Source organism: Xenia sp. Carnegie-2017, unplaced genomic scaffold (genome assembly GCF_021976095.1).
Source record: "Xenia sp. Carnegie-2017 unplaced genomic scaffold, XeniaSp_v1 HiC_scaffold_23, whole genome shotgun sequence".
In the NCBI taxonomy this organism is placed as follows: Eukaryota; Metazoa; Cnidaria; class Anthozoa; order Malacalcyonacea; family Xeniidae; genus Xenia; species Xenia sp. Carnegie-2017.
Window position 1 is genome coordinate 11,005,983 of NW_025813486.1, and position 133,185 is coordinate 11,139,167.

At 35.2% G+C, this 133,185-nt stretch overlaps 8 protein-coding genes and 1 long non-coding RNA gene across 14 annotated transcripts; 5 read left to right on the forward strand and 4 right to left on the reverse strand.

The window, feature by feature from the left end:
* The first annotated feature begins 7,208 nt into the window (after positions 1-7,208).
* LOC124449099 (craniofacial development protein 2-like) lies at positions 7,209-8,150 on the forward strand. The gene has a single exon (XM_047000044.1). The coding sequence runs from the start codon at positions 7,209-7,211 to the stop codon at positions 8,148-8,150; it is 942 nt and encodes a 313-aa protein (XP_046856000.1).
* A 44,050-nt stretch (positions 8,151-52,200) lies between these two features.
* Positions 52,201-56,100, reverse strand: LOC124447801 (nitric oxide synthase-interacting protein-like). Of its 2 annotated transcripts, XR_006948829.1 has the most exons (4): positions 55,506-56,100; positions 53,097-53,537; positions 52,718-52,788; positions 52,201-52,675 (listed from the first exon to the last, which is right to left on the reverse strand). XR_006948829.1 is itself a non-coding variant. In XM_046998801.1 (3 exons), the coding sequence occupies exons 1-2, from the start codon at positions 55,939-55,941 to the stop codon at positions 53,101-53,103; spliced, it is 873 nt and encodes a 290-aa protein (XP_046854757.1). In that variant the 5' UTR covers positions 55,942-56,100; the 3' UTR covers positions 52,201-52,788; positions 53,097-53,100. The 2 variants fall into 2 exon arrangements, 1 of the variants encoding a protein (XP_046854757.1); XM_046998801.1 differs by having other exon boundaries at positions 52,201-52,788.
* Positions 56,101-56,178: 78 nt separating this feature from the next.
* Positions 56,179-59,472, forward strand: LOC124447800 (enoyl-CoA hydratase, mitochondrial-like). The gene is made up of 7 exons (XM_046998800.1): positions 56,179-56,445; positions 56,979-57,176; positions 57,693-57,820; positions 57,929-58,028; positions 58,676-58,900; positions 59,105-59,172; positions 59,256-59,472. The coding sequence occupies exons 1-7, from the start codon at positions 56,349-56,351 to the stop codon at positions 59,319-59,321; spliced, it is 882 nt and encodes a 293-aa protein (XP_046854756.1). The 5' UTR covers positions 56,179-56,348; the 3' UTR covers positions 59,322-59,472.
* Positions 59,473-59,688: 216 nt separating this feature from the next.
* LOC124447797 (actin-related protein 2/3 complex subunit 1A-like) lies at positions 59,689-69,182 on the reverse strand. The gene is made up of 12 exons (XM_046998798.1): positions 68,986-69,182; positions 67,586-67,671; positions 66,526-66,591; positions 66,245-66,350; positions 65,287-65,356; positions 63,637-63,684; positions 63,483-63,542; positions 62,503-62,612; positions 61,884-62,063; positions 61,538-61,730; positions 60,363-60,453; positions 59,689-59,872 (listed from the first exon to the last, which is right to left on the reverse strand). The coding sequence occupies exons 1-12, from the start codon at positions 69,056-69,058 to the stop codon at positions 59,834-59,836; spliced, it is 1,122 nt and encodes a 373-aa protein (XP_046854754.1). The 5' UTR covers positions 69,059-69,182; the 3' UTR covers positions 59,689-59,833.
* Positions 69,183-69,536: 354 nt separating this feature from the next.
* Positions 69,537-82,035, reverse strand: LOC124447799 (GDP-mannose 4,6 dehydratase-like). Its single transcript, XM_046998799.1, has 14 exons — positions 81,831-82,035; positions 80,832-80,876; positions 79,933-80,020; positions 79,522-79,583; positions 79,321-79,368; positions 78,395-78,505; positions 76,584-76,665; positions 76,321-76,425; positions 75,927-75,994; positions 75,353-75,412; positions 74,212-74,330; positions 73,738-73,834; positions 71,386-71,454; positions 69,537-69,686 (listed from the first exon to the last, which is right to left on the reverse strand). The coding sequence occupies exons 1-14, from the start codon at positions 81,888-81,890 to the stop codon at positions 69,624-69,626; spliced, it is 1,077 nt and encodes a 358-aa protein (XP_046854755.1). The 5' UTR covers positions 81,891-82,035; the 3' UTR covers positions 69,537-69,623.
* Positions 82,036-83,640: 1,605 nt separating this feature from the next.
* On the forward strand, positions 83,641-84,538 carry LOC124447802. Its single transcript, XR_006948830.1, has 2 exons — positions 83,641-83,810; positions 84,089-84,538. It is a non-coding gene; the product is annotated as an uncharacterized LOC124447802 (long non-coding RNA).
* Positions 84,539-87,507: 2,969 nt separating this feature from the next.
* LOC124449100 lies at positions 87,508-91,126 on the forward strand. The gene is made up of 11 exons (XM_047000045.1): positions 87,508-87,836; positions 88,255-88,403; positions 88,606-88,720; positions 88,798-88,881; positions 89,302-89,482; positions 89,597-89,686; positions 89,819-89,890; positions 89,973-90,042; positions 90,146-90,232; positions 90,307-90,491; positions 90,558-91,126. The coding sequence occupies exons 5-11, from the start codon at positions 89,407-89,409 to the stop codon at positions 91,124-91,126; spliced, it is 1,149 nt and encodes a 382-aa protein (XP_046856001.1). The 5' UTR covers positions 87,508-87,836; positions 88,255-88,403; positions 88,606-88,720; positions 88,798-88,881; positions 89,302-89,406.
* A 1,350-nt stretch (positions 91,127-92,476) lies between these two features.
* Positions 92,477-111,530, forward strand: LOC124449101. Its single transcript, XM_047000047.1, has 2 exons — positions 92,477-92,869; positions 111,193-111,530. The coding sequence occupies exons 1-2, from the start codon at positions 92,629-92,631 to the stop codon at positions 111,528-111,530; spliced, it is 579 nt and encodes a 192-aa protein (XP_046856003.1). The 5' UTR covers positions 92,477-92,628.
* Positions 111,531-112,820: 1,290 nt separating this feature from the next.
* LOC124448584 lies at positions 112,821-117,014 on the reverse strand. 5 transcript variants are annotated; one of them, XM_046999546.1, is made up of 13 exons: positions 116,998-117,014; positions 116,660-116,709; positions 116,031-116,137; positions 115,468-115,616; positions 115,152-115,265; positions 114,991-115,074; positions 114,390-114,570; positions 114,188-114,277; positions 113,985-114,056; positions 113,833-113,902; positions 113,643-113,729; positions 113,381-113,568; positions 112,821-113,312 (listed from the first exon to the last, which is right to left on the reverse strand). In XM_046999546.1, exons 5-13 carry the CDS (start codon positions 115,188-115,190, stop codon positions 112,987-112,989), a joined length of 1,137 nt encoding a protein of 378 aa, XP_046855502.1. In that variant the 5' UTR covers positions 115,191-115,265; positions 115,468-115,616; positions 116,031-116,137; positions 116,660-116,709; positions 116,998-117,014; the 3' UTR covers positions 112,821-112,986. The 5 variants fall into 5 exon arrangements, with proteins under 5 accessions (XP_046855502.1, XP_046855504.1, XP_046855503.1 ...); XM_046999548.1 differs by lacking the exon at positions 116,998-117,014 and having other exon boundaries at positions 116,040-116,137; positions 116,660-116,798; XM_046999549.1 differs by lacking the exon at positions 116,998-117,014 and having other exon boundaries at positions 113,141-113,312; positions 113,389-113,568; positions 116,660-116,968.
* Between the last annotated feature and the right edge of the window lie 16,171 nt (positions 117,015-133,185).

Genomic DNA, 133,185 nt, shown 5'->3' on the forward strand with positions numbered 1-133,185 from the left:
AAGGTCAGTATTCTATAGCAATGTTATTTCAGCTGGGTCTAAAATTTTGTATTCTCTCTTTTTCAAAAGATAGCATACGTAAATGAAAGATAACTCAGATTTCTTATCCAATCAAAATTTTAGCCGCTTTATACAGTAAGCAAAAATTCATTGTATTTCCAAAATGATCAATTACTAGGATTGTACAGCAATATAGAAAATATCTGGTAATAATAATCAATGATAACTGTTAAATGATAAGCCTTCCATGTACTTAGCAAAGCACTTTTTAATGTACTGCAAATTGCTTTAACTTTTGATCAAATATCATCTGCCAATGACGTCAGTATTATAGCCATTATTAGATTTCTTCTTGGTGGAAAAAAGTGAAGTTTGCGTTTAAATTAACGTATTTTGTGAAACTGGTGAGCACTTGAAGTCCTACAACTTTTTTAAGCTTTGCATTTACTTTCTTAGGAGATTTTTAAGAGATGAAAAATTTGGTGAATTTAGATACTTTATTTCACTATACCTTGTTATTTCATTATACCTTGAAGGCTGTACCAAGCTAAACTAAAGGTGGCAGAAATGTGTTATCATACTTGGTTTGTTGCAAAATAACAGGTTCTGCAGCTTCCAAAAATGACAGAACTGCTCATGGGCCGGTTTTATAGAACTTTGATAGCGTTATCTAGTGGATGACAAATTTCTAGTCTTGTTAAAACAAGGGGCTATATTTTCTTTACTACAATGAAACTTTGTAATTCTAGAAGCAATACTATTTTTCATTGATATTCAATTTCAAATGGTTAATATTTTCCTTTTAAGACATTTCTAAAGCGTTCCACAATATTTTCTATCGAGTGCACGTGGATAGCACTATTTGGCCTTCTGGCAACCGGCCCCGGATATGTAATTTACAACTACATGAAAAAATTGCACATTCAAGGAAACACCTGCTGAACACAATGAAAGACCAATGGATATTTGTAATATGAGCTCAATTAGGTTCACGTGATGTATATGTCAAATGGCAGATGCAGGAATTTCAAAGCACAAAATATTAACTCTTTAGTGACGTTATATTTAAAAGAATTTACCCAGAAGACCTTTTGGGTGTGTCGAACTATAACTTCCCAGTTCTTGCAGATTACGTACAAATGAAATAATATGAGTAGACTGCTTTAATTTTTCAATTTTGGGATTCATTAGCAGGTTGAAATTTCTCATTTGTGACAAAAAGACTGTAAAACATAATCCGAAATGCACAGCCCTGAAACTGCAGACGGGACGCTTTTAATCTGAATATGGTGTTCAATCATCAACAGACATTTTATTTCTTGAACAATTGTCTTGACCTGAAGAAATACTGAATAAAATTCAATCAGGTACTAATCGAAAAAACATGCCCTTATTTCTTCTGAAGATCACTAAAATGGAAATGAAAGGAGTGAAATGACATGGCTTAAAATAATATCTAAGACTAATCTCACTTTTTTGAAAAAGATGAGACAAACATTGTTTAATTTTGACAAAAAGCTATGATTATTAATCTTCTAAAAAAGCAAACAAGGCTAATTAGTTTGATATTTATTTATTTATTTGCCTTTGCTATACAGGAGAAAAATTACAGCAGCTTGCACATATTACAATGATTACTAAAAATATCATGCACTGTTATTTAGAAACAACAAGACATTTTTGCACTCGACAGATTACGACATGTGTTACAACACAAAGAGATAGATCTCCAAGTTCTAATATTGTCTGCATCATAAATATTTTTCACAGCAGCCATGTTCAGAGTATTTCAGAAGTTCACGTTTAAATAGATAAAAATTAGTTCGTTCCTGGTGAGTCTATTTGGCAGGATATTCCACAATCTAGTTTACCCGTTTATTAGTAATTATTTAAAGATAGAACTTTTACAAATTATAATTTTTTATTTCATACGAAATGGTTTTAAAGGATGTCGATCTTATCTTTCTATTAGTATTCTTAGTTATCTCCATTTGCTTTTCTCATCGTGTAATAAAAATGAATGCCCTACATAAAGTTCTAATTAGAGCCTTAGAAATTGACCAAAAAAAAATTTTAAAATTGAATTTATTGTAACGTTTCGTTTTTACTTAAGACATCTTCAGACAAATAATAAACACGATGTTAAGACAAGATATTATATTTACAAAAAGGTGTTAAATTACTACTAAAGGAGGCGGTGTCAATGGATTATATGATATGGAAGTTAGGAAGCTGCAACGCCTCTTATGTGGGTCAAACCACACGTCATCTACACACCACATTTTCGGAGCACTTGAGAATATCCCCCCTTACAGGCAACCACGTTTTCCACCCTGCGTTATTAAGCATTTTTGCTTACATTAACGCACCCCCAATATAGACGACTTTAAACTAATCTCCTTTTCTAACGATTCATATGAACTTTCCATTCGTGAGAGCCTTCTAATCAATAAATGCAAGCCTTCACTTAATGTGCAAGGAAACTCCATTCCACATAACCTCTTTTAATTTCTCTTTATTTTACTTCCTAACTTCCTTATCATATAATCTATTTGACACCGCCTCCTTTAGTAGTAATTTAACACCTTTTTGTAATTATAATATCTTGTCTTAACACCCTATTTATTATTTGTCTGAAGATGTCTTGAGTAAAGACAAAACGTTACAATAAATTCAATATTACAATTTTTTTAAGGTCTATTTCTAAGGCTCTAATCAGAACTTTATGTTGCGTATTAATTTTTATTACACGAATTCGATTTCTGCTCGGCAAGTCTCTCGCTACTGCTTTTCTCTTATTATAAATCCTCTTGTTATCTTACTAAAGAGAACTAAGTCAAGGTACTCGTGCCAATATCACATTGGAATAAGGTTTAATTGAAGTAACCTTTGTGAATATGTAATTTTGTAAAATAATTTTATATATATAATATGTAAAATATTTTTATGTCTCGCCTTTCAATTGTCTCTATTTGCTTGATGAGACTGATTCTCCTCTTAAGACTAAATTTGACTAGCATAACTGAGAGTCTGAGACCAAACTAACGTTAGATAAAGTGTACTTCTAATATTCTTCTCCAAGTATCTTATTGTCGAACGACGTACGTAACCAAGCTGTCTATTTGCTTTTGAGGATTGCTGATTAATATGAGCTGACCAAGATAGGGTGGATGATGTTATAACTCCAAGATTAAAGTGCTTATGTAGTGCTTATGATTCTTAAAGTGCTTATGAAGTGAAATTTTCATACCTTTTTATTGGCTTGATGAAATGTTTAGATAATGACAAGCATTTTGATATATTCATGACCACGATACGTTGAGTGGAAATTGTCAAATTTCAACTCTAAAGGTCCCCCTTGCATGCAAACTTTTTTGGCCGCCATGTTTGCTCAATCTGACGTCATAACGAGTACGGAAGTCGCAAGCCTAATAAAAATTTCTATTGCACCGATGTTGTTTGTGCTGATTTTGATGAACTTTTTTTATCGTATAAAGATATTTCTTGGTAAAAAACTTAAAGTACATATTTTACAGTCCTTCTGTTCCTAAAAGACTTCAACAAAGAGTCAAATAATTGCGCACGAACGCCTGAAATCGTGAACTACCTGAAGACTGTCTCTTCATTTGTGACGGATATTTGGGGTGGTATTTAGCGTTTTGACGTTATTCATTGTTATGTAATAATCAATAAAAATTTAGTCAGATTTTAGTTTGGTGCATTTATTGTTTTTCACAACATTAAGTAATGTATATAACATGGACATTGCATGTTATACTTATATATTGTCCAGATGCAATTATGGTGCTAACACAATTATATTAAGTGGGCTAAAACTGTACCTTTACTTTTATTCTGGTCATTTATTTAAACATATAGACTGTCAAGAGTTAAAATTGAGCAAAAATGTATCAAGCAATAAGCAAGAATATAACAAACAGAAACAAGAAAATGCCAAACAACAGGAAGAATATATCAAAGAAATATTAATAAATAAAACAATGCATACTTATAAGCTTCTACAAACAAGAGAAATTTGTACACTACGTTTATCTTTAGAATTTTCTGTCAAGTCCTCCTTGTCTGCAGTTGTGATTTCCTCGATCTATTATTCAATCGTATACTTGGCAAAACCTCCTAATAACACCAACTGTAGTTTCTTCCTTTAACTTACGAAGTGATCGGATTTTTTCTCGAGTAATACGCAATGTGCACGAACTATAGCACGAATTTTCTGAATAAGCAAATAATTCCTCAATATCCATATTATCAGTGCACTTTTCCCAACTCAAAAGTCGAATCTCTACGCAAGAAATATACATAGTCAACAAAGTCTTAAAAGGCACGTTAATCCTTTCGAGGAAAATTTGCCCACTTCTTTCCCCTTCGTGTATATATTTCTCTTCTTATGAAATAAATTGATAATTATTCCTTCAGTGTGTTGATTATTGGAATAATTCACAAATATTTGATCGCTGGAGCATTGTGTCTTTTAGCGCGATGTCGTATATTTCTACTAACTCTAAAGGCCATGTTGACAGTGTATACTCGTTATGACATCACACGTGTCAAACCATGTCAAACTAAGTTCGCTAAGGAAGTGCCAAAAATCGAAAATTCAGATGGCTATAAAATCGGTCTAAAAAAATAATTTCATTTCTGTTTTCAGATACTAGCTTTTCAAAGCCAGTGCTTTTGATTAAACCAATAAAATAGGGCATGAAAATTTCAATTCATAAGCACTTTAATGAACTTCATTTTCTTCCTGCTACTGATTTCGTAATTTTTGTTTTTAAAGTTTCTGCTTCTTATTCAGCAAACCCTCATACTTTCTGAATAATGGGCACTTAACAAGGCCGAGTTCGATCTCAGGGATGAAAATGCTTCATGTAATCAGGCCTTGACTTTCTCGTAATTAGTAATTACAAGAAAAGAGGACGAAAATCACGGTTGACGCGTTCATTCTTTGCGTTTTTATTGCGAAAAATGCTGGCCGCCAGTAGATACCATTATTTTGAAAAAGCATTGAAACTTAGTATCTCATGAAAACAGGTGACGCAATAATAGATAATTGATAGCTTGAGAGCCTAGGACTGGTTTCTAAGCCCGAGAGAGCTAGAAAAATAAACACTCATGTTTGCTAGAAAAATAAACATTCATAAACACAGATGTCTTATACGCCAACGCAGCCATACACAGCCCTAGTATAAGTAAAAAATTACTTCTATCCAAGCTCTACTGTTGCTCTCAATTAGTTTTTGTGCGATTATCGTATGCAAGAACGGCTTTCCTTAACGAAGTAGCAACATGACCCTTATTTCTTTATTTTTTCTTGTTCTTTGTAAGCAAAAATCTATTGAAAAAATTTTTGGCTTCATTCCTTAAAATCCTCGCCATCCGAAAGAAAATCAAGCAATTAAGGAACGAATTTGAAAAATAGAATAGATTTCATCAAACTGCCGCTTCCATTAAGTCTTTATCAAAATTAATTGATTTAATACCACAACAATAATCGGTGCAGTGAAGCCTATTAAAAAACCCCAAGAAGCATGAATTTGCTAACTTTATGTCGTGAAGTAAATTCTTACGCGCACATGCATCAATTTGCAATAGGTGGTTTAGAATCAGTTCTGGAGCGATTTTTGACTGATTTTCATTCAACTTGATGGTTTCTTCCAATTCAACGGCTGCAGGGTTAATTTCCATAGCAAATTTTTTAAAAACTTCTTTTCCATTGGGGCAAAATTTCTTTTCATACGTTAAACTTTTGCTTAAACCTTTATTTCTTACAAATTTTTTAGACCTACTTGCTTCATTGGTTAAACCTTGTCTCTGATTAATTGTTGATGTTATTTTTTTGTCTCTAAACGTTGCAACATCGTTTTTAAGAAGTGGCTTTCTTGCAACAAAATAAATTTTAGCCCACACCAAAACAGTTTCAATAAAATACAAGAGAGAGATAAAAGCAAAAAAAAATTTGCAGTAATGATATCGATTCAACCAAACTTGCCACTGAACACATCAACAACGAAACACAACAACCAGTAAATATAAATACATCTTCAATTTTGTCTTTGTAACGTTTCTTCCATGATACAATACACGATACCCAAAATACTTTCTATATTCATAAGACAATAAAGTCATGGAGGAGCCAATAAACACCTAGTGGGCAAACCTTTGTACCTGTATCATTGTAAAGTTAACATCTAGAGTATAAACTGCAGTAAGATTTGCCAAAAAGTCAACATTATGGTTGATGTTCAAAATATGAGGTCCACAATGGATTGGAAAAATATAAGAAAATAACACAAAAAATATCTGAAGCGTTTTGACGATAGAAACGTCAAGATAGCAGTAAGATTTAGGAATATCGTTAGCAAGATAATTAAGATTAGTGCTACTAATTCAGCAATATAGATTATAAAGAACCCAACTTCGGAAATACCGAAACAAAGAGGACATTCAGCATTCAGCATTTGACAAATGTGAGTGAAACTATTAATCATTGTAATAAGATTATCTATAGATCAATAGTTCACAAAGAGTTTCTCTAAGCAAGCTTTTGCAAGATTGCAATAGTCTTTGGTCAATCATGGCAAAGCTTCAAATATCAGAGCAGTTCTTTCATACGTTTATAAATGATTCATAGATCTGTATCTTTGCTTTATCTAGTAAGAATCAACTGCTCGACAACGAGCAAATGACTGTAATGGACATGTGATAAGAGTTTCAGTAGCTTTACAGTATATGTTTCATAGTTCATTATTGTGAAAATAGATTTGCCAGGCGGCAAATATAATTGCCCAACATAAAACTTTGGAATATGATTTATGTTGGGCATTGTTATTCAGGGGCATTGGAGCTCTGAGGAGGGGTAGTACCTTTGGTGTCTGGCTGCTGCAATCTACCTGGTATGGTGGACAGGCATCACTGGCCCCCACTCATCTCTGAATCTCTCACATGTGGCTCCAAGCGCCATGCCCCGGTACACCGTCTCAGCAGGCGGGCTAAACCATGTGAGGGGGTGGTGTCTACACTGCACCACTGGGCAGACGAGCAGCGACAGGCAGCCAACGGCCAGGGCGGAGGGTCCACAAGTGACCCAACAACCAAGTGCAAACTCCTGCTGGCTAGAAGCTCTAGCCACCAGGTACTCGCCAACACAAACCGAGCCAGCGTGGAGAGTCATGGTTCAATCCCACAACATGAATTCACGCAATTCAAAACGACCCTCAGTCCCCGGCAGCCGAAAAGCAGAGGGTGCAAAGAATCTCCGGGTTCCCAAGATCTATATCTCTACATACAATGTGAGAACTTTGAAAGATGATGAAAAACTACTTGAACTGATGCAAGAACTTAATGAAACAAAAATGAAATGGCATATAATCGGCTTGGCAGAAACAAGAAGGAAAGGAGAACTGACGCAGATTGAAGGTGGCCACCTACTTTACACCAAAGGTGGAGATGTGTCAATGAAAGGTGTTGGTTTCTTAATCCACCAAAGCACTGACTTTGAGGGCCGCAGCGACAGAGCAGCATCCATCACAGTGAAGATCAACAGCAGATATTCGCTCCAAGTGATACAGATATATGCGCCAACAAGCAGCCATGACGATGTAGAAGTGGAAGAACTCTATGAGGAAGTGACAAGTGCAATGGACAGGAGGCAAAGTCATTGCCACGGGGTCATGGGTGACTTCAATGCCAAAATTGGAAGACACCAACAGAGTGACGGAGCAACAACTGGCATGCATGGACTTGGAGGGAGAAATGAAAGAGGAGAAATGATGGTTCAATTCGCAATATCCAATGGATTGACGATCGCAAACACAATGTTCAAGAAACCAGCAAAGAGGAAGTGGACATGGCGCAGCCCAAACGGTGAAGTTAAGAATGAAATTGATTACATCCTCGTGAACAAGAAAGAGATAATGTTGAACATTGAAGTGATCAACACAGTCAACATCGGGAGTGACCACAGAATGATCCGCAGCACCGTCAGAATGAACACAAAGATGGAAAGAAGCAGAATGGTGAAGGCATCAGCACCAAAAATCAACATCGAAGGACTGCTTCAGAAGAGGGAAGAATTTCAAATTGAATTAAGCAACCGTTTAGAATTAAGAAATTCTAGGAAACGAGATTGACGACGTTGAGGAAAGCGCTGCGCAACTAAGCGATACCATCCAGCGATGCGCAGAGAAGGTTGCAGGAAAAGTGATGAACAGGAAAGAGGAAAAGCTGAAGTCAGATACCAAAGCCTTGCTTAAGAAACGGAGAGAAATGAAAAGAGTGACAACAAGAGAAAAGATAGAATATTCAGAACTGTGCAAGACAATCAGGAAGAAAACAAGGCAAAATCTGAGAGAAGCAAACACCAAGAGAATCAGAGAAGCAGTTGAAAGTGGCAAAGGGTTGAAAAAGAGCACAACAGGAGATGGAAAGAAGGCTCTGATTCAAACACTGAAGGAGAAGGATGGAAAGGTAACAACAGACAGAAAAAGAATCCTCGAGAGATGTGCAGAATTCTATCAGGCACTGTACGAAGATCCCTCCGAAAACATTCAGTTGAGACCAGCAGAAGAGACACCAGTAATCATGAAATGTGAAGTGGAGAAGGCAATCCATCAGATGAAAAACGGAAAATCACCCGGTGAAGATCTTGTGGTGATAGAGATGATATAGGCCGGAGGTGACATCCTAACGGAAAAACTTCAGCATCTTTACAACAAAGCCATTGAGACGGAAAAAGTGCCAAAAGAGTGGAAGAACGCCATCATTATTCTACTCTTTAAGAAGGGAGACAAGAAAGATCTTGCAAACTACCGCCCCATCAGTTTGCTATCCCACATCTACAGGTTGTTCATGAAAATCATCAAGAACAGAATAAGTGGCACTCTGGATGAACATCAACCCCCAGAGCAAGCAGCATACAGGAAAGGATTCTGCACTGCAGACCACCTGCATGCTACAGGACAAATACTCGAGAAAACCAACGAGTACCAACAACCACTGTTCATGGCATTTGTAGATTATGAAAAGGCATTCGATTCCATCAAGCATGCCCCAGTATTCCAATCACTTGAGAACCACGGAGTACCAGGAAAGATCATAAACAGCATAAAGGAAACATACAGAGAAGGCACAGCACAAATAAGAACAGAAAAGCTGAGCGAAAAGATCAAGATAAAGAAAGGTGTCCGCCAAGGAGATACACTGTCACCTATCATGTTCACTGCTGCCATTGAAGAGATCTTCAAAAGAATACCATTGGAAAAAGGCATCAACATCAAAGGAAGAGTAATGAACAACTTAAGATTCGCAGATGACATCATCTTGTTTGCACACAAAGAGGAAGATCTCCATGAACTTTTGATGAAATTGAATGAAGAAGCAAAGAAAGATGGTATGAAAATGAATAAGAAAAAAACCAAGATCATGTGCAATGACATCGCAAGGAGGAAGCAAAGAAGAGGGATCACAGTTGACGGAGAGAAGTTGGAGGAGGTGGAGGAGTACAAATACCTTGGAAAAATGTTAACACCAAGAAATGAAATCAGTGTTGAGGTCAATCAAAGAATCAATGTCGGATGGAGAAGATTCGGGCAATACAGTCACTTTCTAAAGGAGAAGAATATCCCAAACAGTTTGAAGAGGAAAATATTGGACACTGTCATTTTACCATCTAGGACATACGGAGCAGAAACATGGGCGCTTACAAAACACCAATCAAGGAAGCTGGCAGTCACACAAAGGAGCATGGAGAGGAGCATACTAAATATCAGGCTAAAAGACAAGATCAGGAATGAAGTAATCATAGAGAGAACCAGGGGAAAAGATGTCATCCAAACAGCAAAAGAAATGAAAGGCAGATGGGCAGGCCATGTGGCAAGAATGGAAAACAACAGATGGGCCAAATTGACAACAGAATGGTACCCAAGAAACTGCACCAGAGGAAGAGGAAAGCCAAAGAGAAGATGGAGAGACGAGATCGAAGAGGAAACTGGAAAGACCTGAATGAGGAGAGCTAAAGACCAAATCGAGTGGAAGAAGTTGTGGAGGCTATCTGCCAGCAGTGGCGTGAGCGGCTGATGATGATGATGATGATGATTGTTATTCATATTAAGAATATCTGATGTTGCATTGAATAAAAAACGATCTGCTTTCATCGATTTAATTAAGCTATATATACATATCTTTGCCTATCAGCTTAGTTAATCAGCTTCATAATTATAACACTAATGAGCTCAGATAAAATAAATACTTTCCAAAAATGAATGAGCATGATAGCAAAACCATATCTTTGGTAAATTGATAGGAAACTCCTAACAAAAATACTCTTTCCGGCGAATAACACCACAAACAAAATATAAATCAATTTTGACCAAAAAGGAAAAGTTCATTGTGTAGAAAATGTACTTTGTCAATTCACGGCTTCTTAATTTGCAACTTTAATTTAATTTTAGAAATTAGCGTTCACTTTTTTTGGACGTCAAGCATTTAATGAATATTAAGCTTACATGCTATGTTGAAATATTATATTGAACAAGAAACAAAATAATCTTAGACTCTTTTGCATTGCATGATCTTGATATTTTAAAGGATATATGTAGCTAATTAAGATCCAACTGTTGCTAACTAAGAATACAATCGCGAAATCATTAGTGGTTTGCTGGCTGCTTCTTTTACGAAATATGCTGGCTTCTGAAAAAAGAAACTAGTAATCCAATTAAGTACGTACAAATGCATGAAAGAAGTGTGTGTTGTAATTTACTATTCTTTAGGCTTTATTTAACTTTAAAAAACAACTTAAATGCTAAAATCAATAATATGGCGGATAAACATAAGAATGAGTACCGCTGGTTATAAAGTACCGCAGATAGTGGCACAGGGAGACCAATACCAACAAAACAATATTACAACAGTGTGCATTTTAAAACCTGCTAAACACAATAAAAGATGTATCTAACGATTGTTTTTGTGATGATGTAAGCAACATGAAATTGCCGTCGATACATAAAAGTCATACTTATTTAATTGTAAACATGTACATGCCATCATTACTATACATGCGTTTTGAAATCTTCATAAAATATTGAAAAGAAAGTCAGCTACAGTTGCATGCCTAATATTAAAAACCCAATCACCAATCACAAAAAGAAAATTTTAAGTAAATACAAGTTAAAGACGAATGAAAATCCATTTAATTGCCGATCAAAACCCGACTGCCCATTGGAAGGAAAATGTGTGACTTCATCACATGTGTATAAAGCTAAAATCATCATTACGAGCACGCAAAAATCTAAGATGTACATTGGAATGACAGCAGAAACCTTTGTAGATCGATACAACATCCACAAAAAATCTTTACGACACTACCAGTACAAAAATGAAACGGAACTTTCCAAACATGCATGTGAACTCAAAAAAACGATGAAACATGCTTCATCAAATGACCTATAATTAAATCTGCACTGGCATACAAAGACGAAGTCTTGCTGCTTGTGCTTAGAAGAAAAGATGAAGATCATGGAATACAACAATAAGAGAGTACTAAACAAAAGGTCGGAGATGTGCGCTAAATGTCGACACAGAAAAAGTTTTCCTATCAAAGTTTTAAACGCACTTGACAGTTAATTTGAATAATGTTCGTCAGCAGAAACGTTACAATCAACGGGACAATAGTTTTATTGTTTTTATTCACCTAATGATCACCGTAAGGCGAGAAACATTGTGTAGTTAATTTCATGATAATATTTATTGTAGTTTTATAAATTTGTAACTTAAAAACTATTCATCTAATCAATTATGTTAAAATTACAATAGTTACATGGGTTAAATTTATTATAAACCTCCCTCAACAAGTTTTTTTCGTTGCCATGGTTACGACTAAGGCTTAGTCAATCGATTTCAAAGGTTCTATGTAACATTTTAATTTTTTTCGTTTTCGTACAGCAATATTCACAAATTTGTGATTGTCGTAACCAGGATAAATAGTCATTATTTAATCTGCTTATAGCGAAGCACTTTTTGAGTGAAAAGTAATTGCCATATTTTTTGCATAAATTATACATGCTCTTCTTATACAAAGTATACTGATGAGCTTGGATAGTATTTGAAAATTTTCCAGATATGAACAAGCAGGATGTCAAGACCATATGTGTGCTCTGTTCATATATGCTTTTTAAAAAGTACACTTTTCATTAGCAGAATAACACCACACATACTTAAACTTTCGGCAAAAAACTTGAAGTTTTGTCAACTTCATGAGCAATCAGAACGTTAAGTATAGCTAGCAAATATATTTTTACATATAGCTGAGCATTATTCAAATCTTTCATAATTGCAACATATGGATAGTTGTTTATTAATAGCCTTAAAACACTTAGCCCAATATGGTTTGATTGAATCGTACTACTTAGTTTTTTTTCAACAAATAATGCATTCTATTCTTACACATGGATGCTATTCAAATTTATAAGAAATTTAATGAGCTAAGACGTTAGTGACGGATTATCCAGATATGAACAAACATGATAAAACCATATGTTTGAATATTTTCATGCGCATAATTCACTAAAATATGAAAATTGCAGTTAAAGCATATAACTTTATCGGCTTTCTTCACAGAATAACACTACACGACAACCTAAATAGCTATATCTGCAAATGAACTTCTAACGTTATGGAAAACATACTTTTTTAAAATGAGCAGTAACATTGTCACAAGTACAACTTAAAACAAACACTGAATGCTGAATACTGATCAAATATTAGCACAGCTCAAGTGAATAAATTGTACAAAGGAACTCTATAGTTGTCTACGCCAGAATTCCAATTTTCGTTTCAACTTTTATGTGCTAAAATTTAAAATTACTTAAAAGATCCCAGGTTCTAAAACTATATTGTTAGAGTTGAGCATCTTGCATCAAATGTGTGTAATTCGATGATTTTTTAGTAAAGTGGAGAGATTTGGCATTCTGTTGTCACTAAACTCTGCATTATCATTATATTTATAAAGGTGTAGTTTAATTATTTCATTAAACCAAGACATCACAGCTGTTTATTTACAATAATTACAGGACGTGCTTTAGCTTCTGAAAATTAAAGTGATGATCTTATTTATGATATTTTAATGCATAGAGATAATGGCCATGACAGAAGACACCTACTCTACACAATCAACAATAAACTGATTTTTGTGCAGTAACGTCAGCTTAATAGCGTTATGACAATCTGCTTTTTGAATTGCAGTTATGCTACAATTATTTAGATTTTCGTATATCAGTTAAATGAGTAAACGTTTTCTTATAACAAACGTCTTTAAGATAGCCTATAAGTTTGCTTTAGTTATGCAATTCAGTCAATTCCCGATCTTTGTAATTTGACTTGATACACTTTCAAGAATCAAGACGTCAAGTAGAAAATTTTTTGACTTTTGTGCAAGACTTCCTCTTTTCTTAGAATAAATGTTTGGAAAGACAGAATATAAGTTCAGTTGTTTACAAATATGAAGAAAAATAAATATATTTCGTGAAAAAGCTATCTGCCTTTCTGACATCATGAAAGCAAACTAGTCAAATGCAACAGAACTTTATCTGTAAAAATTGCAGTCGCTGCAACTGGTAACCAAGTGTTTGATGTTTTACTGAAAGAATTTGTAAATCAAGTTCATTTCTATTAATGAAATTATTTATTTGAATCATCGCAAAATATGGTACATTATAGTGAACTTGGTATTTCGAATATTTCGGGGCAGTTTATTTTGAAGAAAACACAATCTTCTTAACCAATCATATAATTCACCAATTAAACTATATATTTATATGCAGCATTAAGAGCATATTTTTTCAGATTTTTCTTAAATTGAATATCCAATTTTCTTGATGTTTTCTATAAAAGTATTGTTCCTCAAAATTCAAGTGTTTCTGCTTTCTTTTTTATGATATAGCAAAATCCTTTGAGGAAAAATTATGCTTCCTTTCTCAAGATCCTTACTCTCCAAAAGAAATTGAAGTAATTGAGAAATGAATTGGAAAAATAGAGCAGATTACACCAAAGGGCCACATCCCTTAAATTTTGATCAAAATCAATTTGTTGAATCCCCATGACAATGATAGGTGCAGCAAAGCTTAATATTGAGAAAACAACAACTAAACAGGACGACTTTGCTAATTTTATATTATATAGTAAAGTTTTCCTTGTAAATTCGTTAACGTGCGATGAATAGTTCGATTCAGAAAGAACTGTCTTTCTGCTCTTTGGTTGCAAAAGATTACCCCATTTGTCTGGTTTTCCATCGTTTCGTAAAGTTGAACTCGTTAAAATAGAGGGTAACATAGTGTGCTGACGTACAGGATTTCTATTTTTAAATGTATTCGACATGCATGTTTCTTCCACTTCAATTGTCGCATGTTTGATTTTCATTTTCATATTTTCCTCACCTTTTTTGATATTCCGGTGTGGTTTATTTATTTGAGAAAAGCTTTTGATTTTAATACTTCGGAAAGAACTTCCTTCATTGGTTAAAAGTTTTTCCGGCGTAATCTTGGGTGTTATTTTTTGTGGTATTATATATGCACCATTTTGGGGGGAATTGATTTTCCTGCAACAAAATAAATTTTATTTCATAGGTACACTATAACAGTTCCAAAGAAATGAAAGATAGATGCAAAAGCAGTAAAACCTCGTAATAATGACATCCATTTAATAGATCGTGCCACCACACACATCAATAAGTAGAAAAAACAGCAAGAAAAGACGTAAGCTTTTAACTTGGTTGTTGTAACATTTTTTCGATGATGCAGTGGATATATGACACCGAGAAATCTTTCAATATTCATACAGGATAAAACAGACAAGGAAAAGTTAATAATCATAAAGGTCATAAATCTTGGTAGCATAAAAATTTCACAGCTGAAATTTAGGTTAAAAACTTCTTGAGAGACTTGAAGCTATTTAAACACCATTAAAAAACGTCCCAAGACTGAGATCGAATATGGATTGGTGAAATATTAGAAAATAACATAGAGAATTTCTAAGACGTTTTGAGGAAAGAAACTAAATTCCAATGATCGTGCAAGGCTCTTAAATCTGCTTTTATTTCAATGATTTCACCCTTGGACAAATGATATCTTAGATTTTTCCTTTTGTCTTTAACAAGTGAATGTCAAATTTTCACAAGATTGAAACTTTACAGTGTTTTTTTCATTAAAAAATGATCTATCACAAACGTTTGACAGAAATTTGCAAATCCTTGATAAAAGCAATTTTTTTCTTTAAAATGTCTTTGATATATGCTAAGCCATGCTTTTTTTGGATTGCTTTTTGCACAAATAGCACCTGATATTGATAAAATTGACATCAACAGTTTTCATAAGGAAAGAATAATGAGCTCAAATCTTATAAATTTATGCATCATGCAATAAACAAAATAAAACCACACGTTCTCTGTTCACAGAAAAAAATTTAGGAAATAAATTTTAATCGTCTTCATAAATACTGTTTACAAACGCCAAATTTTAGTCTTGCTGCAATTTTTTCTGCGTTAACTTAGAGCAAAAAGAATAATTGTTAAATAATAATAATTGTTAAAGAACAAATCCCTTTATAAGGCTCTGTTAACATCAAGACCAAAACTAGCGCGCTACTGCGAATAAGACCACACAAAAAAAAACATGAAATTTTTGTTGATAAAAAAACGTAGTAAAGTTTGTTCTCAAAAGGTTTGTCTCTTGCACTAATACAGGAATATGCTTATATTGACTCATAATTTACTTTTTTAGGACATAAAGGACTAGATAATTTTTGCCACTGAAGCTACATTTATTCTTCCGCAAGAAGTATTTGCAATCAAACATCATGTTGGGGATATGATTCAAAAGACAAACTATGCAAGATCATAAAAATCAAAACGCTGCATTTAAAAAAATCGTGAAATTATTATTGGTTTGCCGTAATTGTTAAAAGACTTGCAATAAGGTTCAAAAATAAAAGTTCTGGTCCAATATAAGATTGTTAAAAGCATGGAGAAATCACAATTAAGTTTGCTTATCTTAGAAGACACCTGCTAATCACAACATAACATCAAGCAATGTTTTATTCAGACAGAATTATTTTGCTAAGAGCACGCCTTCAAATTTTCCACAATAACTAAAATCATGACGAACAGTAATTCCATTTATCAAAAGTAATGGCATGAAGTTGAAAAGTGACGGTACCTTTTTTCATTAAAAAGTGATCAATCAAAATGTTTCAAAAACAGCTTGCAAATCTTTTGCTAATTGAAATTTACTTCTATTTTTTAAATGTCTTTGATGCACTCAGCCAACCGTATTGATGAATGCTTTTTGCACAAATAACATCGACATTACCGTTTTTTATTAGAAAAATAGCTTCGACGTATGATTTTCGACATTAGGAATCTTTGCAACATAGAATAACCATGATAAAACAATGCGCTTTCTCTTCTCATAGAAAAATTTAAGAATATCGTGCAATTTAATCGTCTCTTACAGTATATAACAAATGTTGGAAAATTAAAGAATAAAATACAATACGAAAAACAAATTTTGCTCCGCCCAAACAAATTATTCTGCGTAACCTAAGCACAAAAACAGTATATTTTTACATAAATAATTTATGATTAGGCTTTGTATTTTACATGACAACAAAAAAATTACACATGAATTAATAATAAACTTGCTCAAGCTGCACCTATGCGTATGCTTTCAACTTTTTCGGTAAACAAAAACATTTTTTCCAGGGCAAACTTCTTTTCTCAATTAATTCATGCAATACAGTTTTTTCATTTCTCTTCCCATTTTGTGAATTAATATTTGAGTCTTTCGAATCATCAAATCAGAATCCTTTTAATGGAATTTGCACTGATGAACGTCAAACTTATGTTTAGAAACTAATAATTGATGAGAATAACAGAATATAAATTTTATTGTCTTGCAGACAAATAAATATGTAGTAAAACTATTCTTTCATGACAGATTGAACTTAATATCTCAATGACCATAATCATAAATGCTGGCTGGAAATCTTAATGATGACAAGTAAAAAATATACCATTCCAATTTTATTATTGTGATCATTTACTAAATAGATATAAATTTAGGGCAAAGTATAAAGACTGCTTAATAAAATGGGATAAAGGGTTAGTGTGTTGTAACACTAAATCACTCACATGCAAATGTTTTACACGTTCGAACCATGTTTATCTTATTTATTTACAAATGTTGATATTTAAGAAGAAAAAACTCCTTCTTTTTTTTTTATATATTTATTTCAAAAAAGGTCTCATCCTCAAAAATTTAAGGGTTTCGTTTTCTTAAAATTGTATGCCACATTCGTTTGAGGAAAACTTTAGCTTCATTCCTCAGGATGTTAACCTTCCAGAAAAAAATCAAGCAATTCAGAAATGAATTAGAAACATAAAAAATATTGCACCAAAGAGCCACTTCTATTATGTTTTCAACGAAATCATATTGTTGCATTCCAACAAGAATTATTGGTGCAGCAAAGCTAGTAGTTGAAGTTACAACTACCAAACAACATGATTTTGCTAATTTTATGTTGTGTAATAAATTTTTGCGTGCACATGCTTCAACTTGAGAAGAATAACTTTGAATCATTTCAGGAGCAACTGTCCAGATGTTTTTTGGCAGCAAAAGATTGCTGATTATTCTTTTTTTCTCCTTATTTTGCGGGCTTGAATGTTTCATTGAAGAAATTGGCTGACATGTAACATTTTCATTTTTCAAACTGTTTGACTTATAAGATTCTTCTATTTTGACTGCTGTAGGATTCATTGCTATAACAAACTTATCATCCATTTTTTCGCTATTGTTGCGTGGTATAATCGTTTGAGAATTACTTTTGCTCGTTCTATTTATGGAGGTACTTCCTTCATAGTTTATGCTATTTCCTTCAATAATCATTGGTGCTATTTTCTGTCTTTTAAACTTGGCACAATACTTTCTTGGAAGTGACTTTCTTGGAAGTGACTTTCTTGGAAGTGACTTTCTTGACACAAAATAAATCTTAACATACACTATAACAGTTCCAACTAAATGCAAGACAGATACGTAAGCAAAAAAGCTCTTTGATACTGAAATTGATTGTGCAAGTTTACCCACTGCGCACATCAACAGTGAGAAAAAGCAACCTGAAAAGATGTAAGCTTTTAACTTCATTTTTGAAACTTTTGTACGATGATAAAATGGATATACGATAGCCAAAAATCTTTCTATGTTCATACAGGATAACACAGACACCGAGGAACCAAAAAACATAAAGCGGACAATCCATTGTATTTGAAACACTTTGCAATTGACATTTATGTTAAGAAATGCAGGTAAGATTTGCCAAAATCTTAAAACCATCATAGATGTCCCAAGACTAACATCAATTATAGATTGGACAAATATAAGAAAAAAGCAAACAGAATTTCCCAGACGATTTGACGACAGAAATGTCAAGATGGCGGTAAGATTCGAGAAAAGAGTAAGCAATACAAATAAGAGTAATACCAAAAATGCAGCTACATAGTTCACAATCAACTCTACGCTTGAAACACTAGAACGAATGGGATACACACCATTTTGTATGTAGCAAACATGTGTTGATTCATTCAAAGAGATTTTCATGATCTTACAAGACTGGATCATCCAGAGACCAATATTACATAACGAATATTACGTTAAAAAGCTTCTAAAACAGCTAACTTTACGATTATATGTAACTCGTACAATTAATAGCGTGCCGCTATTGATTGATGCATATTGAAAATAACATAACATCTTTCCTTACACATCTTTATCGGGTAAAAGACAAATTTTCATAACATTAACACATGACAGTCATTAGTACTTAAAAAATGATCTATCACAATCTTTGTATGACAATATTTTAAATCCTCCATTATCGGAGCTCATATTAATGTTTGTGTTTCATACAAGCTGTCAAGTGATTTTTAATGAAATGAGGATTACCACGCTTTTTTCACAAATATCACATGATGTTGTTCAAATTGCCATTATCTGTTTTCCACGAGAAAAGTAAGACATATCTTATATATGTTGTAAACTTATAGTTTATTCAATAAACATGATCAAATCGCAACTTTTCCCATTTAACAAAAAATGTAATTTTTAAAACAAACAATATTAGAAGTCCCTATTAAAATACATTGTCCTTATGGGCAAAATTTCCCGAATTAAATTGTTGAAAAAACAAAATATTTCTAAATTAATCAATCATGAAAAGTTTAGAGCATGATCAAATAAAACTTGCAAAATGCTCATTTACGCTACTGCACAATATACCATATAGAAAACACAACTTTTTTTGCAAAAACACAAAGAAGTTCTGTCGCTTATTTTTGAATTCAACGCAAATAAAAAATCCTTATGGATTACAAAACTCATACAATAAAAGTATCTATAATAATAGAAACTGTAAATTCATGGCAAATTGCTCATGTCAAAAGACACCTGCTCAACTTCACAAAAGATGAAGCATTTATATAAAGTTTACTTCATTTGCATTTCGCATTTGTAAGATCATGATTTGTATGGACAGCATATTTTGTAGTAAACATACATTTTGAAAACCAAAAAGTACTCCTTAAATATAACATTTTAAGTGCTAAGAAAAGCGGTTTAAAAAGCCCTTATCATTCATGAATTGTCTTTCCGCACCTTCAATGGGAGCTTATACATTTCTTTCTTGTGCATATCTTCATAAGTAAAATTGGAAATTTTGAATGCACAAGATGACTAACTTGTAAAGTTGGACAATGGTTGCTAGTTTACTCCCAAGGTGATCCTCGTAAAAATTGGGAGGTTAAAATTACAATTCCCACCGTGGTTTATTGAACACTGAGGCTATCAATAAGTGTTTATTTGTTGCGTAAACGAAAATCAAAGAACATCTTTCCTTTATCTATATAGTTGGAATCGAAGTAAAAATTGTTGCGTAAAAGATTGCAAAATCAGTAGAATCTCAGTAATATATATTACAGTGATTTACATTTAAAAAATAAGCTAGATAATAAGCCTAAACTAATAATAACGTAAATAATAACGCACTATCCACGTATGAAAAACCCTGCCGCATATGGCTTGAAGAAAACTACTAATAATAATAATAAGGACATATAAAGAACATTTCAAATAAACGTTCTGACTTATTTCGTGTATGCCGCCATGTGTTTTAATATGTTATAACTCAAAATAAATACAGTCAGTTGCCTGAGAATCGCCCTACGGCGTGAAAACTCTGAATAGTAACAGTAGAAACATTATCAATTTCGTTATTTAAATATGTATTTAAAATCAGTACTATGAAATAGCACGGCGAAAGATTATTGAACAAAAGTATAGAGATATTCTCCGAAAAAAAACGACACAAGTCCTTTTTTTCATGTTTTTCTGCTGCCAAGAAACAAAAAACATCGGCCGCCGAAAAAAACACGCATTATTTCAGGGGGTTTGACAAGTTTTAGTTTTAGATGTATGTTAGCCCAAGAGATTCATGCGATAATTAAAAATATAGGAGTATATCGTTATTTTAGTTCAATGAGCGGAACGCATAACTATTGCTGACACAATTATCCTATGCAGATTTTATTTATGCGGGTTATGTTTTCTTGAGACATGTTTTCTTGAGCAATTTTTACAGAAATAATAGTTCAGACATTTCCAAATCTTTACTTCCTAACTACTAGTTTATGCTTGATTAACCCATGCATGCACAAACCGCTTTGATTAAATATCAAACAGCATAAACAATTAAGTTTTTTCTTCATTCTTTTATTCCCGATCTTTGTAAGTCATAATCTCCTGAAAAAGTTCTTAGCTTTATTCCGTAAGATCTTCACTCTCCAGAAAAAACACATGTTTCAACTGTGTGTGAATGGTTTTAAATAAGTTCAGGAGCAACTTTTAACGGTTGTTCCAATGAAATGCAAAAGAGAAACAAAACCAAAAAAAATTCGCAGTAATGAAATCGATCCAACCAAACTTGCCACTGAACACATCAACAACGAGACAAAACAACCAGTAAATATATAAATTTTCAATGTTTTTTTGTAACCTTTCTTCGATGATGCATAGTATATACGATACCCAAAAATCTTTCAATATTAATGCAGGACAACACAGTCACGGAGGAGCCAATAAACATATAATGGGCAATTCTTTGTATGTGGAACACACCACATTTGATATCTAGAGTGAAAACTGCTGGTAAGATTTGCCAAAAACTTAATATTACAGTTGATGTTCCACATATGAGTTCCACAATAGATTGGAGGAATATAAGAAAATAACATAGAGAATTTCTCAAACGCTTTGACGATAGAAACGTCAAGATTAGTGCTACCAATGCAACAGTATAGTTTGTATACAGCCCACCTTCGGAAACGCCAAAACGAAGAGGATATGCAGCGTTCAGCGTTTGGCAAAAGTGAGTGAAATTAATATTCATCGTGATAATTAAGTTACAAATTGATCAATAGTCCACAAGGATTTCCACTGAGCAAGCTATCACAAGAATACCTGCTTAGTCAGAAGTAAAATCTTCAATAAAAAATTTGTACGTTTCATTAATACCTTTATAAAAGGTTGCTAAAAATCTTTTCTTCATATAGTCGAAATCGAATGAAAACGAGCGATGAAAAATTTAAATGTGATCAGAATTTTAGTGCATACTTTACAATATATATACAGATAAAATCTAAGATAGACAATGCTGAAAATATTTGCAAAAAACTTATCACAATAGCCGATGTAGCAATTATAAGATCAACGATGGACTGAAGTAATATAAGGAAATAACACTGAGAGTTTCTCAAGCGGTTTCATGATAGAAATGTCAAGATAGCGGTGAGATTCAGAAAAATAGCAAGCAACTTAATCAATAGCAGTAAAACCAAAGCGACAATGTACTATATTTGCAGTCCGACATTTGCAACACCACAACGAAGGATGTACGTGGCAAAAATGAGTAAAGTTGTTATCCATGTCTTAAATAACAACTTAGAAGTAGTATTCAAGGATCAATATTCAATATTTAATAAAAAATTTCACAGAGCAAGTTTCTGCCGTTCCCAACGTTACGATTAAACATTTGTTAATCGATTCCAAAGCTTCTTTTATCAATTTAATGCTTTTCCAAGTAAATGAAAGCAAACTAAACTTCTTACTTAAGTATTTGGAGCTAAACGAACCAATGACAAATTTAATGTTTTCGGAGTTTCAATTGCTTCGCTGTTTGAGATAGTGCTTAAAGTTTTAAAAGTAATCTTTCTATATCGTTTTCGTACAGCAGTATACTAAAAAGTTGTGACAGTCGTAATTAGGATGAATAATCAGCATTCCATCTGTTTATAGCAAAGTACTTTTTGAATGAATCGTAATTGCTATACCTTTCGGCACAAGTTAGACATGCTACTCTTATGCAAAGTATATTAATGACCTTATATATTAATTAAAAATTTTCCTGATGTGAAAAAACAGGATGTCAAAACCATATGTTTGTTCTATGCATTTATAATTTTTAAAAAGAATACTTTCAACTTTCCTTGACAGAATAACATTACATACACACATAAAATTTTCTTTGGGCGAAAAAACGTGAAGGTTTGTCATTTTCATGAGCAATCAAACTATTAGGAATATAAGTATTGTATTCAGAGGCTTAGCCAGTCCGCAATTTTGGTTGCTGTGTAGAAATTTCAAAACATTATCATTATTACATTCGTTAGAAATATATATTATTTATTCACAAGTTGAAACCTGTGAATTGATTATGATTCTGATATTTAGAAAACTATAGCTAAATTGACAGTTATAGAATCCTGTTAATCATGTTTAGTTTAGCACAACAGTTTCAATACTTGTTGCCATCTCCATGGTGAAAGTGTTTCCGGACGTCTGAACGTACATAATTGGAGGGCAAATATTTATATATTTGTATAAAGTCATCAAGAAAAAAACGCATAAATGAATACTTGCTCCCCCCCTAATTATCGACGTTTCGGCGTACCTGAGTTTTCCTCTGATGGTAAGTTTCCCATGCCAAGACACCTGCTCAACAACATGAAAAATAAATGATTTTTGGTGTGACGTCGTTTCACATGTATATGCATCATGATCGCTTGCGCTGATTGGTCTAGAGCTGTCTTTGTATTAGCTTGTCCAAAACGATTTGAACTCAACCAATCAAAAAAAAAAAATGAATTTTGCAAATCAATCATGAATACACGTTAGAAGTAAAACTCGAGACATGCAAAACTCCGAGACATTGTGTGAATTCTTGAGCAGGTGCGACCTTCGACCTTCTGTCTCGAGCGTGCAACGATCTGCTCTCAAGTTCTCTCAAAGTTCTCCTCGGTTTGCATAAGCCTGCGCAAACAGAGTAAACATAAATTCAGAATTCTCTCATAACAGTGCCACAGATATGCATTGTTCTTCAATTGATGTTTTTCTATCTGACAAACATATGGTTTTATTATGTCTGTTCCTATGCATAAAATCTAATTATCAACTATAGGCTTAGTTTTATAACTATACATGCAGGTCCAATATATGATTTGTAAATGGATAGAGAAATTTCCCATCGAAGCGAATCTGCTCAACACATTGAATGCATTGAAATATATAGGGATTTTTTTTAATTTTTAATAGCTAGATATTTCATTGTGTTCGATGTGTTGAGCAGATGTGTTTAACACTAATACGAAGTTGTGCTTTAATACGACGTGTGCTGATACGAAGTTGAACACTAATATGACGTTTGCAATCCTCGCTTTCATTCGCTTTTATGTTTCCTGGATTGGGTTTGTAACCCATAGTGTAAACAATGGGGGGAAACTTTAAAATTCAGACGAAATTTCGAAAATCAATGACATGATAATGGGAACAATGACATGATCAATGACATGATCAAAGTTCCCATGGGAACTTTGAAAACCCTCTACTTCCTGAGTTTTGAATGTCGTGCATTTAAATATTACAAAGTTCAAAGCCATATTTCCTTAATATTCAACCACTCGTACGGTTTTCAAAAGCATAAATGGCCTAAATTTGGAATATTAATCTAGTTCAGATGAGCAAGAAGCAAAAACTAATTAAGTCCAGGCATGCAAGACTTAAGCCTGTTTAGCCTACTGAATATTAAATCTACCTAATGGATTTTTGATGAAAGCCTTAGCAAGTTGGCTTAAGCCTACTTAGCCTACTAAATATAGAGTCTAGCTACTGGATTTTTTGTACAATTTTCACCTTGACTATTGGTCACATTTTAATTTTAAGCTCGAAATCCTAAGAAAGCACACAAACTGCATCATCTTTAATTAACTTCCTTTGAATAATTATAATAAGTAACAATTTTGTATTTTGCATTTTCTTCAGTGTTTAATGTGTTTGGTTTATTTGGTTTATTTAGAGTAGCTATAAAGAAGAGAACTAAGAGCTCACATGCATTTTGTTAACATAAAATCATGAATATGCAGGTGCATAATTTTTTAATGTGCTCACATTTGCTCAATTTTCTTGCATATGTTAACATTTGAAATCTAAAACGAATGATATCAAAAATTTTCGGTTGCTTATCTAGTACTTTAGAAGGGAGTCGGATTACCATTTTTGATACAAACTAAATAAACGTCGAATGTGAAGAATTTAAACTAGCACTAGAGCACACCCGTTTTCATATTTTTAATAAACTTTCTGAACAAGTATATTGCAACAATAGTGTATCAATCAACTTTCGAAAATAAATCAAAGCTTTTCATTTTTTGTTTGATAATGTAAGCCATAGTCTTCTGAAAAAAAACTTTTGCCTCATTCCTCAGGATTGCTACCCTCCAGAAGAAAATTATGCAGTTCAGAAAAGAATTTGAAAAATTTGAACTGATTACTCTAAAGGGCCACTTCTTTGAAATGTTGAACTCCTATGTATATAGGAGTTATTGCAAAAGGTCATTATGGAAACTACAACGATAAATTGACATGAGTTTTCTAATTTTATGCTGTGTAAGAAATTCTTGCGAGCGCATTCTTCAACTTGCAATGTTAAGTTTTGATTCAGTTTGTGTTCATTCATCTCACAATTATTTCGTTAAAAAAGGTTTGCAAACTTTGTTTGGTCAAGCTTAAAACGACAAGAGGATGGTGCATATTGTCCTAATAAATTTCGTTCGCATTAAATCAAGTGTTTCTATTTTTCTTTACTATTGTAAGCCAGATTATTTTGTGGAAAACCTTTGCTTCTTCAATTGACACCCTCCAGAAGAGAATCAAGCCATTCAAATATGAATTAGAAAAATAAAACAGATTGCACCAAGAGCCAATTTCCTTAAATTTTGATCAAAATCAATTTGTTGTATTCCTATAACAATTAGGAATATCAGCAGAGCTTATTATAGAAAAAAAAACAACAACCAACACGGCACGACTTTGCTAGTTTTATGTTGTACCTTAGACTTTTGCGTTCACATGCTGCAACTTGTGACGAATCACTGAAAATATTCAGGACTGAATATTTTCATGTTCTTTAGTTGCAAAAAATGCCAAAATTGCTTTGTTTTCCATTGTTCGGTAAACTTGAAATTGTCATTGAAGTAGTAGGCAAAGTAGTTGTCTGATAAAAGGAATTTTTACAAGAAAATGTATTCTACTTGCATGTTTCTGCAACTTCAATTGCTGCATGTTTCATTTTCATTTGAAAATTCTCCTTCACTTTTCTATTAGTGCGGCCTGGTTTCTTTATTTGAGAAGAATTTTTTACCTTGATATGCTGTGGAGCATTCCTTTCATTTCTTTCAACCATGGGTGCTATTTTCTAACGTCTTAATTTGGCCTCATATTTTTGTGGAATTGATTTTCTTGCGACAAAATAAATTTTAAGATACACTATAACCGTTGCAATAAAATGCGAGATACATGCAAAAGAAGAAAAAACACGTAATAGTGACATCCATTCAACCAAGCGTGCTACCGCACACATTAGTAATGAGAAAAAATCAGGCAGAAAAGGCATAAACGTTTAATTTGGTTGTTGTAACATTTTTTCTATAATGCAGTGGATATACGACACATAAAAATCTTTCGATATTTATACAGGATGACACAAACAGAGAAAAATTAATAAGCATGTAGCGTACGAATCTTTGCAGCTGGAAAATTGTATAGTTGTTGATATCTATGTTTGAAACCTCTTGAAAGACTTATCAATTATTGACTGGAGAAATATCAGAAAAAACAAAAAGAATTTCTAAGACGTTTTGACGACAAATACGTCAAGATAGCAGTGAGATTGAGAAAATCGTCAGCAACATAATCAAAAAAAGAAAATCCAATTCAATTGTATAATTTACATAAGATCCAAAGCTTGAAATGACATAACGAAAACGATATGGAACATCGTGTATGTTGCAATAACTTGTCAACATATTCAACGATAAATTCGTGACGTTGATCACAACAGTTTATCTGTATCTTAGGAGGAATTTTATTTCAAAAGTTTTTCGACTAATTAAATTACTATTAACAGTCTTTCGATTATCTAAAAGGCCTGCTAAGTCTGCCAGTGGCTCGAATGCTTTTACGAGATAACATTTGTTTTATGTTTAACTAAGTAGCAAACGACAAATTTGCATAAGATTGACTCGTGACAGTTTTTTTCATTAAAAAGTGATTTATAACAAGTCTTTAAAATCAATTTGCAAATCCATGATAAAGGCAATTCATATTTTCTGTTAAATGTCTCTGATAAAGTCAGCCAAGCCCTTTTTAATGAAATGCTTTTTGGACTTTTAACGTTCAATATTGATGACTTTGACTGTACCAATTTTTAAAACAAAAGTAGAACTAATAAGCTTATAGATGTTATAGAGTTATGCATTATAATATAAACAAGACAGAACTATACTTTTCTCTCTTCACAGATAAATTGAAGGAAAAAAAATTATATCGTTATATTAGCAGTATTCTACATAATTTTTTACGAACCCCAAATTTTAGGGTTGCCATACAAGTCTTTTCTGCGTCACTTTAGAGCAAAAACCATAGTTTTTAAAGAATTAATCCATTATATAGATCTTTAATTTACATAGCAAGACATAAACTTGGCCATGCACGCTATACTGCATGATATTACACAGAAAACATGAAGATTGTAAATAAAAAGATCTTGATATTTAAAATCCTGCAACAAAAAGAAATCGTAAAATTATAAGTTTGCTACAACGATCAAAAGGTCTGACATATGATCGCTACATGTATTTTCAAGTCACAATTAATTTGCCCATCTCTTTAGACGATGTGAGATCATGCAATATGCAGTGCATGAAAAATATGCAGATTCGGTTTTTTCTTGATTGTGCAGTTTTTATCTGATATACTGTTGTTGTTTTTTTACTTAGGTTTTGCCAGCTATAGCTGTCTTGACTATGAGAGTGACTACCAAATGTATTTTGGAAAGATTTTTTTAAAAACTTTAGAAATTTGCCTACATAAGATTAATGGTGTAAGAAAGCATTCCAGAAAAATATTGAAAATTAGGGAATCCCATATTACGACATAAATGAGTTTCTTGCAGACCGAAGAAAATCTTAAAAAATGAATACGAAACTACAGCGCAACTTTTACTTCTGCCAAACAAATATATATCATGGTGCTCATTGTCAGTAATAACAAATTGTTTCTTAAGATAATAATCAATATAATGAGAGAAATTTACCCAACAAATAATTCAGTCTGTTTGGAAGTTACCATAAACAATAGATTAAAAGCGCGCATTTCAAAAAAATTGTTTAATTTTTTTAAAAATGTACAACTCATTTGTCAGATATTTAAATATTACATATGGCGGGGAAGAGAACTTACTAATAAAAATGCGACATCTGATTTATGTCCTCCAGCATGGGATTCTTATGTAGTATTGTGGTAAGTGGCAAAAACTCACACAAATCAGTCAGTCAGTCATAGTGTAAACTTTCCGGGTGGTGTCTAGCAACAACGCTCATTTTAAGTTCAATGATTTTTTAGTGATTTATTATCAGTTTTTTAGCTATTATTAAGAGCATTTAACACCAACGTCAACTCACATTAGCTAAGACATGTATTTTATTGTTTCATTCTAAACTAACAATTCAATTATATAAAAATTCAATTTGATGCGTTTCAACAATGTATCTCCCCCCCCCCCGTTTTACGCCTAGCAGCTCTATTTCTTTGAAGAAATATCTAAATGCGCATGCACCATTTTTGTGCGAACTGTATCATGCATTGTGTAGCAAAAGTGAAGTAAGGGAAAATAGAATATTCCGAAATCCAAAATAATCTGATCTGACTGCAACGCTTTTCGTTCATGCTGGCACAGTTGACAAGTATTTTTAAGATTTTGTAAGCTCTAGTTTATGTACAATGTGAAGAATATTGGTATTCGCCGTATTGCCGTATTTGCCAAGTACTTGGCGTGGGCTGTTTATTTAAGCAACCTGCTCTGAACATCTCGTATAACTACACTCATACACTACGTGTTGGTGAATTGGTCTTTAAACATACGACAGTAAAATTGAAAGTTGCGCACACATCTGCCTCGGTAAGGAACATTTTATTATAAGTAAAAGCATGCTTTCAGCGATATTAGTGATTAAATGTCCCGCAAACTGAGAAAGGTTTAGTAAAAGTCCATGGGCTCAGCACGAGGGATTTTTATAAACCACTCGAAGCTTAAGAGAAAATTTAATTACTACTATCACTTAAACATGCGTTTACTGGGTAATTACATGGTGGCAGAGGGAAGAATGAATTCATTACACTTTTTAAGCAGTTTGATAATAGTTTCATCAAATTTTGAGCTCACTTATTTGAATATTGACAATCAATTAAATAGTAAACACATGAAAAATGTGTTTAAAGCGCACATTGCTCATGGTCATGAATTTTGGGTATTTTTTCAATACGCATGCGTTACTTCCCAGCAACATACTTTCACGAAATCAATATGGAATAGTATTCTTGGATTGCAGCCAACCTCCGTGGAACTATCAAGCTATGTGGCTCGTCCACGCATGCTGGTGCCTAAAATAATATCAATAAAATATTCTTTTGTATTTTATTACCAACATGGCTGCCGTGACGTAACATGCAATCCACCTACTATGCTATTTTACTAATAATTCACGTTTAAAGCATAAGTTTGCCAAAATTTTTACAGAGGGGCATCATCTTGTAAAGAAGATAAGGTTCCAAGCTTTTGTAATGCATAACGATGTATTTGTAAAAACATTTATATTTTCTATTGCGATCACACGGAACTATCTTGCTGGAAGGCGTGTCTCTTTAGAATTTGCTTCAGAAATTAGGGCAAACGAACATCTACGGTTCCGAAACTAGTTGACCTTCTGTTACGATATCTATCCTGTGGCTAAACATTGCTGTAAGTCTTTTACTGTTCATTTAGTTTGCAAAGTGCATGGAGAAAAAAAAAGATATAACTGTCAAATTCAATGTTTTCTCCAAAACACAAAAAGTAATATCTAACCTCCTTAGATCATGCTATGATGACATAATAAAGAAAGCATTATGTTTCCTTTATTTGACCTCCATGCTTTTTTATAAACAGAATGTATTATACAATGTCATTCTAGAGTACTGCCTTTGATTTCTTTACCACAGACCTTCTCTAATGATTTTACAACAAACACTATTGTGAATTGCATCTAATTCTACTTTCGCATACTTTACAGATAGAGATACAAATGTTTGCAAAGTTTGCAAATTGACAGACAATGATGACTGGCTTATATGTGATAAATGTGACCAGTTCTTCCACCCAAGTTGTATTTGACTTAATTTCTCAGATGCTCTGTTCGCACCATTTTTATTGTCCAGAAAAAGCAAATCTAAGTTGCCATGTAGGTTTAACTATCTGTTTCAGCCACATTATGATGTTATTATTGTCAATACGGTGTATTTAGAGTTCTAAATATTGCAAAAAACATAAGAAAGAAATGGACACGGCGTGGTTTGTAAAAAAGACACCAACTATAAAGACAGTAATCGTACCCTCTTCATCAGAATTTACCCTTACCCTGATGTATGAATACTAAAACACTGTACATTTTTTTTCTTTCAATCCATTTAACAGCTGTAAAGCAATTATTACTACTCAAAGACATTTCAATCAGAGCAAAAATCGAAAATTTCAAAATTCTGAATGCTGTGTTTATGATTTTTATTTCAACTGTCTCGCCGCTGTGGGAAAGAAAGAACAACACAGTAATCACATAAAAAACTTATGAAACAAAAATGACTGACCTCCACACTATTTGAGCAAATTGTTTTTCTTTACAAAAGAAAAGAAAGTTTAAGAAACGTATATTGACTAGATTCCATGTTGTTTTATTTTAATACATTACAAAGTAATGATTAAATTTCATGTTACGAAACTGCTGACATGATTGAACTGGTTTGTGGTAGAGGGTCAAAAAACGTGCGTGTCAAATTGATTAGCAATTTAAGCACACTGGAATGATAAAGTTATTTGATTATATTTTCCCTATTACATTCACAGACAATCCCAATGTTACAAGTATTTTCATTGTTGATTTTACATATCACACCCCTTTTATTCACCATTGGCTAGTTCAAGTGTTTGTCATAAATACTTTTATCAAATATAAGTACCTTGAGGCTAGTCTCTGACATATTTAACAGTCTTCATTTCTCAAATCGTCACTCTCAAAAAAATGTAATGGATTTCTAATAATAAAAAAATGCCGTAAACAGCAATTTCAATTAAATGTTGTCTGAAATCAAATTTTTTGTGTCCTAACAGTATTATGGTGGTGCAGCATAGCGTATAGTTTGGTTGTTAAGGACCAATTTTGAGTTGATTTGTTCTATGCATAAAGCACCAAATTTCACAGAGAGGGAGCTTGGAATGTTCTTACCTAGATTTTATGAGTGTTTTATACGAAACAATGCTGTTTATGAAAAAATTTCTTTCACACCGACAATGTTGTATTAAGCATAACACAAATCAAATTTCGATGTTTAATTTAGTCATCACAGTTGTTGATATTTGAGTGATTCATTATAATCAGAAATCAGGAATACATAGAATAGAAATGTAATTAATAGAAAAAATAGTTCATGGCTTCCCGTATAACATAACATGTGCTAAGATAAGATTAATACTTCATGCAATAATATTATAGTGTAACATTACGTCATCAATAATACTTCATATTGCTAACACTCCCACTTAATGTGCACTATAAATGTTCTTTAAGAATTACGAATTCTTAAACTAAAATTTCTTTGACACCTAACATGTCTCGAAAGTTTTGGAATGTTTGCTTTGGTAAACTTTTCGTCATAACATCCGTTCAGTATAGATGGTTGATCTTGATTTATTCCAATATCCGCTAGTAAACGTCGTAACCATATGATTTCTTGTGTTGCATAACTTAGTGCAACATACTCAGCTTCAGTCGAAGATCTTGCAACACAAGATTGTCGCTTGCTGCTCCAGCTGACGGTTGATTCGTTTATCTGGAACACGTATCCTGATGTAGATCTTCTTGTATTTACATCACTTGCCCAATCAGCATCTGAATATCCAACCACTTCGCATGTCGAATCTTTGCTTTGAAAAACAAGACCATAATTGATTGTGCCTTTTAGGTATCTCAACACTCTCTTTGCTCCCTGCCAATGCTCCTTTCCTGGCTTTGACATAAATTTTGAAAGAATACCTACAGCAGATGCCAAGTCAGGTCTAGTTGCCGTTGTCACGTATGTCAAACATCCGATAAGTATTTGATATTCATGAATATTTGTTGCGGTCTCTTCTTCGGGCAGATTCTGAAAATGTTTTCCAGGTTCTAACGGTGTCGAAACAGGTTTGCAATGTTCCATGTTGAATCGTTTCAAGATTCCTTCCAAATATTTTGATTGACTAATTGTCAATTTTCCCCTTTTTCTGTCTCGTTTGATCAGCATACCAAGGACATGTTTGACTTCATTTAAATCTTCAACTTTGAACTTTGATGCAATGGCTTTCTTCTCCACGTTCAGCATTTTCGTAGAATTGGAAAACAGGAGAATATCATCTACATGAATAGATAGTATCACGAAATTCACATTTCCATCTTGCTGTTTAATAGATTTCACGTACAGACATGGATCACAGCTCATTTGATTGTATCCTTTTGATTTCAGGTATGAGTCGATGGCGTTGTTCCAACATCTGGCTGACTGTTTTAAACCATAGATGCTTTTTCTCAATTTGCAGACAGAGTCAGGATGCTCCTTACTAATATAACCTTCAGGTTGTCGCATATAAATTTCTTCATCCAAATTTCCCTGTAAAAACGCTGTTTTAACGTCCATTTGGTGAACTTCCCAGTCTTTTGCATTCGCTAAAGCTAACAACGATCGAACAGTTGTATTTCGTATGACGGGTGAAAATACTTCATGATAGTCGACACCTTCAGCTTGTGAATAGCCTTGTGCAACTAGGCGAGCTTTATATCTCTGTATTTCTCCATTTTCGTCTCTCTTCACCTTGAAAACCCATCGGCTTCCAACAATATTCTTATTATCTGGTAATGGGACAAGTTCCCAAGTATCGTTCTCGATAAGTGAATGAAATTCGGAGTCGGTTACTTTTCTCCAGTCATGTCCATGTTCTCCAGAATATGCTTCGTTGATGTTTGATGGTTCGTTGATTTCCGCAGTTAAATCATTGGCGATGTAGCATTCTTCATCAAACCTTTGGGGAGGTCTTCTTTGTCTCCTTTCACCAATGTTTTGTACTTCATTCATAAATCTCTCCTCGTACGTTACTCTCACTGGCTCGTTATCGTTGATTTCTGCATCCATGTTGACGTTTTCGATAATTGGATTCAAATCAAAATCTTTACCTGCTTGCGTTGGGGTTTCTTTGATAATCACCGGAACAATTTGCTCTTTCTTTTGATCAAATGCATTCATTGGTCTTTTGTCTTCACCAAAGTCATGGAATTGTGTTTCCACAAACATTGCATCACGGCTACGGATGAATTTCAATCCAATAGGGTCATAAAACTTGTACCCCTTTGTTCCGTCAGGGTATCCCACAAAAAGTAATTTCCAGGATTTTGGGTCTAACTTCTTACGCTGGTTCTCTGGAATATGTACATAGCTCACACAACCAAATACTCGTAGATTAGCTACATCCGGTTTTCTTCCATATAGACATTCGTATGGAGTCATATCCTTTACTGATGTTGTAGGACTTCGATTACGTAAATAGACGGACGTATTTACAGCCTCAGCCCAAAATTCATTTGGCAAATATGAATGAGACAGCATAGAACGAGCAGATTCAACAATGGTACGGTTTATTCTTTCTGCAATGCCGTTTTGCGCCGGATTATGAGGTACACTTAACTGATGGATGATACCATTTTTCTTCAGGAAATCTTTAAATTCCTGTGAGCAATATTCCCCACCGTTATCAGATCGTAGGGTCTTGACAGGTTTGCCAGTAATGTTGCGAACATGACTATGAAATTCCTTGAATTTCTCTAAAACTTCGCTTTTCTTCTTTATGAAGTAGATGTACGTATACCTTGAATAGTCGTCGATGAATGTGATGTAGTAGCGCGATCCACCAAAAGAGTTTACAGACATGGGACCACACACATCACTGTGTACAAGCTCAAACGGTTGGTTGGCACGGTAATGGTCATCTTTCGGATAAGAACACCGATGTTGTTTCCCCATCATACATCCCTCGCAGAATGAGATATTTTCATTTACATCACTCATTCCTTTAACCAAATCTCCATTTAACAATTTACGAACATTGTTCATTCCCAAGTGCCCAAATCTGCAGTGCCATAAATGCAAGCTTGAATTTGATGCGTCCTTTGCAATGTTCACATGTTCATGTCCAATCCTTAATTTGTACAATTTTCCTTGTATGTCCCCAACAGCTAGAAGTTTGGAATTACGAGATATCTTACACTTGTTACCTTCAAACATAACAGTAGCTCCAAGTTTTATCATGGCATAGACTGATAGTAGATTCTTGTCCAATTCTGGTAAGTACAATACGTTGCGTAATGATATGTTCTGAATGTGATCATCAAGTATTGCTTTCAAATGATAGGTACCTTTTCCATATGCCAAGATTGATCTATTATCACCGAGATTCACCACCGAGGGTTGCTTGAATGTCACATAATCCGTCAGTGCTTCTCTTTCATATGACATATGCTGGGTAGCACCAGAATCTATGATCCAATCTGATGTTCCAATAAGTTCAGATCCATTGCTTATCAAGGCTTCATTCTCATGCACTTCGTCATCTTGTCCTTCGGCACAATGCGCTTGAGTGTTTCTGTTTGCACCATTCTTAGTTTTCTTGTTAGGACAGTCACGAGCATAGTGTCCTTTTTCTTGACAATTGTAACATTTTCCTTGAAAAGGTTTTCTGTTGCTTCCATCGTTTTTCCCTTGCTTATTATTTTTATCACCACGATTCCTACCACGAATAAAATTTCCTCTATGCGCAGAATATGCATCTTCCTTAGTATTCTTCAAATCATTAGTACGGTCCACATCATTCAGAATTAAGTTCTTTACTTTTTCAAAAGAGATCTCTGTTTCTCCCATGGCATCTAAGGCTGTTATTAATGGTTTGTATTGCTCAGGTAAGCTAGCTAACAGCGTCATAGCCAATTCTTTGTCATCCACGCTGACTCCCATTTCCTTGAGTTGCTCATGCAGCGATTTGAGATAGCTGATGTGTTCAAGCACATTATCTCCAACATGGTATTTACAGGAATAATACTGTTGGCGTAGTCTCACCTTCTGAAGAAGTGATTCTCGTGCGAACTGATTTCTAATTGCATCTCATGCCTCCTTGGCAGTTTTCGTATCTCGCACGTGGATCTGTTGGCTCGATGGCCAAACAGATGTATGTCCACGCTTTCTTCGCAGCCGAGTTAAACTTTCTTCGCGTTTCAGCACTAGCATCCTCATTTGGAAATTCAGCTGTTCCCTCCGCATGCTCGAAAAGATCCAGACTTTCCAAATACAGCTTCATGTTGAAAACCCATGAGCGGTAATTACTGCCGTTCAGTTTCGCGAACATTAACGCATTCGACATATCCGACGTGGCCATGCTTAAATTTCGACTATATAACCTTTTTTATTTTTTATTGCAATGACTTTTCACTCAAATACTGACCTTCTACGTCCTGGGCCCATAACCTGTTGATATTTGAGTAATTCATTATAATCAGAAATCAGGAATACATAGAATAGAAATGTAATTGATAGAAAAAATAGTTCATGGCTTCCCGCATTACATAACATGTGCTAAGATAAGATCAATACTTCATGCAATAATATTATAGTGTAACATTACGTCATCAATAATACTTCATATTGCTAACAACAGTTGTGTCAAAAAATATGTGAACATTAAAATAAGTGTAGTTGAATTTTAAAGGAAGATGGATGGTAGAAATTTGTAAGCACGTCTGCAATATGCAATAAATAAGCAATGCTATTTAATTTTTTTTTCCAGCTTTAATTAATGTGCATGGGTGCAAACAAGCAAGTCGAAAGCGATTGTTGCGGAATCGCATGCAAATTTTTACCTTATATCCTCTTAAAAATTAAACCTCGACTTATTGAAAATTCGACTTCTTCAAAGCATCAGATATCAGCTTGACAAAATTCTGCCCCATTTTGGGTGGTAAACTAAACTCATTTCAAATAAAGAGAGTATAGCTTGATACTGATGCAAGATAAATGCAAAAATCGATAAGAATTGGCTGCTTTGCCTCGTCTGGCAAGCGATAAAGTAAAGAACAAACAAGATTTGACCAACATAACTTAAATTATAACTTAGTAGTAGAAACACTCTTTAAGTATCGTGTTAAACACAAAATAGTTAAACTACTGAGCACTTACAACGATAAACAATACTATGCTACTTACCGTAGTGATGAAATGTTTTCTTTTCTGTCGCTATTTTGTCGCTATAAGATAGATGTCCTGTCTCCATTATGCGTACTTATCACTAATATGTGTGTTGTCTCGGAAATTGATGCCGATAAAAGTTGCCTCTTGCAATAATCGCACGAGCTTATAAACGTTTCAAAACTCATCTTCTTTTTTCCTATGAAGTATCCTCGTTATAATAAAACGTTATTACATTTATGCGACAAACTTTAAACGAAAATGGAGCCACAACTCGAAGTATCGAGATCAGATTTGTACGATAATTACAAGGCCAAGCTAATATGTAAACAAATCGCACCCTGTTCTTTACGTCACAGAAAAATATTTGACCTCTTTTGACCGCACGTAGACGGACCATTTTTGAAACGCTTATTTCCATGTTTAACCCTAAATAACTTCTGTTCTATTCGTTTCTAGAACTTATTATTTTCAAAATCGATTATTACATAAAAAATACTACAAGAACACGTAATAAAAAATTTCGCTTCATAGGCAATTTAAAAGTATCCCGCTTGAGAAAGATTTCGAATAATTTTTAACTTGAAAACCTAAATACGACTACCGAAATATTTGGCAAGCATTTCGTGAATTTTTTAAAATTGTAGTGAAGAGTTATATATATAAACGAAAAGAATATATATGTGCTCTTTAACGACTGGAAGGTGCGGATGGAAAGTTTTCCGAGTTCTCAAAAAGATCCCAAGGCTGCAAGGAAGTATTTTTTATCTGGACTTACCTAAAAGGTGAATAACTTTTTTTTTCTAAAGGCACCAATCTTATTAGATTATGCATGTAGACTCAACAATGGCAGCAAGTCAATTTGCAATGATTGCTTTTCGTTTTACTTTAAAAAACTCAAAATTCACTTAAAATAACTACAATCAACTGTTGGCTGATAATTCTCTTTAAAAAAACAAAAACAAAACAAAGCAACTCTTTCCTAGAGCGTTTAGCTTTAGGATCTCAGACCGCAAATAACGTAAAAATAAAAAGCACTGTCAAATATTGTAACATTACGCCCCTGTTATACTGCCAATCAGAGTGAAGGTAAGGCCGGGATTTCAGCTGCTGCTAAATTGAAAAAAAATTGCATACGCGTCACCAAATTTATATAAATAAACAACTCTTTCAAAAACTGGATCTAAAAGCAATGAAAATTTCACGTATAAAGGAATGCACATGAATGAAAGGTAAAAATTCACATTGAAAATGGAATGAAGAATCAATTCATGTTTGTAGGACTTTCTATTAAACTTCAAATACTTTTCTTTGCACTTAATTAAAATGTTACATTTGAGGTCTCAAATTATGTACTTAAAAAGCAGGCAATATTGATGGTCTTTACGTCAACGGCCAAAGTATGATATTCATACACATTATGAACTAACGATTAAAAAAATGCAAATAAGTAAACTTTATACTTTTGCTTTGTCTTTTGTGAAGTTGAACAGGTGTCTTTTAAGATGGATAATCTGTCTATGAAATTACAGATTCTATTATTGTAGACATTTTTAGTTGAAGAGTTTCACGATCAATAACAATTTTCTTATCTGTATTAATTTTAAAAATGATGGGCAAAACGTTTTTTAATGTCTTGGCCCAAAAGTTAATACTTTCTGTATAGTATATTGTGCCATAGTGTGAATGGGCATCATGCAAATTTTAATCTTGCTCTGAACTAAAATTTTTTTATTTTGCAGTAAATTTATACACAACATTCGTTTTGCACATTAGGAGAATGTATTATACTAGGGACGTTTAAAGTGTTTTTGTTTGAATTTTTCTTTAAATGGAGAAAATTTATGGTTTTTAGCATCATGTTTATTGAGTAAAACTTAAAGTTAAAACATCTTGGATATGTATAAACTTACATTTCTCTTGAAAACTGATAACGACAATGTCATCAACATCAAATGCTATTTGTTTAAAAAGCAGGGCAATCCTCAATCCATTAAAAAGCACGTGACTAATAGTATTAAAGACAACAATAAAACAATTATTATGAATTTGGATATCAGATTTTTTAAATATTGCTATACAAAGTTTGTAGTGGATCATTTTTTAGCACCAAGGACTGCCAGGTGTCAATCATATGCAAATCCAATCAATTTTTACAGAGGTATAAGAAAAGAAGTTAAGTTATATTTCGTCTAAGCATGAATTAATGGCAAGATCCTTGTGAACTTATGAATTACCTGCAATCGTAAAATTAGATGTGGTTGAACCTTTTTAAAGCAATAATCTTTATGAAATACTGGTCTCTGGATTATCCTATCTTGATAAAGTCATGAATGAATCTTCGATTGAGTTCATACAAATTTGCCATGTACAAAACGGTGTTTATCCCATTCGTTCAAGTGTTTCAAGTATTGGGTTGTTTATAAACTATGTAGGTGCATTTATCATTTTATTCTTATTTATATTGCTTACTCTTTTTATGAATCTCATCGCAATCTTGACATTTTTGTCATCAAAACGTCTGGGTAATTCTAATTGCTACTTTCTTATATTTATCCAATCCATAATTGATGTTTGTCTTGGGACATCGATGATGGTATTAAGATTTTGGCAAATCTTACCAGCAGTTCTTAGCTTAAACGTAAGCTGTAGTGTGTTTCAAGTGCAATGGACTGTCCGCTTTATATTTTTTGGTTCCTCTGTGTCTGTGTTATCCTGTATGAATATAGAAAGATTTCTGGCTATCGTATATCCTTTGTATCATCGTACGAAAGTTACAAAAATCAAGTTGAAAGCTTACATCTTTTCAGGTTGCTTTTTCTCTCTGTTGATGTGCGCAGTGGGTAGTCTTGCACAATCAATTTCAGTATCAAAGAGCTTTTTTGCTTACGTATCTGTCTTGCATTTAGTTGGAACTGTTATAGTGTATGTTAAGATTTATTTTGTGTCAAGGAGATCACTTTCCCCAAAATATTGTGCCATGTTTAAACGACAGAAGGTAACAGCGATAAATATCTTGGGAAATAATTTAAGCAATGAAGGGAGTACTTCCCAAAATATTACGACCAAAAGTGATTGTCAAAAGATGAAAGTACGTAGCGACGGCAAAAAAGCTAATCACAAATTTCTAACAAAAGTTAATCATGCTGCAGTTGAAATAAAAAAATCCAACCAATCAAATCATTTAAGAAATGAAAATGTTATATGTCAGCCAACTTCTTCAATGACAAGTTCAAGCTCTCCAAATGAAGGTAACCAAAGGATATTCAGCAAACGTTTGATGCCAAAAAACATCAGGAAAGTTGCACCTGAATTGATTACGAACAGCTCCTCTCAAGTTGAAGCATGTGCGCGCAAAATTTTACAACATAACATAAAATTGGCAAAATCATGTTGTTTGGTTGTTATGACTTCGACAACAAGCTTTGCTGCACCAATAATTCTTGTAGGAATGCAACAAGTGCATTTCGCTGAAAATATAATAGAAGTAGGTCTCTGGTGCAATATATTTTATGTTTCTAATTCATTTCTAAATTGCTTGATTTTTTTCTGGAAGGTAGCGATCCTAAGGAAGGAAGCTAAATATTTCCTGAAAAGACTATGGCTGACAATTTTAAGAAAAAACCAAAACATATAAAAAAAATAAAATAAATATTCATTTCTTCAAAAAACATAACATATCTTTTTCATCTTTCAACTTAAACTTTCAAGCTAAATGCAATTATCAATAAGCTGACAGAAATGCAAAATTTTTGTTTATGATTAGCTAAGAAAATCGTATTTCCTTCTAATACACGTACACCACAAAATATGCTAAATTACTAGTACTTTATTACAGTTTATTGTGATTTTGCACGGTTCAAATAAACGATCATTATGATAAAAAACAAAAAATATTATACATACTATACTTCTTCAATTTTAAATGATCCGCATTGGTGTGCAGCTTTGTGAGACGTCAAACTCAATTCTTTCTGTTTTAAGAACGCTCTTAGTTTATTTTTCTCCAAAATACACGTAACACTATAGCTATATGTCTATATACCTTTTGAATTCTATATTAATTTTGTCAAAATGACTTTGAGAGTGACTTTGATAGACTAGTAAAAAGGACTTTTATTTTCAATGTTCTTTTTTTTTGTAAACAAAAATATCTGTGTCCGTGGGTGGAACATTTCGTGTGGCAAACTCTTAAATGACGTCTGATTTCCCTACCAAAGTTTTTGAAACAGTGTCGTTTCTCATACGTTAGCTAATTCATAAAAAAAGTTATTTTAGTTTTTTTAAAACATTAATTTGCAAGGCAATCAAATTTAAGACTAGTATCCTGCCATTCTGAAGTGAATAGTGATCTTCCAATACAGAAATTCAATTCATAAACATTTTTAAGCTAATATAACAACACGGAAATCTCCTGATCTTTTTTCAAGCAGGTGCATTTACAGACCATATATGGGAGCAGCACTTTCATTTTTAGAGGCTTGGGAAAGTCTTTTAATTGCTTGCTGTAAACTTTAAGATTTCTAAGGCAAAAGTGTAATTAAATTACCCAGCTTCAAAAAGTAGCTTGAGCAAACCATTAATTGGACTAATTTCATTCGATATATCGAATTCAATCTTTATTAGCGGAAAGATGAACCTTACATGTTTGTAAATGTAGATCGTCCAGGTTGGTATAGTACTGAGAAGGACTGTTTTTGTTGTTGTTGACTGACGTTTCGACAACCTTAGCTGTAGTCATCTTCAGAGTCAAATGTAACGATACTCCCGGGTTCAAACCATTTACTTTAAGATGAACCTTGTAAATAAACTAAAAACCTATATTTATCGAATGATTTTATTCTTAATACAAAAACTAAATGAATATTAAAACCAATGTCAAGTCTGGTTTGACAGCTTCTTCATTTACCCCTGCTTGGCTAGTATTTTCCTTTTCTTTGAATGAAAGAACTATAGATTCTTAAAGAAACAAAGAACGATAATACACTGATATTTATAAAATCTCCTGTTTTGTTAGTTATGTGTTTCTATAAATAAAGGTAAAATTATCGTTCATATGCATATATCAGATAGTTAACTATACTAGAAAATAAGGACCTCTCAAAAAGCGTGTATGAGCCTCCGCTGCAATTTGATAAATAATGCCTACTTAATATATGAATAGTAAGTAAAAAGCAGTTGGTTTAATGTTTCTAAGACAACCATTTGACAGTAATAAAGCCTAATATACATTTTCCATATCAGGATGTAAATATTGCTATACTAAATTTAAGATAAATGATTTTCGACTTACAAAGGACTATCAGATGTCAATACTGAAGACCAAAGCTAAGTTTTTCCCTAAAAGATTACGGCGCCATTCAAAGTTTATAAAAAAAAAACACTGTAGTTTTGAGGAATGGAGTATTGGGATACAGGGTGTGATTATAGTTTAGGAAATTAGTTATTGAACTCAAGATTGATTTCTTTTCTGCTTGAATATATAGACAATCAAGCAGATAACCCTAACCCTAACCATGAACCCCACTGTAAAGATGACCGTAGAAAAACCTTTAGTACAAACAATAAAAGATGATGAAAATGAACTAAGTAAGATGGGCATGCAGGTACTTGAAACAGGAAATTACGATTGATATGTATATTACATGGAACGTGAATCAATAATTGAATTTAAAGCCGGATGTGTGCAATGGCCGCCATATTGAACAGTTTAACTTCACGAGATTGGCATAAAGTGTATAGTAAGTTCACGTTGAAAGATTTTTAAGTCTTATATAAGTAAAATGCGCTCCAAAATTCATTGCTAACGTGGTTCTTTACTGTAGATTATTCTTATGAGTGGGATTGTTCAATATGACGGCGCATCTAATTATAACTGTCTACTTCCAGACTCAAATTTTGCACTCACCATATTTGGAATGCACGACCATGTAATATACATATAAATGAATTTTACTCACTAACATTATTCAATTACATTTATTCAAAATATTAGAATGTAATTTACATCAAAACCTCTTTTCCTGCATTAAACATATTAAATCTAATTACTTTACTGGCATCAGGAGCTTTTATATATAAAATTTAAACAATAATGATGGAAAATTGTAGCCAAACTATAGCTTTATTAACATCTTTATAATTTTACGGTGAACATAATTTAAACATGGAAAAAAGGAAATGTTTAGCGTATTTTGCAACGCAAAAGTATCTTGATCTTTCTTTTTTTAGCAGGTCTATAATGCAATAGCAATTCGCTCATACATTTACAAATCATATATAAGACCAGCCCTTTTAATTTTTTGAGGCTTGGGTAAGTCTTATAATTATTGTAAATTCAATTTATTATGTCTTGATTCAATAAAAGATAATGAAACAACAGCCTTCTAAATGCCAAGATTATGTTGATTTCAAAGAGAATGATATAATGAAATTTCCCATCTTAAATTTAACAACTAGAATACATTTAACAGTTGCCTATACAGTTATAGATACACGGGTATGACGTCATTTGTGATAAAAACAAAAAGTCATTCGCCCCGGCAGCTCGTGACCACTTTTTAAGTTTTTATCACAATTGACGTCATACCCGTGCATCTATAACTGTATAGACAACGGTTAAATGTTGTCTATTTGTTAAATAAACTTTGGTAACCTTGCTATGGTTATAAAGGGGCGAACCGATTGATTTAGGTCACCATTTTGCTAAAGTGGTCATTTGTTGCAATCTTTTTTATTTTTCGAATTCATTCGTAAATTGCCTGATTTTATTCTGGAGGGTAGAAATCCCGAGTAATAAAGCAAAATCCTTTGTTAAAAAAGTATGGGTAAACATACCAAGAAAAAATAGAAAACATTTCATTTAGGAGGAAAGTTATTTTGGATATGTTGAAGTAAATTTTAAGAGAAAAATGCGCAATAAAAAAGAACTTGGGGGAAGTTAATTTCAAAAAGTATCCCAAACTAAGAAGCATATCTATTAATATGCACTCTTATACTATATGTTGCACGTGATTATCTTGATATTTAAATTATTATGTTGGACAAGATATTCCAATACACAAATAAATCTTTGTGTCTTTATGACGTCACTGCTTTTATCTTCACATTTTTACTAAATGTTCAATTAAAAATGGAAGATAATCTTTCTAAACAGCGCATCAGCGCGAAAAATCGGATCTCTTTTATTCGCTGCTCTTCCTTTTCTTTGAAAATATCTTTACAGATGTTTTTACAAAAATCGAACTCTGGCTCTTTAACACAGGATTTTTACCCTTTGAAATGAGTTCAACCGTAGATATCTAAACCATGTACATTCAGTTGGGAATTACTTCATGTAACTGCCGTCATACTATTAAAATCGAAAAAACTACTTCACCATTTTTGCGTGCACCAGGTTTCCTATCCTCGTGGAGGCGGCAGAAAGCGGTTTGACTGAAGCAGGAAAATCGAATGTGTTGATACGACAATGGGTATCGTGCGTGCCTTGATTGTCTATTGATAAATGCTTAATTCGCTCAGCTTGAATGAGAAATTGCTAAGTCAGATGTTCAAATGCATCACATTTCTTGTAAGATGCTTGGAAGAATTTAAGATTTGAAAATTAATATGTGTTACATGACATACTAAATGACGAGAATTCACTACATGTTTTATGTCTTACACACAAAAAATATCATTTTGCAATAAAATTAATGCAAGAATTTTAAAAATTATAGTCATCCTTTTAAACAAGAGTAAGTTAACTTCAATGTTTTTTGTGTGTGATTTAGTATGTCATCTATGTATATTATTCTACTTTTTGGAATGGATAATGTGCATTTGCACAACACGCATCAAGAAAGTATTTATTCAAGGTCGGATCTCATTAGTACATGTATTTGCTAATGAAAAATAATATTAGCTAGATGACATCAAGATCTTGGATGATTTTCACAAAAATTATAGCAATTGCAATGCCATCTAAAAGCATTTGGCTTAGTAGAGGACGCCTAATTATTCAACAGTTAAATTGATTACAATTACACAAAGATTTGTGCATTTCTAGATTCAAACTAATGCGATATCAACTTTCAAATACAATGCATTCTTATATTGCGAAGCGGCTGAAAATTATATTGCACATGCAAATTTGCATATCGATATTCAATAAAACTTGTTTAATTAGACATTTCCTACAACGATACTCCTCAGTTAAAAATCTAAATGGTGTATTGCAATAAATATAAAGAATTTTTCCAAGTCTCCAAAGATAAAAGTGCTGGTTCCATATATGATCTTAGTCTATTAATGCATGAAAAAATTGCCATCGAAAATTACACCTGCTTAATAAAATGAAAGATCAAAAAATTTTGTGTTTTAATATCAACTTAAAGTGTTTATAAAGTCAAATTTTCATGCGATTTCCATTCACTGATAAACTTAGAAAGTTGAACAATGTGCTCAAAATGACGAATGTAAATTTGATGGCCTCAGAACAAATTAATGTTGTCAAAAAACTAAAATAACCTGGCAAAGAATCACTTTTTCAGAAACTTTTTTAGGGAAACTAAATGACAATATTACAATACAAACTATGACACACGGACACAAAATATATAGAAGTAAAAAATTACTTCTTTCAAAATCATTAAAAACCAAATTAGCAAAAATTAAAAGGTACAAGAATAGTTTTTATGGAGCTACTATCACATACTGAACGTCTCAAATTGGATTATTAAAATATCGAAAATTCGTGTTTTTATTGTAATTATCATTTATTTACATGAATGAAAATTTACCCTAAATTGCATGGAAATAGTAATAAGTACACTTTGCATAAGTGAATTGGATAGAAACACGATCTTCTTAACCAATTGAAACAAAAATTATTATCATGCATAATACATTAAATTATATCTAACTTGTAACCAAGAAAATAAAACATAAAATTTTCTGATAAAACTTTTGCACTTTATTATAATTTTGCCCATTTTTCTCTATATATTATATGTCTACATCTTTGTCAAAGAAATTAATCTGCAGTTAAATTTTTCATTTTCTAATAAAAATAATAATGGATGTCTCCCAGTCAACTTTCTTCCTCATAGACTTAAGGCTTTTTTTCATGATCATTTTCTTGTTAAGATAATAAGCCTTAATTGTTTGATGGCAGACTTAGCTTCATTCCTCAAAATCGACACCCTCCAGAAAAAAATCAAGCAATTCAGAAATGAATTAGAAAAATGGAAAAGATTGCACCAAAGTGCCACCTCCATTGAATGTTGATCGAAATCGATTTGTTTCATTCCTATGGCAATTAATGATGCAGCAAAGCTTGTTATTGAAAGAACAACGACTAAGCAGCAAGACCTAGCCAATTTTATGTTGTGTAAAAAATTTTTGCGTGCACATTCTTTAACTTGAGACGTATAGTTTATAATCAATTCTGGTGAGACCTTCCTAGTTTTTTTTTCCTCCACAAGATTACTGAATCTCCTTTGCTTTTCTTCTTTTGACGGGCTTGAACTTGTTATTGAAGAAGCTTGTTGATATTTAATGATTTTATTCTTGGACTCATTCAACTTGTTGGATTCTTCCACTTCAACTGCAGTAGCATTGTTTTCCATTTGAATTTTGGTATCACCTTTTTCCTTTTTGCTACGTAGCTCCTTTATTTGAGAAGACCTTTTAACCGTGATATATTGGGAAGTAGTTGCTTCATTGATTAAATTATTACTCGGGACAATCATCGGTGTTTTGGACTTGGGTGTTATGTTCTGGCGATTAAAATTTGCGCAATGTTTTTGTGGAAGTGATTTTTTTACTTCAAAATAAATCTTAGTATACACTGTAACAGTTCCAATGAAATGCATGATAGACACAAATGCAAAAAAACTTTGTATTGTTGAACTTGATTGAGCAAAACTAGCAACTACGCATATCAACAAAGAGAAGAAACAACCTAACGATACGTAAGCTTTCAACTTGTTTTTTGTAACATTCGCTCGATGATACATAGGATAAACGATGCCCAAAAATCTTTCTATATTCATACATGATAAAACAGACACAGAGCAGCCAATAAACATATAGCGAACAATCCATTGCACATGGAACACACTGCAGTCAACATTTAAGTTCAGAACTGCTGGCATTATTTGCCAAAATTTTAACACCATAGTCAATGTTCCAAAACTTACATCAATTATAGATTGGACAAATATAAGAAAATGGGAAACAGATTTTCTCAGACGATTTGAAGAAAGAAATGCCAATATGGCAGTGAGATTTAGAAAAATTGTAAGTAACACGAATAACAGTAATGTCAAAAATGAGACGATATAGTTGATGTACAACCCGACACTTGAAACGCTAGAACGAATAGGATAAACACCATTTTCTACGTGACAAAAATGTATGAATTTAATCGAAGATACATTCATGACTTTGGCAAGACAGTTTATCCACGGACCAGTATTTCATAAAGACTATAACTTTAAGAAGGTTGTATCACAGCTGACACTACGATTACAGGTAATTCCGTTGATCATAAGGATTTTGCGCTTAGCTAATGCGTAAACTGAAGATAGCTTGACGTCTTTTATTTATCTCTTTAACAAGTGAAAGACAAATTTGCATAAGATAGACACTTGGCAGTTCTTGACATGTTCTTTAAAATTGATTTATCACAAAATTTCTATGGCAATATTTAAATCCAGATAATCGAAATGCATACACCAAGTCAAGTGATTTTTAATGGAATATAGAGTGCCATGCTTTCTTGCACAAACAGCACCTGATATTGATGATTTTCTATGATGAACTTATATGTTAAAAATGTATGCTTCGCTTAATTAACATGATAAAACTATGCGTTTTCTCTGTTCGCCGAAAAATTTCAACAAACATACTTATAACCGTCCGTCAGAGTATAATAGATAGTTTCAGATTTGACTATGAGTACGACTACCGCTACGTGATTTGACAATGAGGGATCTGGGTTTGATAAACAAGTTATCCTACTCTTAGTCAAGCAAATTTTTAGGGAGCTTTAGCAAGAGAACGACTACGACAACGAGTACGAAGTTTGACCGTGTCAGAGAATGGCACTAGGTAGTTTGTTGTCGTTGTCGCTTCGTCAAAATAGGGAGCTTTAGCAAAGACTGCGAGTACGATTTACGTCATTTTGGCGCGAAAACACTGTTGCGACAGCAAAAACACGTAGCCGTCATCAATCTCAGTACGATGTTTTGTAAAAAATTCGTAGTCGCGACTACGATGTCTTTTTAAGCAAAGAAAGTACGCATATTTCTTCATTCTGTAAAAAATTAGTTTACAGTACTATTTTCGAGCATCCAGGCTTTAATTTAGAACCTTTTTTGAGCGCAGATGTACATTAAAAAGGAAAATATGACCTGCAAAACTATCATGTATTTCGTACGCAAAGTGTAAGGTAAACAAACAATAAAATAGTACAAATATATCGTACATAAAACTTAAAATAGTGAAGATTTTTCAGTCTAAAGAGTCCTATATTCTCGCAAAACCAGTATTACCGATTCGTTTATATCATTATTGACAAATAGAGCCGTAGCTGCTTCGCAAACGTCGGTGTCTTACACAATAAAAGGCTCGTTCTGTTGTTTACAACTAAAGCAAAATTTTGACGAAGCGATAACGATAACAAACTTCCTTGTGCTATTCTCTTACAGGGTCAAAATCGTACTCGTTGTCGTAGTCATACTCTTGCTAAAGCTCCCTAATTTAGTTTTAGTTGTAAACAACAGAACGAGACTTTTTATTGTGTAAAAAACCGAAGTTTGCGAAGCAGCTACGGCACTATTTGTCAATAATGATATCAACGAATTGGTAATACTGATTTTGCGAGAATATAGGACTCTATAGACTGAAAAATCTTCACTATTTAAGTTTTATGTACGATGTATTTGTACTATTTTATTGTTTGTTTACCTTTCACATTGCGTACGAAATACATGAAAGTTTTGCAGGTCATATTTTCCTTTTTAATGTACATCTGCGCTAAAAAAAGGTTCTACATTAAAGCCTGGATGCTCTAAAATAGTACTGTAAACTAATTTCTTACAGAATGAAGAAATATCCCTACTTTCTTTGCTTAAAAAGACATCGTAGTCGCGACTGCGAATTTTTTGCAAAACATCGTACTCAGATTGATGACGGCTACAGGTTGTTGTTGTCGCAACAATGCTTTCGCGCCAAAAATGACGTAAATCGTACTCGTAGTCGTTCTCGTAGTCTTTGCTAAAGCTCCCTTTTGTTAAGATGATGACTACGAGTAGGAGAACAGCTAACTCAACTTTATTGGTTAATTTCTTGTAAAAATGTTCAGTAATAAATACATTTCTTAAGCATTCTTTACTCAAAACTGTGTAAGCGTAGAAAACCATGTTGTTTACGAAGTAAAAAGGCAAACGTCTCTGGCAAGTATGCTTTTCGTATTCGCATTACCATCATACAATATGCCGATTCCCAGTCAATGTTGTGCTTTGTGATTTGGTGATGTTCGGCAATGTGATTAGTTTTGCCTTGTTTCTTAGTAGCTCGTTGTGTTCAGTAAGTCTTATGTTGAAGTTCCTGCCAGTTTCCAATATAGTCAACAACAACAAAAACAGTTCTTCTCAGGACTATACCAACCTGGACGATCTACATTTACAAACATATAATTATAATCCATAATTATTATATAAATGGTAATTCGGGTATAATTGTAAATAAAAGTTTCTCTGGATTTTATAAATAATTTATTGAGCTTTCGAAATCATTTATAAAATCAGGAGAAACTTTTATTTCTCTACATATATGCATATATAGAAAAGCAAAGCTCACCTTTATAGGTTTGAGCACTCTAGTGACTTTACAAAATAATCCATACAATGTGTAACTGCACATCCTGTGTCCTAATTGCAGGAGTCACCATTTATCTATGGTGATAGCAGGGAGGGCACATTGTAATACACTTTGTATACATACATATATGTCCAAAAATGAAAGTTTCTCCGGATTGTTGTAAAATTATTTTATTGAGCTGTCGACTCGGTGCTTCGAGCCTTCATCGGAATTATACAGGAAGTTATTTACAACTGTCTTTAATTTATATACGTTTAGAGCATCTAATTGGATTAGCGCGTGGATTTAATATGATTGGATGGTGTGAAATGCGTTGCGATGGGTTCTGGTGTATTGTGAATATGATGGGTGTTAATATTAATAGAGTGTAATGTTGTAGTTTTGAAGTTTTATGTAGTTTTTTGTCCTTTTTCTCCAGTTGTGAATATATGATTGGTATGTCAATATGTCTGTTTATTGTGTCATTGTCTTTACTGTACTCATGAAAACGCATTCCACACCTACCAATCATATTAATCAACCCGCTAATCCAATTAGACGCTTTAAACTTCTACTATTTAAAAACAGTTGTAAATAACAACCTACATGTATAGTTCTGATGAAGGCTCGAAGCACCGTGTTGAAAGCTCAATAAAATAATTTTACAACAATCCGGAGAAACTTTCATTTTTATACATTAAATGCCTGGATTACCAATTTTCAAGTTTTCCACTATCCACCTTTCTGGCAGAAGCCGACATGCAACACCTTCAAACACAATCAGTCACAAACAACACAAACATCAGACTATGAAAAAGATATGTCGACGAAATCTTTGCCATATTCAAGAAAGACAAAACCGAACAAATCCTACACACTATAAACAATACCACAAAGAACATAACTTTCACTAAAGACGAAGCGCAGGACAATCAACTCCTTTTCCTCGACATCCTACTGACCAGAACAGATGATGGTACTCTACACACCCAAGTATACCGCAAAACTACCTACACAACCGAATACACGATTTCAACAGCAATCATTCAACGCAACACAAAATAAGCTGCATACAAACACTTTTTAACAGAAACAACACCCATTGTAACACCGAAGAAGCCAAGAAAGCAGAACGCAACTAATTATACTCCACATTTATAAAAAACAATTACCCTAGAAACTTTATGAACAGAACTATAAACAGAATACAAAACAAAACACAAACCGACAAAAGCAACAAGAAATCCGACGAAACAGTAGAAATCGTGGCATTACCATACATAAACGGAAGATCAGAAATGACCGCCAGACTTCTTTGACCATTCACTATTAACGTTGCCCACAAACCTACACAAAAACTCAAATCATATTTCACCACGCATAAAGACAAAACAACAATTCATGATACAACTGACGCGATCTACATGATACCATGTAAAGACAGTTCAAAGCAATACATAGGACAAACATCAAACAAAATTGAAACAAGACTCACAGAACACAAAAACGCCATAAAACGACGAGATCCGAATTCACTACTGGCAGAACATACTCACGGAAACAACCACACATTCGACTGGACAGAAACTAAAGTACTTGGACGCGCACAGACTAAGCACGCACGCGAATTTAAAGAAGCTTGATACAGTAAGGAATGAGTGCTTTTTGTACGGAGGAACCAAAAAATATAAAGCGGATACTTCATTGCACTTGGAACAGACTACAGTAGACATTTAAATAAAGAACTGCTGGTAAGATTTGCCAAATTCAACAAATCTTGGGCTTTGTTTATCTGGCTCTACCTTCAACAAAATAGTTTCTTCTTGATTATCCAAAAGAATTTTTTCCTTTTGCACATAACATTTTTTCATTTTTTTGTAATCTTTGCAAGCCATAATCTTTTAAGAAAAGTCTTAACTTCATTTCATAAGATCCTCACCACCCAAAAGAAAATCAAGCAATTAAGGAACGAATTTGAAAAAAAGAATAGATTGCACCAAACGGTCACTCCCATTAAATATTTACAAAAATCAACTGGTTTAAATACCAGGACAATAATCGGAGAAGAGAAGCCTATCACTGAAAAAATAACTACCAAGCGACACGAGTTTGCTAATTTTATGTTGTGTAATAAATTCTTACGGGCACATGCTTCTACTTGCAATGAATAGATTTGAATGAGTTCAAGAGCGACTATCAATGATTTTTCCTTTACACAATCAATCCACTTGCTTGCTTCTTCCGCTTCAACTGCAGCAGGGTTTATTTCGTATACGAATTTTTTATGGATCTGTTTCCCGTTGCTTCATAATTTCTTCTCACCAGATGAGCTTTTGCTTAAACGTTTATTTAGTATGAACTTTTGGGACCTACTTTCTAGATGAGTTAAACCTTTACTCATCTGATTCATTTTGGATGTTAAATTTTGACATTTAAGCTTTGCACTATCCCTCGAGGGCATGGTTTTCTTGCAACAAAATAAATCTTAGCATACACAAAAACAGTTCCAAAAAAATGCGCGAGAGAAACATAGGCAAAGAAATTTTGCAATAGTGAAATTGATTCAATTAAACTTGCCACTGAACATATTAACAAAGAAAAAAACAACCAGTAACTACAAATGTCTTCAATTTTGTTTTTGTAACGTTTCTTCTATGGTACATTGGGTATACGATGCCCAAAAATCTTTCTATATTCATGCAGGACAAAACGGTTACGGATGAGCCAATAAACATATAGTGGGAAACTCTTTGTACGTGGAACACACTACAGTCGACATCTAGAATGAAAATTGCTGGTAAGATTTGCCAAGAAGTTAGTATTACAGTTGATGTTCCAAAAATGAGGTCCACAATAGATTGGAGGAATATAAGAGAATAACATAGAGAATTTCTCAAACGCTTTGACAATAAAAATGTCAAGATAGCTGTAAGATTCAGGTAAACTGTTAACAACACAACTAAGATTAGTGCCACAAAGACAACAATATAACTTGTATGCAATCCAACGTGGGAAACGCCAAAACGAAGTGGATATGCAGCATTCAGCATATGGCATATGTGAGTGAAATTATTATTCATTGTGGTAAGTTATAAACAGATCAATATTTCACACAGATTTCCACAAAATAAGCTTTTGCAGAATTACAGTACCCGTTTAGTAAATCGACGACAAAGCTTTGAGACTCAATTTAATTCTTTCATGCGTTTATAAAAAAAGCTCAACATCCTTGTTTTATCTAGTCGGAGTCAAATAACAACGAGCGAATGAGTTTAATTGACATGAGATCAGAATTTCAGTCGCTTTACAATCTACATCATACTGCATTGAGTAAAAATAATGATTTGTTTTTAACGATTTAATTGGGCTATATACATATTTTTGCCAGATGATTTATAATCAGCATAATTGTCAGCTTCATACTCAAAACAGTAATAATGAGCTCAGATACTAACGGTTTCCAAAAATGAGCAAACATGATATTAAAACCATATCTTTGTTCTGTTCACATAAAATTCATAAGAAGCATAATATCTACTTTACCAAAAAAATCTATACACAAAACATAAAGAAATCGCAGCAAAAATTACTTTGCATACAATATACTTTGCTAAATTCATGGCTTCCTCTGTTGCAACTTTACTTTAATCTTAGAAATTAACATTAGAGAGATTTAGCAAATACGACGTATCGACGTAATGAGAGTAAATATTGCTAGTTATTGACCGTATATTTCTTAAAGAAGCAGTTGTTTTCTGTACTGATCAGGTTAGCATTCATGGAAGCATTTTTGAGGCAAAACTTGTCTTGCATTCGATGGACAATAAAGTTTTGTTAACATAACTTGCATAATTGTGGCGCTCATGAATTACGTCAGGCTTTTTGCGATCAGATGGAAGTATTTCTTGATCATTTCATCGAGTATTGCATCCTGTAAAAAATTAGTTATTAGAATTGTGGGCTTATGAACTAATGGTTTCTCATGGTAATGGGTGTTCTAACTTTTCATTCATAACCCGTAATGGCTAAGTACAATTTCCATCAAAGTTTTGTTTAAAATTGTTTATCAGACGACGCTTTCATTAAACATAAAATAAAACATAATGCCCAACAAAAATTTTGGTTTACAACCACTTGGCTATACAACAAGACAACTGCGTGTTAAAGCTTTTGCGTTTGTTTACATTACATACGTCAAGTGTCGGCACATGCGGTTTTAGTGCAAAAAGGCATAATTACCTGGTTAAACCTGCATGACGGGTCCATCTTTCTTGGCATTCAGCTCAATCCCTGAGCCTGCAAAACCAGTTCCACCTCGTTGTATTGGGATTATATCGCTATCCTTAAGTTTGTCACCAGTAAAAGGACAAAGCATGTCTTTTTTTATTAATCTTTCAACGCAATCCATCGTGACCACGTGACCCGTGTTCCTCAACACAGCACACGGGACGGAGTTACCAAGAGCATCATGGGTAACGGCGCATTTGTAACGAACTTCGCGGGTTATTAAAGACTTTTCCTCACCAGCAACTGAAGTAAATTTGACTGGAGTGAGGTCTTTGGATTTTAATGGCTGACCAGACATTGGGCATTTTGTTTTCAAATCTGGTTTCTTTGCCACATCTGGTTTTGCCTCAGGTGTCAAGGAAGGAATCCAAAAACTTGGTAATTCTTTGCTGCCTGTTGTTAAAACAAAAGATGTGTAAATTGAAGTATTTTAACATGACAATCATTCTGAGGGGTTTAAAATGTCCAACATCGCCGGCAGTGCTAATACAAGGGAATTTTTTACAAAACTACTCGCAAGAAAGAATTTTGTATAAGGCAGGAAGGTTTTTGAGCATTTAGATAACAGGTGAATCAAAACGTATGTCAAATTACTTATTTACTTGTAACGTGAATTCTGTAAATAAACAATAAAATTGTTTAGAATACACAGGCACGTTATCACAAAAAGTGATGTACGAAATCTTTTTTTTGATAATTATTGACGAAACAGCTCAACATGAAACTTTTCGCTTCGGCATGAAATTTCGAAATTTCCATTTTTAAAACTTAAAATAAGGATGTAAGCAGTTTATATTTACCGTAATGTGGATATCTATTAAACCAATAGATATCAACAGGTTCATCTTTCATAGATGTGAGCAAACACTAATCACGTGACGTGGGACAACAGTTTGACAGACGTAAAATTAATATAAAATTGTTGTGTATGTAATGCAAGGTCTTTCGTCAAGAATATACAATCTTTTCATGGTGAAAACTAACGGCTTGTACTGCGCAATTTTCGAAGCCAAATTGCTAGAGCGTAAGAAAATAAGGGGCTGATTTTCTAGGGGTGGTGCGGGGTGCGCACTTCCTTAAATCGTCTAGCGCCCACAAGAAACATTCGTACTGCAGACTAATATTGTAATAGTATTAAAGGAACTGATAATTTTAAAGGTAATTACATGTTTTATACTATCAGTATCCTGAGGTCTTGGTGCCTAAGACTATCCCCCCCTCCTCCTACACACACTTGGAAAATCTTCTCTTCTGTCAAATGCGCATTAATCCGCTCGTGGAGAAAATGCGAAGTGGAAATTAAAACAAAACACAACGCGTTAACATTAGTAAATTTTTAGAAACAATGTGTAAGTATATATGACCCAAACTTTATCTTTTTACTTTTAATTTGCATATGTACAGTTTAGACTACTTTGACAAGGCTATGATTTCTTTGTTGTTGTACCACAACATTATTTATTATTATTATGATCATTATTTCAATATTATTTTGACACATCAAAATCTTCAGTAATAATTATGCATGAATTAAAAACATTAATATTAAACTAACTACATATATAGCCACATGAAAAAGACTAGTATAATTACAATATTAAAAAAGCATTTACTGGTTTACAAGTGTGGGAGTTTTTATGTATTATAAAATTCATTTACAGCTTGAAAAGATTAAAACCTTCGAATATTTTCAGGGAGGCTATTTCAAAGCTAGGCTCCACGGTAATGAAAGCTTTGTTTTAGGTATTTTGTATGAAGCTTTGGTGAATTCAGCTTCATTTCAGAGTTTCTAAGATCGTATTGTGTGCTAAGCATCTAGGGGAAACTCAGTACATAATCTGGAGTAAATTCTTAATTTTTTCCATCTTCTAAGTGTGAGGTTATCTATTGGTACGAAGTTGAGCAATGCAACCCCATTTGTATCATACCAGCTCTCACTATATCTTAAATTGCTTGGTTCTGTAGTTTTTGTAATATTGTGATTAGCATTTCATCAAGCCCAACCCAAACCGAGCAGCAATAATCAGCAGGAGGTTGGATTTGTGTATGATAAATTTGGATAGCAGTACTCATTGCAATGTACGCCATCATAGGTTTTAATGTTCCTATGGTTATATAAGACTATCATGTCAAGGGAGAAAGCTCTTGGGATAAGCATTTGAACAGGAAAATTGCTGATTGCTAAAGCCTATTATTTGTGAACTGACCATTGTAACTAATCAACCGATAAATCAGATTTCCCATTAATCTACTGATTAACAAGCTCGTCCTTACTCTTTAGCTCGGTCTTTAGCCTTATCTACTATTTATTAACTTAATGTTCAAACATTCCAAATTTATAGTTTTCTAAAAGAATCCTACCTTTCTTATCTGTCACTGACTTCGAAGGACTGCTTCCTTTACTTGAGTTGAAAGCATCGTGTTTTTCAGTCGCAAGTCGTTTCTCCAACTTCTCAAAATTTTCAACTTTTTTCTTTTCCATTGTCAAAGCAATATCTCGTTTCTCTTGTTCATCTTTTCGCTTTTGCCTCTCGTAGACCTTCATTTTGCGAGCAATTTCTTTCTTTTGATGCAAGAGAGACTCTAAGATAGCTTCTTTATCGTAGAGAAATCCATCGGGAGTTATGACTGGATCTCTACATGGTTGCAATGTCAAAGAACAACAGTCAAAATCTTTTACTGAATCCTTCCCGAGACGAAGATTTTTACTGCCAAATCCGGATTGTTCGGCGTCTTTTTTTCGTTCATGGTACGTGTATACCGCCCCAGCTGTACAGTTCTTTCCATGGCGAGTCATTTCAAAACTCTTTAATGTGATTTATAGTTCAATTTTAGACAAAATTTACGACGATTATTGCTCCTTCTGTAAAATTTTGAAACGCAAACTGGATGTGTTTCCAGTTTTTATACTAAGCTTCATTATAATTTTCCTTTCTTCCAATCTGCGAAAGTCACCAATTATAAAAAAAATAGTATTTCACAAAAACCTTGTCTTCTACTCACTTAGACACACAGAATCCATCGAAAAACTTTGAAAAAGACTATCTTCCGCGAAGAAAAATTTTCAGTTGTTAGCCTTCAGCGAGTAGTCATTGGGTGAGGTGTGGGTCAGGCAGATCTGCTCAGAAGTTAAACTAGTTCGACAATTTGCAAATTGAAAGAGTGTTCTCTGGTGTTGGTCTTGTTGGAGTAGTATAACTTGATATGGCCTTAAGCGCGACAAAGCTATTGCGCTCCAATTTATTTTCCAGCGCCAAACTCGTGGGAACCCTTTCATTACACAGCAAATATCTTAATACAGGTAATATCGTTAGCTAAATACTGAATTAAGTTCTTCTGAACTTAACAGGACAGTAAAACTCGTTTATGCCATGGATGTCATTCGGTTTGTCAACACCTGCCTGAACATTATACATTACTAGAAATCTCATCTTTTAAATTAAGTCATTGTTTTTAGGATCCTATATGTAGAATCTTGTGGGACCTTATTATGGTGTCCCTAGGGACTGTCTAATTGTAATTTTTCACTATTAAGCGTTGTATGTTTAGCTGTGGTTTGGACTTTCAAATAGTGCAAAGAGACAGAAAATAGTGCAAAAAGTTCTTACTCTATTTCCTGTCGGGCTTTATGTAATTATATGTACATGTTAGTCAACAAGAAGTGATGACTTTTTAAAATGTTTTATTGTAGCAAATGTTCTAGACATGTGATGCAAATATCAAAACTTAAACTTTAATATTGATTTTTTTTTGAGATGAAAAGTTAACACAAAAGTTTACACAAAAAGTCAACAAGAATGACGTAGTTAATGTGCCGGCTTTGCCACTATTTAGGCGATTCTTACAACTTTATCAAAGTGGAAAAGAAAGGGGCAAAGAACAATGTTGCTTTGATATATTTAAATCGACCTGATGCACTCAATGCTCTAAATGATGGCATCATTAGTGATTTGACCATAGCATTAGATGATGCTCAAAAAGATGATGACATCGGAGCAATTATTATTACAGGCAGTGGCCGAGCTTTTGCTGGTATGTAAATATTGCATTATAATGAGCTGGGAGCCAGAGGGAAAATGCTAGCTGAATAAAATAAATTTGTATAGCATTAACGTCACTGTATTCTGTAGTCCATCTATTTTATAAAGGTGCATAACCATCTACTTGATTGTTTTATGATATGTCTCTGAATGAGCTATTGACATGTTGAAACTTGTAGGCATGAAAAGCCCATGAAAATATTTTTTTCTATTAAATATTTTGCAAATGTTCCAGAAATTGATTTAACTATCTAAAGCAGTTATTGCCATGACCCTGATATAGGAACTTTATTCAAGAGTGAATTATTTAGAAATGTCAAATTATCATTATCAACTATTTGTCCGAAGTCAAGAATGTTTGTGAAGATGATATGAAGCCACTGCACCCCCCACTCTTTGTCTACCCTTAGAAACATTCCTCACAAAAATTCTGCAGTGTTATATATAGGGAGGGAGTCAAATTTTAAAAAAGTTTAGTCCTGGCTTGTGGTGATTGTAATTTGTATAGCTGGTGCAGATATCAAAGAAATGGAAAATAAAACATTTCAAGAATGCATGAAGTCAGGATTTCTTGACCATTGGAACAGCGTAGCTAAATGTACGAAACCAACTATTGCAGCTGTGAATGGATTTGCAGTAAGTAATGAACTCTTTACTTGTTCAAATGATTGGAATGAAGCATCAAGTACTTGCGATCAAACCTTTCTATCATGGCTTAATCTTTTCACTTGTTTAATGTTGCAGCTTGGAGGTGGCTGTGAGTTGGCCATGATGTGTGACATTATTCTTGCCAGTGATAAGGCAAAGTTTGGGCAGCCAGAGATTAAACTAGGAACAATACCAGGTAAACTAATACCACAAGGATTCTACATTCTCTAACTTACATGTTATTGAGAAATGTACTGGAAGACTAACATCAGAAGTCTTCGTCTTTCTGATACATATGTACATATTTTTACTGGAGAATGCACCTCATTAGCTTAGGGCATTAGTGAGGTTGTCGTGGTTGTTTTACAAAACTAAACTTTGGGAAGTTTATTACAAGTTGGTCTTCATAACTTATAAGAAATTTGCAATGAAATAAAAATACAAAATCTGAAAGATGTATCATAAGCAAAGAGTATCTCCTAACCCCACCCCCTCCCATGTAAGGCAACTCTCACCTTCAAATTTAACACCAGATACAATATCAAGTCTAATATACAAATCGAGGTTGCTTAATCTTAGGCAAATAAGGCAGGGGGCTACAACCCCTCTGAAATGTTAAGCAGACAAGGGTTGTCTGGCTTTATTTGCTGGAAAGTTTTGTGAATTAGGTCTTTTAAGATTGAAATTGTACCAAAAATCCCTTCAACAAATGTACCAGCCACCCCTTAAAAGATGTTCCGAGCACCTCCTGAAAAATTTTGGCCTGTAAACCCCTTAAAATTGTTGACCCATACACCCAATTCTCATGTTTTATTGGATTTCATTTAAGTTGACATGTTGTAGGTGCTGGTGGTACGCAGCGATTAACTAGAGTTGTTGGCAAGTCTTTAGCAATGGAGATGGTTTTAACTGGTGATCATATATCAGCCAATGAAGCATTGGCAGCTGGGCTGGCCAGTAAGGTGTATCCTGCGGATGATTTACTGAACAAGGCTATCAAAACTGCTGAAAATATTGCATCAAAATCAAAATTGATAGTTGCTATGGCAAAAGATGCAGTAAATACAGGTAACACTGTGAACAAGAAAGGTTTGCTCTGTTGAATTTGATCTAATTGGAGCTCCCCATCATTTTAGTTCAAAGAAAGGTTGTACCCAGCTGTACCATACGGAATTTCATATTGCCATTTGTTATACATAACTACCTGGAAAATTTCTACATTTTCAGCAGTTAGTTTTGTGTACGTAACTCTGAATCAACCTCTTTTTTTAGCCTATGAAACAACATTAGCCGAAGGAATAAAGTTCGAGAAAAAAATATTTTATGCAACATTTGCCACCGTAAGTGTTTTTGTATATTGCTTGGCATTTTTCGTGCAATGTGCAGCATTACTATAAAATTGGAACACTTGACTATTTTTTAGGATGATCGCAAAGAAGGAATGACGGCTTTTGTGAACAAACGTGAAGCAGAATTCAAAGATCAATAGGGGTTAAACTCGACGAACAACTAATTGCAGTACCGTTTGTGGCACAACTAGGAATAACAACAATCGCAATCGCGTTTTACTACCCAATTAAATATATTCTACGCATTTTGGTGGCCACGTAATATTTTAATAAAACGACCAAACTATTCGACACTGTTTTGCTTTTCTTGCGTTTGGTTATTAGAAACTGGTGAACTGGATGCTCTAATGTGGCTTTACTCTTCCAAAATGGGGGAAATTGCCCGCCCACGCTCGCATTTGCGATCAAAGGATTTGCCAGTTCGTCGAATTGTATAGACCTGCTGCCTGCTAGCGAGATAGACAATATACAACAAAAGGTACGAGACGATTTCAAATTCAACAACTATTTAACAATGTATCAAAACAAAACGTTATATTTCATCAAAGTCATTACACAAATACAGTAGAGTTGAAAGTGCTAAGTAACATAATCGTTGGAGAAAATACTCAATGAAAAAAACACTCAAACAATAATTGCCTTTTTTTCCTTTTCATGCAATTTTCAAACCAGCAATAGCCGATTCCAATCCCTAAAACAAAAAAAAAAGGATGGTGATAAAGAAATTTTACAGTGAGCCAGAGTGGAACAGCGCACAAAAATTTCTTATTTGAAGATTGAAAAAATGATTTGATGACAGAAAGCGTCATTTTAACTCTTTCAACTTTTTTTGTTGTACCGTTAGCACATACAAACAATTAAAAATCAATAAAACTTTAAATGCTGCTTTATGTAACATGTTACGGGTAACCCCAGTACCAGCGATTGTATAACACCAATGCAAGTCTTTATACGCCCATAGAGGAGGAAAGTGCAATCTTAATGCCGTGAGAATTCTACTAAATGTTTTTGAAAGATAATCTGTCATAAAACATGTGTAGTGTTTTTGAGGGGGCAGGGTGGTGGCTGCTCCATAAAACATGGCGGGTCTGATAAAATAACTTCAGTGCTTATCGTAAAATTAATAATAGCAATTAGCGACGAAGACACAAAGCAAGACCAACTGAAATCATGTCACGTACCTTTACATCCCAGATGACAAAGCGGCCGTCAATACCAACGGAAGCAAACTTACTAACGCTTTTCTTATTGCCTGAGTGAATGGCAATTTGGCTAAATGCAATCGATTAATAACGTGTTAGCTATATTGCAATAGAATTTAGACCTAATATATGAAACATACTGCAAGCACCAGCTTCATAGATCAAATTAGGATTGTATGAAAAGAGAGACTCAACTTTTAAAGCAATTTGAAAGTTTTTATAAAGCTCAGTAAAAAAGAAAGTAGGTTTATTGCTTTAAATTTTTCATTAATTAAATCTTTGGATTAAAAGACTACGTGTTCATACCAGGGCTCGTAGAATGCAAAAAAGTAATCAATTTCAAGCATTTCCCCAGAACATATTTTGAAAACAAACTAAGGGCGAGGAAGACCTTGAAATGCGCACAAACCAAAACTTCAGAAATCATTAAAAACATCAAAATCAAAACAAAAAAAACTTCTTCTAATGAGTCATGAGCAAATGGTTCGTTTTCATACGACTTGAAAGCTACCATGTTGTTGGGTTACTTCAACGTATTGACATTAACCATTTAGCACAAGAGTTACTTTTTCGTGCAATAAAAGCTTAAGAAACTGTAGCTACAATTTCAACTCCGCTTTTTAAAAGAAACTAGTACGATGATACGTTTACAAAATTTGATGGAAAAAATTTGCATTCAAGCACTTTCAGGAACATGTTAATCGTACTTTTCAGGGGCCTTGAATTTTTGAACTTAAATTCAATGACATTAAAGTTTGTACGAACTCAGTCATGTTCGTAAACACTAAACATTTAAAAACAGGGCATAGACAGACCTTAAAGGCCCGTTCACACGATCCGATTCGTTGGATCCGATTTTTTCGGATCCTAAATAACGGATAGTGTGAACACATATAAAGTTAGCCTACAACAGTCGGATCCGTCAATCTAAAGTCGGATGGAAATAGAACTTGATACATTTTCATTCGACAGGATCAAAGGGAGCCGATAACGCAAATGGCGGTTCAAACGACATAAATATCTAAACGAATATAAATATCAACAGAATTATCGGACCATCTGAACAAGCAACCAAAAGTCGGAACCGAAACAATCGGATCGTGTAAACGGGCCTTAAATCGGAAATAAAATACGTTGAGGGAAAGAAAACTCACGTGATCGCATTTTGATGAGTGGTATTGACACCTTTTCCCGATTCGCCAGTTGATGCTTCCTTGTCCATGGTTCGGAACTTAGCCATGGCACTCATCGTTTCCGATTCCTTCCTCTTGACAACGTCCAGTTTTTGTTTAAATGTCACTTGACCACCACCATCAACATTGAACAACAATGGCACATAGTCGTGACCTAGAAATAACGATGAATAATAAAACTAAGCAAGAAAGTTTAATAAACACTTTCCATTAGTGGACGTTTTTAATTCAATCGCAATAGTCTGGGGTGCCCTTTCCCCAGTTCTTGCCCCAGCTTCGCGACGGTTACTCTGACGACATAACTTACCCGCACAAACAATACTGTTATCTGAAATCCAGATACAAGAGATCAGAGGGAGGAAATCACCCCTGACAGTGAAGATCTGGGACTTATTCGCAGCGAGAACTACACTGACACTGGAGTTGTGACTCACCCACGCCAATTTATCGCCACCGGAAGAGAAAGATACAGCGTGCACCCATCCACCTAGATGACGAAGTAAAAAAGTTCATTTGACCGAGAGGAAAGAGCCTGGAACTAGATGCAGAATAGAGTACAGACCAGTCAACAGAATTCAATACACTAGTCAAAACTTCGTGTCTAGTGATTTTTATGAATTATTATGAACTCATTTCCACAGACAATAACTACATACAAGAGTCAAAAAGTCAAAACCAATTGGAAAATATCGGTCATAAAAATATCATTTCAGCTAAACAAACAAATCATTACATTCATGCGTATATCGTTTGACGATACAACCTGTTCGTCATCTATTCGTTAATGCGATAATCGTCGAAACATGTCAGATACTTCAACACATCATACATACCTGGACAGACACTTCCATTTTTACACAGCTAATGCACAGTGGCTAACCACAAAAACAATCGACATAAAAGCGAGCACACATAGGTAACCTCACCTCTGCCTTCATAAAACTCGGCAAGGCACGCTCCAAAGGCTGGTTTTTCACCCCACTGCGTCTCTTTTGGAGGTTTACCGTCGACATCTTTGATGTGACCAGAAAATACTCTGCAACACACAGACATCCAATAAAAATACAACTCACGTAAACTCTTGTAAAAAAAAAGACAAATTTTATAAACAAAAGATCCCAATTTCCGTTCATGCCTGCCGATACCATGGGAATGGAACAACGTATAGAAAGGCACTAAAGCGTCGCATGTCGACATTTTGGTGGAAAATTTCGGCTCCGGGCACGCTATCCTACTTGGGATGCCAATAGTAAGCTTCACTCCATTAGAACACCTAGGTGCTACACAAGGAGAGTGCCGTCGCTACCTACGTCTAGACCCCTAAGCCGCAACTTACTGAACCCAGCATCCGCTGCTAATTAACATCTACGTACGTACGATATAGTATACATTTAGCCCATTTTATATACACGCAAGTTTAAGGCTGCTCTACGACTGGGGTGTGATTCCTCTCGTTACCAGGCGTGCTCAGATGATATCTTTAAGAATTTGCGAGTACAAAAGCGAGCTAATGAAAGTAGTGCAATTAGATTCAGTTGCGCCTTGCTATGACCCAAGACAATTAGTCGAGTTGACGGCGCATGCTCAAATGACATCTCTAATAAATTGTGACTGAGCAAGCGCAAATTACTCCCAAAGAGATCTAGTTGAATGGTTTGAACACCATGTACTTGCTTTTTACGTGTTTTGAGCTGTGACATTACCATGTACTGACTTGATTGCTTGTAATTCTTAAAATATTTCGAAAAGAAGTTCTTTCCGTGCAATTTTGAATGGAAAGGAACTGAGCTGTTTTAATTTTCCTGCATAAAAACTGATATTTTTCAATCAGCTGCATAGCTCTAAACGTTACTACCAGATTCAAACCATTCCCTTAATGACAATTGATTGGGTATCCTATAAATACCTGGCTTTAAAGTCTGTTGATCCAGCCGCAAGCAAGAGGTTGCTGGGATGCCAATCAATACTAGACAATACAGATACAATAATTTCATACAGCATTCAACAGTTACGTCAAATGAAAGACGGCAACAAATAAGCAAAATTCAATACTAAATTACCTTGTAACTGTGGACCGCAATGGTTTTTTGATATGCTTACTGACCCACCTGAAGGATGGAAACGAGTCGTCAACAAAAAGTTAATTTTCAGATTTGATTTTTTTTGCATGTGCACTCTATTATAGCTATGTAGCATCTCAATCAAAATTAATCTCACGTTAAACTTGACTTTTTATATAGTTCAGTGCAGTCACGCCTTCACCAGAAGTAATCTGATGTTGAAAATGGAGTCCATATATATACTCCTGCCTGGTGTCTTTGTCCAGACTAATCCAATGTATTGTTCGCAGTTAAAGTGCCCATATCACCTGGAGGATTTTTATGGTTTTGAACAGAGCATAAAAAGTTAGTAAATAAGTTTCAAAACATTTTTTATTGATAAACAATTGTAATTCATTTTATTGTATATGACAGTACGCGTTATTGAGTCCCCTAACACGACGGAAATTTTTACTATTTTCCATCTTTAAAGCTTTAATTTTTAAAAACTATTCAAGTAAATCAAAATATGTTTTGAAACTGATTAAGTAACTTTTTATGCTCTTTTCAAAACCATAGAAATCCTGTAGGTGATATTGGCACTTTAAATATTTATACTCCAGTCTAGCATACTTGCGGCGAGCAATCTGATTTTTTGTAACTTGAGCCGTTGCATAGTCCTAAGCAGTGTTTTCATTCTGTCAAAATAACCTCAACACATGGCGAGTGAAGACGAAACTAGAATGTTAAGTGGGCGCGGGGGGGTGTGTGTGAATATTCCTATATTCAGCTCTGCCCTACTGATTTCTTTCGAAATCGCTAACAAACCAAATCAGTCAAGCAGAGCTGAATATATGAATATTCACCCATCCCCCCCACCCATTCTAGTTTCGTTCTTGATAGCATATGCGGCCCAGAAATCTGTTTAAGTCTTTATTCAATCGATTTATGTAAATAGTAAATACATTATTTGATTTATGTCCAATGTTTGTTAAGCACGCGATCTCGCGTGACTTCCACGTGAGGCTGTACACATGGGCCAGGTAACCGGGATTCAGCGAGGCTCAAACGCAATGCAGATTGGGTAAAATTGTTTTTGCATACATTCAGATTGACTAAAATTTTTTCTATTATTTTAACGTAAATTCAGCCAATCTGCGATGCGTTTGCGCATTCAAAAATTTGACAAATTTTTAGATGAGTGACCAAAGGATAGGCTTTGCAAAATATTTGCCACAAACACTAAAAACATTCGCGTATTTCATACACATAGAAAGACATTTTAATGTTAAAAAAGTGCAAAAATACAGTAAAATAATTCGTTACTAAATGTAAGCATTTGTTTTTCGTGTTTTGTCATTTACTTATGAGATATTTACGGTTTTGCGAAAGTGTTTGAGTTAACACTGGGTAATTTTGTGTTGAGAGTCGCCAACCTGGTCAAACATACGTACGTGGAAGTCACTGGAGATCGCGTGCGTGACGAACATTGCACATAACTCAAATAATCTATTTAATATTTAAATAAATCGATTAAAATAAAAAACTTCAACAGATTTCTGGTCCGCCTAGGCTGATAAGGAGTATTCTGATGTTGAAACATACTCCAGTCTTGTGTTTTCGTGTTTGTTTTCAATTCATAATCACTTTATTCTAGCTAAACTTACGTACCAATCATTGTCTTTCTCAAAGTAACAGACAGAGATCAACCTCGCTCCACTTCCAACAGCAAATTTATCCTCTGTAAATCAATACACAATCAATGTGAACATACACATATGAACACAAAACTTGACATAAATATGTACAGTTAGTATTAAAGTTTTGCAAAAAAAGTTCATGTCTTTCCATATAATCTTGCGGAAAATAAACATGCCTAGTAGTTTTGACAAGAATCCACGAATTTTTTCATGTATATTATTAATAAGTAATAGTATGGTTTCTCGTGCAATTTGGAAAACAAGCACTCGTGAGTTTTCAAAGACTTCAAATTGCACTCATCCTTTGGACTCGTGCAATTTTGATAGTCTTTGAAAAACTCACTCATGCATGTTTTTCCCAAATTGCACTCGTTTTCCCAAATTGCACTCGAAACCATGCTATTACTTATACAAAGCATTACTGAAGTAAATTTAGTATTTCAAACAGTAATACTTTTATCAAAATTGTGATGACATGTACAACGCATTCTTACAGACAGGTTAACAAAAAGTTCAACCAGGTTTTCAATGTCTATAACCCTTCCATTTTTTCATATTCCACAGACTTAAACTTGAGATCTTGTAGGTTCATAAGCCTATCTCGGTGAGGCCTTTCTCGGTTCATAAGCAATTGTTATACTTTATTCAGTGAGAATATTTTCACTAACATAACGAAGTAATTAATACTGTCTATTGCTTTGTTACTGGCTATAAATGAAAATTCAGTCACAATAAGATTGCATTTTCATAAATACTTAACTGAGACTCGTCTCTGCACTCCAACAAAAACTATACTATAAACTACTTATCGTATTCACAAAATAGCTTGTAAAAATATTTTAAGACCACGGCCATACTTAATAAATTAGAATTCTTCATGTGTGCATTATACACCATTAGGGTTACGTATGCAACAGAAAATGATGTACCTTTTGGTGACCACTTGACACATGTTGCAGCACGATTTATTCTCAAAATAACCAAAGTTGGTTTCCATTTTCCCTCCTGAAGATTCCATACATAGGCATTACGATCCTAAATACAGCATTGATTAAAATTAATAAGGAAGTACATACACAGCTATTCTTGAAAACCACAGACTTCAAATTCAAAAAAATTAGCATGCATATTGCATTAAGCTGCAACACAAAAATCAACCCTCTCGCCACAGATCATCAGGCCAAAAATAACACATAAAAGTAACATTTACAGCTCCACAAGTGACAATCCTGTTGCTCTCTGCAGCCCAGTCAATGCCAGTAACATTTTGACCATGCTAAAAATGAAAGAACAGAGATCATTACTTTTTTATTTGCTTCAAGAAATTTTGAAGATTTAAACCTAGAAAAACCCAGCATGCACACAATCTATAGTGCTCCTTAAAATGGTAAAAAGACACTTGCTTCCATGTACATTTTGCTTTCCTTTTTTGTTTTAGCACAATCCAGTAAATTTAGAGAATCATAATTGTCACGTGGTTATAAGGACATGAAAAGCATCTCACTTGGACGAGGTTGCGTACCGTAAATGGGAGCAAAGATCATATATCATATTCACAGGCTTTTGATGACATATCACCAATGACTCAGTCATTATCAACATGTTGCAATGGAGAACTTTTTTTTATTTCACTATTAATTAAACTTGATGTGGTAAAGATCAGTCAGATAAATGGGGAGCTCTCAAGCTCTCAATGGTGAGGATCATATAATAAACATTAACTATAAGATTTTGTAGCTACTCCACTTTCATTCCTCAACGTTTAGAAAGAGTGGACTTCTCATCGAATGGCAAAAGGGACATTTTTAAATTCGTAAACCCATTTTACGCATATGGGATGGGGTAGGCAGGGTGGAGTTGCTCCGTAATAAAGTTTGCAGATTGAAGTTGGGCAAATTGTAAACATTATGTAGTACGTGGGGGGAAAATATGTGGAACGATTATTGTGAGTTGGGGAATATTTACTTCCCCCTACCAGAAATGATAGCTCCCATATGCATATAAGGGTAAACGCAACCGGTTTTGTCACTTGTTTTTGACTTCTGTCTCTAAATTCATCAGACCTTTACAGAACATATGAAACCCTTTAGCAATCATTAAATTATTCATTGTTTTTCTTTCATGAATCGTTTTCAAGTAACTTTTCCACATGATTTTTAAATACAAAAAAATATGTTGCACAGAATTTTCATCAACTAAATCTGATGTTTGCAAATCCTGAGTGATAATTTTCTGCTTTGTTTGGCAATTTTTTAGTTGTTTTTTTTTACCTCAGTCAATACACAATCCGGTTGCCACTTGTTTCCAGCCAATTTGTAGATATGAACTGTGTGATCATTGGGCGAGAAGGCAAGTTCTGAAAATTTCATAGAAATATGAGGTTTAAATCTTGAATACTCGACATTGGTTTATGTAAGTGTACATTAAAGCTCATTTTTAAAATTAATATGCCAGCACATAATTTTACATACGTACAACCATCACAAAAGCTTTGAAATGAATAATTAAATTAATCATGTTTTGTCTTAACTCAAGACACCTTCAGCTATTATAAAACCTTAAGGCCGCAAATAAGAAAGGAAGAAGGTCACTTGGGTTGTGTTGTGTTTGAGTCTTTGGTGTTTTTGCTATGCTTTGAATTTCGGCTGCCTTTATTCCAACCTGGATCATCACTTGTTTCTAAGCATGTGTTGCACTTTTGTATGACCCTTCTGTAATATCATGTTAATAATAAGCTGACTAAGCTTATTGTCTAATGTTTTTAGTGAAATACCTAAATCATGTTTTTTATTTCTCAACTTAATAACCATATCATATAAAACAAAATCTGTAAACCTTTCACTCACTGTCATTATTAACATGATATTTCTGATAGCGAGTGTGGCATTATAAATTGACCCTTCTGTATTTTGAACAATTATATCATATCAAAAATTTGCTTTCCGCTAGACAAGCCTCCTACATACCACTACTTTGCACAACTAAAATAGTACTATTATGCAAAAAATCCAATAATCTATAATCCAAACTTGCATGACCTTGGAAAACTGAGATCACTGAAACAAACTACTTTAGAACTTAAAAGTGTCTTAAAACATTGTCAAGTTTTGACTGTCTAATACATAACTCACTCATTAAGTATTGGGAAAGTAGAATTCACATAGATATGTCCAAAAAAATTTTGTGTGAATCACTTCATACCAGTGAAATGGTCAAGTTTGATCACTTTAATGTAAGATATGTACGCACTAACTTAAGATAATTTCTCAGTCTATCTGGCACCCTTTCAGAGTATTCTTGATAGGACCATGTCATGCAGGGGATTACCATGTAATGTGAACTGTGACCAGATGTAAAAGCAATCGTCACGACGTAAGGAAAACCGTAAGCCAAAGAGAAAGTCTTAGAAATAATATGCACATCAAACTGCTCAAAGTTATCAACGCCCAATGACTTCCTGTTTTCAAGAATTAGTGCAAAATAACTGACGTATTGAGTCGCAGACAAAGTAATCAGGATGATTGACCAAATCCTTCGCTGAAAAAACTTCAGCATAGAGTCGTAGAGCTTATTTCTCTCGCGAGAAGTGAAAGGCACATTTAAATTTCAAACTATACGTTGACAGACTTGAGTAGTTGAATCGACCACAAATTCAAACCATAAAACTCACTTTGTCTTTGCTTGTCCAAAGCAAAGCATGTGATTGTTCCAACAATAAGTTCATGAACACTCTTTTCCGACATTTTTCAGCTTTTTGAAACAATATATTTAACCGTCTAAGAATAAAATATCCGTGGACTCTGGACAGTCAACACGAACCACAATAAAAAAAATGAAACAATTGAATGGTGATCGAACAATTGGAGCAGTCATTCAAGCACAAACGTATGGTCAGCGGCAAAAGGTTATTGTCGGTCAGTGACTCGATAAACTCTCATAGATAGAGTAGATTATTTGTTCCCATCAATATAAAACATAAAACCAGATTTTCAAATGCATTTACGAGTCTTTTTAGTCGCCTCTGCAACCCCAAATGATAGAACAGAGCTCTTTCGGGACAACTGCGATCCGAGAAGACTCAGTCTGATTAGAGATGATTAAAAAAAGTAGTACGACTTTTGAAAAGCCCACAATCGCAAGTAGTACTCACTTTTCTGTTCAGAATACTGGCATCGATATCATGTGTCTTTTTACAACAAAAATAAAAATTGACATTGTAAATGCAATTTATGAAAAATACATTGCGTTATATATAGGAAGTATATCTTACATCAGCAAGAGAGGACTACGAATTTATAATTAGCTATTTCAAGCATTTGGATCTCTTTTCATCAGCTCAATGTCGCTTTCAAGCATTTCTTTGATGAGTTCCTAATATGAAAAAGCAAATAAAAACATTACAAATTTGAAATGTAGAAGACATGACGTCATTTCTTACGTCAAAGATTCGGTTTTGTAAGAGTGCAGAAATGACGTCATGTGTTTTTGAAGATTGGAGCTTGATAGAAAAAAGTGACAAGGAGAATCAGATATTCTGATCTCATGGCTGGAGTAATGACGGACATTCACAAGGGGTTTGAGGTGGAGCGGTTCACCACCAAAAAAATTAATATTGGAAATTTTGTCGAGCAAAAGCCAGCTACTTGTCGGGCAAGATAGTGTTGTAAGGAGTACTGAATTCATCATAAAAATGTAACAGTCACAAAAAATTCAAAACAAGTTTTTATAAAACAGCGATTTTACTACAACAGCGATTTCGCTGGACAATTAAGCAAAATAAAAACCAACAATCATTACAATGATGGCAATTGCAATAACACATTAATATTCAATAGAACCAACAATCCTTACAATTATGGCTGTAACACAATAACATTCAATAGAACCAACTTAGGTTTAAGTGTTCAAGTAGATATATTCAATAACAACACCTTATTATGTGTTCCGCGAATATCGATAACACAAAAACGAATATCATTAGAATTCAATAAAAACTCATTATAACTGTTCAAAATAAAAGTGTATTTAATGATGATGGTTTGTGCGTAAATGTATTTAATTTGGCTTAAATGGGTTTTTTTCTTGAAAAATAAAACGAGTGTTGCATTTATGATATGGATATTCGTTTCGTGAGATTTTTTTTAAACAAATACATAAGAAAGAGTTGTTGTTGAATACGCCAATTCGTACATTTGAGCATTAGTAACGCGTGCCTCGCATTGCCATCGTTCTAATGATATTGTATTTTCTGCTTAAAGTCCTCGGTTATATAGTGTTTTTGCTTTGGTGCCATTTATTTAGTTCATACTAGTTTAAAAACTTTTGTAAATGAATTTTATAGTTCAAATGCATGATTTTGCTGGATTTTTCCGTCCTCGAAGTTGAAAAATTGACCATTTTCATTGTTTGACCGTGAGGATAAAAAAGCTCATAACTAATGTTATTTTTGGCGTCACAACGGAAACTTATTTATTGCATTTTTTTAAATTGGATGTTTTCGAGCATCTACGAAACAAGATGCCATCCACGTGTGTAATGCGAAAAACAGCTCTGTTTTTGAGAAAATTATGTGTAAAATACAGCGTTTGTTAATGCATGTTCCCGATATGACGTCACACATGGGCTCTCGCCCTAGTTTTTTTAATCTCACCGTCGTCAAGCAAATAATCACCGATTTTCAGTTCCCTTGGATGCACGAAGATTAAATTCTCGAATTGCGAAATATATTGCCAATATGTTTAAAATCTTCTAAATTATTTACATAGCACAAATGCAAAAACACGATAAATGCACTTTAAATCATCAATACGTACATGATGTATTGATATACAAAATTGCACCTCGCTCTTTTGCCGGATAAATTTAATGCAACGCCCTTAAATCGGAAAGTTCAGTCCTTACCCTCCCTACTAATCTTGAGACCCATGTTACGCCCCTAGGCACAACTCTTATACTTCAATGCAGTGCAATAACAATAATTCCTTATTATCATTCGTTATTATCATAGTTTTCATTCGTATTATGTCATACACAGAGTCAACAAAAAGTTCCACAATAAAACGATACTTACATTGAATGAAATTTTCGGCTTCCAACCAAGTTGTTTGTAAGCTTTCTCGGGATTACCTTGCAAATATTCCTAAAAGAAAAACAGCGAACGCGTTCGTACCACTAACAAAAGTACCCACTGTTGGCGGTATTTCATACATGTATACAAAATGGAATGGTTTCAACAGGGTCGTTCCTAGAACGTCAATAGGGGGGAGGGGTATTCATATACTTAGTTGTGAACAACTGATTTCTTTTGAAAAGAAACTCAATTTCAAAAAAAATCAGTCGGAAACTACTTAATATATGAATAAACACCTCCCCCCCTGATTAACGTTCTAGAGACGGTTCTGCCTGCCTTTCAATCTGCAGTGGTGTAGCCAGTCTGTAAATTTGTTCATGCTATGTAAATATTTTAGTGTTCACACACTGTAAGAACAATACATTTCTAAAGAAATATGTGATGCTAAAGATCAAAAATTTCGAAGGCATGAACGAATTTGTGGGCTGGCTACGCCATTATAAGTCAAGTTATTTTGCCGTAACCATTCAAGGGGAAAACCTCCATAGGGAGGGGCAGTTTCAGTTTGTCCTAATAATGTAAATTAATGGTTAATATAAGTTTTTTTCTAAAGGAAGCCGTCCATTTAGTAAGTATGTAAAAAATGGGGTAAATGTATATGATCGCTTCGTACATTTGTGTACATGCAGTGGAGAGGAGAGGTTGCTAAGCTGTTCATGACATTTTCGAATCTAATTTCGGTTCGATGTGTAAGGAAACAATTCGCATATATTTAACGATTATGTATCTCAACTGTTTTACGTATGCTGGCTGAAGTTAACAGAAATCAGTTTAACATTGTTTTTAAAAAGCATACTTTGATTTGCTCAAGGGAAACATTACAAAATGTGATAATCTATAGTGGCAAATTACATTGGTGTAGGAGGAGGGAGGGTGAAGCCAAATATTCAACATGTGTGGAAAAAAGAGAAGGAGTGCTTGAAATTCGGAAAAATTTGAGTACTTAATAAATGGACAATTCCAAGGTCAGCTAGTATAAACTTTTTTGTAGGAGTAATTAGTTAATAACTTAGGTCAGAAGAGAATCTAATTCGCCAAAATAAATCACAACAGCTTTTTTTGAAAATATATTTATGAAAGGAAATCCCATTCATAAGCTTTTATCCGCTGTTAATTCAAAATCCTCGGCATTTTTATGAACATATTTTGAATTTAAAATTGACCTGTTAGAACATATTTTGAATAACGCTTGATCGAGCACTGAAGCTTACAATAGCATGTACTTACCACACGACACAATGGCGGAGACGTTGGTGTAGTCGTGACTTACTATAAACTAATTTAAAACTGATAATACTGTCCGTCAATTTCACATAAATTCACTCTGTGTAGTGCTGCGATGTTCGTTGAACAGTTCAAGTTGCAAAGTACATATAAGTTATCAAAAAATTGCTCAGTCACAATAAAACACATTTGATTGAATGACTAAAGACTTAAAGCAAACGAACATATAAACGTTTAAAAGAATTTCGAAAACGGCTACGCGGAGAAAACTAAAAATTGTTGAAATTAATTAACATTCTATATAGACATTCTCAATCAAATATTTAAAAGTTTCTTGAAAGTTGCAATGTTAGTTTTAGACCTTAAACTGTTTCTAAAGCACTTTTAAGATTTTGTTCCTTAGAATTCGACAGAAGCTCATTGGATTGTTCTAGTGCATTCCATCCAAGCCAAAAATATTCATGATTGCAACAAAGCTTGATAAAATTTACGAAAATCGTGTTGGCATGAGCCCTTCCGACATGCAAAAACATCATCAGCAACCTTCAAGAAACAATTCAAAACACAAAATAAAATTGCCCCCTTGGTATGGTTGGTTTTGTTAAGTATGTCAACATCTGTATAAACCTTCAAGCAACCTTCAAGAAACACAAAACAAAATTGCCCCCTTGGTATGGTTAGTTTTGTTAAGTATGTCAACATCTGAAGAAACCAGATTAAATCAAGCAGAAGATTTGACAAAACATTTCACCATTTTGTCATCATCTTCCGTAACTTCCATTGCACAATACTTTCATAAATTCAATTTTTCAAAATGTTTCTTGAACAGCACAACGAGTTAGTTGAAAAACCAGGAAATCTTTAATAATTACAATGAAAATATGCGCCATCGCGTAACAAGGAGCAATTCATTTGATGAAAATTTTTGGTCGCGTGAAAATTTTAAAGTAGTTTTAGTCAGTTGCGACATACTTGCAGAAGACAAATATATTTGCTCTAAGTCAAAATGGTGATTTCAACATACTTTCATGACCATAGTGCATTAAACACCATGACCCAGGTACATACCACTTCTGCCGGTCGGAAGTATCTCTCATCGATTCTCACGCGGACTTTTCCACTCGAAACTTCCTTTCCAACCTCGTTCAATCCTTCACCTTCCCATCTGAAATAACAATGATTAGCAAAAGATTAGACAACGTACAACGAGAGATGCATCATCGATGGTTTTTCAGGGGGGGGGTCTAGTTGTATTATACTTGGGTGGCTATTTGTTGCCGTTTGTTAAATTATATTAAGTACCAATATATTTTTGTTGGGATCGGAAGAGTTTAAAAACGTGCTCCATTAAACACTAATCACAATTGTTTTTACTTCTTTATTTGGTTCAAGTATTTGTATTTTGTAGTGATATTGGCAGGCCTCTTGCACTCGTTTAACCAAGGCTAGGAAAGATGCGCAACCCTTGCCTGAATTTATACCTGACGAGCACAACTAGCCTAGCATAATCAATGTTGACATAGTCTCTATTAGAAGACTTACTTTATGGGCATGTCGGCGAGATTAAAACAGAGTTCGATCAATTCTCGTACGGTGTGTACAGCGTTTGTTGCGACAACGAAATCATCGGGTTTGTTATTCTGTAGCATCAACCACATTGCCTTCATAAAGAAAAACAGAAGAATCTCAAAAACGTTTGTGTTAAAGTGCCCTGTCGGTAAAAAAAATTCATTTGCGATATCAAGTCTACGAGAGATGTCGAACACATTAATGAAAAGAATTTTTAATGTAGTCCAATTGTACCATTTTTGTAGTGGTTTAAAGTTGACAAAAACGCTCTTTTTGATGGACCTTGTCCGTCATCAGAAAAGTCTGGAACGACATACATTTGTGACGTCATGCAAGGTACACGACAATACAAAGTATATATACCGACTACCTTGGATGACGTCAGAATTTGACTAGACCCAGACTCCATGCTACAACGGACAACGTCCATTGAAAGGCAGCTGTAAGCCACTATAAAATTGGAACGATTACACCAAACCAAAAACTCTTAACCGTGATATGATCGACAATAGAATCAGAAGTTGATAAAAGCAGTGATCGTCACGTCATTAATTTCAATGGCGAAGGCCAAGTTGAAAAGTGGAACTTTGCATGAACCGAACGCTTTTAAAACAAAAATTGACGAAGTTCATGTCATTTTCCTTTGTCTTTAATGCGTTCGGTGCATGTAAAGTTCGACGTTAGAAACAGGCCTCAGTCATTTTGGGGATTTTTGACAAAAAGAGAAAAGAATTAATATCATTTTAAAAACAGTCAAACAATTCATCGATTATCAAACAATCTACATTTATTGAGTCTTTCCATTGGTCAATTTACTTCAGCAATATATACAAAACGCACCAGTGAGGGCAAAATAGTAGTTTTAGGAAAAAAACCCAAAATTGAAAAAACATGACTAAGGGAGAAAACTTAATGTAGTAACGTGACGTAATGTAGATCTTGAAGTAGGGTGTACTGTAATACATGATACTCGCCCAAATTCTATTGATGACGTCACTACAAATGCTGGATGTCTTATGTGACATAAGGAAACCTCATAATTCAACAACAGTATTGACTTTCATACAACATAACAAATTATTTAAACAGCATGAATGAATGTATTTGTTCTGACCTCAACAAAATCTCTCGCATGTCCCCAATCCCTAACAGCGTTTATATTTCCCATCGAAAGCTAAAATGAAACAAAATCACCATAAGTGAAGCAGAGTAAAGATCGATAAAGACGACAAAGCCAACACAAAGTTTCGCTAACAAAGCTCTGGTTTGGTTTGGCTAATGTATTAGACGTGTGGAAACCAAAGTGTTAGTTTCAATACGTCTAATACATTAGAAGAAATATCCTAAAGAATACTACGACAAAATACTAGTTCAAATATTTAAGTTCTGTACCTATGTATTGTCAAGTAGCAAAATTTGGTACTGTAATTCTTATGGAAAGGTTAGTTTCCATACGTCTACAGAAGCACTACATTCCCTAATGAGAATATTATTACCATTGAGGTAGTTTCATGTGTCTAAAATCTGCACCTAAAGTACTGCTTAAGGGCATAGTTTAGAACTGTGCTTGTCATTACAAGGTTAGTTGTTATACGTGTATAGAAGCACATGTAAACATCTCGCATGCCATATTTTTAAAGCGATATTCCACAAAAAAACTTTTCAAAGAAAAACGAGAAAACGATCACCTCCTCTTGCTGACCTAACTTGATTTTGGCAACTGTTCGGGTGACTTTACGAGTAACAAATGTTTCACCTGAATTTTTAAAACAATTGTAAGTAAAAAAAATGCGAATCCAACATCGAGAAGCAAACGTCACTGCGCATGCGCAAAATTGTATGTTGCTGGGATTTCTTTCTAAAATCTGTTATCTTTCTATGATGATTGGGTTGTATTTCCAAAGGGGATTGGCATCCCCTACTGCTCCCCATCCAGCCAGGTTAGCAGGGGTGAACGCAGCACAACCCTCTGTACCCTCCGTTAATCCATCCCTGAGTTACAGAAACAACCCTTACTTAAGAAAATAAAACATAATGCATCATGCAACCTGTAAGAAAACAAATAAAAAAACGCAAGCCAACCTCTCCTTGGACTTTCATGATTAAACAATATTCCGTTACAGGCAAACATGCCATACGATTCTCTAAAATTGATCGTGATCCAGTACGCGTAGAGTTTTGCACAACCTGAAAACCAAATGATTGAATAAATCAGACTTACATCACGTACATGAAAAACTGTTGGAAACAGGAAAGCCAGTTTTTCCAGACCATTATCACCTTCGCCACCCCACGTGTCACATGTAGAGGCTACATTAACTTAAATAATGATCGACGACAAATACCGTAAGGTGATCTGGGATAGAAAGGCGTCTTCTCAGTTTGCGGAATCTCTTGTACTTTGCCGTACATTTCGCTGGTGGATGCCTGCAGGAACAACAAAATATAATCAAAGCACGTGCGAGATTTAGGGCTTTTTTTATCAATGATTTAGTAACCAATCCTCTAGAAGTCCAACTATCGTGTCAAGGTGAGACAAGGATGCGATCTCGAAAAGTGGCAAGAAGCAAAACTCAAAATGAAAAATAAGTTAAAACAAAGTTTAAAAAACCCATCCTATCAAATATTTTAAGTATCAAACCTGGACTATCAACTTGTCGACTCTAAATCAACTATGCAAAAGCAGATATTAGTCGTAAATATCGTCAGTTTTGCCACCTTTCAAGATGGCAGCTTGCCTCACTCAATGCTATATAATTTCGGCGGAGTCAGATATCTAGTAAACTGGGTTCTAGGTTATGGATTTTTATAGACATACATAGAGGAATCGCCCTCCCCCCTACCATTTCTGTACAACTTATACACTGAAAGAAAAAGACGTTCAAACTTATCAATATCATGCGTGCACATCATCTAGTAAAAAAATTGCTTGAAAAAGTTTTGTTAAGCAATGGTTCTCTGCCAACTACATTTCTAAAGTAACAATACGAAATAGAATCACGTTCAAATTGTATAAATTAGATGAAACAAATTTGCTCATCAAAGGTCATTTTTTGCTACACAATTATAGCAAACGCAGCGACGACACTGATACATACATATAAGAATTGATACATAACAAACGTGAAATACGTAAAATCAATTCATTACAGGCACTGTAATCAGTGGCGTAGCCAGACCGCAATTTCTCGGCGAGTGAGCAACAAAATATTTAAATACGTTATCAACAGACTTGATGGCTGACTTCACAACTGAGTACATAATCCACCTAAAGTAATGTTTAATCTCATCATTGAAGGCAGTCAAAACGTTTGGGTTACCTGTATAAAAAACAGTAGTAGACTTGCTTTTATGAATATTTATCATCACACTAAGGTCCACATACACCACATCAAAGGAATCTATCGTAAAAACTGACTCTGACTGTTCTATCGTGCTCTCATTACAATAGAGAGCTTTAGAAAGAGTACGACTACGACAACGAGTACGAAGTTTGACCGTGTAAGGGAATGGCACGAGGAAGTTTGTTGTCGTTGTCGCTTCGTCAAAATTTAGTTTTGGCTATAAACAACAGAACGAGCTTTTTATTGTGAAAAACACCGACGTTTGCGAAGCAGCTACGGCTCCATTTGTCAATAATGATATCAACTAATCGGTAATACTGATTTTGCAAGAACATACGACTCTTTAGAGTGAAAAATCTTCACTATTTTAAATTTTATGTACGATATATTTATGCTATTTTATTGTTTGTTTACCTTACACTTTGCGTACGAAATACATGAAGTAATCAAGGTCATATTTCCTTTTAAATGTACATATGCGCTCAAAAAAGGTTCTAAAGTAAAGCCTGGATGCTCGAAATTAGTACTGTAAACTACAGAATGAAGAAATATACATACTTTCTTTGCTTAAAAAGAAATCGTAGTCGCGACTACGAATTTTTTACAAAACATCGTACTCAGATTGATGACGGCTACAGGCTGTTGTTGTCGCAACAATGTTTTCGCGCCAAAATGACGTAATCGTACTCATAGTCGTGCTCGTAGTCTTTGCAAAAGTTCTCTAATCATTTAACTGTAACTGCTGCCAGCGAATTAAATTGATTAACTAATTCCTACATCCTGTTTAAAAACATGCATCCCTATGACTTTACCTGATAGAATCGGACAGTTTTCTCCATATTACAGGTTTTTATGGCGTCTAATAATCTTAGCGTTCCTAAAGCATCAACTTCTGCGGTGTAGTCAGCCAACTCAAATGAAACCTAATAAAACAATGCAAGCAAAGAATGCCAAAATTAAAATATATTACTATAACAATATTCCAGCAAAGTAGATTCATTTATCTAAACAAGAACCTATGCGTTGTTCTATTGCATAGTTTACCTCCATGTTGATCATGACAAAGTCAAAATCAAAGCAAGAACTCTCTCCTACTCCGTGACACAGTCACATAATAAAATATACAGTCTAACTTGCACAGAGTTCTAACTTGCGGTCTTGGCCAACATTTACGTATCCTACTCCATGACACAATCACATAATAAAATATACAGTCTGACTTGCAAAGAGTTGTAACTAGCGGTCTTGGCCAACATTTACGTATCCTACTCTGTGACACAATCACATAATAAAATATACAGTCTAATTTGCAAAGAGTTGTAACTTGCGGTCTTGGCCAACATTTACGTATCCTACTCCGTGACACAATCACATAATAAAATATACAGTCTAACTTGCAAAGAGTTTTAACTTGCGGTCTTGGCCAACATTTACGTACATACGATATGTTTGTGTTTCTAAAGATCGACAATGCTATCATCAGATACAGTGGCATAATCTAGTTTTAGTCAAGTAAATTCATTATAAATTCAAAATAAAACTATTGATTTTTAAGTAGATACTTACTTAAGTCGTGTTTTTGAGTCCTGATAAAGTGACTACGTAGTATGTATTAACATGCAATTATTTAAAACATGAAAATATCAGTTCAACGTCAATCTGTCAAGTACGTAGTGCAGTTCAAGACTCACCAAACACTAACTTGAGTAAGCTAAGAAAAAAGAGACAAACAACAAACCTTGACATGGCTCATTGCTCCTAAGTTGTAAATCTCTGTTGGATTTATCTAAATGAAATGAACAAAAACACTAGTACAAGCCAAGTACATTTCTTTCACAAAGGTTGCGGAGGTGTCTGAGAGTATGAAACTATTATTTTTTCCAAAAATAGTAAACACTAGAACAAAAAGATGGCGAAACATGTGAATTCAAAATCTTACCTCAGATATTATTTTAACAAGATTGGTACTATCAGTCAAATCTCCATAGTGTAATTTTAATTCTATATAGCAAAGGATGTTATTGTATATATGAGCAGTTACAAACATTGCATGCTGTAAAACAGCAAGATGACCGTCAGTGGCATAGCAAGCTCGCAAGTTTGTTTATGCTATGTATGTAAACATTTTGGTGTTCACTCAATATAAAAACAATAGTTTTTAAAGAAAGAAATATTGCTAATGATGAAAAATTTACAAAGCCTAACCATATTTGCAGGCTGGCTACACCACTGATGATAACTAGAGCTACAACAAGTACTACGCAAGTACTGAAGTTAGAAAACTATATATCACTCCTGTATGGAGTTTGCATGCCACATTTGTATTTCCAAGGTGTACAAAGATACGTACGATAATGTTTGTGGGACTTAGGATCATCAAATAAGTGATGTATTCTTCCGAGATTAAATGAACTTGATCTCCTTATAATACCATGAACCTAGAATGAAAAGTCAGAAAAAACATTGCCTCTTAAATCCAGTGCCCTCCTCCCACCAATAATGTTCAAAGACTAAAAATTGTGAAGCACATATCAGAAATCACACCTACATAACATATACATATGTAATACAAAGCAATGATTATTTATGTAATAAACTTCTAAGCTGTACATGTTTCCACATAAATTAAAGCTTGTTGAAATATTTGTTCACGTGTAATGTAATGGGAAATCTCAGGCCTTGGGCACAAAACACCACACCCCACACCCCCCAATTCAAAAGTATCTGCCACAGGAATAATAGTGTTGCAGCAATCGCACAATGATCAGTGTTCTTAAAGAAGCCGACATACAAATTCTTAATAGACTCTTGATTTTGATGTATATCTAAAAGTTTTACAATTTTCCTCCTCTGTAACATGCTAGAATCATAAGAAACTATATGAAAATTAAACAAAATTTTAATATTGGTGAAACTCAAATTGCAATCAGTTTTTTTTGACAATAATAAGCATCAGTATTAAAATCTTTGTCAAACAAATTACCATACAGACTCAAATAGAGCATCCTGAAAGTAACCGCCCCCTAGGAAGAACCCTCTTTGTAGACCTTCGGAACTTATTTTTACTTTTATTCAAATAAAATGTTCTTGTGCACTGTGTCAACCAATGCAACTTTAAACACATTGAAAAATACCATTTACAGAGAATAGAATAAGAGTTAATCATACAAGTTAACTAAAGCTGAAAATAAGAACTAATATCTAAGCAATTTCATAATCATGATTACTATGAAGTTTAACAATCCATACCATGTATCCTTTAGAAAGAAGAAGTTCTGCAAGATACGACCCATCCTTAACAAAGAAAACAGAAATAATTTGAAAGGGCTTCATATTTGGAAACTTAAATATCATACTAGTTAACACTACAGCCTTATCAATCTTGTAAGCATTGCTAAACAGGGTGTATAGAAAACACTGATCATCTTTGAAATCAGCTGACATAGTTAGAATTTAAATTATTCAGCAGTTGTTAATCTCAAAAGAAGTGCAAAAAATTGTTCAAATTGAATTTCTTTCCAGGGATTGCTATGGGCAACAGCTGTAATGTATGCATACATTATTGTATTTAACTCAGCCTTTACAGACACTTTCATGAATTGTGCAAATTCTTGTGCAAGAGCCAGTCTGCAAAGCAGTGCGTATTTTTCCAAGATCTTGGGTGTGTATCAAAAAACAAGTGCACAAAAGTAGTAAAAAATAACGTAGGTGTGCCCTTTACATAGTTCACAAAGGCCATAATTTGAGCACCCAAACAAAGCATAATTTGGAATGTCATTGCTTATTATGCTTCGCTTACGTAGATATTCATTATAAATTTATAATTTAAAATGCCATTGCCACTATAAAACTCTCTATACAACAGTCAATTTCAAAACATCATCATCTTGCTGAAATGTGTGAACGCTGATTATAATTGAATGAAAATGATATCATAATAAAGTACATGACTCAGGGGCGCCACTAAACCTTAAATATCTCGCGAGCTCCTTTGCCATACTTTGAAGACTGGTGCAATTGTCGATTGATTTCAAAGATAACCTTTCTTTATGCACCCAGGGATAAAATACTTAAATGCGTAGCAAATCTACATTGATTGTGTCATTTGATCATCAACATAGAGGTATTTATCATTGCATCAACAGCAATATTAAATACCTCCATGTTGATGATCAATTGACACAATCAATATAGATTTGCTACGCATCCAATTCAGCAATGAAAATAACAATTGACCGGCAAACTAACCTGACCGGTTATTCCAGTGATAAGAGCAACTTTCCGCGCACCTGTATCGTTTGCAGCCATTCTGCTCCTTTCAAATTCTTATACCTTTCACAAAAAAAATAAAAAATGTAGTGTTGCAAGTGATCAAGGTTGCCACGTCGTCAAAAGCATGTTCACGTATACACAGTTCTTTATCCACTTTTCCAAAACTGCAACTTTGGCGCATGCTCGTTGGCGCTCATCAATTCTCCATCTGCCACAGTGAACTCTACAACAACTGGAAGGCTTCAGAGCCCTCTATTAGTAAGAGTTGGGACAAACGGTCTGGGGCGAGCGCGGAGCCGCCATTTTGGTACTATAGAGGGCTCTGGAAGGCTTATTCAATATACACATGCCAAGACTTGTCTGAAGCATTGAGTTCATTGAGTTCTATAATAACTGGAGCGGCTATCTCAAGCGCGGCCTTAGATATCTGATGACGCCAAAAAATGGCGGATTTCGTCCTTTGCCGCTGAGATTTACCGAAATTGACCGCTTTTCCGAAAATTTCACAATTTCCCACTCCCTCCTGAGAAAAGAGTGAGGAAAATGTATGCGTGTGTATTTGAGATTCGGAAAGCAATTTTTTTGCTGAAAATCACGATAAAAACCTGCAATTCGTAACAGCGAGTCAACCTAGCTTTCCAGTTATCGGCTCCTACGAGGAAAGCTATTAACTATAAACTATGTGCGAAAGAACTCTTTGTTGGCTGCGTTTGAACGTTTTTAAACGTCGTGTCTAATGTACATGTGGACGATGTGGACGATGTGGTCTCTTTTCAAGGTAAGGAGAAAGTCTTAAAGCCATGTCCAGCCGACAATTTAAAAAAGATAGTAAAAACAAATTCTGAAGAAACAAGATATCTCGAGATGAAAAAATGTGAATGAAAACAAAACGCGAAGTGAACTGTAAATTTTCGATTTATTTCAAAGTCATCCTCAGACAGAATGATAATCCAAACCATGCATACACATATATATTTACAATGCATGAATTAAGTAACGAAAGTCAAGCAATAGAAATTAAATAGTTTGATATTTACGAAAGCGGAGTTGGAAGGGCTGTCATATTTTTAAAGGATGAATTGAAACAAGAGACCAGACTGGTGGAATGAGTGTATTGTAATTTAAAGTGCACATACAGCTATTTTTAGTTTTTTATTCTCAAATAGATTTTGGATAAATAATACAAATGCCGTTTACAGAATTTGAATAACTTTTTTCGTTTTTGAGTTATCTTTCGGCAAAGATGCGAATAAAACCTGAATTTCAACGTTTTGTAAAAAATGTCGAGAGCTCTAATCCGTGGCATGGGACTTACTTGTGACGTCATTTAAGGAACACAGACTGACTGCCAAAACAACTTACACTGTTTATGCATGTAAACAAACACAAAAATGCCAGATCGATGTGTAGTTTTTGGTTGTTCTAACGTAGCCAGTTCGGAGAAAGGCATTTCACTTCATCGCATACCATTTTTAACGACGAAAGAAGCGAAGCTAAGCGTAGAAGAAAGCGATGGGTCAACTTTGTGAAAGCTACTCGCGATAAGTGGGTCCCCACAAAGAATTCCGCAGTTTGCTCGGAACACTTCACAAAAGATTCGTTTTCTCGGCAATTCGGCTCGCTTTCTGAATCAGAAAGTAATTTTTCACCTCGACTCATTCGAGATGAATTCGGAATCGTTGCTTACCCGAGCATTTATTCTCGAAAAGATGACAATGAACTTACAACAAGAGATCGCAGAATGGTGAGTACGTTAAAAATTATACATATGCATATAAACATTTTACCTGGAATTTGTGTGAGAGTATATTTCATAAATATATGTCATTTTACATGAAAAGAAAGTGGATGTCTGATAATAAAAGAGAGGTTGAATCAGAAAATATTCCAAGTACAAGTAGCGAACCTCAAGAGCAAATAGAAGAAACAACTTGTGGTGAGCCTGTATTAGAGAAGGTAAACTTATATGATAATTACGCCACTGCTGTAAAGGTTAACGTAAATTATTGTTTTGTATATGTATTGCTGTTGTTTCTAATTTAGGAAGTACTGTAATGTATCAATCACCATGACAATGTTAAAATAGTGGTGATTGTTAAATAAATCAAAGTTAAACAGCTTATTTAATCAGTCACTACCTTGATGACACAAATAATGTGTGCCAGTATGTAATGTCATTGTATTTATTGATAGCTACTATTGAATTTCATAAATTGAGTTTTTTTCTTTTGTAGAGTGCTCAACAAAGACACCAACCTAAGAACAGAAAAAAAATTCATTGTGTTCTTCACCCAACTGTTTGAACTTTTTAAATTCTGCCCAATTTGCAAATCAGATGATGTTCTTGTTGAGATATTGCAAAATGGTTCAATGGCAAAAGTGAAAGTTAGTTGTTCCAATCAAAAATGTGGAGCAGCCACAACATGGAATAGTCAACCAGTCATGACTGGGACTTCCATTCCTGCTGGAAATTTGCTATTGCCATTTGCTATTTTTACTGCTGGAACCTCTGCCACAAAGGTGATCAGAGTTCTAAAGCATGAAATGACATAAAAATGAAAGGCCATAAAAATATAATGAACTGTCCAAAAAACCGAAAGTAACCAGTTTTTTAGGACCTGGTGGTATGAGCCCAGTTAGTTGGGATTCAGTGAAGTGTGAATTGACTGCATGGAAAGAATAAAGAGAAAGGAATTGTAATTTTGTATGTTTTGTATAACAAGTATAAGTGTGAATCGAAGATGCAATATATCAAGAGTGGCTTAAATCATTCCACACTTTACTGAAACCTCTACTAGCTGGGCTCATGCAAACAACTCCTAAAATGATATATAATGTTATGTTATTTTACAGATTGTCCTCTTCATACCCTGCAAACTGTTCATTTTTTTTAAATTAAAAGTTTTTCGAATAACATGGTAAGCACAAGCTGGAAGTGGAATTCTTTTGTCTCAAAGAATGCCATGTACCATTCTTGTAAATTGTCTATATGCAGCAACTCGAAAAAACCTGAAAAGGCATAATACACAAGGCCATTAAAACAGGTTGGAGTCCATAAAATACAAATTTTGCAAGTGTGCATTCATAGATAACCCAGACAGAAGCATTTAACTATTAATTCTAACAAACCTTTGCTCCAAGAATCCTTTATGATATCTAACTCCATCTCGTCTTTGGTAAAGATTGGCAGCTAAATTTAATGCCCATCGATTGAGGCAAATGGCATCAAATCCTTGATGCTCTGTTATGCATTTTGGCTGCCTTCCTAATTCGGATACCACCATATGATCTTGCATTTCAATCATGCAATTGGCAATTTCGTGGCAGCATCTACATTCTTTTGGATTAACTAAGAGAGGAACACGGCAGTTACCACAATTGCACCTACGAAAGTTATCTGTCAAAAGCTTCGGCAACAATAAATAAACAAATTTTCCAACTTTTCTTACCAAGAATCAAGAGGAACTTCATTTTGCATTCTGCGTTCGAGATCTTCTTTTTGGCGTCTTTCTTCTTCTGTCTCTCTAATATAGTTTTCTAACCACTCTTCATCTGCAAGTGGTTCGTTTTCATACGCTTCAGCTTGGCCATTCTCAAAATCGTCATCGGTGTTTCGGAGCGCATTTGATGACGATTGATCTTCGTCTTCTAAATCGAATTCCCGACTGTTCAATTCAATATTTTTCGCTGTTGTTGCTGTACTCGACTCAGAATCAGATGTGGACATGTTTCGTACAATTTTTATATTAATTTCAAAGCAATATATAAAGAATTGTTATTTCACACTATGTTGTTTTGTATGCAGCGCATTCATACGTTCCTTAAATGACGTCACAAACCTCTCGTTTTAAGTCCCCTCAGCGGCGCGGAAATTTCTCAAAAGCAAGCTAATTCAAACCGCAAAAAAAACTTTGTTTTTTCTTTTTTTACGAAATTTTTTTCGAAATCATATTTTCCACAGTCTAAACTTTTAAAATTTCAACGAATTTGGAAAGACTGTATGTGCACTTTAAGAGAAGAGTTGTAATTCTTTACTAGCCTTAAGTCCCGTGTTAACAAACCATTTCTTAATATATGTGTATACATGGTTTGGATTATCATTCTGTCTGTGGATGACTTTGAAATAAATCTAAAATTTACAGTTCACTTCACGTCTTGTTTTGATTCACATTTTTACATCTCAAGATATCTTGTTTCTTCAGAATTTGTTTTTTACTTAACTCTTAAAGAGTACTCTATAGTCATATTTATGTCAATGTGGTAATGTATGTTAGTGCAATCAGACTAAGTTACACAACATATTTGCAATAAGAATTTTCTTTTAATGAAGTTTTGAGAAAAAAAACAATATATAATCTTTTTGTATTTCTGATAAAGATAACTAAATGACAAAAAAAAAATATATATAAAATTTATTTTCTTGTAATGTTTATTGTACAGTTGCTGCATGTCTTAACTCTAAAGTAACTTAATCTGTAGTATTTTGTTAAAACTATCTTCCGCATTCTAAAATTTAGAACTCTGAGTAATACCCATTTAGAATGAGCGAAATTAAACTTCGAAGTTCGAATATCTTGAAAAAAAACATGTCTTAACTCTAAAGTAACTTAATCTGTAGTATTTTGTTAAAACTATCAATTAGGCCAATAATTTCTATGTTAATTATTTGCATATCAATTAATCCAATTTTTAATCTCATACAAAATTTAGATCGGCAGCATTTAAAAATTGTTGAATTCTGTCAGTGTATTAAGGATGCTGAAAAACTAATTAAACTCCAGCTGTGGCCAGGTTCATCTTCTAAACCCAAAATTGCATTTCACTTTGACTTCATGGATTTTGCTGAAAAATTCTTGCTCGAGAGCCATGTATCCTTGCACAAATTTTGCAGCACTGTTGAAGTTGAATATCCTGAAATGCTACGTTGACTGGTATGTATTTCTCATAAACCTGAATTGTGTACCCATATGATAGTCTACCCATGAAATAGTGGAAATAGATGGGTTGTACTTTGCAAAAAATTTTATTGAATCACTGTTATTTACAAACAACATAAATAATGCGTATGTGCCTCAAATAAGCAAGAGCACATTCAAATTGCACATGAAGTTTCCTTTGCTGTTATGACTTTGTATTCAACCTTATTTTATTTTTGAAACAAATGCACAAGTTTACTAGGTGTTCATTTTATTCTTGTTAAGGTCAAAAACATATATAATGTGTTAAACAATGGATCATTCGATGAATACAGGTGTTATATGTTATAAAACAAAAGTCTATTTACAGTTATTGTAGACCTAATAGTTAGATTATATGTGTAGAGTAGTACAGTCTAACCCGTTTTAAGTACACACCATTGGACAACAGACTAGTGTTTTGACTGGCTTAATGAAAGTGTCAGCTTGATTAAGGTTTCATCATTATACTTCCATTATTACTAGCTATATGAGATAAGTTTTGGATTTTACACAGTATCTGCTTAGTACAGGGTCATTTGATACAAGAGGTTTGACTGTATATATTATATCATTTAAGAATTTGATTTTTTTGTCAGATATTTCAAACACCAAGTCAGATCATTAAAGTTCATACAGAAAGACCAGATTGATTATAGAAATTGCCCTCTTTGCCCACAATTCAGTATTTGATTTCTTTTTTTCTACTATTTGCTTTGTGAACTATTTTAAATTATATGTTTTTTGTCACATATATTATCAGAACATTTAAAGTTGTTGTGAAATATGAAGTGTTACATGTTTACCATAAAATTCGTTTCATTTTATTAAAGAGCTTTGTTTGCTTTAGACTGGTGAGTTAGGTGTGGCCATTCATTCCATGGATGCTTGCTTTGGTTTAACTCGCAAAAAGTTGGCAGGGAATAGTTTTGCCGTCCCAAACCATGGCTGCCTTAAGTTTGCTGATCAGGATGAAGTAGATGATTTTGTTGATCAATATAGCAAGTCTAATAACAAAGTAGGAGAGGTAATTATTGCATGATGAAGGACTTTAAAACCTTTTCAAAATTATTCTGTGAAGGAGGGGGAGTGAATAGTTTGAAAACAAACTTTAAAAGCAATGGCAAAGCCAGCACTTTTTTACTTTTACATTGCAATATTTTTGTATTCAATCACTGGAAAAACAATGAATGGATTTGATTTTCTAAAGAAATTATTAATAATTTTGCTGACAAATTTGCATTGTAAGAGTAAAAGATTGGGCAGGCTTCGCCCCTGAGAAAAGTGGGTCTATGCTTCATGCAGGTCCATGGGCCTTGATACATACGTAAGTAGCTACGTGGATGGTCTATGACTTGATTGTGTAAACTGTCATGTTTATTTTTACAGTAATAAAACAATTGTTATATATGCGCTAATCTATAATGTGCTCCACCTTATTTTAGAGTTGTCAGATATTTAAGGCAGGAGAAGTTACAGAAGCACTTCACTCCAAAGGAAAAAATCAACTTTTTGATGAAAAATGAGTGTTTGGTAGTTGTTGCAGTCGGCATTCACACCTTGGACGATTTTTCAGCACTAAATATGGGGAAAGGTTAGTGTCTTAGCCTTGGTTTGCACGTAATTATCAATATTCTTGATCTTTGATGAGGTAGTATGGAGAACAAATCGTCGGGTTATAATTTCTTTTCCTGTGTCAATTTTGAAATAAAGGGACAAAGGACAAAACGATTCTGTGCTAACGCGATCTATTATTACCCTTTAATAATATTTAGTGTCTTATTATTAATATTCAGAATTTCGTATACGCTGTTCCTAATCCAAAGCATTTTAAAAGATGCTGACCAAAGTCCTGGTGTTGATTTAAAAATAATGTATGATATTGGATGTGTATTATCATCACATTTAAAGGTATCTTAATGTTGTATGTATGATGTGGGACAAGTTCATTCACCAACTAAACTTTGAATAAATTGGTACCGTTCTAGGCAAACAAGAGGCATGACATTTTGTCAAAAGTGTCAATTTCGGTGCCGATATTTCATTGTTATGGACACTAGGCTTCATGCCAGGTAATGAATAAAGCTTTGTACCTGGTAATGACAGGGATGGATTAAGAGGCGGGATAGCGGAGGAATGTGCTCTCCTCCAACCGTGATTAGTGGAGATGGATGAGGAGTAGCATTTTCCCTAAGAAATTTATGTATATCAAACCATCAAGCGATCGTAATTGGGGTTTATGGAGCACAATTTCAAAAATCTCCAATCATTGTATATAAGTAACAAAATTTAACGAAAAATGTCTTGCATGCTACGGCAACAAGCAGCCACTAGAATCTTATCCAAACTAGAGCACCCCTTCCCTCCAGAAAAGTACATCCCTGGGTAATGATGTAGCGATTGAAGGAGACAATCTTTTCTGCTCTGGTTTCTTCCTTGATTAAAAGCCCCCGTAGGTAAAATATTATTTTTTAATGTCTTCAAAAAAACAGGTCAAATTCAGTCCTAGAAGGCTCGATGGTTTTGGTCTTACAGATGGTGAGGCTATTGAAAGGCTCTGGGCTTACCTTCGTGGGTTCTCTGCAATTACTAAGGAGATGTCTGCCAGTAGAAGAGTAGATCTTTTGACAGACGCGCTTCTTCAGTTATCTCGAAGAAATTTTAGCAATGCAGGTGCTTGAATATTGTCATTGCTTTATGTGTAACTATGCGTTGACACAATGAATATGTTTTTATTTGTTTGTTGCGCCTTAATTGTTTTAATTTTTTGTATATGATTTGTTTCAGGAAAATCGTTAACGTCGAAGCTTAAAAAATGTCTACAACTTAAAATTAAAACGCAACAAGAAATGAAGAATTTATTTAGCGAACTACCTGGTAAGTAGTTCTGGTAGGTTAGAAATTTCTTATGTTTTCTGTGGCCGAAAAGTATTTAAGATTTCTTTTTGCCTAACCAAACTCTCAATTCAATTTGCATCCAAGGAAATACGAATTTATTTTGTTTGTTAGTGACGTACGATCCTGAAATTGTTTGTCAGTGGGAGGCCAAAGAGAAGGAAATTATGTCAAGAGTCTACCCAGGTACATAATGTCATTCATGGCAAATAGTTTCATTCTTAACAATTCAGTCTGTAGGATTTAAAGACGTACTTTTTAAATACAGAACATAAAGAAACCACGGAGAACTGGAAAGTGACGTACGTTCAAAAGCTACTGCATTTTAAACAACTAAGGTAGGTTTTTTAATGTACTAAACTGGCTATTTCTCTATAATACATGCCTATAGACGTTTTAATATTTCTTTTGAGCCTAATTGGTGAATTATTAAATTCTTAGTGCTACATTATTCGGATGTTTTGAAGAAAACCAGGAGATAACATCTGAAGATTACTCAATTGATCAGATGTCGAAAAAACTATACCAGTATGTATAAATGTGTCAAAGCAATATTTTGCTTTAAAGTTTTTTTTACATACGCGCAAAATTTATGTAAACAGGTTTCGAAAGATTTTAAAAGATATTGAACGAAAGCATTCTGTAAAAGAAAGATGGAAACCTGGTCATCCAAATTTTGACGTCGTTGCATTACAAGTCATACAAAGAAAACGAAAGATACTATCGGAGCTTTATAGACTTTCCATAGAAAGGCATTTCTTAATAACATTGAGAAAGAAGTATGCAGGTACTGTAATGCACTGTATATTTCGAAACTTGTAAATGTTAATTTTGTATTCCTTTACTTGTTTAGATGGTCAGAAAATTGCCACTCGCTTGTCCAGGCAAATCACCAAGATCACGAACAAGATGAAATTAACAATTGAGAAACACAATGCTGCCATTGATTCTCTTCGTGATTTTATAAACAGTTTACCCGATCGTCTGACATTTGACAAAGCGAAAGATCCTACATCAGACCTTTATGAGGGATTTGAGTCTGGTGAGGATGACATTCTAGGGGAAGCCTCGGTCCCAGTATACACAAAGAGGAAGGCTATTGAAATGTACTTAATCCTAAAACGATGTGACGAGGAAGAGAAACTTTTAAACTTGGAAATAGAAAGGCTTCTATTGTATTACACCAATCTTAGCTCGAAAATTGATGAAGCACTTGCCGATATTGGTGATTTGAGCAGCGATGAATTCATGCTTGGTTCAAAGCATGAACTGATAAGATTTAAAACCAAATTGCGGAATGAGTTGTTCAGCTTGAAGAAAAGTTTTGAGCTTCCACTTGGAGAAACTTTTCTTCTCCATGCTGAGATTGTCAACTTAACCAATGATGTCAACATTCCCAATGAATCTGAAAGCTCACCGTGAGGAATCCGATACTGAAGATGAAAACATCGAAGAGCTCTAGAAGTGGACAGTATTGAATAGACGACATAGCTACTATTCGTAAACTAATAGCTACTTTTTATGTACTTACTATGTAATTTAGTTGTTCACGTATCTAGTATAACTGATATCACGCAAACATTTGGTTTTGTGACGTCATGTTAGTGCACAGTCATTTTCTCTTCTTCTGTACAACACCGGAAGTTTTGACCCGTCGTTTAATTGTGAGAGAACTATGTTCTTTATTATTTATCAATGTCCTACAAGTAAGAGTTTATATGCGACATATATCCCAACCAATTAGCTCTGTCTGCCCAACCCAATTCATCTAAAATTGTGAGCATTCACATTATATAAAATAGCCGAGACGTATCCAAAGCTTTGTCAGTTGATCAACGGGGTCTGGGCGAGTTTTTGAAAACACCGAATTTCATGATTTGTCCGTCTAAATCATCCAATTTGTCTTTTAACGTCACAAGCCTTCCCATGTTTCATATTTTGCTCAAGATTAACTCCAAACAGATGACTAACTTTACCGATGTTCAAGCTAACGAAACGATGCTGACGAGAGAGTGCGGTCTGGTTCGGCACCCTTGATGGCACTGCCGCTGTAAGAGGTAAATGAGAAATGAATCCGAACACGTGTTTGGATTGAAATAATATAAAACTCAAAATTATTAATCTACGTTACTGAGCACCATTTCACAGAACACGTAGCCATTTTACAGATCGAACACTCTTGTCATGTTGCACGCCTACCGTAATCATTGCACGTATTACGTATCACGCATTCTTGCCGTGAGCTTCAAATATTCTCTACGCAATACCAACCCTCCCTACAATCACATTCTAAAGTAACATTCTGATGTTAAGAAAAGGACGTGATCGGTTTTTTTGGGGTTGTTTTTATTATAAGATGCTACATACTCTGCTACTAATAAGGTCCATGCTATAAGGGTCGTTGTACTAACTAAAAAAATCAATATTTTATTTGAAACATAATTTCTTAAAAAATTTAAAGCCACAACTGTCAACTATTTGCTATAACAAAACATTGCTACTGGCTACTGCATACTTTTGTGTATCAATCACTTATGCTCGATGATATTGGATTATGCGGTGCTGTTTATTTCACAAAAAGCACCGTAAAGTGAAAATGTCGACGCAGCGGAATTCTCGAAATGTTAAAAGTGGAATTCATTTATGATATATATGTTGCTTTATTTTGAGTGTTCGTTGGTACCGTAAATGAATGGTGCAATGCATATTTTACCAATGCAATTACGCGTGCAATACATATGTTGGTAGACTCTTTTTTTCCTTTGTTTTATTTGAATGTGTATTTGCTGTGGAGTACAACCGCTATCCCCCTATCCCCCTATCCCTATCCGCAATTTAGGACATTGTTCTCTCCGGGTACGATTCTTATCATATTAAAGAGTGGCATTTACAAATCAACAAATTCATTTGATTCTGAAGATGAAATGAAACAGAATTACGTCGAACTTGAACGCTCCCAGGATGAACTGACTGTCGAGAAGAACGCGCTTCTTGAAAAGATCAACGATGGGGAAAACGATATAAACAAAGAACGAATTACATCGCTCAATGATGAACTTAAAGTAAAATGTGACCGAATTGCTGAACTTGAGAAACAAGAAGTGCAGCTACAGCTGAAAGATGCAAAGATTTGCGAACTAACAATGGAGCTTGACCTACAACAAAGTGAGTTTTAACGAGGGCCATAAGGCTAATTTTATTATTTACGTAATTATTTACTCGTATTTATTGTATAAAGGCAGTTTCATGTTTAGGTTTTAATCATACTTGTGAGTTGTCTACTCATGTATACAGTTTTCTGTGTTTCACTTCCTGTATCCTACAATGCATTGCGTTCCGCTTTGTTTATTTTTCTTAGACCCGTCTACACGTATCCGGATTCGTTTGTATCCGCAAAAATTTTGTTGCGGATTCAAAACTTTACGCGTCCACACGTATGCGAACTCGGTGCGTTTTTGTGCGTCCACACGTAGCCGCGAAAACGATACAAATACGCAATTATTGCTTACAGAGCATGCGCTGTTACGAATAATGAGCACGCAATATTTTTGACTAGAGATTGCTTCGATCATACGCAGGGTTGTTAGTTTGGCCTTTTTGAGGCCAAATAACTCAATTTTGGCCTTTTTTTTCTTTCTTTGGCCTCAAAATTTTTTTTTGGCTATTTGGCTACTTTTTGGCCTCTTTTTACTCAAACAATTTTTTTAAAATTTTTATTGAGCTTTATTTGTAAAAATCTCTTAAATGTACAAAATGCGATGGAAATACAACTAAAAATGATCATAAGGATCAAATTGAGCATTGAATTGTTTTCATCCAATCACAGCTAAGTATAATTCAGCCAATTGTCATGCAATTTAACCAGCTAATCACAAGCAAGCACACAGCTTTGTCTTCGTAGACGTCCGACATCTAGCTATAAATAGCACGTTCGAGCACTACTAATACTAGTTAAGACTGATAAAAACGTTATTCGTTGCAATATTATGGCATCAAAATGGAAAGGAGCGTATGATAGCGGAAGAAAATATAACAAGTCTTGGGAAAGTAAATTTAGCTGGCTCACAAAAGCTTCAGACGGAAGTGAAGATGCTTTTTTGTAAATTGTGCCGTGCCACAATCAGACCCAAACAAGCAAACTTAACCAAACACGAAAAAACTGATAAACACATCAAACACATTAAAGTATCTACTACTACAAGGCCCATCCAAGTCGTACGTGTCCCAAAAGTTGCAGAAGAAGTAAAGGTCGCCGAGATCGAGCTAGCTGTTACAATGGCTTGCCATTCGGCAATCTTAACCATGGATCATCTCGGAGGGATAATAGCCCGAAATGCTCATGGAAGCAAACTTGAGAACATTAAAATGCATAGAAACAAATGCTCAAAACTATTGACCAAAGTTATAAGTCCAGCGTTGAAGGAACAACTGATTGCTGATGTCCAGGGTAAGAAGTTTTCGTTAATTGTGGATGAATCTACTGATATTTCCACATCGAAGCAGGTCTGCATTATCGTAAGGTATTTCAGCGAAGTTGAAAATAAGATCGTTACAGCGTTTGTTGACCTGGTTCCTGTTGTCCACACTTCAGGTGCATGGTTGGGGAACACAATTCGCTGTGGACAAGAATAGCTGCTGTCGCTCCTCATTGCATCAAGATGACATGTATTTGCCATTCGTTGTCTCTTTGTGTTCAGCATGCATTTGAGAAACTTCCGTCGAGTGTAGGATTTCTTCTGGCAGAAATTCCGAAATGGTTTTCAAAGAGCGCTACTAGAAGAGAAGCATACAAGACGCTCTACGAAGTGATGAATCCAGATGATGTGCAAGATGCACCGTTTGAGAAGTACTCAACTACGAGGTGGCTTGTGAGAGGAAAAGTTATATTTCGCATTCTCACAAATTGGTTTGAGCTGCAAGCTTACTTCCGAACAGCACAACCAGAGACGACGCAGGCAGCAAGATTCAAGGCTCGTATTCTTCTGGACATGCTCAATGATCCAGTCCTATATCTTTATTTCCATTTCGTTTCTCCTCTGGTCACAGAATTCGACAGGGTGAATGCCTTCTTCCAGGCAACTGATGGTGATCCAGAAGAAATGTTCACGGAACTAAATGTACACCATAAAAGTTTATATGGTAGAGTTTTCGACCACCAAGGAAAATATCTAGCCATTTATGAAGTTGACTTTGGTGGAAAGTTCTTGTCAGAAGCAAAGAAATACATTTCTTCCCAACAAGACAAACGACGTGCTGAAGCTGAAGTTTCTGAAGTGAAAAATAGGTGTCTAGAATTTCTTGTGGAAGCTGTAAATCAAGTAGAGAAACGTTTACCAGCTGTCCGGAATATCTTTAAAGGTTTAAGCGCCCTGCATCCAAGCAAAGTTCTTGATGTAACAACGAGAGCCGATTTTGAGCAACTGCCGCCTCCTAATCTACGAAAGGATCAAGATTATGCAATTGAGGAGCAGTACAGGAAGATCGTCCACCGAAATTGGAAAGAGGAACAAATTTTTAACGGCATCATACCTGATACAGTAGTTGCATTTTGGTCAAAGATAGTTCAGTTCCAAACTTCTCTTGGGGTCAAACCATTCAAGGAATTGGCAACTTACGCCTTAACCTGCCTGACAAATCCTGTAAGCAATGCAGTGGTTGAAAGAACCTTTTCCTTGGTGACATCAGTGAAGACCAAACAACGCAATAGGATGAGCTTAGAACTGCTAAATGCCATTATTCGTATTCGTTCCAGCCTACACTTTGCCGGGAACTGCTGCATTACTTTTAAGGTAACTAAGCGAATGCTTGAGCTGTTTGCCACTAAACACATGTATGAATGTAAGTAGAATAAACATTATAAGAAATATGCATAAATATTTATATAAATCTGTATATATGGAGAGCAGTAAAAATGACAACTATGCACGTCGAGATCTTATAGAAAGACAGATAAAATAGTTTATTCACTTTGTATTTTTGACATGGCCTTTTAAGCTTGTAATGCTTATCAAGAAATTTTGGACGTGTAGTTCATTTTTCTCTTCATTTCGTCAACAAGCACCTTATATATTTTGCAACAGCGAATAAATTTTCAGTCTTACGTTCTGTATTCACCTCTTCCCATATGTCCTTTGATGTGAACATTAGGCGTTGGCATCGCTAGATTTGCAATGTATGGTATATATTTATGATAAATCCATATAGACTATAAGAAGCAATTAGAAAAACTTATTAAAACCGCATGCCATAAACAGTGCGGGCTCAGAAAACAAGTTTGGCCTCTTTTGTTGCCATTTGGCCACTTTTCAAACCATATTTGGCTACAAACGAGCGCTGGAGCCTAACAACCCTGATCATACGGTAAAATGTCGAATTGTCCAACAAAAACTACTGCTTCGGGGTCATCAAAGAAAAAAAGTAAGAATGAAGCTTTTGTGTGGACAGATGATGAAGTGGACCTTCTATTAAGCGTCGTTTTAGAATATAAAATCGCGAAAACGTCAGAAAATTTCGATTGGGAAACCTGCCAGTCAAAATATGCTGACATTTTGGATCTGTTTATATCACAATATTCTTCCGCTGAAAACGCTATTCAGCTTGATAAGGAATTTCCGCATCAAGAAAATGAGCTTACAAAAGCTATTCTGACGTCCAAAATGAAAGCCATTCGCTCAAAGTTTCGCGCTGCCATCGACAGTGGAAGAAAAAGTGGCCATGGAAGAGTTGTCCTTCTCTTCTTTGATAAATGCCAGGAAATATGGGGTGGCTCGCCAGCTACAACCACGCTACAAAATGGCATTGAAACGAGTCAAATAAGTGACGAACAAGAACTTGACTTGTCATTTAGCTCTCCTTCTTCTTCCAGCACCCCTAATTCCCAACCCTACCAACAAAATATCCCTACCACAAGGTCCATCTCTCCACTGAGCAGGGAAAGTGAAACCTCAAATGAGCACGAGTGTTTGAAAGTCGATGATGAACAAGATCCAACACTAAAAGATTCAAGTTCCCTAAAGGAAAGACGAGATCTACTAAATAACAGATTAAAGAGCTACAGACAAGACAAACTTAAACAAAACTCTCTGTTGACGCTCAACTTCTTAATACTGCCAAGGAAGATATGGAAATGAAGAAAAGGATTTTTTCAAAAATGGATGATATAGACAGACAGCAGGGAGAAAACATGAAGAGGTTAACTTCAAACATGGAACAGTTGACTGGTTCCATTGTTGAAGGCTTTGCAATGCTCCGGCAAGTTATGCAACAACCACCTGCTATGTCTTCTCAATTTGTACCACCTGTACATTATCAATCTGGTATATACAACAGAATGCCGAATCATTACCAAACTAACAGGATTAGGGAGAATGAAACATTCAACAACGATTATGAACAGAATTTGCATTTTCAGCCAGATAACTTTTGAACTCTGTGAACACTAGATGAGTAATACAGCATGAAAAGGAAGATTGATTTAATGAGAATTTTAGTGCAGTAGTGTAAGAATTATAAATAAAAGCATGGTTTGCTTTTACTCACGTATAACTGTCTTAAATATTTTCTTTAATTCTTGTTTTGTTCATCATTGAATTATCTACAGCTAGAAGGTACACAGTTAATGTTGTGGAATCAGAAGTATACCTAAAATGTGGTTTGTAGCATCTTAAGTAATCAGGTCTGTGTTTGGTTAGGTAAGTTTCATAGCTGCTCCAAAGTGACTGATTTTCATTTGTTTGTAGATGTTGGCAATCTATTTTACAAATGTATAAAATTTCAATTCTCAAAATATTGTAAATAAAGAATAGAAAATGGCTTATGCACAGTTATGCCCCAATAAAGTTACTTTCAATGAGTTAAGAGAAGCCTGCTGATGTTATTTTTCATTAGGCACAAAGAAGTAAGCAAAGTATTTATTTAATTGATAATGCATAAACACAAAAACAAGTAAGTTACTGAAATGTCCATCAATATTGTGTTGATGCTGGCTCATGTTCAAGGATCAAAGAACTTTGTTAGTGTCCGTCTGATTTTCTTTCCCTCTGCTTCGTTACAGTCAGTTCTAAAGTTGTTGTTGGAAACAACTGGTTGGAAACTCTTGTCATAATCAACTGCAGCTGCAACTTTGTCTTCTCCAATTCTCTCATTATTTAATTCACAAAAATTGTGTAAGACAAAACAAGCATAAATGACCTGTGGAAGGTCATCCAGATTTATGTCCATAGCTCTCCTTAAAGCACCAAAACGGGCTTTCAATCGACCAAAGGCGCACTCGATGACCATTCGAGACTGGCACAACGACATACCAAAGTATTGCTCCTGTGCAGTTGAGCCACCGTTTGAATATTCTTTCATTAGATACGGCATCAGTGGGTATGCAGGATCTCCAAGTAAAAAGACAGGAATCGGGTCTTCATCAGGTAGGATCTAGCGTCTGCATGGAGGATTTTTTTCATGCTTTAGGGCATCACTTAGACTGGAATTTGAAAACATTCTAGCATCATGGACACTTCCAGGCCATTTAACAACGACATCCATAAAACAATAATCGTAATTGCATGTTGCTTGCACATTTAAGGTGTAACAGCTCTTTCTGTTGACGTAGTCAGTGGAGTTGAGTCGTGGCTGCTTGATTAAAATGTGAGTTCCGTCAATGGCTCCCAAACATTGAGGAAATCCATGCACTCTGTGAAATTTTTTCACGAGATCGTTCACCTCTTCTTCTGTAAACGGCAGTTTAATGTACTTTGGGCCCAGATTAACCGTTATTGCCTTGCAGACTTTTCTTACGATCTATGAAACGGTCTGCCTTGAAATTCCAAACGCATTTGCCGTTTTCCGTAAACGACCTTCGTCACTCAAATAGTATAAAGTTATTGCCACTTGTTTTACAGGGTCGATTGATGTTCTCATCACGGTGTCCTTGCCTTGAATGAAGGGTCTTAACTCTTCGGCTAACCTGTACAAAGAGACTCGACCCATACGAAAATTTTCCTCCACTCTTCAGGAATAACTATTTCATTCAAAAAACTTTCCCACCAAGCGCTTGTGCGTCCGGGTCTAACCCAAAATCTTCGAGGTCGTGCTTGGCGTATTTTATTTAATCGTTTTAACGACACATTTCTGGCTACTGGTATTGAAAGCAGCCGTATCAGTGCCGCACGCTCTCTTTCATAGCTTTCCTGATAATTTACGACGGTAATATTCAATTGGATAAACGCTATAATGCTCGAAATTAGCGCAGTTAAAATCGAAAGAATCGCTTGCTGTTGAGGCGCCATTTTAACGGTAGGATAACGCAGGATAAATGAGGACTGGATTAGAAAATTTAGAGGATCGTTGTGTGGGTAGATAATCGAATTACGTCAGCGTTTTTTAGGCCCTGTCTACACGTATCCGGATAAATTTGAAAACGCAAAACTTTTTTTACGGTATTAAAAACTTCCGCGTCCACACGTAATCGTTTTCGGATCGTTTTCGCCCGTCCACACGTATCCGGATAAATTTGACAACACTGATAAAATTCCATTTGAGCATGCGCTTCAGATAAGATGAGCCTGCAAATAACGTGTACGTATATGTGCTTTCTTGACACTTGACATTCTTCTGCGCATTGCAATTAAATACAATTCAAAAATTATGTCAAACGCATTAGAAAATTCGTCCAAATCCAAGAAGAGCAAAACCGAAAACTTTGTGTGGACGGACGATGAAGTGGAGCTCCTTTTAAACGTTGTTCTTGAGTACAAAACTGCAAGAACTGCGGAGAATGTTGACTGGGAGACATGCCAATCTAAATATTCTGATATTTTGAATTTATTCCTCGCTCAGTATCCATCTGAACATGATGCAGCCCAAATTGAAAAAGAGTTTCCCCACCAGAATAATGAAGTCAATAAGTCAATTATTACTTCAAAACTAAAAGCTATCAGACTCAAATTCCGCGCTGCTGTTGATTGTGGTAAGAAAAGTGGGCATGGAAGAGTTGTGCTGATTTATTTCGAGAAATGTCAGGAAATATGGGGAGGCCCACCAGCTACGACTACAATGGCATCTGGAATAGAGACGCAAGAAATTCAACAAGAGTTTGACTCAAGTTTAATATGTCCCAGTCCCGCCAACTCTATTGGTACACCCATAGCTTCCTCAACATCCAGCAGCCCTCATACCGAAATACCTACTCTTGACGATGAAGAAAATGAACGAAACTGTGTTTCTGAACGAAGAGAATTTTTAAATTCTAAATTGAAGAATTATAGACAAAACAGATTAAAGAGAAAGTTATCAACAGACGAACAACTCCTGAATGCCATGCAAGAAGATCTTGAAACAAAAAAAACGTCTTCTTGAAAAGATGGACGAAGTGGATAAGCAGCAGGCTACCCAAATGAAGAAATTCTCGCAAAATATGGAACAACTTACTGGGTGTATTTTGGAAGGTTTTTCTATGCTTCGCCAAGTAATGCTGCATCCTCAACCATTACCTCCCCAATTTGCAACTCCGCTTACTGGTTACAACAGCAACTGGGACAGACCACAGGCTGCACAACCCATGAATGTAAACAGTTGGAACAGACCGCAGGCTGCACAACCCATGAATGTAGAAAATAGCACATTGCACTTTAGTCAGTTTACAAATGAAAATTTTTAATATAATATGCATTACTGAAATGAACATAGAGTGATATGTATATTTTATAAGGTTATAGTTACTTAGTAACAAATATTGCATAGTGAGATGAAAATAGTTTGGGTTAAAATAAAAAATAGGTTTTGTTAAATCATTGTTCATTGAAGTTTTGGTTTGTCTATGGATCAAAGTACCTTGTCAATATCCTTCTGATTTTTTTACCTTCAGCTTCATTACAGTCAGTTCTGAATTTATTGTTGGCAATAACTGGCTGAAATTGTTTGTCATACTCGACAGAAGCAGTGACCTTTTCTTCTGCAATTCTTTCACCACTAATTTCACAAAAATTATGTAGTACAAAGCATGCATACACCACAAAAGGTAGCTCATCAAGATTAATATCCATTGGACGCTTTAAAGCTGCAAAACGAGCTTTGAGTCTACCAAAAGCACATTCAATGACCATCCTTGATTGGCACAAAGTCATACCGAAATACTGTTCCTGCTGATTAGACCCACCATTTGAATACTCCTTCATCAAGTACGGCATTAATGGATATGCAGGGTCGCCTAATATAAAAATAGGAACTGGATCTTCATCAGTTAAAATCTTGCGTTGACATGGTGGTATCTTGCCATTCTTCAACAATTGGTTTAGGCTGGAATTTGAAAAAACCCTTGCATCATGCACACTTCCAGGCCATATCACAACCACATCCATAAAACAGTATTTATGGTCACATATAGCTTGCACATTCAAACTGTAAGTACCTTTTCGGTTAATATAGTCAGTAGGATTTTGTCGTGGCTGCTTTATTGGAATGTGTGTTCCATCAATTGCACCCAAGCACTGTGGAAAACCATGTGCTCTGTAAAAATTGTTCACTTTTTCTTGCACATTCTCTTCAGTAAATGGCAATGTTACATACTTCAGTCCAAGGTGTATTTGTTAGAAGGGAAACATATTTATAATAAACATTAGTATATTACGAGTCCACGTGACTACTGTTACGTAATGTCGTTGTTGTTCTGCCTTATAAAAGAGAGCACATGTTATGTTAAAATATATTGTCAATCGTTATGTTGTCAAACTCCTTTATGATTCTATCTGATGTTCGGTAAAACCTCTAAATCTAACAGGTTATGGGCCCAGAATGCTATGGTCTACATGTGAATCGAACAAGTCGACGATTTTATAAAATATTTCTATAAGTATTTTGCGGTCGAATATAAAATGAATATGGCTGAATTGAATTCGTTCAAATTTGCGAAGTTAAATGGGTCGAACTATCGGACCTGGTCTTTTAACATGCGTTTATACTTAGAAAGCCTTGATCTGTTTGAACATGCTGAGGGTACTGCTCAACTTACGTCGGAAAGTGCCGAAGTTCGTCAGAGTTTTGCGCGTAATGCGAAGAAGGCATGGACTCACATCTGTCTGGCTATCGAACCAGAATATCAAATTCATGTACGCCATACCACAACTGCAAATGAAGCATGGGACGCTCTAAAGAAGCAATTTGCTAGAGAATCTCTGTTACAGAAAGTGAGATTGAGACAACAATACTACGCTTGCCGTTATCGTTCAGGAGAAAGCATGTTGGAGTATATTAGTCACTTAAGAACATTGCATGACCAGCTAAAAGAAATGGGGGTAGAAGTTGATGACAAAGAACTGGCAATGACACTCTTAGCGAGTTTGCCTGAAGAGTTCAAACCCTTGATTACAGCCCTGGATGCAATAGGTGATGACTCCTTATCTTACGACAAAGTGAAAAACATGTTGTTAAATGATGTTGATCGACGACAAGACGGAAAGGATCCTGAAGGAGCATTTGCTGCTGGAAGAAATATGAGAAAAGGAAAGCAACAATATGTATTTAAAGGGAAGTGTCACAACTGTCATGAAAGAGGGCATTTTGCTCGTGACTGTCCAAAGAAAAAGGTCCTCGACGACAAGAACAAGAAAAGTAATGAAAGAAAGAAAGGTGAATCTGCTACCTGTGTAGACAAAGAGGATGATGATAATATGGTGGAAGACGAAGCATTGTATACCTCAAGTTCATGGAATAATAACTGCTGGATTATCGACTCAGGTGCCACACAGCACATGACCTATAATAAGAGCAATTTGATTGAATATGTTCAATTTTCAAATCCATCAATTGTTAATCTTGGAGATAATAGAAGTATTCTTGCATATGGTAAAGGGGTTTGCCGTATTATTGCTGATGCAAATGAAAGACCTCAGAAGATAAGTTTGCGAGATGTGTTGTATGTACCAGATCTAGGTAGGAATTTGCTTTCTGTAAGAGCCATGATAAAGCTTGGAGCATGTGTTACTTTCAAAGATGATCAATGTGAAATCTTTAGAGGTAAAAAGTTGTTGGCAAGTGGTATAATGCTGGAAAAACTGTATGTATTGAAAATCATTGAAGGTAACTATGTGAATGTTGCAATAGATGATAAATTAATGTTATGGCATTATCGTTTTGGTCACCTTGGAATGAACAATGTTTCAAAACTGCTGAATGATAATATGGTTATTGGCATGGATACTACGCCTAAGGAAGAATCTCCATGTGAGGGATGCATTATGGGTAAGCATCATAAATCCAAGTATCCCAAAAAGGAAGCAAAGCGTGCAACTAAACCGTTTGAATTGGTGCACAGTGACGTTTGTGGACCGATGTCAACAAATTCACTCGGTGGTTCAAAGTATTTTGTTCTTTTTATTGATGATTTTTCAAAGTACACTTATGTTTATTTCATTAAGAACAAACATGAAGTATTGGAGAAGTTTAAAGTATTTAATGCAATGGTTTTGAACATCACTGGTTGTTCAGTTAAAGTTTTACGGACAGACAATGGTGGGGAATATTGTTCCAAAGAATTTAAAGAATTTCTTAAGCAGAAAGGAATTACACATCAACTTACTGTGCCGTATAATCCCGCACAGAATGGTGTATCGGAACGAATGAATCGCACACTTGTAGAATCAGCCAGATCAATGTTATCACACAGTAATATGCCGTTACAATTTTGGGCAGAAGCAGTGAATACAGCTGTCTATCTGAGAAATCGAAGTCCGACAGTATCACTTAATGGAGTTACACCGTTTGAATGCTTGTTCAATAAGAAACCAGATGTTTCTAATCTGAGAGTATTTGGATGCCTAGTTTATGCTCACGTGCCTGCAAGTCAACGAAAGAAATTTTCAGAGAAATCAAAGAAGTGTATCTTCATTGGATATCCTGAAGGGACGAAAGGCTACAAATTGTTTGATGTGCTCAGTCAAAAGTTTTTTCGAAGCAGGGATGCTGTCTTTCTTGAGAAAAGATTTTACGACTTGAAAGGTAATGAAAACAAACAGTTCGGTAACTTTTACACTCCACTAGAAGAAAAGATTGATGAACCACATGAAATACCAATAGAAGAATTTGCTCAAGAAGAAAATAACGAAATTGAAAACCCAGTTGAAGCAGATCAGCACCTTCAACCAGTGGGAGCGACATATGAAGAAAATTTTCTTAGAGAAACTCAAAGCCTTCCCAGAAAAAGAATATCTAGACCTCCTAACAGATTTGATGAAGAGAATTACTTCTCACAAAGCTTGACTGCTGACATCAACGAACCATGTAACATCCAAGAAGCTTGGAATGGTGAAGACAGCAACAATTGGCGAACAGCAACTGATTCAGAGTATCAATCATTATTAGATAACCAGACATGGGAACTTGCTCCTCCTCCTGAAGCGAAGAATATAGTAGGATGTCGTTGGGTATTCAAGGTAAAGCGAAAGGAGAATGGATCTGTGGAAAGATACAAAGCAAGATTAGTGGCGCAAGGTTACTCTCAATCACCAGGTATAGATTATGAAGAAGTGTTCGCACCTGTTGTAAGATATAGTTCGATAAGATCGTTACTTGCAGTTGCCACCATTTGTGACTGGGAAGTCCATCAAGTCGATGTTAAAACTGCATTCTTACAAGGAGATCTGGAAGAGGAGATTTATATGAAACAACCCGATGTATTTGTTGATAAAGAACGACCAGATTACGTTGGTAGATTAAAGAAAAGTATATATGGGCTTAAACAAGCGGCGAGATGCTGGAATAACGCGATTAACACTTATCTGTTATCCAATGATTATACGAAATGCACCGCTGATCCCTGCATCTACATCAAATCAGTGAAGTCTAAAGATCGTACAGTTAAGTTCGTAATTGTAGCGATATATGTTGATGATATGATGTTCTTTTCAAATGATGTTAAGATGTTGCAACAAGAAAAGAAAGCGATGGCAATGAAATTTCAAATTGAAGATTTAGGAGAGCTGCACCACATCCTTGGAATGACAATTTTAAGAAATCGAGGATCTCGAACAATGTCTATTACTCAAACAAATTATTTAGAAGGTGTGCTCAAGAAGTTTGAGATGGAGAATTGTAAGTCTGTTTCAACACCCTTGGAAACAGGAAAGAAGTATGAAAAATTGTCAGATGAAAATGAATCATTTGATAGACGAACCTATCAAAAAGCAATTGGTTGTTTAACGTACGCAGCAACAATCAGTAGACCAGATTTGTCCACAGCCGTCAGCATACTGTCTCAGTTTATGTCTAATCCTAGTATACAGCATTGGAAAGGAGTGAAGCGAGTATTTCGTTACATTAAAGGAACTTTGAATTATGGCTTGGTTTATACTGCTAAAAATGCAAGCACGATTTTGACAGGATATTCGGATGCAGATTGGGGAGGAGACATTACAACTCGATGTTCAACAACAGGATACATTTTTCAAGTACAAGGTAACACAGTAAGTTGGTGTAGTAAACGTCAAGGATGTGTAGCAAGATCGACAACGGAGGCGGAGTACATTGCTCTGAGTACTACTAGCCAGGAAGGGATTTGGTTAAGAAGATTGCTGGAAAATATTTCAAAGAAACAAGATTGCCCCACCATCCTATATGAAGATAATCAAGGAACGATTGAGTTAACTAAGAATCCAAAATTTCATAATAGAACAAAGCATATCGATATATCGTATCATTACGTCAGAGAGCAAGTTGAGAAAAAGAACATTACTATCAAGTATTGCAGAACTGAAGATATGTTAGCGGATGTAATGACTAAAGGATTAACAAAAAATAATTTTGAAAAATGTAGAAGCAAACTGGGACTTATGGAAGTTTGAGAACTATGTTATCTATGAACACTATTAGTTAAATTTGTTAAATATACTATGATTATTAAGTGGGAGTGTTAGAAGGGAAACATATTTATAATAATCATTTATGTATATTACGAGTCCACGTGACTACTGTTACGTAATGTCGTTGTTGTTCTGCCTTATAAAAGAGAGCACATGTTATGTTAAAATATATTGTCAATCGTTATGTTGTCAAACTCCTTTATGATTCTATCTGATGTTCGGTAAAACCTCTAAATCTAACAGTATTGTTATTGCCTTGCATACCTTTCTCACAATTTTGGAAACGGTCTGTCGAGAAATTCCAAACGCATTTGCAGTCTTTCTCATACGACCTTCATCACTGAGATAATATAGTGTGATAGCAACTTGGGTCAACACATCAACAGGAGATCTCATGATAGTTTTTTCCCCTTGGATGTAGGGTCTTAATTCTTCGGCTAGTCTGTCAATGGAAACTCGAGACATTCTAAAATTTTCTCGCCATTCTTCTGGGACTACTAGTTCAAGTATAAAACCGTTCCACCAAGCATTTGTTCTTCCAGGTCGAATCCAAAATCTTCGTTTTTTCCTTTGACGCTTCTTGCCTAACCGCTTGACAATCCCCCTTCCAGTACCAAGCAACGAAAGCTGACGAATAATATTCATACGATTTCGAATATATTCTCCGTGAGAATTCAACACCGCATTATAAAGCTGGACGCATGATATTATGCTTGAAATAAGGCAAATCAATATCGCAACAACCTTTCGTGTTTCCGCCATGTTTGACCAAATAATAGTTAACGTCATCGTTTCTGTATTTTTACGGTTTCACCCGTCCACACGAGACTAATTTTTTTCCGTTTTCCAAAAATTCCACTCTGGACAGCGTTTTCAAAAGTATACGGTTTGTGTGGGCGTTTTATCCGGATACGTGTGGACGGAACGTACATCCGTAAAAAAAGTTTTGCGTTTTCATATTTATCCGGATACGTGTAGACAGGGCCTTAATCATTTCGGTTACAGTGCGTCCACACGTATCCGGATTCAATGCGTTTTCAAAAGTTTCCACTCTGGAGACCGTTTTCAAAAGTTTGCGGTTACAGCATGCGTTTTCACAGGATACGTGTGGACGATAAGCGTAACCGCAACAAAATGTTTGCGGATACAAACGAATCCGGATACGTGTGGACGGGGCCTTAGTTGATTCTCTCTCTTGCCAAGAGATATATTGTGTTAAATAGATAAGCATCCTAATCCACATCAATCTTAAATAAACAACAGGTTATGGGCCCAGACACCCATTCCAACTAAGAAAATAAACATCAGTGATCATGGATGATAAAAGCTGGAGTGTGGATAAGCTCACTACAGACAATTACTCAACTTGGAAATTCAAACTCAAACACCTTCTCATAGCAAAGGACTTGTTTGGATATGTAGATGGATCCATTACTCTGAGCAGTGAGGCCAGTGAAGCAGACAAGACCGCTTATAAAAAGAATCATAGCAAAGCTTTCTCCCACATAGTCTTATCAGTAAGCGACAATCTCATCTATTTGATCACTGAATGTGCTAATGCCCAAGCAGCATGGGACAGGTTGAGTGCTCATTTTGAGCGTGATACTCTTGCCAACAAACTGTTTCTCAAGAAACAATACTTTAGAACTGTTATGAAGGAAGGTACGTCTATGCAGGAACATCTCCGACATATGAAAGCCATAACAGACAAACTCGCAGCGATCAAAGCTAATATAAGCGAAGAGGATCAGGTCGTCACTCTGCTCGGTAGCCTCCCGATAGCTACTCAACTGTCGTAACCGCTCTAGAGGCACGAGGTGACGATATATCGCTGGAGTTTGTGACTCAGACATTACTTAATGAGGAACAGAAGAGAGAACAAAGATCTCTGGCTTCGGCTGGCGTATCTGGTAGTGGCAGATCTCAAGCCAATTCTGACACTGCCCTGCTGTCGGCCAATAGCAGAGCTGATCAGCAAAATAGAGGATGCTATATATGTGGTTCTTTGGACCACTATCAGAATGTCTGTCCCAGAAAGAGCAGTAGTGGTAGGGAAGTCGCGGATCTCGTGGTGGTAGAGGACGTAGAGGGCGTGACCGTGGCTATCAAAATAACTCTGACAGACCTCATCATGCTAAGATGTCACAACAGGATGATGGTGATAGCGGTGAGACGGCGTTTGCGGTGTCCGAGGGTAACGCCGAACCTCAACTCTGGCTAATCGACAGTGGAGCTACTAGTCATATGGCCAAAGAACGAGATGCTTTCTGTGACTACACGCCTACTGCACCAGAATCACCCGAGTATGTTATGATAGCCGATGGTTCCAAGATACAAGTGAGGGGGAAAGGTAGTGTGAAACTTCAGGTCTGGGAGAGTCGAAATAAATCCAGATATGCTACTCTGTACAATGTGTTACATATCCCCGAACTAAGTGGAAATCTGTTCTCAGTAAAAGCCGCCACTCAGAATGGCTACGTAATCCAATTCGGACATTCTCGATGCTGGGTCAAAAATCGTAGAAAGATGGTGTGTGCATCTGGCACCATGAGAGATAAACTTTACTACCTCGATGTTAGAACCGATGATCATTCTGCTAGGTGTGCGTCTAATACAGTTCTGTGGCACCAACGTCTCGCACATGCTAATATCAACAGTATCAAAAACATGACTCAGTGGTGTAACAATGGCTGTGATCTATCAGGTAACATTGGTGTGTGTGAAGCCTGTGTAAAAGGCAAGATGACTCGTCAACCATTTCATACTGATAACATGATCAAATCAACCAGGGTGCTCGAGTTAGTCCATTCAGACGTGTGTGGCCCTATGCAAACAGAATCTATAGGTGGTAGTAAATACATAGTGTCATTCATTGATGATTTCTCTCGATATGCTCATGTTTATTTTTTTGCATGATAAATCCAGTGTGTTTCAGGTCTTCAAAGAGTATGAGTCTATGGTTACTAATGCTACCGGTCAGACTATAGGTACGTTGAGAACTGACGGCGGAGGCGAGTATGTATCTCACGAGTTTGAGAGTTACCTGACTTCACGAGGTATTCAGCATCAGCTGACTGCACGATACTCCCCCGCAGCAGAACGGCTGTGCCGAACGTTATAATCGTACTATCTGTGAGGCAGCACGTTCACTCATCGCTCAATCCGGTCTTCCCAAAACGTTTTGGGCTGAAGCAGTAGCCACCTCTGTGTATCTGAGAAATCGTCTTCCCACGCGAGCTCACAGAGAGGTCATAACTCCTTATGAGAAATGGAACAATAAAAGGCCTGACCTCGGACACGTAAGAATCTTCGGATGTCTAGCGTTCGCTCACGTTCCAGATCAGCTGCGACGAAAGCTGGATGAGAAAGCAGACAAGATGATATTCGTGGGATATAGCCTCAGATCCAAAGCGTATCGACTCTACAATCCGCTTACAAAGAAGATAGAGGTGCGCCGTGATGTAGTATTCGACGAAACTAAGCTAGGTATGCCCAAGTCTACTGTCAAACCTGAGGAAGCTCGCTCTGAGACTTTAGAAGTAGACCTACATGTAAACAACACTGATGAGTCGTCCCCACCTACCTCCGCACGTCCATCTCGTTCTACTCAACCCATCATCCGCTTCGGTATTGATGATCACACTGGTATGGGTCACGTTGCTTGCTCAGCCACTGATATCATAGAGCCACTGTCTTTCTCAGAGGTGCAGGAGAGTGTGAATCGTGACAAATGGATGACTGCTGCTGAAAGTGAGTATAAATCACTTATCGAGAACAAAACCTGGGAGTTAGTGTCGCTACCGTCTGATCGTACTGCTATAGGTTCGAAGTGGGTGTTTAAAGCAAAATACTCACCCGATGGTACTGTAGATAAGTTCAAAGCTCGACTAGTCGCCAAAGGATACGCACAACAAGCTGGTATAGATTACGACGACACATACTCACCAGTAGTTCACCGCTCTTTATTACGTGTGCTACTGGCTGATGCTGTGGAACGTGAAATGCTCATACACCAGATGGATGTGCAAACAGCCTTCCTAAATGGCACACTCCCTGATGACGAACAGATTTATATGACACAACCAGAGGGGTTTGTAGTTCCAGGTAAGGAACACTTAGTCTGCAAGCTAAATCGTTCGCTATACGGACTAAAGCAATCGCCGAAATGTTGGAACACTGTGCTAGATGAGTTCCTAAAATCTTTAGGGTTTACTCGATCTACTGCAGATAGCTGTGTTTACGTGCGATGGAAGGATAACTCTAAGATGATGATCGCAGTGTACGTGGACGACATTTGTATTATGTCTGATACAGACACACAGATGACTGAGGTAAAGTCTGCTCTCTCAGCTCGCTTCAAAATGACAGATCTCGGCGAGCTACACCACTGCATAGGTATAGTCGTAAAGAGAGAAGACAACTCCTCCTTACACCTCAGCCAGACACCGTATATCCGACAACTACTGAAAAGATTCGACATGGAAAACTGTAATCCTGTATCCACCCCTGCAGCATGTGATGTCAAGTTAGAAGAGAATGATGGTAGCAAGCCAGTCGACGCTAAGCTCTATCAGTCTATCATAGGAAGTCTCCTATACGCTGCAGTGTCTACTCGTCCTGATATAGCGGAGACAGTGGGAGTTTTATCAAAGTTCAACTCCTACCCATCTCAGACTCACCTGACGGCCGCCAGGAGGGTTCTTCGCTACCTTAAAGGTACCCAGGATTTAGGTCTCGTATATCGAAAACAAGGAAAATCCCTATATGGATATACAGATGCTGCTTACGCCAGTAGTGCCGACCGTCACTCGAAGTCTGGAGCAGTGTTCATACACGCTGGTGGACCGGTGAGCTGGTGTAGTAAGCGTCAGTCAATCATAGCCTTATCAACTGCCGAGTCCGAATATATAGCTCTCTTCGATGGTGTGGTGGAGTGTGTATGGTTACGTCAGTTACTGTCAGATATTGGAGCCCCACCATCGACAGCCACCACCATTCATGTTGACAATCAATCTGCTCTCGCGATAGCAAACAACGGTAAAACAAGCAAGCGTACAAAGCATGTAGATATTAAGTATCATTACACACGTGAAGCTATCGAAAAAGTTGACATCGCTACTCAATATTGCCAATCCGAAGAAAATATAGCAGACATTCTCACGAAATCTCTGCCCCGAGAGTGATTCGTTTCACTTAGAGACATGTTAGGGTTAGCTTAGTCTGACCGGCATAGGACTAGATTGTGGAATGTGTTATTCCTGTTTCATGTTTTGTTCACTTGTTTGTATTTTGTTTTTGGTTAAACATCAAACTGAGTGGGAGTATTGTATAAAGGCAGTTTCATGTTTAGGTTTTAATCATACTTGTGAGTTGTCTACTCATGTATACAGTTTTGTGTGTGTTTCACTTCCTGTATCCTACAATGCATTGCGTTCCGCTTTGTTTATTTTTCTTAGTTGATTCTCTCTCTTGCCAAGAGATATATTGTGTTAAATAGATAAGCATCCTAATCCACATCAATCTTAAATAAACAACAGTATTAACTCGTTAGCTCATCGAGAGCTCTTTGTCAAAGAATTCAAGATTTGCTTCCTGGGGAAGCTGTTGTTGTTCAAAACATGACTATGTCGTTTAATTCTCGACTAGGCGAGATCACAACCCTTAAAGGTCGCTGCGACATGGATACAGTAACCATGACTGAATTGAAGCAAGTTTTGAAGGAGCAAGAAGATCACATCGGCCAGTTAGAGGCGTGTAATGGCGATCTAAGGTTTGGCCGCGATGATGTCGAAAAGCGTTTGAAGGGCGTTTGCGAAGAACTCGAGGAAGCACAGAAAAATCTCCAGATACTTGAAAATGAGATAGCTCATAATGCTAAAGTCTTGAAGGAGAAAACGGAAATGTTGGAAGAGCACAAGATACTTATTCAAAACTTGAGTAGAAAGCTTGAGGCGAAAGAAGAGGTTATTAAATTGTACGTTTAGATTTTCTCTATTCTGTGAAAACAGGATTGTCAAAACTCTTTGTTCTTGTTGTTTTTATTGATAATTGTGTTGTTTGAAATGGAGAACACATTTATGCTCATCCTTATGTCACCAGTGAGGGCCAGGCTTAAACACTTTTAGTTGCATTGTCGCAGATCTGCAGCGATCGCCAGAGGCGTAACTAGAACGTTAATTGTGTGTGGGGGGATGGGGTGCATATTCATATAATCCGTTGTGCCCTACTGATGAAATTAAATTGAGTTTCAAAAAAATCAGTCGGGCGAAACTGACTACGAGAATATTTATCCCCCATTTAACGTTCTAGTTACGCCTCTGGCAATCGCGAAAGCAGGTGAGAAAATTCGTCACGACGTAACACGATATCACGAATTTGATAAATGTTATCCATATAAAGCGTTTCTGTATTTGTATCGTATAAGTGACTTGATTCTGAGGATGACTACCGTTAAGGTTATCAAAACGTTAGTCAACATCAACACCAATAGTCCTTCTCAGGACTCTGCTAACTTGGACGATCTACATGCGCAAAGAAGTAATGAGTTAGACGTGGTTGTCTATTTATTCACGAAGTTTTAATGGTTTGCTTTTGTGTTCTCCCCCGTAAAAATCGTTAAAAACACTCCTGGTCGTGTTGCTGTTTTCGGGTTTTTGCGTCCTTAACCTTAAAAATTTCAGCCAAATCCGTCGGTAAACCTTGGCAAATGTCTAGGAAGATTCTCAAACGTCTAGGAAGATTCCGCCATTTAAGATTTTGTGTTTACAGTTGTCACATAAAAAATTACGTCACCTACATACATCTTTTGCTGACGGCAAGACATTGAGAATTATGTGTATTCTCATTGGCAATCACAATCGAGTTTTAGTTACCTTCGTTGTAGAATGAATATAAATGATATACAAAGCAGTTTATATTCTATACAACATATAAAATATATATTTTCAAGAACTTTTTGAAAAAGCTCACAGATAGTTTGGAAGAAAACACAAGCAACAGTTGGAAGGCTACACATTGCATTGAAGCGATAACGGAAACTACTGGACCTTGGACTGGGAATGGATTTCTTGGAGATAGTAGTTTCCGTTATCGCTTCTATGAGAACGAGGTGCTTCTAGCGACTCGAGTGACTGCTTTTAAAATTCACGATAAGTCATGGGCTTGCGGGCTGATATTTTTTGGGTGGCGATCCGGGTATTTTATCCCCCTCCCCCCCCCCAATTTCTCGACTTTTTGTTCTTTGTTCTTTGTACTTTTGTTCTTTTTGTTCTTTTTGTTATTATTAAAGGGTAATAATAGATCTCGTTAGCACAGAATCGTTTTGTCCTTTGTCCCTCCATTTCAAAATTGACACAGGAAAAGAAATTATAACCCGACGATTTGTTCTCTATACTACCTCATCAAAGATCAAGAATATTGATAATTACGTGCAAACCAAGGCTAAGACACTAACCTTTCCCCATATTTAGTGCTGAAATATCGTCCAAGGTGTGAATGCCGACTGCAACAACTACCAAACACTCCTTTTTCATCAAAAAGTTGATTTTTTCCTTTGGAGTGAAGTGCTTCTGTAACTTCAGACTCAAATCCCTCATAAAGGTCTGATGTAGGATCTTTCGCTTTGTCAAATGTCAGACGATCGGGTAAACTGTTTATAAAATCACGAAGAGAATCAATGGCAGCATTGTGTTTCTCAATTGTTAATTTCATCTTGTTCGTGATCTTGGTGATTTGCCTGGACAAGCGAGTGGCAATTTTCTGACCATCTAAACAAGTAAAAGGAATACAAAATTAACATTTACAAGTATTCGAAATATACAGTGCATTACAGTACCTGCATACTTCTTTCTCAATGTTATTAAGAAATGCCTTTCTATGGAAAGTCTATGTAAAGCTCCGATAGTATCTTTTCGTTTTCTTTGTATGACTTGCAATGCAACGACGTCAAAATTAGGATGACCAGGTTTCCATCTTTCTTTTACAGAATGCTTTCGTTCAATATCTTTTAAAATCTTTCGAAACCTGTTTACATAAATTTTGCGCGTATGTAAAAAAAACTTTAAAGCAAAATATTGCTTTGACACATTTATACATACTGGTATAGTTTTTTCGACATCTGATCAATTGAGTAATCTTCAGATGTTATCTGATGTTTTTCTTCAAAACATCCGAATAATGTAGCACTAAGAATTTAATAATTCACCAATTAGGCTCAAAAGAAATATTAAAACGTCTATAGGCATGTATTATAGAGAAATAGCCAGTTTAGTACATTAAAAAACCTACCTTAGTTGTTTAAAATGCAGTAGCTTTTGAACGTACGTCACTTTCCAGTTCTCCGTGGTTTCTTTATGTTCTGTATTTAAAAAGTACGTCTTTAAATCCTACAGACTGAATTGTTAAGAATGAAACTATTTGCCATGAATGACATTATGTACCTGGGTAGACTCTTGACATAATTTCCTTCTCTTTGGCCTCCCACTGACAAACAATTTCAGGATCGTACGTCACTAACAAACAAAATAAATTCGTATTTCCTTGGATGCAAATTGAATTGAGAGTTTGGTTAGGCAAAAGAAATCTTAAATACTTTTCGGCCACAGAAAACATAAGAAATTTCTAACCTACCAGAACTACTTACCAGGTAGTTCGCTAAATAAATTCTTCATTTCTTGTTGCGTTTTAATTTTAAGTTGTAGACATTTTTTAAGCTTCGACGTTAACGATTTTCCTGAAACAAATCATATACAAAAATTAAAACAATTAAGGCGCAACAAACAAATAAAACATATTCATTGTGTCAACGCATAGTTACACATAAAGCAATGACAATATTCAAGCACCTGCATTGCTAAAATTTCTTCGAGATAACTGAAGAAGCGCGTCTGTCAAAAGATCTACTCTTCTACTGGCAGACATCTCCTTAGTAATTGCAGAGAACCCACGAAGGTAAGCCCAGAGCCTTTCAATAGCCTCACCATCTGTAAGACCAAAACCATCGAGCCTTCTAGGACTGAATTTGACCTGTTTTTTTGAAGACATTAAAAAATAATATTTTACCTACGGGGGCTTTTAATCAAGGAAGAAACCAGAGCAGAAAAGATTGTCTCCTTCAATCGCTACATCATTACCCAGGGATGTACTTTTCTGGAGGGAGGGGGTGCTCTAGTTTGGATAAGATTCTAGTGGCTGCTTGTTGCCGTAGCATGCAAGACATTTTTCGTTAAATTTTGTTACTTATATACAATGATTGGAGATTTTTGAAATTGTGCTCCATAAACCCCAATTACGATCGCTTGATGGTTTGATATACATAAATTTCTTAGGGAAAATGCTACTCCTCATCCATCTCCACTAATCACGGTTGGAGGAGAGCACATTCCTCCGCTATCCCGCCTCTTAATCCATCCCTGTCATTACCAGGTACAAAGCTTTATTCATTACCTGGCATGAAGCCTTGTGTCCATAACAATGAAATATCGGCACCGAAATTGACACTTTTGACAAAATGTCATGCCTCTTGTTTGCCTAGAACGGTACCAATTTATTCAAAGTTTAGTTGGTGAATGAACTTGTCCCACATCATACATACAACATTAAGATACCTTTAAATGTGATGATAATACACATCCAATATCATACATTATTTTAAATCAACACCAGGACTTTGGTCAGCATCTTTTAAAATGCTTTGGATTAGGAACAGCGTATACGAAATTCTGAATATTAATAATAAGACACTAAATATTATTAAAGGGTAATAATAGATCTCGTTAGCACAGAATCGTTTTGTCCTTTGTCCCTTTATTTCAAAATTGACACAGGAAAAGAAATTATAACCCGACGATTTGTTCTCCATACTACCTCATCAAAGATCAAGAATATTGATAATTACGTGCAAACCAAGGCTAAGACACTAACCTTTCCCCATATTTAGTGCTGAAATATCGTCCAAGGTGTGAATGCCGACTGCAACAACTACCAAACACTCCTTTTTCATCAAAAAGTTGATTTTTTCCTTTGGAGTGAAGTGCTTCTGTAACTTCTCCTGCCTTAAATATCTGACAACTCTAAAATAAGGTGGAGCACATTATAGATTAGCGCATATATAACAATTGTTTTATTACTGTAAAAATAAACATGACAGTTTACACAATCAAGTCATAGACCATCCACGTAGCTACTTACGTATGTATCAAGGCCCATGGACCTGCATGAAGCATAGACCCACTTTTCTCAGGGGCGAAGCCTGCCCAATCTTTTACTCTTACAATGCAAATTTGTCAGCAAAATTGTTAATAATTTCTTTAGAAAATCAAATCCATTCATTGTTTTTCCAGTGATTGAATACAAAAATATTGCAATGTAAAAGTAAAAAAGTGCTGGCTTTGCCATTGCTTTTAAAGTTTGTTTTCAAACTATTCACTCCCCTTCACAGAATACTTTTGAAAAGGCTTCAAAGTCCTTCATCATGCAATAATTACCTCTCCTACTTTGTTATTAGACTTGCTATATTGATCAACAAAATCATCTACTTCATCCTGATCAGCAAACTTAAGGCAGCCATGGTTTGGGACGGCAAAACTATTCCCTGCCAATGGTAAACATGTAACACTTTATATTTCACAACAACTTTAAATGTTTTGATAATATATGTGACAAAAAACATATAATTTAAAATAGTTCACAAAGCAAATAGTAGGAAAAAAGAAATCAAATACTGAATTGTGGGCAAAGAGGGCAATTTCTATAATCAATCAGGTCTTTCTGTATGAACTTTAATGATCTGACTTGGTGTTTGAAATATCTGACAAAAAAATCAAATTCTTAAATGATATAATATATACAGTCAAACCTCTTGTATCAAATGACCCTGTACTAAGCAGATACTATGTAAAATCCAAAACTTAATCTCATATAGCTAATAATAATGGAAGTATAATGATGAAACCTCAATCAAGCTGACACTTTCATTAAGCCAGTCAAAACACTAGTCTGTTGTCCAATGGTGTGTACTTAAAACGGGTTAGACTGTACTACTCTACACATATAATCTAACTATTAGGTCTACAATAACTGTAAATAGACTTTTGTTTTATAACATATAACATACCTGTATTCATCGAATGATCCATTGTTTAACACATTATATATGTTTTTGACCTTAACAAGAATAAAATGAACACCTAGTAAACTTGTGCATTTGTTTCAAAAATAAAATAAGGTTGAATACACAAAGTCATAACAGCAAAGGAAACTTCATGTGCAATTTGAATGTGCTCTTACCTTATACGCATTATTTATGTTGTTTGTAAATACGCATTATTTATGTTGTTTGTAAATAACAGTGATTCAATAAAATTTTTTGCAAAGTACAACCCATCTATTTCCACTATTTCATGGGTAGACTATCATATGGGTACACAATTCAGGTTTGTGAGAAATACATACCAGTCTAGGTAGCATTTCAGGATATTCAACTTCAACAGTGCTGCAAAATTTGTGCAAGGATACATGGCTCTTGAGCAAGAATTTTTCAGCAAAATCCATGAAGTCAAAGTGAAATGCAATTTTGGGTTTAGAAGATGAGCCTGGCCACAGCTGGAGTTTAATTAGTTTTTCAGCATCCTTAATACACTGACAGAATTCAACAATTTTTAAATGCTGCCGATCTAAATTTTGTATGAGATTAAAAATTGGATTAATTGATATGCAAATAATTAACATAGAAATTATTGGCCTAATTGATAGTTTTAACAAAATACTACAGATTAAGTTACTTTAGAGTTAAGACATGGTTGTAAAAAATTGCCAGCATTTGATGAATACTAGAGCTTAACAAGCCAAATTCCAAATGTAAAAAGCAAAAATATTTCATCTGAAGAATTGACTTTTGGAAATAATCACCTAGAATTGCCTTCTAATAGACGGCTTAACTTGTTTATGTTTTGCTGGCAGGCAAATTTTATAGGGATTCATCTGTGCCGCCAGAAAGAATTAAGCTTACCTTCCATACTTCAACCAAATGGAAAACATTCCTCGTTCGATGATGGGATTCCGCACACTCAAAACAGTAGAACTGTCCGTGACTGCAATCACGACATCTAATTTCTGCTTTCTTTGCTGGTATCCCATCTTCTAAACATTTTACGCAGAGTTTTCCTGGCAACATGGCACAATTTTCGATGTACGACTTTACTAAATTATCTTGCAAACACTTCCAGGATTCGTTTTCATTCACTCTCCTCCTTTCATATCGAGATCCAGTTCCACGTAAATTATTTGTACCTTCGTTAAGGTTTTCTTGAAAGCCTTCAAATGTATCGATCGTGCGAATGGGAAGAACAACATTAGGAGAGAGAGAAATATTTTTCCTACTAAGTTTCCCAGACGCAGAGTATGTCTTCACAGTCAAACAGTATGGTTTTACCCTGCGATTGCCGCTCCTACTAAGCGCCATCTTTTCTGTCTCACACTAACAGTGTCCAGAGATATTGAGGTCAGGAGAGACAAACATAGCCTTTAGATAGCACAGAAAGCAATCTAAATTGGCTATCTTCCGCATTCTAAAATTTAGAACTCTGAGTAATACCCATTTAGAATGAGCGAAACGGGTGTTTTTTCTGTATGAAAAAAATCGTTCAAAATGAATATTGTGCTATTGTGGTTCTATATTCTACTATGTTGTAGAGGAATACTCACATAGAAGACTTGCATTTCGAATTACTTCTCATTCTTCTTAATTGATAGTTACGTAAACTAGGTTATAATTTCATGTTGCATTTTTAAGCCTCGAACACAAATGTGCAGGCACCATTAAATTTCTCCTCGAAACACATATTGCTATGTGCCAGGACGCCTACAGCCTCAAAAAAATGGAATAGTCAAATGAAAAATTCCATTTCTGGGCACAGGCAAAGCCTCGAAAACACAATAGTGTCCAGGCAACGTTCAATCTACAGATGATTGAACAACACAAGCTTAGACAGCTTTTTACGAATTTTCTGACCATGCAACTTATCGTTTTGCGTTTTGGTCAAGTGATGCATTCTTATTTTCACAAATGCCTCAGCACAACACTTTATCAGTTTATAAGCATGATTATCTGTAACTGTCGACTCTAACACATGCTCATCTAACATGCTAAAAACTTTTTTCTCTACACACACAGATAATACCGTCCCAGCAATTGCACTCGATATGTTTGCTGCATGTGGCAAGCCACCATGGCAGGAATTCACCATCCTCATTACACATTTCTCTGTTTCCTGACACACTTTCAGAAGATCGTCAGTTGGTATGTTTAAACCACCGATGCTATTCCATGCCACAAATAGTTCTGGTGCTCTTTCTTTAGATGATATCAGAGTATCCATACATCATCACAATGGATCTTCCCTTTCACCATTTTTGCGACATAGCCAGCAATATACGATATTCCTGCCTCCTTGTAGTCTGAAAGCTGAATGTAGTTTGAGGTGTCGCTGTAATCGTGGTCAGTTTGTTCTGGCCCACGCAGTTCTAGATCGTATCTTCTTGCAGTATTTACATCGGAAATATCTGCCGACATTTGTTCACTCTCACACCGATCTTCTAGTCTACTTAGAATTTCGGTACCATCCTGAGCAACACAATTTCCATGACCTCCTTTAATGTTATGTCGTTTCAACAGCTGCTTGTACGCTGCTTTGAACTGTCGAGATGTCGGGTTGTTGTTCCAACCTCCTGACCCTCGCACAGCTGAAAAAAACAATTCTAAATGATCTTGACTTGTCTTATAAGTAAGCAAATATTTAAGGGGAGAATTTTCACTTATAACAAGATCCTCAGCAAGCCCTTGCACTGCTTCAATGCACAACAGAAACCCCAAGAATCCTGTTTTCCTCTTATGGGAAAAAATCGACTTTCCATCAGCACCCTTCAGATTTAAGATGTATTGCCTTGCTTCATCCAAGAAGGTTTTTATCAGCTTGTAATTCGCTTTCCATATTGGTGCTTTGTAATTTTTAGCAATTGGATTCCTGGAATTCAAAACGTCAAACAAGAGATCAAATACTCGAATGAATTTGACTGTTTTATCAAACCCTTTAAACTGTGGAAGTTTGAGCTTACCTTCACAGAACTCTAAAGCATCTGCAACACTCGAGCTGAGTGCTTGCACTGCTAAATTTACCTTCATTTTCTGTGGCTTCCAGTTTATGTGAGCTTTCTTTAGTTTGTTGGCAAGTCGCAAGCCTTCTGAGGCTTGCAGTTTTTCTAGCTCAACTAAGTATTGCCATCTTACCAAACCATCTTTTTCATCCTTCAGATTTCTCAATTCAGAAATTGCTCCGCTGACAAGCTTGATAATATGACAAGGATCTAAAAATGCATTAATTTTCAACATTAAATAAGATGGATGTAAAAAATATGCTTGGAAATCATTAAGTGAAAGTTTCACTCCAAGCAACTTCATCATTGCAAGATGTGTGGATGGACCATCACACGTTAAACTTCCAACTTTAACACCAACATCATGCAACTGCATCAAACACTCCTTGGTTAAATTTGCTTTTACTTCTGCAGTGAGGCCATCTGCCAAGAAGTAACCAACTGGTACTTTCCAAGATGAATCTAGAGCAACAGCCATGTACACCAAATCTTCTGTTGCTTCAGGGAGTGAATCATCATCAATCCCAGTACCAAGGTCAACATAACCACAAACTTTTTGACCATCCCATTCTACGTGTTTGCGGATTGACATTTCATCCAGCATCAATGCACATATGACTTCCTTGCCATCTTTCTTTGATTCTTGAACCTTCACTTTCAAAGCATTCAAGGCATCCTTGGTGAAACCAGGGTCACCATCCATGGAATTATACCAAGATCGAATTACTCCATGATGAGGTAAGGCTAAATTAAACTTCTCACGAACATAATCATAAGCCTTAGGCGAGTAAAATTTCAAAGTTAGTTCAAAAGCTGCAATTCTGGGGGGTATTGAGCACCTTTTTTACCCTGAGTGTTTGCCACTAAACGACTCAAAATATCTTCAGGAACTCCAGATAGTGAAGCATTAAGAAGTTCAGCTTGATCAGAGCTGATCATTTTATCATCTTTAAGGCAATCAATGATTGACAATAAATCATTTACCTTCTTTTTCAGTCTACTTTTTTCCTTATTAGACACTTTTAACCTCTTTCTATAAGACTCTGCCCGGTCTATAACATCTTCGAATTGTCTTTTCAGTCTCCTGGGAGACTTAAGACAATATGAGTGATCATGAATAGAAAAATGACCACTCACCTTTTCAGTGCTCTACGTACATTCAACATACTGCACCTGTTGAAATAATGTGGGCACGGCACTATCTTCTAGACACATTTTGTTACCTGATATTCTCCTCATGCTATCGGAAAAATGATCGGAACAAACTTTGCTCCACTTAGTTAGAACTGTGAGAGGCGACCATTTCTTTATACTATTTACCCATTCCGAAAAAAGTGCAGGGTTTTTTTCTTCGTCAGGAAAACTATTTGAAATAGATTAGTAAATTTATTGTTTCATGCGTTGATTCAACAAATAAATAAAAAAATTTGTTGAATTTTTTAAAAAACACACAGGAAAACATCAGTGTATGCAGTATTTAAGACAATGTGTTTTCATAAGGCCTAACAGATTTTGGGGCTTTCAATTGTATAAATGCCGATTCAATCTTTCGGGAACAAACAAGATAAGCGAATAACTCACCTGTGAAAAGCGATGTGCTTCGTGTTGTCAACATTACGACATTCTACAATTGAACATCGATTAGGCATTTTTGAAAAAAATATTGTTTTGGCCTTGAAAAATATTGTTTATTTATCATACAGCTCGCAATTGCATTTGAAATTTCAACTGAAGGCGGGAAAATCAATAACATCAATCCGGGGGAGGTCGAGAATATTATTTTTTTGTAAAGCGATCATTTCAGCGGAAATACGTCCTTTGGCCGCCATTTTTTTGGCGTCCTCGCCCCAGTAAAGTTAGCCGGTCTAGTTATTATAGAACTCAATGGTCTGAAGCCACAAGAAGCTGATTTGCCGCTTCGCGTGTATCTCGCGTGGACTGTTTTATTTGTGTGACGGATTGTTTTGCAAAAACTGCTAACTTGGAAATAGAATGCTAGCCTAAATGCTTTATTTTTTTCAAAACCGTTAGCAAAATTTGGTTATTAATGTGTTAAGATGCATTGTGGACGTTCCAAGACATGTTTTGTATACGTAACGCTGTATTATATAAAACATAAAGTGAAAACTTGCTTCGAAATATGAATTTCTCATTTGTCGGCGAAAGACCAAAAATTTAAGTTAAAAATGATAACAGGTAGTCTGTATCTTTGAATGCTGTGCAAAACACACACAATCCACTTAATATAACATGTTTCATAACAATTTTATTGCTTTTAAAGTTAGACTTGCTTTGTAAGAATTTCACATGCTCTTTTTGTAATGTGTGATAGTGATGATTTGAAATTTTGAACTGTGGGTGATTGTTGGTTCTTGTCATTTACTTCTCAACTTCTTAAGAACTGGTGGAAGATTTGACATGAATCCATATTTGTGTATTGAGCATTTTATAAGCAAGTTCATGCTTATAAATAAATAGCCAAGTGTACAACATGACAAGTATTGTTAATATAACCTGCTCTACATAAATGCTAAAAAGCAACCCTCATCCTCAGTGGTTTTAAACAGGGTTTTAAAATGATTATAAAGCAAGCGAAGCTTTATCATGTGTCAAAATTTTATAGTATATCATATTGATTGTAAAATTAGTTTTTTCTTGTAATACAGATGATGATAAATGTATATGTAATATATTATTTTTTAGGATGTGTGTTTAAAATGTTCGGTCATATTTGTGAAATTATATGATGATTCTATAATATTAGACTAACAATCTTTTTCATACTTGTATTACACTACAATTTTTAATTAAGTGTTTCAAAAGTTATGAATATGGAGTGTCATTTGTGATTTTGTCTTTTTAAGTGGGTATTGACACTTTTTTAATATTGACTCTTTATTGGTGCAATTAATAATAACGCAATAATATGGCATAACATTTTTTTTAAAATGAACTCGAAATATTTTTTAACTTTTTGAAATATTTTGCAAAGTGTTTTTCTTTTTGTTTACGCTCTGAACTTTCAAAAAGGACTGGGGCGAGCTAATTTTGCTCGGAAACACAAAAATTACCGAAAAACAGCGTTTTTTGCTCTGAGAGCTTCATTTTCAAAGATTCAAACAATATTATAAGGATAGACAAGTGTGTTTTACATCCTTTTAATGACAAAAAACGAGGGGTGTCAGTTTTGTATTCAAGTTATAAAGCATGTTTTCACGTACCAAAACAAAGCTCGCTTTTCATCCTTTTAAAAAGAAGCTTAAACATGTACAAATGTCGTTCAAACTTGTTTTATATAAAAGTCCAAACATTGTTTAAGGTTTTTAGACATTACGCTGGCTCGAAGACCACTGTTTTTCGCAAAAAATCCGGCAATTTCGAAGTGATGTATTTCGCCTCCGTACCCTCAATAACGGCAATCATGCAGGCCAGGGTTGCCAGGTTCCTGCGCATGCTCGAGGCCGAACACGGTAGAAAATGAGGCCAAACTTCAACAAGAGGCCAAATTTTTAGAACAACCAGCAACGCAGGATTTGTGTCCTCCCCCCCTGTAAGCTTAACAAAAATCATCAAACAAGAGTTTGGTCAATCAGGAATCATGAATGAGGCTCGTAATAGGAAGTAAATTAAATAATAATGACATGCAAATCTAAAGTTATGACTGACAATAACTATGTACACTGATACTGTTGACATCTGTTGAATGAAACAGGTAAACAACGTTAGATGAAAACAACCAATACTGGGATCAATATAAACTTCTGAATGTCACTTTCAAATGTCCTACAAGTCGAGTCAACTATCAATTTGTTTCCTTTCGAGCATCGTACATATGTTTGGCCGTAAACAACTCGAGCATTCGCCTGGTTGTCTTGAAGTCCACGCAGCAATTTTCTCCAAACTGAAGCTTTGAGCAAATGCGAATTATGGCTTTCATCAACTCTTGTTTCATTCTGTTGCGCTGTTTAGTCTTGATTGATGCTAACAGGGAAAATGTCCTCTCCACCACAGCATTGCTTACGGGAGCAGTGAGACAGTTCAAAGCATACGTTGCTAACTGCTCAAATGGCTTGTCTCCGAGTGAAGTTTGAAAGTCGACGATGCATGACCAAAATGCATCCGCTGTATCTGGAATATTTCCATCAAAGGTTGAATCTTCTTTCCAGTCACGGTGAACGATCTTCCGGTACTGCTCTTCAATCTCGTTGAGTTTCTCATATCGTAGATGTGGAAGTGGCAGCTGACATAAAGGAGCTCTGGTTGCTTCATCTAATACTTTTCTTGGATGAAGGACGCTTAATCCTTTGAATATGTTTTTTGTGGCAGGTCGACGCATTTCAACTTGATTTAAAGCTTCGATAAGAAAATCTAAGCATCGTTTTTTCAAATCAAGAACTTTAGCTTGAGCAACAACCTTGTTCTTTTGAGAAGAGACATATTTTGTTGCTTCACACAAGAACTCCCCACGAAAATCTACTTTTTCAATGGCGAGTTGCTTGCCTTGTATGTCGAAAACTCTTCCACGCAGAGACTTATGATGTGTATCCAATTCATTGAATATCTCTTCGGGATCGGTATCGGTAGCTTGGAAGAATGCATTTACTCGTTCGAATTCAGTGACTAGAGGTGACACGAAATGAAAATATAGATAGACAATTGGATCGTTGAGCATGTCCAAAAGGGTACGTGCTTTGTAACGGGCATTCTGTGTACTTGCTGGTTTTGCTACAGCAAAATAAGCTTGGAGCTCGTTCCAATTAGCTAAAAGACGGAAGATCAACTTTCCTCCCACCGACCAACGTGTTGCTGAATACTTCTCAAATGGTGGTAATTGGTCGTCATCGGGACCCATTGTTTCATAAAGTAACTTGAATGCTTAGCGTTGTATAGTGCTTTCGGATAACCACTTTGGAATTTCTGCTAGATGGAATCCAAGGCTGGATGGAAGCTTTTCAAAAGCATGTTGGACGCATAACGACAACGAGTGGCAGATACACGTCAATTTGATGCAATTCGGGGCAACAGCTTCACGCCTTGTCCACACTGAGTTATGTTTGCCGACCATATCAGAAGCACCATCACTGGCATACCCAATGCAGTCAACAAATTCAAGGTCAATTTCACGTTGGCAATTTCGGATGGCATAAAAAAGGTCATCTGCACAAGCACGAGCAACATTGACCAGGTCCACAAAGGCTGTGACGATATTCTTTCCCACACTGCTGTAATACCGAATGGTGACACAGAGCTGTTTGGCTGTAGAAACATCGGTAGTCTCATCGACGATTAAAGAGAACTTCTTTCCTTTCACATCAGCAATTAATTCTTCTTTCAGCGCAGGATTGACTACATGGGTAAGAATTTTTGTGCATTTCGTACGATGTATCTTTATGTTTTTGAGTTTACTTCCCGTTGCATTTCGAGCTATAATCTCCCCAAGATGATCCATGGCTAGAATAGAAAAATGACACGCCATTGTCACAGCAAGCTCAATTTCTGTACATTTTACTTCGTCGGCGATCGTTGGGTTTCGCACAACTTGAATTGGCCTTACTGACGTTGAAGCTTTCACCCGTTGCACGTGCTTATCACTTTTTTCGAGCTTTGTCAAATTTGATAGTTTGGGCTTTATTTGAGTATGGCAAAGCTTACAATACCCATCTTCACTTCCATCTGATGCTTTCGAAAGCCAGATAAATTTGCTCTCCAACGTTTTGGTATATTTTCTTCCAGATTCATATGATGCTTTCCATTTGGCTGCCATGCTCAAAATATAATGATGCTAAGAACCTATGACCGGAGCAAAGAGCCTGGGAAGTAGTGACAGAATTGAACCATTTCGTTTATCTTTTGTGAAAGAACTGTGAAACTCAGTAGTAATGACATTAAAAATCTGTGATAGGCAAAAAGAAGCCAAAAAGAAGGCAAATGGCCAAATTTATTTTTTGAGGCCAAGCAAGGAAAAAGAAGCCAAATTTGAGTTATTTGGCCTCCAAAAGGCCAATCTGGCAACCCTGAATTGAAGGCTTCAAAGATGGCAGCCAAGTTCGCCTTCCAGTTGTTGTAGAGTTCACTGTTTAGCACAAAAGTTGAGGACAAAAAATAAGGAGCGCCGCCATTACTAAGGAACCAATTTTCGAAAATAAGGAGCAAATATATTGTACATTTATTCGAGAATAATCAAGAATTTTCAACATGTAATTACATGAACATAATTAAGAGATAAATCAGTTTATAGAAGAGCTAAAAATACGATGAAATATAATGAAATATGATCAAAATGCCGCGATTTTTGTCATCGGTAACTCTACTGTAGTATGGAAAGACAATAGAAAATAGCCCACAACTGCATGGAAATACCTAGTTTGTATTCCTTCAATTGTTGGAATCGAAGTTTACAAGTACAAACTCAGTAAATGATCTCATTTACGATCATTAACTGGTCAATCCTTTAAAATTACAAGCCTTTTTTACGAGTGATTCGTAGTGAAACTTGTATGCGTTTTATTTTATACGGCCGATTATTCTTTCTGACTCGCTTTACTGTCGCCATAAAGGTTGTTTTTCATTTTCTGCGTTATCTTAAAGCATAATTGGGACATGTGTTTCTATGTTTTCCATGGTTTTTTGAAAAAATCTTTCGATGTGTCGGTCCCTTAGTAATGGCGGCGGTGGCTTCAAAATTTGTTTACTAAAAATTTAGAGTTGCTTGATCCAATCTTTTTTCGAGATCAGTGGCGTTATTCGCTTCCACTGAACTCTGTTCTACATGGAGAAACAGCAAAACATTTGCATTGCAGTTCGTAGTGTTAAACGATTGAATTCTACACGGGGTGTCCAGTGTCCTTCCCAAAAACACTACAGAAATCATCTCACTGTTCCAAAACCATTTTCAAACGCGCTTTGTTAAACACAAAGAAATTTATCATAGCCGTACGAGGCGGGGGTGCTGGGCGTGCTGCTGAGGGAGCAACGTCGAGCAATTTCTACTCAAATGTCGGGCAATATTTGGTCTTTTGGTCTTTTTATACAAATCGTATAATCATTTTAATAAACAAGAAAACTAATTTAAAAGGCAATTAGGAAGGAATTGTATTATAGTGGAAATTTTTTCGACTTTTGTTTTACTATCTATTTTAATAATGCTGTCAGATAAAACATTTCCACGTTGATTAAATACGAAAGAAATTCTTTTATCTAAACAAAACAATATTGACTTTTCATTTTATTGGGGGAGGCACAGTAACAAAGCTTCAAAATTGTCGTGGCAAAATCGTCATCCATAATTACGTCTTTCTGGCTTTCACGTCTCAATTGAATTAAATATGCAGTAGTCGAATCATTTGACAGTTTAACATAGTATGAAAACAAAAAACTATAAAGACAAATATTCGCTATAAAGACAAAAGCAAAGTGCTGCGTCTTTCAATGTATATTAACTCTTTTCTATGGTTAAATTTTAACAGAATCACAATGTCATTTGAAAAAACGTAAAAGGAAAAATAACGCAATTTTTGTCAAAATAAAATTGTTCTTTATTAAGTGCCTGATTTTTAAAGCGTCATTCTTCTTATGTGTCATGTGCCAATTCTATTGTGTGTGTACGGTGGCCCACAAGTACAATACACGAACACAAATAGAAGTACACGAACACAAATGGAAGTACACGAACACAAATGGAAGTACACGAACACAAATAGAAGTACACAAACACAAATAGAAGTACACAAACACAAATAGAAGTACACAAACACAAATAGAAGTACACAAACACAAATAGAAGTACACAAACACAAATAGAAGTACACAAACACAAATAGAAGTACACAAACACAAATGAAGTACACAAACACAAATAGAAGTACACAAACACAAATAGAAGTACACAAACACAAATAGAAGTACACAAACACAAATAGAAGTACACAAACACAAATAGAAGTACACCAACACAAATGGAACTGGACAAACACAAATGGAAGCACACAATGTTACACAAACACGCAATTCAACAAGATGATCAGATCATTTTTCTCGTATACGATTAGAAGCTTGAGACTTGTCATTATAGACAAATTTTCTGATGTTTTGTCAGACTTGTGGCACAGCCATTAACCATCAAAAAGCCAATTTCTGTGGGAACTGCGGTGCAGAAATAATGAAATGCACACCAGACCGTGAATATGAAGGTACATCTCAAAGTACATCTTACACCATTGATCATAATTCTACAAAGCAGTCTTTAACCTTCTGTGAGTTTATGGAAAGAAGACAAAAATTACAGACTCAAGAAGAAGAGATTAACTCCATTCAAAAACGGAAGAAGAATGAACGTGTGTGTCACATCTCGAAAAAGAAAAAGAACAAAGAAGAACTGGTTAAGGTGAGTGTCTTTGTAAGTTCCCATTCTCAGTTTAAGATGTTCATGTCAGATATCTACAAACACAGTTTTAGTTGTACTTTGTTACCCCCCAATGAACCCTTTCTTATTGTTATTTATTATCTTTGTGCAGATCAATATAGGAGTTGCAGAGGTTGATGTTGACTGCAGAAAATTGAAAATTAGAAGAGGATCCCTTCTTCCAGTTGAAGTGCTAAAACTGATTATCATGTTGCTGTTAAAGAAAAGGAATTACAAAACAATTGGCACACAACAAACATATGAGAGAAATTGGTCATTGTGGTTGGATTCTTTGTATCCAGATTTTGATCAGGTGCTTCATCTCCCTGGAACACAAAGTCCATTCTCAGTGGAAAAGTATAAAGAGTCCATAGGAAGAGCATATTCTCGTGTCAACTTATATTTATGTCGAATACATGACTATGAACGTAAGTAGCACCCTTACACTTCACAATAAAAATACCTGTAAATGTTCTGTACATAGTCTTTACCATAGTCATAGGGCAGCAATGAATGTATGCACATATTGCTGGTGCCATATATTTAGACATGTTAATCTTAATGTGAGAGAACAGTTGACATACAATTTTGTTTGCTTAAAATGAATTATGGGCTTGTCTTACAAAAATGTTTGAATGAAATGTGTAACTGTTATGTCGTAGTTCTTGAATGACCTGGATGATAGTGAAGAACTGGCACATATATATGCTGGGATGGAGAGCAAACCATGTTCACCGACAATACAGGCAGTTGCTAATGATACATTCCAAGTGAACAGCAATGTTTGTGAGATGCCTGATCCTCCAAATGCATTTAACTCTGATGATCCAGATTCTTTATAATATATGGAAACACCTTCTGGATGTTTTAGTTTCAGGTTTTTCATGTGTGACCTTATTTTTGTATAGTAATTGGATTAATATATGATATGGGAATTGTAAAATTAAATTTTATTCTTAAAGAATTGCATAAGTCATTTGTCACATTTGAAATATGAACAAAGATAATTCATTATTATTATCTTGAATTATTTTTTGATGTATTCTTTGTTATTTAACATTGATCCTGTGGTGGTCTTTGTATAAATGGTTTTCTTAACTTTTACTCACATTGTGAGATACTGAAAAGCAATATTTTAGAAAATCTATTGTAAATTAGAGCTTTACACAAAACCAAGCAATTGTTGTTCTTTTGTTGGGTTAGGTATATAAAATTATGAATTTGAAATTTCCCAATTGAAGGTGATAAATTAATGGAATGGTGAAAGCAGCAAATCTACAGAAACTGTTCAAAACATATTGCATATTTAGGTTACGTTGTTTTTTTCTAGATCAGAGCGATTCACTAAATCATGCCGACGTAATGGATCGTGGAACAAGTTCAATCATGGTGCAGTTTGAAAGAAGCCAGCCTGAAGTCACTCCCTACAAAATGGAAATAACTATTCATCAATCAACACTTATGAAAGATCTAATTGCTGCATTTTGTGATCCCAAAGTGTCGAATTCAATTTTGTTTTTTAAAGTCGTTGATGCACGAGGTGTTGAAGAGAGTGAGAGGAAAGGGTGTTGCTAGGGATGCTTACAGAATTTTGGTGTCTCTTCTTTCAGTCTCTTGCTGTAGGGGCCGCGGCTAAAGTTCCCGTAATACGACATGATTACCAGAAAGATCAGTGGGAAGCAATAGCTAGAATATTGTTATACGGATACAGAGGGATTTTCCCTATTTCCTTGTCAGCCGTTTTTGTCGCTAGTTGTATTCTGGGCGATGACGACATTTCTGACGATATGTTGTTGCAGGCATTTAAGCTGTATGTATCTGAAGATGAAAAAGATGTCATCATTGATTGTTTGCAAAATTGCGAGAACTTCGTGCAGAATACGGACTTATTAGACCTGCTAAGCAGCTACAACTGTTTCAGAAATCCAAGCGGCGAAAACATTGAAAGTATTATTGCCCAACTTGCCCATCAAGAACTCATTCAGAGCCGCTACGTAAGCAACTGCTGGAATCCGATACTACAATCGATGAATGTCGAAAGTACACAATTCCAGAATATCTCAAACATTCTTTTGTTTTACGATGAAAAAAAGCCTACGCCAAAGAAAGTCATTAAAATGCTTGATGCATCTCCGCAAAATGACAACGAGCACGTAACGTTCGAACACTTGACCAAATTCATTAAATCTCTTGGAAGTAACGTCGGTGCATTTCTTCAGTTCACTACTGGAGCCAGTGTGTTCTGCCCGAAATGAAATTAAAGGTCACATTCACTGACTTAAATGGTTTAGCTCGTCGGCCTGTGGCGCATACTTGTGGTCCTTTACTTGAAGTCCCTAGCACCTATCAGTGCTACAATGAGCTAGTTGAAGAGTTCTCATCAATTCTTCGCGAGAAGAGTTCGTGGACTTTGATATTGTCTAATGGGGACATTGAAGTTATATCTACGTACGCTTTATCTGAATTTTATGTGGCACTCTAGTTTTGTTAGCTTTGTACATGTTATGACATGTGATGTTTCGTTGTTGTTGGTGAAATCCATGATATACTGTTAAAACAATCTTTCACATTATTTTATTTTCTATGTCAAAACTAAATATCTACTGTAGTTTTACTTTCAATCTATTTTTGGTTGGCAAGAGCGATGTATAGGATTTTTCATCACTTCCGTGGCTCTATTGTTACGTAAGAGCGTTTGCGATTCTTAATAAAGTTTGAAAAGTTATTTTCATGTCATACATAACAACAGTTCCTCTACAAGAGAAAGTGCTTTACAAATATTTAACACACCAGCACATGGCACTAATTATTCTAAGAATGATTTGGTTGTGCTTCTGCTAACAAACGTTCATACGTGATCAACGCACTTCTCCAGTTCTGCGGTGTTTCAACTTCAAGCAAATGTGCATTGTATGTAAAATATTCTTGATAAATACAATTTTCATTATCTGTCATGCCAATGAAGTCTTCCGCCTGATTAAGATCTCGTTGATCAAACATTTTCTTGTAATCTTCTGCTTCAACAGATTCAGGAAGAAAATAAAGCTGATTTGGAATACCAGGTACAGTATGGTAGCGTGATTTGCGTACGTAATGAGAATTCCATGATTCTTTCATTTCACTTAGTGAGTCCTTCATCACTGGGTGAAAGCAGAACCAAAGACACTGAAGATGCATAACGTTGCTAGTATCCAGTACACCGCGGGCAATAAGATCCTTAAAAAAGTTTATCCACCATGACGCCCATGATTTACGCAACATGGCCCACCAGGCTTCTATCCTTTGGTTGGTATGCGATGACCCATAGCGATGTGCTTTTAAATCTGCTAGAGAATCCTGGTGGTTTCTTCGTAGAAAGCATTGAATGGTGGCCATTATACCATTCTCCGTACCTCTATCGGTTCTTAACAGAGTAGGACAACATTGTATGTTCTGAACACAGTCGAAAAACAAACGACCAACGACTCGAGGATCGTTATTCGATTTGACGATTTCCATAATATTCGGCGACTAAAGCCATCAATGCATCCATGAATTGCAAAGCCATATGGCTTCAGTTTATCATAACCGTCAGCGTGCCACGCATAGTTGGGTCCGGGATTCAAATAGTTTCTTCTTGTAAGCCTGTTTGCTCGTCGAAGTCTCGATGCTTCAGGGTCGATTTCTTTAAGTACAGTTTGAACAACCGAACGTCGTACTTGTACGTTATATTTAGATTGCAGTCTTCTCCAAATAGCTCTATAGCCAAGCATATTACCGCATCCATCAATTTCTCGTAAAATGTATTCTCTGATACGATTTTCGTCAACAACATTCCCGCGCCGACGCAACCCAAACTGTTTTAACTTATTTAAAAGCGTACTTCTTGAAATGGAAATGCCATGGAATTTATCGAGTAAACTCAAAATAGTTTTGTATTGATAATTCTTACTAAAATAATATCGTATCGCTTCTTCCATTTTGTGGATGTAAGCTCAAAGTATTAAATCGTTAGCAATTGTGATGACCGCTATACTTCTCATTTAGTCATTGTTGCTATTTAACCAGAATATGAATTTGTGTTTGTCTACTTCCATTTGTGTTGGTGTACTTCTGTTTGTGTTTGTGTACTTCTATTTGTGTTTGTGTACTTCTATTTGTGTTTGTGTACTTCTATTTGTGTTTGTGTACTTCTATTTGTGTTTGTGTACTTCTATTTGTGTTCGTGTACTTCTATTTGTGTTTGTGTACTTCTATTTGTGTTTGTGTACTTCTATTTGTGTTCGTGTACTTCTATTTGTGTTTGTGTACTTCTATTTGTGTTCGTGTACTTCTATTTGTGTTTGTGTACTTCTATTTGTGTTCGTGTACTTCTATTTGCGTTTGTGTACTTCCATTTGTGTTCGTGTACTTCCATTTGTGTTCGTGTATTGTACTTGTGGGCCACCGTAATTGTGGGCAAAAGAACTACGTTCGATTCTGTAGTGTTGTAGACACGCCCCTTAAAAGTGACAATGACATGTATATATATAGGAATGAGAAATGTTGTTGACGAACAGATATTAGAGAGCACAATAGATAGATACTAAAGGAAGAAGATAGATTCTAAACATTACATTGGCGACGAGGAATTAAATACCAACGCAAACATGGCAACATTTTTATCTCCCATGCCACATTTCAATCCGGATGAAGAAATCGGAGGAAACATTGCAAATAGATGGCGCACGTGGTTGGAATTTTAAAACATTTTAACAGCCAGTAATATAACAAATAGAACTCGGCAACGGGCTTTACTTCTTTATCAAGCAGGACCCCGAATTCGAGAGATATTTCGACAATTTCAGACCTGGAGAAGATGATGATTTTGCTAAAGCGGAAATACTTCTTACGGAGTATTTTGAACCACAGAAAAATCGGTTATATGAAGTTTACAAATTTCGACAAGCAAAGCAAGTAGAGTCCGAAATAATCGACCAATTTCATACAAGACTGCGCTCATTATCTAAAAACTGTGAATTTGCTGATGTAGATTTTGAGATAATGGTTCAAATTGTTATTGGTGGACGATCCAGTCGTGTAGGAAAACAAGCATTAAGAGATCCTAA

Excerpts from the sequence above, each read along its gene's own strand:
- LOC124449099 (XM_047000044.1), top strand. The coding sequence starts at position 7,209 with ATGAATTCACGCAATTCAAAACGACCCTCAGTCCCCGGCAGCCGAAAA.
- LOC124449100 (XM_047000045.1), top strand. The coding sequence starts at position 89,407 with ATGTCTGCCAGTAGAAGAGTAGATCTTTTGACAGACGCGCTTCTTCAG. Across the intron at positions 90,043-90,145 it reads CTGCATTTTAAACAACTAAG|TGCTACATTATTCGGATGTT; the intron begins GTAGGTTTTTTA and ends TTAAATTCTTAG. Across the intron at positions 90,492-90,557 it reads ATTGAGAAAGAAGTATGCAG|ATGGTCAGAAAATTGCCACT; the intron begins GTACTGTAATGC and ends TTACTTGTTTAG.
- LOC124447797 (XM_046998798.1), bottom strand. The coding sequence starts at position 69,058 with ATGTCGGAAAAGAGTGTTCATGAACTTATTGTTGGAACAATCACATGC. Across the intron at positions 66,592-67,585 it reads CGGATTGTGTATTGACTGAG|CATGGTCAAAATGTTACTGG; the intron begins GTAAAAAAAAAC and ends TTTCATTTTTAG. Across the intron at positions 63,543-63,636 it reads TTGCGGTCCACAGTTACAAG|TATTGATTGGCATCCCAGCA; the intron begins GTAATTTAGTAT and ends TGTATTGTCTAG.
- LOC124449101 (XM_047000047.1), top strand. The coding sequence starts at position 92,629 with ATGAAACAGAATTACGTCGAACTTGAACGCTCCCAGGATGAACTGACT. Across the intron at positions 92,870-111,192 it reads GGAGCTTGACCTACAACAAA|GCGAGATCACAACCCTTAAA; the intron begins GTGAGTTTTAAC and ends ATTCTCGACTAG.
- LOC124447801 (XM_046998801.1), bottom strand. The coding sequence starts at position 55,941 with ATGACTCGCCATGGAAAGAACTGTACAGCTGGGGCGGTATACACGTAC. Across the intron at positions 53,538-55,505 it reads GTCAGTGACAGATAAGAAAG|GCAGCAAAGAATTACCAAGT; the intron begins GTAGGATTCTTT and ends TTTTAACAACAG.
- LOC124447800 (XM_046998800.1), top strand. The coding sequence starts at position 56,349 with ATGGCCTTAAGCGCGACAAAGCTATTGCGCTCCAATTTATTTTCCAGC. Across the intron at positions 56,446-56,978 it reads CAGCAAATATCTTAATACAG|GCGATTCTTACAACTTTATC; the intron begins GTAATATCGTTA and ends GCCACTATTTAG. Across the intron at positions 57,177-57,692 it reads CAGTGGCCGAGCTTTTGCTG|CTGGTGCAGATATCAAAGAA; the intron begins GTATGTAAATAT and ends TAATTTGTATAG.
- LOC124448584 (XM_046999546.1), bottom strand. The coding sequence starts at position 115,190 with ATGTATGATATTGGATGTGTATTATCATCACATTTAAAG. Across the intron at positions 113,903-113,984 it reads TATGTCAAGAGTCTACCCAG|AACATAAAGAAACCACGGAG; the intron begins GTACATAATGTC and ends TTTTAAATACAG. Across the intron at positions 113,569-113,642 it reads ATGTCGAAAAAACTATACCA|GTTTCGAAAGATTTTAAAAG; the intron begins GTATGTATAAAT and ends TTATGTAAACAG.
- LOC124447799 (XM_046998799.1), bottom strand. The coding sequence starts at position 81,890 with ATGGCTGCAAACGATACAGGTGCGCGGAAAGTTGCTCTTATCACTGGA. Across the intron at positions 78,506-79,320 it reads GAGCAATGAGCCATGTCAAG|GTTTCATTTGAGTTGGCTGA; the intron begins GTTTGTTGTTTG and ends TTGTTTTATTAG. Across the intron at positions 71,455-73,737 it reads ACTTCCGACCGGCAGAAGTG|GAATATTTGCAAGGTAATCC; the intron begins GTATGTACCTGG and ends TTTTTCTTTTAG.